At 32.0% G+C, this 115,236-nt stretch overlaps 5 protein-coding genes, 1 non-coding gene and 1 pseudogene across 10 annotated transcripts; 3 read left to right on the top strand and 4 right to left on the bottom strand.

Annotated features, from left to right (window-relative positions):
• Positions 1-519: 519 nt before the first annotated feature.
• LOC148620824 (uncharacterized) lies at positions 520-6,409 on the bottom strand. Of its 2 annotated transcripts, XM_088574654.1 has the most exons (5): positions 6,334-6,408; positions 4,029-4,199; positions 2,641-3,179; positions 1,768-1,849; positions 520-672 (listed from the first exon to the last, which is right to left on the bottom strand). In XM_088574654.1, exons 3-5 carry the CDS (start codon positions 3,157-3,159, stop codon positions 632-634), a joined length of 642 nt encoding a protein of 213 aa, XP_088430780.1. In that variant the 5' UTR covers positions 3,160-3,179; positions 4,029-4,199; positions 6,334-6,408; the 3' UTR covers positions 520-631. The 2 variants fall into 2 exon arrangements, with proteins under 2 accessions (XP_088430780.1, XP_088430781.1); XM_088574655.1 differs by lacking the exon at positions 4,029-4,199 and having other exon boundaries at positions 6,334-6,409.
• On the top strand, positions 6,403-46,704 carry LOC148620823 (spermine oxidase-like). The gene is made up of 5 exons (XM_088574653.1): positions 6,403-6,792; positions 8,049-8,963; positions 12,115-12,244; positions 35,108-35,225; positions 40,350-46,704. The coding sequence occupies exons 1-5, from the start codon at positions 6,642-6,644 to the stop codon at positions 40,461-40,463; spliced, it is 1,428 nt and encodes a 475-aa protein (XP_088430779.1). The 5' UTR covers positions 6,403-6,641; the 3' UTR covers positions 40,464-46,704.
• A 2,765-nt stretch (positions 46,705-49,469) lies between these two features.
• On the bottom strand, positions 49,470-64,512 carry LOC148620822 (LRP2-binding protein-like). 2 transcript variants are annotated; one of them, XM_088574647.1, is made up of 8 exons: positions 64,395-64,512; positions 59,754-59,972; positions 59,124-59,237; positions 55,704-55,849; positions 54,410-54,567; positions 53,393-53,564; positions 52,293-52,458; positions 49,470-51,254 (listed from the first exon to the last, which is right to left on the bottom strand). In XM_088574647.1, exons 2-8 carry the CDS (start codon positions 59,970-59,972, stop codon positions 51,189-51,191), a joined length of 1,041 nt encoding a protein of 346 aa, XP_088430773.1. In that variant the 5' UTR covers positions 64,395-64,512; the 3' UTR covers positions 49,470-51,188. The 2 variants fall into 2 exon arrangements, with proteins under 2 accessions (XP_088430773.1, XP_088430774.1); XM_088574648.1 differs by lacking the exon at positions 64,395-64,512 and adding an exon at positions 60,464-60,486 and having other exon boundaries at positions 51,047-51,254.
• Positions 64,513-64,663: 151 nt separating this feature from the next.
• Positions 64,664-94,509, top strand: LOC148620820 (armadillo-like helical domain-containing protein 3). 2 transcript variants are annotated; one of them, XM_088574645.1, is made up of 27 exons: positions 64,664-64,750; positions 70,807-70,918; positions 71,468-71,524; positions 71,945-72,011; positions 72,460-72,539; positions 72,908-73,015; positions 73,743-73,835; positions 74,436-74,510; positions 75,647-75,733; positions 75,878-75,934; positions 76,538-76,581; positions 77,277-77,337; positions 78,374-78,420; positions 79,305-79,380; positions 79,949-80,018; positions 80,417-80,518; positions 81,133-81,191; positions 81,815-81,880; positions 82,566-82,635; positions 83,018-83,078; positions 84,033-84,121; positions 85,924-86,009; positions 86,384-86,510; positions 89,536-89,611; positions 90,568-90,646; positions 90,983-91,099; positions 92,023-94,509. In XM_088574645.1, exons 2-27 carry the CDS (start codon positions 70,811-70,813, stop codon positions 92,113-92,115), a joined length of 2,055 nt encoding a protein of 684 aa, XP_088430771.1. In that variant the 5' UTR covers positions 64,664-64,750; positions 70,807-70,810; the 3' UTR covers positions 92,116-94,509. The 2 variants fall into 2 exon arrangements, with proteins under 2 accessions (XP_088430771.1, XP_088430772.1); XM_088574646.1 differs by having other exon boundaries at positions 64,708-64,849.
• LOC148620821 (small nucleolar RNA U13) lies at positions 77,795-77,898 on the bottom strand. Its single transcript, XR_015921279.1, has one exon. It is a non-coding gene; the product is annotated as a small nucleolar RNA U13 (small nucleolar RNA).
• A 2,647-nt stretch (positions 94,510-97,156) lies between the features above and the next one.
• On the bottom strand, positions 97,157-99,208 carry LOC148620819 (uncharacterized). Its single transcript, XM_088573935.1, has 2 exons — positions 98,184-99,208; positions 97,157-97,539 (listed from the first exon to the last, which is right to left on the bottom strand). The coding sequence occupies exons 1-2, from the start codon at positions 99,166-99,168 to the stop codon at positions 97,172-97,174; spliced, it is 1,353 nt and encodes a 450-aa protein (XP_088430061.1). The 5' UTR covers positions 99,169-99,208; the 3' UTR covers positions 97,157-97,171.
• A 10,121-nt stretch (positions 99,209-109,329) lies between these two features.
• Positions 109,330-114,207, top strand: LOC148620818 (uncharacterized; annotated as a pseudogene). Its single transcript, XR_015920962.1, has 2 exons — positions 109,330-109,456; positions 112,350-114,207. The product of XR_015920962.1 is annotated as an uncharacterized LOC148620818 (transcript).
• Positions 114,208-115,236: the final 1,029 nt, after the last annotated feature.

Here is a 115,236-nt window from a genome sequence, read left to right as displayed (position 1 = left end):
CCCTGTCTGAAATTTTTAATCAGATTTCAGATATCTCTTACAGTTTTCGAGTTATGTCCTCTGCAATAGTATTAAGATCCACCCAGTGTGTACTATTATGACATTATATAAAATACATGTTGAATTAGAAGAGCTGGATGGCTAAGTGGGCAAGAGCTTGGGTTTTTTAAATGGATGACTCCAGGCTATTATATGCTTTAATTCTACACAAAATAACAAAATTAACAGTTTTTCGACAAATATAGGTTCCAATCCCCAAACCCTCCTCTTAATATCCGCCACTGCTTAGGATGAACTTCATCCTATGAATTTCCCTCCCCGACTGCCTCTTTCCAAGGAGTTAAATATATTTAACTCCTTGCTCTTTGTATTGTATTTTTTAAACTGCTCAGGGGCGATGTAGGCACTTTTAAGATGAGGGATTCCTCAGAAAAAGGGAGGTGCTAAGTTATTATTTGCCATTTTTGCAACTTGTGGGTATATCCTACATTTACGACCATTTACAGAACTTTATAAAACTTTTTAATCAGATTTTTTATTTATTGTAAAAGTATCACAGTTTCTAATAATAACGACCTTTGGGAAACATAATAACACACCAACACCGAAACCCCTGGTTTGATATCTGACGTTACTCCTCTTCTATATTGTTTAAGCTTGGTCTCATTTTACCTGTTGAATATAGAAAATATATAATAACAAGAGTATTGCATAGCAAAACTATGTTCCCTACTGGCAGAAAATCTATCGTGAGAATAAAATTCAAACTTCATCCTTAATTTGTTCACAAAAAAATTGCATCATTTTTTCAAAGTCCAAGCGTCATAGCGAATCGATACAAAATTCCAACTTGACCTGCAACTGATAATGCTTTAAAAGCAAGAACATCAATTGAATGTCATCAAGCATGACAAAAAAGGTGCGGAAAATGCCGATCAATTAACTGACATTATGATAGGTATGCTTTTTGAAATCACGAAAGAGAAACAAAGAAACCACTCATATTTACGGAGATCAAGACACTGAATATTAACCCGCATAGGTGCAACGGAGCACCCTGGGTCTTTGCGGTACAAAGAGAATATGTATGGTGTATATATGTCAAAGGGACAACACCCCACCGGGACGAAAATTTCAGCCTAAGGCTATCCATTGGTCTTCATTAAACAAAAAAAAACATCATTATACACAGATAAAGTGAAAAGGTTGCCCCATATACTCAAGTAACTTAAAAAAACGAAACAAGACATATGCATACAAAGGCCAGACATTTCTCACTTGGGACAGGCGCAAAAAATGCTGGGGGTTAAAGTTTTTCAAAAATGGCCTTTGTAAAAAAAATATTACGCAATTAAACATACCTAAAAATCAGTTCAAAAAGGTCCGAGTCCCTTGTTACAACGGAAATAAATAAACTGAATATAAATAACACCAAGAAGTTAAATATATAAATCCTTGATAACACAAATGTATACTAAGGACTACTAGCAGTTAATTAACTGCATGACTAAATGACGTAAAACCACAATAATTTCTAACAGAAACTGGTAGGGACAAATTCCTAAATGCGTAACTAAATGCGAGACTAGGTGAACCGGTAGGGTAATTGTCTTTAAAATCACAAAAAAGCTTTCGTTTCAATTGCAGATTGAGATTTATTGGTGGAGATATCAGTAAGAAATTCGATAAACTTGTACCAAGAACGTGTTTTGGTTGAGCTGACCAGGGAATATTCAATATATATAATGCATTTATTATGTAACATACTCCAAAGCTCTTTCCGTCTTTCCCTGATTACTTCTAGTTCGTATTTCATCTTGTAGATAGACTGTAGTATTTTTAGCTTTATCTGAAAAATAATGTATTATTAACCAGTATTTGTTGCATTTTTTTTTCTTTTGTTTGTTTTTATTTTGTGCGAGTCGGTTCGTGCTAACTGTTTACAAGTAAGCATCATTGTTAATTACATTGTAGCATCAGATTTTTGATGCTGTTTTTGTTGTATTTTTTTTTTCTATTTGCAAATAAATTGTGGGTCTATTCAATAATTTAAAATTTGTGATTCGAAATGCAGAAGGTGTTGAAACCAGTACGAAAAGGCTATATAGCCTCCTTCCATTTTTAGGAGTCGAGTCCTTAACTTTCATGTTCTAAAAAAGATACATCAAGATGCTTAATCAATAAATTAATTTTGATCAGGGCTGTTCTGTTTTTCAGACTTCCCCGAGCTTTGCGCATCTTAAAAATGTTGATGATAATATTCCTTATAGAAATTAATTATATGTCATCCTCAAATAAACAAGTGGTATTGGAACTAAAGTATCGTTCTTTTTTTTTTGGTAATTATTCATCCCCTCTTCTGATAGCTCACAGGGACAGACTGATACAGGTAGTGCCAGCAGACAATGATAACTGTTTGCGCGAATTTCAGAATAACATGATTTGCGTAAATAAAATTGCCCTAGTTAGTCTGTGTAAATCTCACTTTGAAAAAAAAATATACTGATATATTTTATCAATTGTATGTAACAAATGGTGGATACCGACGGTGCGGTCCCTCTTTGCGTGGTCAGTCAGCTCAACCTCCCGGTCTTCAATTCCCCTTGCATGTGCAAGATACTACAGTTATATGCGCTGTACCTCTCTTGACCTTCTTCCGCTCTTTCTATGCGTAGTTATGGGCGACTTCAACTTTGTCTTGTCGATGATGGTCTCTGCAATATGGTTTCGATTTTCTTTGTCTGGCATACCAAACATCAAAATAGGATTTCCATGGTCTACCTGGCGGTGTTGCTCTGTCTTTTGGGTATTGTTACTTGTTACAGAGACTGTTTTGCCCTCTTGGTGAATTGGCGGAATTAAGTATCGCTTAGCTCTCTTGGGTTTATGTTTTATTCCAGGGTCATTGCTACTCTGGTCTGTCGTATTCAGTGGTTCTTTGAACGTGTAAAGTGTCCTCTTTGGGCTCTTTGTAGGCAGGTATCTTTGTTTCTCACATGGAATAACCGTTTCTTGTTCTAAATGGCCACTTATAACTTGGATATCAGGACACACTCCTATTGTCTTCTTTATTTGCCTCCCACTCAAGTCTTTCGACATGAGGGGTGACAAAAATGGAGCAGAAAACAGCCGTTTTTGGGAACTTGATGGAAGCGACATAGTATACGAATAATGGGTACCTGAAACATTTAAAGTAAGTTTTTACAATGTTATCAATCAATTAATTGTACATTTTTTCTATTGCATTGTACAAGTATAATCACATTAAATCCACACACACACTGACACCCATTCACACATACACAAATTGGTAGACAAATGAAGCAATATAAATTGTGTGAAACTGTTAACGTTAAACATAGTTTCCTTTTCAGAATACTTCAGTATTCGACTTAGGACTCAACCATGAACAGTTCCATATAGGTCCGTTTCTCAGGTACGAACGAACGAGGATTTTGGAGCAAATATCTTCACAACAGCGTTGGGTCGGTCAGCAACAAGAGATAACATTTGCATCATAGTTTACATTTTCTTAAAGTAGCAAAAAGGGTACCTATCGATAACAGAATTTCGCTTATTCTGAGACAATAACTAGACCAAGAAAACAGATAAAACGCTACAAATAATACATATATCTAAAAAACGAATACGCACAGAAACAAAACAAATGAGTAACCTGCACCGGTAGGGTAAGAGTCCTCTGCTTTTCTATCAACACTCACCGAGTTACTCAAATAATGTCAAATCCGAAAATGAAACTAAAATTGTGAACAAAACCTGTTCTTATGGTGGAGAACGAGATGATCACATCATAACAACCGATCTTGAGTTCCTGGCGTCGATTTTAGACTTACAGCAATGTAGCTTATTTGTAAGAAGTATAATGCAGTAAAAGATCCGTATAGCTTGAGCAGACCCTGGCCCAACGAATGAGAGATAAACCGAACATATATAATTTATCTTTACTTTAATTCCAACAACATCTATTTTTTTTTTACTTGTGACCTTTTCTAGAAGCTAATTCGTACCTTTCTATTTATTGCTATATATTGTAACTAAGCCCCGGACTGTTTTATTCCTTCTGTTTCAAAATAGCTATCATTAAATCATCCATTAAGAAAAAAATTCTCCATCATAAAATAGACATATAAGAAATTATCTTCACCTGACCATCAAACTTGTTAAGGGTAAAGTGCGTACTGAAAATAAAAAAAAATGATGAAATGCCAATACATCAAGTGTAAAATAATACGTTATTTTCCCTCGTTGGTGGTAACAGATGGGACATCTGAAATAACTTTTCACACGCAAATGTGCGTCAGAAGCTTTAAATAATGTCGTCAACAATCAACGGTGTCATATCTACGTATATTATTGTTGATTCAAAGTTATAATTCACATTGTACGCAGCGCTTAACATCAGTGGATCACGGAGCATGCATACTTGGGGAAAAGTACTGAGAAAATAGGATCATAAGTACTTTGAATGATGGGCTTATACATCAAATAAAAAAGTATATTTTTTTTAGTTGGCAAGAGATAAAAACTCTCCAGAATCAGAAAATAGTCATACCCCTAACTCCTTTCATCACAGATTGGCTCCGAATCAGTATGTACCTCATTTCTTGTGCATATAGTAATACTAGGCTAGCACATTTCTGGAATTAATTGCACAGTGTTTTTGTGAGCTCCGGACTTAACATTTTATGAGCATATAAGCGGTGTTACTAGAAAAGCAGAGGACATTTACCTTACCGTTGCACTTGGTCCAGGCTCCCAGTTTTTGGTGGATTACGAGTTGCTCATTTGCGCCTTTGTTATATTGGCTATTTCATGTTCCCATGATTATATTGTGTTTGTCTGTTTACAATATCTGGTCTTTATCATTATATCCTTTTGATTTCTGCTCGAATCGTAGTTCCCGGATTACTTTTAAAATCCTTCTGTATACACACAGGCCCGATTCCGATAAAAGAGGTAGACCTAAGGTAAGGGAAATAACTCTTACAAATCATTGGAACGTTTGTACTCGACATATGCAAGCATCAAAGTAGGTTGGACTGATTTCATTAATTATGTTTTAAATGAAAGCTTGGTAGGCATTGGTAAAATTGATTATGATACAAACATATCACTGATTTCAAGTTATGTCCTTTACCCTAGGTCTAACTCCTTCAGTGAATCGAAGAACTTTTTTTATAGATAACTGCTGCAAACGAAATGGTGAACGGTAAAACGGGCGTATGGACTATAATTTACCCATTTCCAAATATGCCAAATATGAGTCAGATTGATGCATAAGATATAAAGCAGAAGTCACTGAGGAACACGGTGAACACGAAATAATATATTACAATACAAACATTTCAAGAGGTCTAGAGTTCAAAAACAGATTCCTAAATTATATGTCCTTATCAGTTTGCATCCATTCTCAATACTTTTGAAAGGGTTTGGACAGATTTTTTATCAGTAACCCGATAAATTTGGATGACTCGAACGGACAAACATGTACGGCATTATGTCTTATTTACTGATAACTACAACCAAAACACTCGTATATGTTGCTTTTGCAATCAGCACGAATTTCTAAAATACTGAACTACTGCAATATGATGAAATCGAGTCATGTCGACTTGATGCTAAAGTGTGATGTGTACCATTTGGCCATACAAGTAGAAGGCCCTACAAGTTATGTGTCTCATTGTAAACTCAAGCAGTATCACCAAGTGGAATGGGTATTTAAAAAAAAAAGTTTAGATTTTTATCAGTATATATGATTAACAAGTATCACCAGAGACCTATCACGGAAGTTTTTACAACGGGTACCAATTATATTTAAGCCCTAATATTAATGCCTGCGCAGTACAAAATCGTTTATATATTATATTTAGTTTCTTTTTATAAGGATCCGGAGGTGAAACCAATTTTGAATATATAAGAACATCAATTGTAGGTTTGTTTCACCAAAAAAAAACTTCCTGATTACCTTTCCATCATTCAAAATCCAAAAAGTGCCATCACTGACCTTATAATGCATTCCAATTTCATTAAAAAAAGACCTAATAGATTTGTTTCATTCACTTGACTGTAGTGACTGAGTGGAACTCTCGATCTATGGGTCTTATTTTAATCGGATTGTCATAATTCTGGTTCAGTATCAATTTAAAGTCTACTAGTATAGTTCAAAAATTTTAGGGGTCCAAAAACTCGGAAAAAAATATCGACTTTATAGATGCTTAGCAGACGACTGATCAAAAGAATTGGTTCAATGACTATATTTCTACTATAAACAATATTGTAAGAAACGACAATCATTTAGGGTCAAAGCCTTACCAAAATTAGCCTTGTGACGGTTGAGCAGATATATCCTTTATGCAGAACTGAACATTGTCAACTTTGAACTTCGACCTATCTGACGTCATCAGAATATGTGTTGAGTAACCGTTCCCGATTGAGACTAAAATTTATAATCAAAAACATGTTGTGAAATCAAGAAGGCGGTGTCTATGGAGAACATGTTTAAGGATATATCTTCGTATAATTGTCGGACAGTTTAAGTTGTTAAAAAGGGATTATTAATTCAATTTTCTAGTGTTTTCTGTACGTGACGTATGTCAGCTGAGAGCGCTTGAGTCCACAGGATGGGTGAAACAAAGCCCAAAGTTGTGATAATCGGGGCTGGGATCTCTGGTATAGCTTTAGGGGATCACTTAGCAAAAAATGGATTTACAAACTTTGTTATTCTTGAAGCTTCAAATAGGACGGGTGGTAGAATTTACACCGTCAATATTGGTAAGTTTCGAGGTGAAAAGTGTGTCATGGGCTGATTTCGTGATAGCTTTCTCTATATTTCTAATAAAATTTGTTAATTTTAGAATATATATTCCCCCTATGTAATAGTATTATTATTTTTAACCTCATTGACCTTTAATTATACTTCAATTTCTTTATTTTCTAAATTTAGTGAATTTGTATGACCTGACGACGCATCAAATTTTTGTGAATGGTTGTGTGAAGGTCGGAAAACTAGGACATTTACGTCTGGGTGTAAACCAATCAGACTTGTACCTAAATATAGAATTGATGGGATTGCCTTCGACATTACCCCCCCTTTCATTAGCCCGTGGGTATCGTCAAACATTCACCAGAGTGTCTAATCTGTTTCTCTAGTTACAATTGTTAACCAAATGAAATATAAAAATATTAAAAACAAGACCCAAGACAACAGGATTTATTGTTCTAAATTATAAAACAATTAAAGAAAGAAACGTTTCTTTTAATCAGTTCTTTACAATGTTAATAGTATGTTTATTAGACCACATGTTTACACACATAACGTGTTATGATATGCCACAGGCAGTCCTCTCATCACATCATGTACAAAAAAAAATGTACACATATATTTCACAAGTTTGTTCTTTCTTTTATACCCAATGGTGACAGGTCATATAAAATATCAGAACAATGTATCATTTTTGTTCACTTTCATATGTTATGAGCCATTTGATTCTAAATGAAAATATATTTCAAGGTACAATGTACATATTTCCTTTAATTGATGTACAATTGTACATGTACATGATATAATTATCAAGTTTTTTTTCCTGATAATCTGTTACTTAAAATTTGTTTCATATTGCATGTAGTTTGTACATTTTTATACAAGTGTATAATTAACTGGTTCAGTGTATATTGTATCTTAAAATTTTGAAAGTTTTAAATTGCAATAAGTTCCAAGAATACAAATTGTTCTCCACCCACAACACTATTATGTCTTATTAACACCAGTTAAAAATCATAACTTCTTTTGCAATTAAATTTTATCTGTACAAAATGTACATGTACATTGTATGAACATGAACCACTTGATCCAATTATACATGTACATTTGTACATGTACTGTACGTGATGTGCGAGTATGATAATGAAAAAAAATAAAAAAAATGTAATGAACATTATACATGTATCAAAATGTTCAAAATGAAGATAGGAAAAATAGCACATCAACTAAAAGATTCAAATTCAATATCCTAATTTTACTATTTCAGATAATGAAGGCCATAAGGCTGAAATGGGGGCTAACTGGATTCATGGGATTGAGAGGAATCCAATTTTCAAGATAGCTGATGACAATAACTTGTTAGAACTTAGACATGGAAATATAGGTCTTCGTCATAAAACTACATTTAGAATGGAAAGTGGTGAAGAAGTGACTGAAAAAATTGTTAATCAAGTGAACTTGGCATACGGACAGTTGATAATTCAGGCTGAAGATTTTTATCAAAGTGGTATACCCACTATGGAAGAAAATGATAGTGTAGGAGCATTTCTTGAGCGAGAGTATGAAGATACATTAGAACAATATACAAACGGTGATCGCCATATAAGAGAACTGCTATTTGATCAGCGGAAACGATTAGAATGTTGTATATCAGGCTGTGATTCTCTTACAGAAGTTTCTCTAAGTGAGTTTGGTAGTTACGAAGAGCTGCCAGGTGTTCATTATACAATTCCACCCGGTTTCAATGCAGTGTTAGAAATCCTTAAAAGCAACATCCCAAAAGAAAACTTTCTATTCAATCATCCAGTCAAGTGTATACAATGGAATAAAAATTTTCCAGATCCTCAGAAAGACAACTATGAATGTTGCGTCGAGTGTGAAAACGGAGAGAAATTCTATGCAAATTATGTAGTAAGCACTGTTTCACTAGGTGTATTAAAAGCAGCTTGTGATAGAATGTTCAGCCCACCATTGCCTAAACTGAAACAAGACGCAATAGAATCAGTCGGTTTTGGGATTGTAGACAAAGTCATTATAGAGTTTGACGAGCCCATAACAGAACCTGAATTGTTCCGTGTGGAACTTGTATGGGACAATGATCTCATTGAAATGAATGATCTGCGACACACGTGGTATCGTAAAATTTACTCCTTTGAAGTGGTTCATGACAATGTGTTAGTTGGTAAGTTTTAAAATTGGACTATTCACATTTACAGTGTACATTGTACATGTAATGTATTTCATCATATGTTCATTTTACATTTACATGCATTGCACATATATTAAACTACATGTTGTACATTCATACAGCAGTGGACACGAAATAGGTTCAGGGACTCCAGGACCAAATCTCAAATTTTGTACTTTTCTCCAACATGGTCAGCTAAAAAAGTAAAAAAATACTGCTGAACCGAAGGCATTTTTACCAAAGATTTCTTTGGTCCTGTGGTATTTCATTTTTACTGATGCAGCTGTACATGTATATGTACCTATTTTATTGATTAATGAACTTATTTATAATTTCACAAGTGAAAATTAAATGTCTCAAAATTATGAAATTTTTAATTTTGAAATAGTTTCAAGCTAGGTAAGTTTGCTATTATGTGTTATGCTGAAATTAAATAAAGAGGGTTAAGTTTTGCGAAATTCAGTTTTCATGAGTTAAATCTCTTTCTCTTCTGAGTCCATATGTACACATATGTATGTTGTACAAATGTATTTATTTATCCATGATGAGGTGTCATTGATATTTCAATTTTCAGCGTTAACAAGGAAGATACCAATATTTAAACTGGTTTAGAATCACACTCCATTAAAGTGATATCACATCATATGCGTACTGTAGTTGTACATAATCCTTTCATTTAATGAATTATAAATCACGTGTTTCATGTCACACTGTGACAGTGTGCTCCCTCCTACAAATGTTATTGCATGTACAAATGAAAATCCATAATTGATTAATCAGAATCAAGACTCTTTTTTTTATCGCTTGGATGGTCGAACAACTTCTGTTGTTGATACTCAACCATGGCCATCTGACTGGATCCTGTCACTGAAGCCTTATAAGATAAACAGCTGACTTACTGTACAAATGTTTGAATTACCAGAGGTATGAAAACAAACTGATAACAGGAAAAACATACATGTACATATGTACATGTAGTTTTTGTCTGGATTAGTGAAATTTTATTCTGAAAAAAATAATGGATCATCGCTGGAATTTAAAAAATCAATCGATTTTTGATTAAAATCAATCATCAGAACATCACCAATGAAAGCAGGTCACATGTACAAGAAATATACACATCATTACATTAGCCCATATCAATTTTTACTTGCGCCGGGCTTCAGGCTAATAAGTGGCTAAAGGCGAGCACTGCAGTAATTCATTTACTTTTTTCATCAGCCCTTTCATAAATTTTGGTGAAGGTGGGAGTGGATGTGTGTACATTGTAAATGGCCTTAAAGTTGACCATTCAGAGTTCAAGGAAATGAACTGCATTTATTGGCTGAATGTTTTCTGCCAAAATGGCTTAAACTTTAAAAGTACATATTAATAATTAAGCACTACTTCAGTAGACAGTTTTTGTGTAACTAATGCCTCGTTACTAATCTCGGTCATTTTATGAGTACAAAATGGATCATTAATTCTCCAAAGCTTTTAAAAGATCTAATTATATTCTACACTGATCTGTGTAGATTATTCAGCATCTTTTGTGGCTTTCTATTTTCAAGGAGAAAAATGAAAGTCATTCATATCTGCTTGAAATAATTGCTCACAGCAGACATGCAGACAAGGAGACAGAGTCAATTTAAGGACAGTGATAAAACCTGGAAAATGAATTGATCACAAAAGCCTGAAAAGGCCTTTGAGTTCACTGTCCGGTCATTCAAAAGTCATTGGGTCAGTTTTAGTCTGATTTATTGATTTCCAAGGCGCGGCACATGGTAAAGTCATTTAGGTTCACTCATCTGCACTTTATGTAAGATCGGCCATTGAACTCCTTCACCATCATGCAATGACAATAATTGAATCTGCTTTAAAAAAAATCATGCTACATTCCCTAGATAATCTATTAAATGGTTATTTTACTTTAATCCATGTAAATTTAAATAATTTAAATGGCAGATATCAATTGAAAACCTGCCTGCACTTTGCTTGTCTTTAATATTCTTTGACATCTTGGCCAGGGTCATCCACCTTTGAACATCTTCTATTGAAATCTGTGAGAGAGGTTGACAACCTCCATACAGTTATTTGTAAAACATATTCTCTGGCCGTGCAAATTTCTGTATGAATATACTAGTACATGTATTCAATTCTGTTCTCCCATTTTTATTTCTAAAATGTACATGTAAGCTGCACTATTATACATGTACAAATGTTTGAATATTATTTTCATGTAAATACATATAGTGAAAATGTATCACTTCTTTGTACAGTGTACATGCTACTGTACACTGATTCATGAACAAATGATGTTTTTTGATCCAACAGCTAAGAGTCCAAAAAGGTTTTTGAAGTAGTTGTCATGTTGATGAAAAATTGATTGGTGCTTGCATGTTTCGTTGTACATTTCTATATGTGATTGGCCAATTTTTAATTAGCTCCATTTAGAAAGACTGACAGTTCATTTGTACATCAGTACTTTAATGTAATAGTACTGTTCAGGTAAGTACAAATATGCATATGCATATACATACATGTACATGTATGTTGCCTTGAATACATTATCTTATTAAACTTATATCTAATAATTGTTCCATTCACTATTCAGTAGTTGCTTGTACAATGAATCACCAAACACCACTTCTGTTCAGATGACCTTTCCAGAATGCTCTGGTATTTCCTTTTACATAATGCTTGCACTATCAGAAAAGTTGAAATAAGATTGACTGATCAGAAATGTCAGCTGAAGAGAAAGTAGAATGGAGTGTTGCTACATGAAGTTTCAACCTGCTGAAAAGGAAAAGAATAATTAGGCCAAGAAAAAAAAACCCTTTGTTTCTGCAAACATGCTCTAAAAAACTAGGGTCGGTAGGTGGGCAAAACTTCATTTTTTTCCCATGTATTTTACTGATTTGTCACATGTGTTGTAGACACATTCAGACTTAACTTGCTTGTAAAAAATGGTAAAAAAACAAGTTATGGGTAGGTACCAAAAAAAAGGGTCTTTAGGGTTAGCAGGACCATAGTAAATGTTTTTTTTTTATGCCTTAGTAGGTCTAATTCTAACTACTGGTAACAGCCTTACATATACAATGTACATGTACATGTATGTGATCATTTTAAGGTTCACAAATGAATGAGAGTATTTTGTTTTTTTTAGGCTGGTTGAGTGGGAAAGAAGCATTATATATGGAGTCATTGACGGAAGAACAGATTGGTCAGGATATAGTAGAGGCATTAAAGAAATTCCTTAACAAAAAAGACATTCCGCAACCCAAAAAAGTTATCAGGTATGTCATACAATGATACAACTCTAAAAAGTTTCTGGTACATGTACATGTATGTTATAGGGTAACAATCTCCAAATTTTTTATAGGATTACTACATGTAGATTGCAGGGTGTTATGCATTTAGTACATTGAATATTGTGAGAATACATGTACATGTGTATATACTACATCTCATGTGTACAGTGTATTTACCTTTCCTGTTGTTGTACTAGTGATAGGATGGTTCTCTTTGGGGAAACCAATTTTCACCGATTACTATGAAATTACTTTATTTTGTTGATATCAATTTTCGTGGATTAGGGAATATACACAAATTCATGGATTCTTGAATGCGTGCTTTTGAGGTTTTCAGAACACACATCAATGGGAATCCTTTCTTCATTGGGAACCAAATTTTGTGGTCTAGCTCACACACAAAAACCATGAAAATGGTTACTGCCACAAACAATAGTACTTTCACAGTACATATGTACTTTTTGTAGTAGATCTGTTATCCACCAAAGTTGTATATAAAATGTCAAAGGAGTAAAAATTTGTTTACAAAAACCTTGAAGTACCATGTACTGTATTTCTTGAAAAGTACAACTATTTTGTAGCTTTGAATTGTCATTGGATTGCTTGAGATGTTAGATTATGACTTGTACTCGGCATTGGATTGCTTGAGATGTTAGATTATGACTTGTACTCGGCATTGGATTGCTTGAGATGTTAGATTATGACTTGTACTCAGCTTTGAATTGTCATTGGATTGCTTGAGATGTTAGAATATGACTTGCTCTCAGCTTTGAATTGTCAGTGGATTGCTTGAGATGTTAGAATATGACTTGTTCTCAGCTTTGAATTGTCATTGGATTGCTTGAGATGTTAGAATATGACTTGCTCTCAGCTTTGAATTGTCAGTGGATTGCTTGAGATGTTAGAATATGACTTGTACTCAGCTTGAAATGAATGACATCTTGAAGTTTTTACAAATGTTTTAAAGTACCGTGTACACTTGTACATGGTACTTTGAAAAATGTTGTATATGGTACATGTACCTGTTCATTCCCAATCATTTTGATTAAAACATATAAGTGCTTAGTCATAACCATGTAAAGTGTATTTCAAAGTACATTGTATGTATAATGTATACAATATAAATACTGTATGTTCTTTGAATTTGAACTTTTACAAGTTTGAATGTCATTGTTGATCAATATCACAGGAGCTAAGTAAACACGTTTTATCAATTAAGTACTTACCTATCTAAGAATCAGGCAAAATGTGTATAAGGTGTGGCACATGAAGTAAAAATACACAGATTTTATTTCATTATCCAAGTATTTATACCTCATAACCTCAAGAAATTACTGTCAAAGTGTTTGTAAAAGTTGCTTTTTTAAGATATTGATAGTTCAAATCTAGTTGAAATGCACTATGGAAAAATGGCGGAAAAATTTTTCGAAATTTTTTTCCTTGTACATGTATAAGCAGTAAAAAAATATTTACCTCATCAATGCTTTAGGATAAATTTAAATAGCTTTTCAGTTGTTTTCAAGATGTATTTGAATATATTTGAGGCCAAAAAGACCAAATTGAGAAAAATTAATGTGCCACTCTTGTGCCTGATTCTTACACAGAAGTACTTAAAATTCATGAGGTAACAAACATTTTCTACTTGTTAGTTCATTTTGGTTTATTTGACCAGAAAACCCTTAGTCTAAGATTTGAATACTGTTTTACTTTTCAAGCTTCAAAACAACTTCATTGTTATTCATTATAAATGCCTACATGTACATCTATGTTTAATTTAATTTTTTTTTCAAATTGTTTACTAGTAAAGAACATGTCAAATGTTTTCCTGGTTCAAAGGCAAAAGATAAACTCCCAGGATGTTTTTATCTGAATTATTTGTTTGAAACTATGAATGAATGTTTAAAGTCATTGTTTGTGGTGTGACTGATATAGTGTAGTAAAACTTAGTAACTTAGTAATGTAAATCTCTTTAACATTCTTAATAGGCTTGATAGAAATCATCTCCTAGGTGCGGCACATCTAGAATTTGAACCCTTTGAACTTTATCAATGATATAAATTTAAATGAAGTCAGACTACAGGAAGTTCTATGGATTTTCCTTTGTTTAATTGTTTTGCTACGTCACATTTCTCCCTTAATATTGGATCTTTCATTAGTTGGAATGTGTGTACTGAATTTTAAGTCTGATCTCTCTATGGCATTGAATTAGTCAATATGGATAAGTGATTAGATGACATAAACTTTCAATATATGAATCACACAAGTTCTGATATTTATAACAAATGTGCTAGAATGAAATTGTATCGATAGATAAACTGTGTGAATCAGAAGTTTATTTTCAACCCAGAAAATAGCAAAAAGTGCATGATTCATCAGTATTTAAAATATGCTGGAATTTGCTCCAATTAGCCATTGCTATGCCTGTCTGTCAGTATCTGTCTTAGCCAAACCTCTGATTTTCTCAAGGTCTTTCTTGGGCTTTCTTTATGTTCTGTTTGATATACTAGTAGAAGTAGCACTTCTTCAGTTTGAAATGTCATCAGTTTGAGTATTGTTAACAATATCAGTAGCATGTAAATTTTGTATGCCTCCAACTCCGTTATTGTTTGAAATGGTATTTTGTTCTCTCAGTTCCTGTTTGAAAAATTGTACTTTTTCTGCCTTTTAAAGATACTTGTACAAAATGTTTCTCTGTTAAGAAAATACCAAATTTTGTTCAACATTTCCCTTAAGCAACACAATAAAAAATTGTTGACAGTAGGATTTCCTGAATTCTGAAAGCAGAGAACAATCTAATAGATAATGGGTGAAAAATTATCCCTTCCTTGATAAAATTATGTTTTAAGGTGTTAGGATTTTTGAAAGGATTCAATAGTAATAGAGTAGAATAAAGGAAGGTAATTGTACAGTTTTATCTCCATCATGAAAACAGACTTCCTTGATCATGTTGACATGAGAAGGTGTACATTTAGTACACAAAAATCATCATTGGGACCTATTACAACCTGATTTACCATGAAATAGACAAAGTGCGTTGTTTGTACTTGTCCTTCATAAAGACATCAATCATTTATGTCCTATATGCTAATTATATATTTAGTAGGCTACAGGTAGGGTAGCTCTGGAAGATTGGTGTTGTTAGATATTGGAATGGATATGTAGATTGGAGTCTTGGAGTGGGGTCTGGGTTGTTTTTTGTTTTTTTTTAAGATGTGTACATTTATATTTATGTTTGTCATAAATACCCTTGAAATTTGTAAGAGACTTTTTAGAACTATCACAATATCAATTTGTTGAGTACATGTATCCATTTGTGACTTCCTAATTTGACTGCCTAATAACCTGGGGATACTATAATCCAGATTATTATTCCAAATGCCTGAATCCATTCTACCATAACCAAGTCATAATGTAAAAATGCCTGAAGGATCTGATTTCATTGGGTTGGATGTACAGATTTGTCATTGAACCGTCCTTCATCCGCTTGCCATGGTTTAGAATATATTGTGAGGAGGGAGGTGTAACAGTGGCAGCCAGTTGTAATCCTAATTATGTCATGAATTATTGATGGTGTATTTATGTCATGAAAAACAACCTTTGTCTGTGTGCTTTTTCATTCAAACACAGGTCTAAGTCCAAAACAAGTCATAAGAAGTATATGCCACTATGTTTGATCTGTCCAGTAATGACAGTTGAATTGGTTTTAAAAAATATTACGGAACACTATTGATTACATAGAAATTTGTAAACACCTGCTGCAGTTGCAACAAAGTTTATTGAGCACTATGAAACAGCCATCTGCCGATGCAGACTGAAAATGTGTAATGAAAAACGTCAATGAATTACTGTTGCATTACTACACCATTTCGTATTGACTTGTACAAAATCATCAATATCGTTAATCTTTTCATAATACCGGTATTACATAGAGGAAAACTATGAATCTCCTCAGTGTAATCAATTGACTCTTTTTTATATTTCAAAAGGGCATTTTTAATGTAAATCAAATAGAAATGAAGTGTTAAAATGTGAAATGGACAGAAACAAAAGCATGTTAACTGTTTTCTGTTTTCATCACAACTTATTTGTGTGTTCTTTTACACCATGTACAAATAAGCGAAAGTATCAATGTCTGAATTTGAGACTGTTCTTCAGATTTCCTTTATTTAGATGGCAGAATTAGTCTACCAGACATATTCATGTCTTACTTCAGGAAACCGTGGATGTCTATTAACTAGTACAGTTACAACTTTTGGTCTGTCTCTCTATGTATGTAAGACAGTAAGCCTTGAACTCACAGGTGTAAATTTTAAGGGTCACTAGTACTTGTAAAAAAAAATAGCCTTAAAAGATAAAGTTACATTTTGTAGGTAAAGGAGAAAATGGCCGTTAGGCCATATGACCATGTTGATAATCTAAGTTTAGTGAATGTTTTTGGGGTATTTATTTTTATTCGATTGAAATCCTGATGTCTTGTAAATCTTACAATTTATGGTACATTTTCAAGCCTTCCTCTTTTTTCTAATGCTCACCACAGATGTTAGTTCCTTTCAATTTGGCCCCGTGCAGGTCCGGGTGTTAAAAGAATAGGCCTGCAGCAGCGCTAAGCTTGTCGTAAAAGGCGACTACATAGTGCTCAGAAACCTAGCCGGGGGCTAGGCGCTCTGCCCACAGAGCAACTGGGATGTATGCCCCAGGTGGTGGAATGGGGTACCCCTGGCGTGTTACATGCTGGGGTTGTCAGGCTATAATACGGAAAACCTGACCGCAAACCATAGTGGTGCGCCGTGTTGGGAAAGATGCCACGTTCCTCGCACGTTAAAGAACCCTGCTGTGGTATTCGATAGGAGTAGGAACCTTTGCGCTCCGCCACAGGAGGCTAAATTGCCCGACCTTACCCATCCCCCTTTTTCCAGTGGCAATCAAAATTTATCGACCCTATTATCCTTGTGACCCATCCTTTTTTTTCATTTCATGTTCATTTTATCATCCATTTCATGTTCATTGTCTGAATATAGCTGAAATATTGCTGCTCGGACGTTAAACCCCAACAAACAAACAAACAAACTTTCAATTTGCCTAGAGTAAAACCGAGTCCGATCTTTGTTAGCCAGTGTTAAAGGAAATATTTACTTGACACCACAATAAACTTTCACTGATCAATCTATATGTTTCAGAAGATCAAATATGTTGATCTATAGAAAGTTCCATTTTTTTCATTAAAATAAACTAAGAATGAGTAACTTGTTATTTAAAGGTTACATGTAGTTGACCTAAATAACGGGAAATTTAAAGTTGAACAGAAGTCTTACAAAACCATTCCTGATTAATGAACTGGGTCATTTGGCAGAAGAATTTTTTCTTTCTTGGTTCATTCACATTTAAATCTTTGTCTTAGGCCAAAACAAAGTAACAATCTTGTTTCCTACTACCAGCAAGAATAAAATAGGGTAGGTACAAGTAGGTAGGGAAATTAATTATTTTTCAAAAATATTTTATGTTGAGTTAGTGGGGAAACAATCTAGACTTTAACAAGTGTGAGTCAAAATGGCCACAAAATGTTTAGGGTTTGCACAAAAAAATAAGGTAGTTACATTGTAGGGTAGCAAGAAACAGACATATAATTTTTTGGGCCTTATTAACTGTGTTTGGTTCAGACTATTTACTGTTAACCTAGTGATAATAGCTTTTAAAAAAGGGACTACATGTATTACACCTTTAAGTTCAATATCTAAGGATTGAACAGCTTTAGTTATTGGCTTTGCCTTAGAATGAAGTTGAGAATTTTGATGTGTTCTGTGCATTTGGCTTTGCATCTTGGCATGGATGGGAAAACCCTGAACTGAAGACAAATCCTAAAGAATAAAAAAAATCATAGTCTTGGGTCATATTATAATCAAAGTCTTTTAAAGCAGGTTATCGCTAATTACAAGTGGTTGCTAAAGGCATGTTTGAATGTATCTGACATAGGCATGCACTGTATTCAAGGTTGAAGAAAATTTGCATTAGCTACACTGTGAAAGAAATATAGACATAGACACATATTGTGACTAATGTCCAACGAAGAGGCCTTCTTTAAAATTCATACACCACACCGCATGTCATTACCAAAATACTGATTTGCACCTTCAAAATTGTTGCCTTAGATGATAATGCTTGCAAAAATTATATATGGAAAAACTCTCAATTTATCAGACTTAGTTCACCTTTTTTATTTAAATACACCATGTTTGAGCAATAAGATAAGTTTCATAAACGTTAATATGTACATGTATATTTGGTCTGGAAAGTCATGAACTGCCTGCATGATCTGTAGAATAAATACACAAGCACTTTTCTTTGTGGAGAAACCCAAGGTAATGTTTACGAAATCTAATCTTAAAGTATGAAATATCTACTTGGGTTATGAAAATACATGCACCTTGGCATCAATAAAGCAGTGTCAGGAAAGAGTGAAGACCTAGTTTCTTGTTTCTAGATATATTTTTTAAAGATGTGCCAAAATTTAGATGGTTTGACTTACTTTTAAATTGTTTTTTTTTTTTTAAATTGAGAATTGAATATAAATCATTAGAAAATTTTATATAAAAAATGCTTTGTTCTCTAAATGTTCTATAGTTAGTGCTGCTATTTTACTGTTTCTAAATTACATCTTTTTTTCTGGTCAACTAGAAGACTTCAAATTCATCAATACTGTGCATGCAGGGCTTCAATTTAGTGTGGGTCTGAATTCCTGCTCCATCAGGATGATAAGCTTCTGACCTTTGAAATTTCATTTACTATTACTTGTGTTAGATCCTAGATCTTCAAATTTTTTCATTGACATTTGTATTGAGGACTTGGTTTTTCCTCAGATGGGCCTTTGATTTTAAACTTGGAAAAGTCCTTGACTTTCCATTCTTTGAAAGTTAATTTGAATCTCTGGCGTACAATTACTGAGTAGATGTAGGAGTTCAAAGTTAGCTTCTAAATACGATAGACTCAGAATCAGTTGAAATATAAAGCTCCTGGCCCACCTACTGAAAATTATAAGTTGCAATTCAAGCATCTGTAAATGAGATGATACTCACTGATCAGGTATCTCGGCTGAAAGATCCCCTTGCAAAAAAACCTGGTCATGAACCTTTAAACTTGATTAAATTGAACCCCTCATCTTAAATGTTTAAATTTGGATAAGTAATGATAAAAGCCCAGGACTGGCAAACAAAAATGTTCAAAATAGACATACCGATCTTTCAAAATATCTTTTCTATTTGTGAATATGTTTGACATTTTTCATTACAATGCTAGAAAATTGAATTCTTGTCGATACATATACCTGAAATGTTCATCTGCAGTGCATTTCAATAAAAAATATAACTCAGTTTACCAAAATGATATGAAAAATAGTGTGTCTATCCCTTGATTTTGATGTTACAAAGACAATTACATTGTCAAAATGATGTGTTTTTCATTCCAAATTTAACCTACTGCCTGATTCTTACAGAAACCGATGCTTAAACATTCTATTTTTACTAATACTCTGTGTTAAAAATTCTTGACACTTGTAATGGTACTGTATACAGGCAGCACTTTCCTGTGGTAATTCAACCATGAGCTTGACCTACTGCTTCAGGCAAGTAAGACATTAAATGTAAGAATTTGGCTTGTTAATGTGACCAAACTATGCATGTACATAGGCTTTCCCTTGAGGCTTGAACCATTCATCATAGGTCAGTGTTATATTTAGCTGAGGCCAAAACATTCAAACTGTCTGATGTCTTGTTGGAAATCTGAATATGAATTAATATGAACTAGTCAACAGTCCTGGATTGCTTGTCAACATTTAAGAGAAATCTGAGTATGAGTAATGTGCTTATAGATTTGTAATCGCTCTATTTTTATCAAGTTATACATATCTTATTTAGTGTCCCCTAGTCAATGAATGAATGTGTACAGTTAGTGTATTTTTTATCCCCCTCCCCACCCCCACCCTATCTCCCAACCACTCTGCTTTGAAAGATGGAGGTAAGTGTTGATTGTTGTAACAGTCTTTCCATTTGATTGTTTTAATCTTTCATTACAGTTTTCTCCACAACTTTTTATCAAAGCTACTTGCTACCTTTGGGATTAGTGATTGTTTGTTGTTCTGGTCCATTGCTCATTCTCCACTAGTGACTTTGAGGGCTAAAGTTTATACAGTAACACAGTATTACGCAGCAAGTTCTTTCCTGACTAGATTTTCCTATTTTAATTGACTATCAGTGTACAAGTTTAGTATATTCAATGAAATCACTGACTACCAAATTTCACATGAATGCTTTTCTTATGCAAAAAGGTGCATTAACTAAGTGATAAGGGTCAGACCTTTTTCTTAACCTGTATTACAATAAAATTGTCATGACATTAATCGATATATGGGTACCAGCATATTAAGAATATTAAATTTGGGTTATCTTAATTATTTAAAGGCCCAGACCAATCTATCACTTTCCATTTTAGGCAGTCTGACATGAGTTAAACTGTTTTGCTAATGTATTGAAATTTGTATCCTTTTTTTAGGGGAGGGGCAGTAGTTTGGAAGGAAGCCATTTTCAGGATTTTCAAAGATTTTTACAATCTGAAGAGGCCATTTGTTAAGAAACCATATTAACACATAGTTTTCTTTTACACGAAGGGGCCATTTCTAGCCAGAATGGGCAAATAGTCCATGGCCTTCCAAACCAGGGGAAGGGGTCTGACATTGTTCCAGTGATAGGAACTGAAACTTTTTTGTTCAGAAGGTTTATTAATTTGCATATGGTTTGTGCATAAGTCTCATATAGCATTTAACCCCATTTTTTCTAAACCTCACACCTTTTCCTTTTTTAGCTTCAGAATATGAAGACAATTTTTTTTATTTTGGTACTTCAATCTCCTGGACCTATTTGTTAGAAAGATCTAATGTATGATAGGAATAAATCAGTCTTTACTAGATAGTCAGTGGTGAAAGTATAAATACATTGAACAAGTGAACTCTGGACAGTTTCAATGCCAATGAAAGCTTTGAAATTGCAGGTGTCTATATTAGAAATATATGAGCAGCTACCCTGCAAACAGTATTTCACAGAAATTCCTGTGAGTTGATTTGAATTAGCTTCAAGTAGGTGTTTTGGTATACATGCATGTGTTCAAATGGGTGTACCAGGATCTGTAAACACTTGAAGATTTTTGAACAAGGAAGGAAAATGCACTGTTGGTTAGGAGCAGTTCTTAGAAGATTATCTTTAATCTGGAGAGTGCAAACAACAGTCATTTTGAAGACTAGAAGTCTGTTGACTTAGTCTGGCGTGAGCCAATCTTTGGTCTATATTGGGTTTGGTCCATTAAAAAATTTTGTTCTTATGTGAAACAAAGATCAAAAACAAGTTGATAGTGTTTAATTTATGTCCAGAAAACCTTTCCTGTTTAGGACAGTTAAAAATTTATTATATGTAGTAAATAAGTTGAATTGTTTTGACACCTGAAGACATTTAGAACTTAAACTGTGATCCTTATTCTACCAAAATATTCCTTATAATGAAAAATTTACCCATGTCTAAAAAAAGAGCATTTCTTTCCCTACCACCATTGTTATGATCCTCGCTTTGCAGGAGGTACATGATATGTAGCCATGGTGTCTGTCTGTCTGTTCATGCAACAACTTTTTCATTTCAGTTTTCTCTGCACCTACTTTTCCAATTCAGACTAAAGTGGCATCAACTTCCTGTTGGATGACTGATTATATTTTCATTTTGAACATATGGTTCCTGAAGGGGTGGGGGGGGGGTGGGGAACGAGGGGTATCCTTTAGTGAGCTTTACTTCGAAATTTTCTATCTTTACATGCATACATTCAAATGAAATGTATTTCTTGCCTGGTTAAGATAGCAGTTAATTGTAAATCTTGGAAAAAAAGAAAGTACAGGCTATGAAGAAAAATCTATAGATCTTACTTGATGAACTTTTTCATTGGTTGTGGAAAACATTCCTAGATAAGAATGTAATTATACCATTTATTGATTGATGGTGATAAGATAGATGAATATTGTAACTAAATATGCTTTCTCAAGCTGAAGTAATTGGTTGTTACATGTATAATACATTCATTTGTTCTCTAAAAGGTCCTCAAATGATGGATATAGATTTTCTGGTACTGTGATGAAGTCCAACTAATTTGGTTTTTGTTGAAAATTTGAAACTTATAAACAGACCTTCATGTAGCTTTCCACTGATTACTGGAGCTTGTTCACACAGATGTATGTTAAATAAGGAGGCAGAAGCTTAGATACATTTTATACACCCTTTTTTGTGACTGGTGTCTTATGAAACTTTGGGTGAATTGTTTCTTTCTATTGATTTGAGCTCCCTTTCAGTTTTTAAAGTTTTTTGTTTGAGTTGTGGGACTTTACAGATATAATTTTTTTTCAATTTCGTACTCTTAACTAGAAAACACTTACAGCAATGTATATGGTGATTTTCATATTTTTCCAAAGAAAAGTGCTTATGATATATAGAAAATGTGCCTACATATTAAAAGAAGTAAACTTGTACTTTATTGTTTTCAGGTTAAGGCCATGTGCCTCATTTTTGTTTACAGTAGGCCCATCAGTACAATAACATAGGTAAAACCTTGCTTGAAATAGTATACAATAAATATAACTCAAAGGGGAATAACTTTTATAACTTAAATGATTAATGTTTGTATGATAATCACCTGTACATTTCTTAATTAATCATTGTGTGTCCATCTTTCTTCCTTGACAAATGTTGGTCTCCTCCTGTTTAACAGTCATTGTTTTCTGAGGTTATTTATTTGTGTTGAGGTCAAGGTAGAAAGTTTACTTATTATGCCTACTTTAGACCTAGAGTAAGGCCAAAACAAGGTAAAAATCTGTTTCTTATACATGACCAACTTACTTGTAAATTAGTATCAAGCTTTAAATTTTGTTGTTGTGCAGACGATTTTTTTCCACTCTTTAGGGGAATTCTGCTATTTCAAATCCAGTTTTTACCGTTATGATACCTTTTTTTACTGTATATTTACTTCAATTTGGCCAATTTCCACTTTCTTAAAATCAGGTCTGCTTTCTTTCACTTGACCAACTACTAAACAAATTTTTCCTTGTTTGACAGAATGTTTTCAGTAAGTTCCAGGAGGGTACATGTATATTATTCATCAAATTTCCCTGTCTCTTGGGTGTTGCCAAGTAGGCTCTTCTTAACTCATTTAAAAGAGAGAGAGTAGCTTCAGCCAAGACCATGTATTTTGAGCTTCATGTGTTTACAAAGAGTACGCAAGGGATTCTAGTGAAAATCTAAATAATGTAATCCAGAAACAATGACCAGACATGGAAGACAGACACAAAACAAAGAACGTAAAATAACCGAAGTAATAAGTACAAATCAATAACAGTAAATGAGCAACTTTGACTCCACTAAAAACTAGGAGCATGGACCAGGTGCACCGGTAGGGTAAGCGTCTGCATTTTTAGAAACACCGGTTGAGTTGCTCATAAAAAAGTCTAGTCTAGGGTAGACAAGAGAGGAAAGGGAACTATGACATGTTGTATAAATTGGTTCACATGGTGCAGACAGATACACTGTAACAATCCATGACAAACTTTACTTTTGTGACAACTGTTTACAGTTATGTATTGTTAGATGTCAGTCTTAATTGAACAAAATAAAATAAATTCAATTTATACTTATTCAGTACAACAGTTTAAAGTTAATACTTACAGTGGTGAGTCAAGAGTTGTCTGGGAGTAAGAAACCCCATATTTGGTGGACAGATTTTTTAATTTTATGCAAAATTAAAGTCTAAAATAAGCAAATAATTGCCTAAAATACTCTCTCTTTTTCTTAGATAGATCTATCATGATTGTAATACAGGGATAAATCAATTATAGTTATGAAATTGCTGTACCAATTTCCAAACAGCTGTGGTTCATTTTATCATTGAAATCATTGAACTTCCATTGTTAATGCCTCAGCCTCAAATCTAATAACATGTAAGAAAAAAGGTCAATGCTAGCTGCTAATTGATGTTTTGTTAAAACCTGCCAATAGTATTAACAGTACGTGGGCATTGTTTGAATGAGGTTTTGACTGTTTTATCAAAATATTTGGAGCTAGAGAAGCCATGATTGATCCAACAATGAAACCAATATCAACCAAGCCTTAAGGCTTGAAACAGTTGAAAAAACTTGTCCGTTATATTCATCTATTGTTGTTAGTTAGTTGCCAAAATATGAATGTGCTCTAAACAAAAAAAAAATTGTATTAGAGACCAGATGCTGTGAATTATATTCTTTTATATAGTTTCAATGTAATTTTCAATCTTTACATATTGGACACCTATTTAGCCCTAGCCTCTTTTGGGTTTGGTCATTATATGTTAGTCTGTATGTCTGTGTCTGTTTTCAGGTTAAGGCCATGTGCCTCATTTTTGTTTACAGTAGGCCCATCAGTACAATAACATAGGTAAAACCTTGCTTGAAATAGTATACAATAAATATAACTCAAAGGGGAATAACTTTTATAACTTAAATGATTAATGTTTGTATGACAATCACCTGTACATTTCTTAATTAATCATTGTGTGTCCATCTTTCTTCCTTGACAAATGTTGGAACAATGTCCAAGGCTGTCATGTAACTAAGTATATGTATATACATTTAAAATAAATTTTCATGTCTATATTTAAATAAGGATTTACATATTTCAAATTTTACTAGTTATAATTCATATTGTAGAGTAATCTTTAAAACTTTCTGTATAAACAAAACATTGTGGTAAGCAACAAGATAACGTTGAGGTGGTACCAAGTAATTTTACCCTTCTAAACTATTAAAAGGTACCTCCAGAATTTTAAAATTTCATACATTTTTATTAAACAAAATGATGAAAAGTACCTCCTACGCAACCAAAGGTACCTGCATTGCAAAAAAATAATGAAACCCTGAACATTGTATTAAATGATTATTGATTTTTCACTTATGCTTGGATTAGAAAGGAAGAAAGTTCACCTTTGTGTACAAACCACAAGTTAATAGACATCTGTCACAGCGTGGGCTAATGTTTACCGATCATTAGAGATTGCCCTTCCTTTTTTATTTGGGTAAACAGAAAGGGTCTTATTTTTTGTTTCCTACTCTAGTTGTTTGTGGTTTCCTGCTCAAGCTTCTGTGGTTTTGTTTTGTTCTGTCGTGTCTTTGGTCATGTATTGGATACATTTAACCTATCACCGACTTCTTTGGATATCCAAAGGTAAAGTTTCTCCTTTAAAGAGGAAATAATGCTGTGTGTCTTCTTTGCTTTGTCTGCTATAAATCTAGATCCTTCTTTTAACTATGATTCATACTCTGTATCATCATTTTTGTCTATTGTGATGTCCATGATCAGAACACATAGTAAGTTTTTTTTTGTTGTTTTGTGATAGTTGCATCTGTTTTATGTTCAACATATCTATTACAAAGTCTTATGTTCCAGGGGCCTTCATGACAATGTTTTTACTTACAAATGTTGTAGAAATTGAGTATTACTGGAAGATTGTCTAAACAGATGTAAACCCTAGAGCTAGAAAATTATAATCAGAGATTTGAAATGGTGAAAATGATTGAGCATGTACAGCTATTTCTAAAATTACAATATTAGATATTTCTATATCCAGTCATTTTTGAAAAGTGAAAAATTTGTAATCAACATGTGCAGTCAGATGAGTCTGTTTCTCAATTTAAAAATGTAACAACAAAATCTTGAAAGATGATAAAATTTATTTGACTTACAGTCAAACCTGTCTGTTCTTGGCTAGACAAAGGTAACTGGGTGGAAGTGGGGCAGGGGAGAAGGAGGGTGGACAGGACAGTAACCCTTATCTAGCAAGATGAACTAGTCTTAAATAACCCTCAGAGGTAGAGCAAAATTACGAATGCGCTTCGTAGTGACATTATGATAGTCTTTTGAGATAGATTATTGCTGAATACAGGTGGTCACGGAGACAGATTTAACTGTATTTGATTTGTAAGTGCTCATCTTCAATTCCGTGCCCATATTAAGATATTACAAGAGGAATTATTTCTGCTTAGAAAGACATCATGTTTGATAGCAGTGGCTGTAATTAGCATGATTAAAGGTATTTTGTCATTAGGATGTCTTAAGTTACACCTTAATTAATAAAGTACCATTATAAATCAAGTTAATGGGGTTGTTAACCTTAAACTGCTGTGGATATGTCATTATGGACTATTTAGCATGGAATACTCCTGTCATTAAAGAATTTCTTTACCTTTAATGAGCTTAGAACAATTCTCCCTGGGTTAAATGGTTATTTCAATAAGTATAAGCTTTTGGTCATATAACGTTGCTTGCATTTGTGCAAACTAGGGGAATACCATTTTTTGTTATGATTTAACTATTTGAGCAATTTATATGAACATATGAAAATTGAAAAAGAAAAAAGGAAGTAAGGCATAGTAAACATTGAAACATGGAGTTTTTGTCTTTTGATTTATTCACCATGTCCATTCTCGTTATATTAAAAACTACCCTTTTCTTCAGAACCTTAGAATGGAAAAAAATTAACTTCAGGAGAATAAGAAAATTAATTGGAGCTTATATAGAAAATTGCATTAAGGCTAATAACTCTAACAGCTTCTGGCATCTAGACATTCCATGAAAAGTATTGTATTTCCTTTGCATGAAGAAAAACGATGTTTAAATTAATACTTGGCATGCTATAGTCATAACCTCCAAGCAAAGATGGGATTGGAAGATCGTTTTTAATTTTGTTTTGTTTTGTTTTTTTTTTCAAGACTGTTGCATGTAACTTCCTACACAGCAGTAATACAAAACAGAGAAAACATCGTAAATGATCAAACGCTGCGGAAGCCTGACAACTCTGTACATGTAAAGTTCAAATTGTTTCTTTCTTAAATGACTTAAGTCCCGATTCCCTTTTTATGAAGCATTTATATTTTCAGCATTAATTGCTAGAATCTGTAAGAATCTGACAAAATTGAAAAATAATGAATCATGCTCAGAAAAAACACACTAATTTGACAATATGGGCAGAAAGTTTATGGTCTATAGAAGACAAATTGACAGTTCAGAGGATGCAGAAACGAGTTAGAAGTTACAATAGAATAATGAGGGAAAAGTGAGTTATCTCCCTTTGATGATGGCATTTCAATGCATTTCATGTAATTTATTCCTCAAATTACTGACACATAAAGAAGAAATATTTGCCATATCTGCATTTCAGGTAACATTTTTAATAAGTTTAATGGACAGACTTTTGCGTTTTTTCCCCACGACTCATCCACTGCCTGATTCTTTAGAGAATAGCACTTCATAGGAGAATTGACCTGTCAGATGTAGGAGGTAGAGCAAAGACTAAAATTCCTGTCAGTAGAAAATCGATTAATCATAAATCTCTTGTCACATGTAGTAATGCACGTCTGCAGTCGGTAGTGAGTAATCTCATCCTGTCACTAACATTGTTTAACCTTTGTACCTTTAAAGGCTGCTTACATTTCCAGTTCAAGTAATTACAAACAATTTTGGCTCATACTGCATAGATTTATGAATGAACTAAAAGTGGGATGGAGTCTCTGGTTAAAAATAATCATTGGGTAAAGGGAGTCTGGCGGCCTTATCGGATCCTCTCTGAGTTCATCTTTGTTTGTAATCACTTTTTGACCTTCTTTATTGACCTTTAAAGGTCAGAACAATAAAATTATGTATGAGAACTTAAGCTATATAAACACCCCATTTCTCATCTACCATAGTCCAATCCAGAATTTTGAAATAGTATAAATATCAATTATGAATTGATTATTTACATCTGAAATGTCAGTCTTGGCACATTTATGAAGGTGGTAAAATTCATGATATATTCACCGACTTGGTAAGCAATGTCACCCTTTCAAAAATCCCATTGCTCTTTACCAAATAAGGAGCAATTGAATTTACACATGTTCTGATTAATGCATCAGTTACCTGAGGACAGTGCATCTTGTATGCACCTTGCATACTGGCAGCAGCTAATAGCTAATAATTACCTGATACTATTGAATGTTTGTGTTAGCCAAGTGCCATGTTTTGACTGAGTAGGAGATATGTTCCTATTGATGGACAATGCCAGTGCCAGGTAGAATTCAGTACTTGTAATGTTAAATGACCTGCCATCAAAGTTGCTCCCAAATTGTACATGTAGGGTTCGAGTGTCACCTGGTTTATTTGTACACACTTTAAAGTTTATTTTGCACTATCTCATTGTGGTGATAGGGCAACAAGTTCGAAATGAAAGTCACACAAATCAAGTTCGAATTTTGGCTGTACTCCAACTGTGGAATTCTGTTAGTGATATTACCATACTTCAAAATGTGATCTCATTGGTTCTTACTGCATTGTCAGAAGGGATCTTTGTAAACAAAAAATAAGAAATCTGATAGGCAACAATCCAAATCTTGGCAAAAGAAATTAGACCATTGGGAAATAAGTGAACGTAGTCCTTGGTTCACTATAAGCCCACAACAATAAGCATTGAGGTTTTATTATGTGCACAAGGCTAAAATACTACTAAAAATTGTGGCAGAGTAGTGTTTGCAAATTTTTATTGGTTCTTGAAATTTTAATTTTACATTGACTTATTTTCTGGGGGGGGGGGGGTGCATTTTTTCGGATGTTAGATCACTTACAAATGTACATGTAGCTAGAATTTAATGCAAACCCTTTATGTTTTAAACCTAATACTTTAACCACAATGGTTAGTAATACATGTATAATCAAAAACATTTCACACATCCTTTTAACTTGTATTACATTATAGAAATGATTTGTTCTGAAATTGATTTAAAAAATTATAATCCACTTATAATTGGAGACAGTCTTTCACGGTTGTCATAATGAACATCCTCGAAAATGCTTCATCAGGAAGGAAATATAATCATCCGCGGGTCAGTAAAGTCAACATATTCATTAGATTAAAAATACGCCATTCTCATTTTATCATTACTTTTAATTTTAAAGGTTTTAATACTCCTATGACATGGTCACAAGTGTGTCTAGTCATTCCATCATTAAAACCCTAAGAAATATCTTTTATTTTATCAAATTTGGCACAATAAAAACAACATTCCATTCAGTAGTGCTCAAAATATTTTTAGAAAGTCTTGATAATGGCTTGAGACATACATAAACTTCTTTGACCTTCATTAATGTCCTTGTCTGTTTACTAGGCCAAACAAATATGAAGGCTTATTTATATCCATTGGTGAGAAAGCTTAATTGTATTGATTGAACTACATGTACAACAATATATCATCCATTTTTCAATACCTTGGCTAATTATTTACTTGTATCATGTGATTGAAGTTTTCTAATTAATCTTGTTGCTCATCTGAGTTCCGTGTCTTTTTATGCTCGCCTTTTTATGGTAAAATAAAGGTCTTGATTAAAGCTACGAATGTGTCAAATATTGACCTATCTTGTGTATGTTGCCTGTTGTGGATAATGCTTAAAGAAACTCTCAATTTGAGTAAAATCTGAGACTGAGAAAGTTCAGTACGCAAGTTCTGTAATCTTTACTATGAAAGTGCTCATTTGGTTTTGAAAAAAAATGCTATTGAGTATATCTGAAAGAAATTCTCTTACAAAAAAATGATACGTTCTTTAATTTCTTTAATTAGCTGTTTCAGATTTTTCTTGTTCTGTACTTGATTATTTTTAAGAGATACTTTTTCATTATAAAAGGAGAAATGAATTGTTTGCATACTTTAGAAATGTATATCAAATGTCATTTAAGTTCTTTCCCCTTAGTAAAATACCTTTAATTTCACAAAAATATGGCATAGAGAAGGTAAACATGTGACATTAAAAGATGTTAAAGTGTAAAAGATGTGACATTCTGGATTGTAACCTTATGTGAAATTGACATGAATATGAGTACAAACTTCCTTATTTACTGAGTCCATTCATTTAGAATTTCTTGGAAACTTGCTTTGTCTAGTGGTACATTAGTATGTGAGGAAGGAAAAATTGAAAATTAAAATTTAATTCTATCAAAGTTTCTATTGTAAAAGTAAAGATATTTTAAATAGTCAATTTCATTTTCTTTTAAGCTTTAAATTGTTAGGTGAAGATTCTTCAGAACTAAGAATGATGTACTTGGTCACATGACTGTAAAAGCACTTCAAAGTAAAGTCATAAATTATGCAAGAATTGATTGGATGATTTTAAGAAACTTAAGAAGTTTCTAAAAAAATAAGGTACTGCCATAAGACTATTGTCCTCATTGTAAATCTTTTCTAATTTCTGATACTATCCACTTCTTCTTAGTAGTTGGTACAAAAGGTTCAGACAAGGATTCAAGGATGTTGAAAATAGGGGGAGTGGTCCCTGGCTAGTATTGGTCATTTTTTGACCGTGTAATGCACAAAAATAACAAACCCCAGAATCTCCACAGATCTGCAGATGAGCTTGGAGTCAATCATTTGTATGAGTTAGAATGTGCCCTTCATCATTGAACTTTAAGCTTGATTGTTTTAAACCCTTCAGTCATAGTCAATTGTATTGCTAGATGAAACAAGCCTATTAAGATAATAACATAAGTATAATGTTACCCTTAATAATTTATAATAGGAAGCAATATACATGTACATGCATACGTTTCTAAGAAATTGAGTGACAAGAGATAGTTTACAGTATACAACAGGTTAAAACAAAAGAACAAGACATAAATTCACCAGGAAATAAATTTAAATTAATGCCCCTTGTTGTGGTTTTCTCTAAGTGCTCTTTGGTCATTTACATTTCTAATTAGAGTTGATTTACTAAAAGTCAAATGAGCATGAGAATGTCTCACTTAAAGGTTATTGAGTGTTAGGAAATTGTATACAGCTATTTATAAAAAGCAGGCTGTGAATCATGGAAGGGAAAACCCCAGTCTTTTTATTACATAATTTGAATCTGACATTACATTTTTTCTTTCTCTTTGATCACGTAGTCTTGGGAGGATAGTATTAAATGGATGCATTGATCTAGGGTTATTTAAGCTTGCAAGCATTTTTCCACTTACTTCCTCACAGAAAACAACATCTACAATTTTCTTTTAGATATGGTCATAAAGAGTTAAAACTAATGGGCATCTCAGGGCTTTAATCTTTAACTTTTTTGTCCTTTTCTTTGGCTTTAGATTTTTTTTCTGTATGTAATTGACATAAAAAAGAATAATAAGTGCATACAAGAGGTCCCTATTGAAGATCTGCTGGTTTTTTTACATAGGCATGGGTAAGTGCCTATTCTTCTGAAAAATACTACATTTTACAGGCAATCTACCTGTAGTTAAGGAGAGTATCTTCATCATTCCTCACAACTGTAATTGTGACCTTAGATTGCAAAATAAGTAATTGCATATGATGTCACCAATACCTTTGTAAATATCATCTGTGATCTACTGTTTTGCGATATCCCATTGGCTGATAATAGCATGTGAGACAAGGTCATGTGCAGCTATCTTCAAAGGTTGAAAATATAATGAAAGGAAGCCGAAGAATGTGTATAATGCCTCAGTGGGCTCTGGTACTGGGTAGCATACCCGCCTTAAGTGGGGAAAATTATGAGTTAGATCCTCATCCTGGTCATACTAAAGAATTTAAAATTGGTAATGGCTGCTAAGCACTGTATTTAAGGTACAGAGTAACAACTTGTTGGCTCTGAGTCAGTGTGAATACTGTCTCTATGGGTTGTTGCTTCTTTGTGCTAGCCTATTAAAAATCCAGCTTAGTATGTCAGACTGTTATAAAGCAGTGTCAGTTCAAATGATCCAATGTTTTCTTCTGAAATGCATGACATATCTACGGTAAGTTGTTAAACTGTAATCAGTCAAACAATCACTAAAATGTAGCATGTACCATGATGACCCATACATGAACTTTTATCTTTGTGGTTTTAGCTCGAAATATGAAGATTGAATTTTTCTTTTGTTTTTATAATAGATGTTGCAGTGATTCAAATTAGTAGTCCCAAGATCTGGACCTTCAATTTGTGACATAGGACCTTTGAAATTTTATTTACATAGGCCCAGGGCCCCCAGCCCTGTTCATTGATACTTAATTAAAGACTTATGATTGTCCTGTAATGGACAATTGCTTTTAAACTGGGAAAAGTCAATGACCTTCTACTTTTGAAAGTAAATTTGGAGCCCTGATTTTGAACCAAAGTAGTTGCCATCTTATTGTTATCCAATGATTAAAATTTAAGCCTGAAAATTATAAACAGTTGTCTTGTAAAGGACCAGATTACACATCCTCTCCTAAAGACTTTAAAAGTCAAATAAGCAGGAACTGGGTTCAAGTAAATAAAATTCTTGTGAAAAGGATAGATGTTGATAATTATGGCTGGAAATAAGAGCTCCATACTTACATGTAGTACCATTCATCATCAAATGTTATGTAATTTCCTTCAGGACTACTGATGACATTTCATTGAGAACTGAACTTAAGGATTCATGAATGGAAACCGTAACAGTGACAGGAATGAAATGTTCCTTGATCCAGTCTATACATAACTTATTTGACCATTGATCTTTTTCTATAGAAAAAAAGAAACTGCAGTCTGGAATTGGCTCTTTCAGATCTGGACTTCTCTCAAGAATTGTTTTGGGAGTGTTTTTATGGTAATTTTGTAACTTGCATACCAGTAAAATTGCATTCCATCCAGTAAGTTTAGATATTTTGTCGGACTTCATGTCTTGGAAAAAAAATTGAAAATAAGCGGGTCAAGGCTAGATTCCAGAATTTTTGGTCCGAGAAGGGGGTTCCGACTTACACTTGGATGGACTTATACGTGAGTATATATACGGTATACAACCAATATTTCTTTAATTTGTTGGCTTACAGCATAGTAACTCTTTAATTTAAGAATTGTGTATAGATTTTTGGTTACTCCAACCAAATAAATTAATCCCAAGGTTCCCATGCAGTTGAAATCTTAAATCCTCTCAGACAGTATTCTTGCATAATTTTTTTTTACAGCGAGTAACATAGTAAACTTCAAGTAATAGAGTTGGTCTTCCCTTGATCGAATGGCCATTACCTGATGAAATATCACAGGTTGATAACTGGACAAGTGACAGAGACTTAAACTTTCTGTCTGACACCTTAAAATACATTTTCATCAGGTAATGGTAATTCAATCGAAGGAAGTCCAACTCTATTCAGTGAAGTTATCCAATTTACTTGCTATAATGATTTGATTGGTCCTTGACATGTACCATAATCATTTGTTTTTAAGTGACGTAAATGTAAAAACAAAAGAGGAAATTTATTCATGAGTTTTTTTTTCCTGTAACAATGTGGTATTGTGTGACGTGTATGTTATTGATTAAACTTCTTGGTATTGTCTATTTGTCTAATGATAGTGCACTTAACATGTACTTGTATCAAGATTCACTTAGATTATAGTAAAACCTGTATTGAACTGAACATCTTTCTGTCCAAATACTGAAACATTTGTTCTCTTTAGACAGACATTTTCTGTACGACTGTTAAAATGCAGGGTGGCACACTTCTAGTCTGCCTCCTTCAAATCTATACTGTTAAGTTATCAAGACAGTTGTTTTGTAAACACAGGTTTAGATTTCTTACAAGAGATTGACAATTTTGTTTAGGCAATGTTCTTTGATAAAGAAAGTTTGCATTATAAAGTTTGAATTAATGTTTGACTCTGACTTTGATAACAAGAAAACCTTTAAGAAAGGATACACTGTAATATTGACTTATAAGTATTTATGAATCAAGCTATCCATTTGTTGTTGCATTTTTAGGATTGGTCCCTAAGGGATAGTGTTTATGTACAAGTATATCTATATGTATCATTATGAACTCAAATGGATTTTCCATTAAGTCTTTTCCAGTTCATTATTCTTCCCTTGTTTGAAATTACAAACTTGAAAGACTATGATCCTTTTATTTGGGTATTTTATTCTCTCTCAGTTAGTTACTCATATTATGATAGTTTAGGAACATTATGGGTATCTATATTATAGAAAGCACTTTGAAGATATTATGTTACAAAAATCATTTATTTGTATGTATGGCTATGGGGCATGTAGACCCTTTTTTCATACATTTTCTACCTTTCTTTGTTTTGTTTCAAGTATTTGATATCCTTTATTAGTAAACAATGATTGTATTTCTTCTTGGAGTCTTCAAAATGGGCCACTGGGTCAATATATGCATATACAAAAAAATTAATGTTTTGTTTTGTATTTATAAATACATGGATGTCCTTATTTATCTAGAATATTGTGTTACCCTTCACCTTTTTATAGGAAATAATTTTCATGTAGAGAATTCTTAATTTGAAATATTTGTCTGAGTGGTCCGGTATAGTTGCTCCAGCAGCAGGGTAGCAAATCCACTCTCAATAGTTAAATTTTGATTTTAACATATTCACTAATGTTACAATGAACCACTTCTTGCCCCAGCACCACAACACTTGAAAAATTACTCAAGTCTGAGAAAATTCTGAACTGTTTGTGACATCATAAATTTCAAGGACTTTGATTGGTGTTACCATGGAAAATAAGAATATTAAGTATTTTTTAACGTTTATGGTGGCAGGATCTGTCTTTCACAATTGTGGTGTGGTTGAGCTGGACTTAGGAGCAAGAAAATAGACCAGACTCTTTCTTTTTTCAAGCTTAAATCATTTTGTTCTTGAGAAAAAAGGAATCTAGATTCCTAAGCTAAGCAGCAAGTAACCCAATTATCCTATATGTATTTTGTTGATGATCTGGAGGAGTTGTTGCCCTTGAGTGAAATCGTACGTTGTTTTCTATCTTCAGGACCAGATGGGGAAACAATCCATTTACGAGAGGATCTTACAGTTTCCTTAAAGTTGGCGCTCAAGCCTCAGACATAGATTCAATGGCTGAACCTTTAGTAGGATCGGAGACAAACAAGGTACATATCTATATCATAGACAAGGTTGAATTATAAGAAGGGGGTGGATATGCATCCTCAAAATTGACTGACATGTTTTAAACACTAGAAAAGAGGGGGAAAGCAATGGGAAAATTTACTTTAATAACACAAGAAGCAAAGCATGTTAAAACATCATTCCTTTCATTGAGTAAAGCCAAAAAAAATCATACTAAGGCTAAATTGTCGCTGGAAAGTTTTTTGAAACAAGCCAGAAGTTTCAAAAGATCAATATATATTTTTTTGTTAGTCACCTCTTTTTTATAATCAAAGAAAAGAAAAATACATGTGCAATCATAAAACATTGCCTATGTAAAAATGAAATATTTTTGACTTAATCTACAACACATCTATTCCCCTGGTATGTCAATAAATAGAAAAATGTCTGAACCTTTAGGCCATGTCAGAAGTTTTGTCATTATTTGCATAGTAGACATAGATTATATAGTTACATATTGTTAGGCTTATACTCATTGAACTATTAACATTTTGTATTTTAAATTTATTTAACCTTTGACCTTTGTTTAATGTGGTAGTAATCATTTGATAATCTTATATGATCTGTTCTTATGGCTGTCTAAGTCAGTGATTTGGTTACCAGTACTTTTTTTTTTGGGCTGACTGAACTTATCAAATTTAATTTCACATTGTTAAGAATTTACTTGGGTGCTTTACACACATAGTTCAAGTTACTGTGAAGTTTTTTTAGTTTTATTTGTATTTTATTACCATATTTATGGCAAATAAGAATATTTTTCACAAAATTTAATTCACTCTTAAGAATTTTTTAAGGGTAAAACTTTTTTTAATGATAGAGAAGTTCAGGATTTAGATTGTCTGACCAATTTTTCTGATTTTTTTTTTTCTGTGACTGTGGATTATCATGTATACTTATATTCTTTTTAATATTTTCATATATATACTTATTAGATTGACATAAATATTTGATTTTTTCACCTAAAAGTTTTATCTATAAAGGTCATGACCCTCATTTTCACTACAGGAAGATTTAATCAATTGTTAAATGGCCATCAATGAGTGATTGTTATTATGAGGTTATACCCCACCTGATCAACTTTTAGTTCAGGACGTATTATATCATCCAATGTTTGTTTATGTTGGACTGTTGATTCCTAATTTGTTAAAACTCGTCATATGTTGAAAGAACAGATTTTGTTTATTTTTCGTTGTTTTAGTAAACAATTTTGACACTCTATGACATTTACTTCTTTCTCCTTGCCCTGAAGCCTAGGTTATCTTTGTTTGGGGAAGTTTGTTTTGAAAGAACGAGATGAAAGTCTAAAACATTTTGTTTTGATGAAGAAAAAAAAATTAACTTGATATACACATGTTTTGAAAGATTATTTTATTTATTTGAGTACACTTTCATTTATCGAAATAAAAACACACAGATCTACGAAGGTTATTTGTAAAGTAAAAGTAAACCAATGCGTTTTTCCTTTAAGTTTGTCAGAAATCCAGAAGGAGGATAGGACACTAACAGTGGTCTAATATTCCTGTGCATACCAAATGTTAGAGTGGACAACTGTGAAGTCCTTTCAGCTGCCTACATTAATTTTTAAAATTTTATTAGTCCTACAGACAGGACCACAAAATAATTTTAAGGACTACCTAATTTTTCTATCAAGAAGTCCTTTGGGCTACCTAGTGAAAAAAAGTGTCAAAACTCTGGCGAATAATATTCTATGGTTGTCACAAAAATCTTTAAAAATGAACCAATAAAATGAACAACAGAATCATCTGGATTTGTAAGTCTAATTTTTAATACTGACTAGTAATTTGTGTAATGCAGTCAACATAATTAATGAAAACCTATTTAAACGCAATGAGTTTGATAAAGTTGATAGTCACAATAAAAATATGTTTGTTGTCCCACTCATTGTTTATTGTCCAATCTTTTACTTGTTACTTATTTATTTTCATTCAATAGTTTGTTGTCCAAGCTATTGTTCATTTTTTGTCCATAAGTTTGTTGTCCAATCCATGATTTTATTGTCCCATTCAATGTGTGTTGTCCCATGCATCACTTATTGTACATCCATGGTTACTAAGTAGTTGTCCTCCCATCATTTGTTGTCCATCCATATATTAATGTCCCATCCACACCCTGTTGTCTCGTGTCACAAACAAGAAATTTTCCTCTGTTGTCTCATCCATCATTTGTTGTTGACCTTTTTTTCCCCAATGTTTGGAGAGTTATTGCCCTTGATTGATTAGATTGGACTGTAGGGGACATCAAAACAATGTTAGTCAGTATTATTGATATGTTTTTAATCATTCCTTCACAATTTAAAATAAAGCATTCTTGACCTCCCACTTCAGCCAAGTGGTTTTGAACTTGGTTTAAGTGTAAGACCATGTGTTGATAATTGGAAGAAATCCTTCAGTAAACATTCTTTTTTGTTGGTTGGAAAAAGAATTTAAGCTTCATAAAATACAAAAGAAACAAATGTTTGGAATACATAGAAAAGCCTTGAGTACAAATGCACTTGTCAAGCTGGCAATGCGAAGTGATTAAATCTGTGACAGTCTTGTAAATATATACCAATACTTCTTGACAACAACGAGCATTGCACGATTATTTGCTAAATATGCATCCACTTGAAACTTGTCTCGACAAGTTGTTACATGTAAAGATAATGGAAAGTAAGTTTCATGATCAGAGTTAATATATTGCAGCAGGTTTCATGGTGGTAGCTTTTTAGTGGCATGTTGATGTGGGAGTCAGGAAATTCATACCAATTTAAAACATTAAAAATGGATGAAGTGTCTTGTGTAGCTCCTGATCACAAAATTTTCTTTGTCCCATTTACCAAAGTGACATATATAATATCTCTTAAAATTAGCAACACTTTATCTGCTTGACGAAGGTTACCCAATGGATAAATATTTATCCACCATATAAAGTAAAGAATTGAGTTGTAATTGATGATAGGAACATTTAGGATTGTTGAGTACCTTACTTAAAAGAGGGTATACAAACACATTCACTGTACCATTTGTTAACTCATTCTAGTTGAAATATAAATAACAGTATTGCAGGTTGTGTTTCCATGTTTGAGGGGTGTTAAAGAAAACGGTTGTCTGTCTGTCTGTTCAGATGTAATATGTCAAACACACTTCACTAGATTTTGATTAATATTCAGGGGTGATTTTTTTTCTGCTTTTTTAACGGAATTCCACAATTTCAAATCCTGATATTACCGCTACGATTCTTTTTTTACTGTATATTTACTTTGGATTCTGTCAATATCTGCTTTGTTTGTAGACCTTGTAAAATCATCCCTGAATATTAAAACAATATTTATTTTTGTGAGATAGCTTTCTTTTTCATTTTTCTTTGATCTCTGATTTTTTTGTTCCAGTGTTATGGTACTTTTAATGTCAATGCTAAACAAGGAAAATTGTAATACCATCATGGCTTTAACACAATTGTTTATTTGTTAATCATAGGATAAAATTGTATTTTGATTTACATTTATTTCATGAACATGACTTACATATGAAGTATTCGACTTCTGTTCAGTGTGACATTGTTTACAAGTTGTACTACAGGCACAGTAGTTCATATCTTGTTCATCTTTCAATTATGCAAAAAAACTTTTAGTGCTTACAAGTATCTAGTTAAGTGTTATAATACCCTTGATAGCTGATAACACCATGCACAACATGGTGAAATAACAATGATATAGACTTTTTGTGACATGAGCATGTCTGGGAGCTGTCTGACTTTCTTCCATTGACTTTGAATTTTGATCCCTTGTATATAGGTATAATTGGACACTAGGTGTTGTTTTTCTTATTATCAGTATCATTTTACTTGAGTAATTATACCCATGATAGATCTATTTGATGTCACTGCACTTTAGTCTTCAGTAGGTAGTTTGGGTATCAATTTACTGAACATTTTTTTTTATTTAACTTAATATGAAGAGTGAAAATTTCTTTTACATGTATTAGGGTTTTTTCCAGGGGGTTTCATTTCATTTTTGGTGGGGTTGCACCTGTGTAAATTCCCTTAAATAGAATGGTGTGTGGAGTGTGGACAGGGGAAATATTTTCCTAACATTTTTGTCAGCAACTATAAATCACAGCCACTAGATATTTGGTATGCTATTTCAGTATGGGGTCCAATACCGAGGAATGGGATTTCAGGATTGTTGCACTTCGACTTCCTGTTTACAGCAACCTGGCCATTTCTGTCTTCGACCCATTTTTAAACTCAGTATTGAATAATGCTCCACAAAATACTGTTAGTAAGTGCTGCAAAGAGGAAGAGAAATCTGTGATATCTTTTAGAAAGACTGGTTAGAGAACTGATAATCTAACCTTCCAGTAGATTTCTTGGTCTTGCCTATATTAGTTACCTTATTTTAATAAATGCCATGAGTGGGTGGAAATTACAGAATAAAAATAAAAATATATGTATATACAATTTATATGAAGTAGTACATTTTATAGCAAGTAAAACAGTTGACTCCAGGGGAATTTGTCTTTCTTTGATAGAATCAGCAATATCTGATGAACTGCTTAAGGTAGTTCACTGGACTTTAAACTTTCTATCAATCAAAGTTTCAAATACCTATAGAATAATAGAAAGTTTAATTTTATTGACAATTGTCAGTTTACTACCTAAGGCAGTTCATCAGGTAATGGACTTTCAATCACTATCCCGTGAGGTTATCTATTTTGGTCACTGTAAATACAGAAAAAAATTACTACACATGGTCCAATGTCTTTTCTCTCTTCAAGGGTTATTTACTGAGGATGATATGAAATGATAGCACTTATTTAATTTTTATTAGGATGAATTTATTAAGACCTGATATCTGTTCAGTGGTACTTTCAACATGTGCTATTAGCTAAATGAGCAGTTTATTCAATCTTAGCAGCATTTTTTTCATTAGATAACTTATGATACATTGTTCATTTTCTTTCTGATTTCGGCTTCACATTTTATGTTAGATGAGTGATATGACCATTTATTCTGAATTGACATGTTCCTTTTTCTTTCTATCTCAAGTATTGTATGCTAAGGGTGATATGATTGTTTATTCCAAACTAATATGTTCTTCCTTCTTTCAGCCTCAAGTGTTATTTGCTGGAGAAGCTACTCATCCGAGTCATTATTCAACAACACATGGAGCTTTGCTGACGGGACTGAGAGAAGCAAAAAGATTGTTAGAACTGATGAAATAACGACAGTTGACATGTAGTCTCACACACTCTCATTATGACACAAATGTTGACACATGTTGAATGGTGCAAGTGATCATATGGTTTCATCTTTTTATATCTGTGTTTTGTTTTTGACTGACAAATTTTGTTTTTTGGTTATTCAGATTAGTTTATGTGTTGGAATGGATATACGTATTGTAATCTGTTAGGAGCTTCTTTTATTGTTTTAGTATATGAATGGCTGTTGAAGTGTTAAGGTTCTCCATTAGATTTTACATAAGACCAATTTTACATCATAAAGTTTGCTCATTTTGTTGTGCTAAAAGAACTCAACTCTCGAAAATATTGCAGTTCATTTCCAAAGACCACCTTAACATTATTTAGTTTTTTTTTACTAGTTGTCAGTTGTCTGTACCATTAGAACTTAACCTATTAAGTAAACAAGTAGCATTCTTACTGTTTAAAAGAACTCATACTAAATTTTCATATAATTGGGAAAGAGGCCTTTTTTGGCACTGAAAATTTTATTTCTCCCTGTTGCTGTAAAAACCTTTTGTCATTTGGCTATAACTGAACTGAAATATTTTTAAAAAACCATCAATTCTTGCCAGTGTCTCAGGAAATTTTATTTTGACTTATATTTCACTATGACCGCAAACCTGTATAATTTGATATGACAAAATGTTGGACTAGACTCTGGAGAGCAAAGGGAGGTGATAGGGAATAAGTTCTCTCCCTTTTCTTTTCACAATCCAGTCCAAACCATCAGATGAATAAGTAGATTTGAGAAAAACAAGCTGCCTTAGAACTTCAGTAAAAAAAAAGACAATCAGATTTAATTAATCAATGTCCTTTTAAAGCTATTAAGAGCCAATACACATTTATAAATTATGGTAACTATTTATATTTTGAATTTTACTAAATTTTGCAAAACATTTCATGCAGTTCTTGTTTTAAGTTTGTGGATCTTTTAGTTCCCAAGCAAGCATTGCTTAATGTTTGTTCACATGTGTAAAATTACAATTTTCTTTGTTATAAAACAAAATACAAAAATGCAGTACTGTTGAAATATTTAAACCTGACTGACTACTGTACATAGGATAAATGAAAAGCAAATGTTATTGCATTTTTTTCCAATCCATGACTTTTTTTTTTATTTGGTCTTCAGGGTTTTAAGGAAGTTATGGCAAAGATATGCAGGGATAAAATGAGTTTTTTTTAATGAATTCTATAAATTTTGCTGTTTATTGTTAATTAACCTCATTAAAAATATTACTGGTAAAAATTATACCTCAAATTACAGTTTTCAGAGTTTATGTACATATCTGGCTTTTTGTCGTCAATGCAATTTTAAAGATATTTAACAGAGTTATTGAAAAGATGGCAGTTTTTGCAGTTATGGTGGTTAATGTTTGTTTGGTTAAAATTAAGATTTTTTGGCACTTCTAGAATTAAACATTGTTTTCTTAAACAATTTAATCAATGAAATAAACTTGTTGAAGTAAATTTTTTATTTACTACATTTCATTGGTAAGAGAATTTCTGTCTTGCATAATCAAGATTAATTTTTATCAAAATGTTGGTCAGGTGGAAATTAATTTCAAAAACTCTGTTATAAAAAGGATGCCGAGTTTAAGGAAAATTTCTAGTTGTTACTCGACAACACGAGTTAATGAGTGGCTGTCCACTTTAAAGTACTTTTTATTTTTTTTCTTCAATTTTGATGTCTATAAATTATAAACATGGGTGTTATGTCAAATATATGCGCTGTGAAAAGACACGAAAGGTGAGTTAAGGAGGTAGACCTAGGATAAGGCATATATTTCTTAAAATCATTGATATGTTTGTATCATATTCAATTTTACCAAAGCCTATCAAGCATTAATTTGAAACAGAATGAAATCAATCCAAGTTTCTTTGATGCTTTCATAAAATTGATGTAAAATGCTGAATACAAACGTTAAGATGATTTGTAAGAGTTATGTCCCTTACCCTGGGTCTACTTCCTTAAAGTTTACATAGTTTTAAAAAGTCCATTCATAAAATTTCCATTAAAAATTGTTGTTCATGTATGATCAAATTTTTTTCAACAGAATATATCGTATTTTATGCTACCTCAAAATCACAGTGACGGTGACGTGCTAATTCAGTAATTTTACCTCCATAAAATAGAAGTATTGAAGTAATAATTTGTACAGCTGTAAATTATTGCTTATTCAAAAAATATATATATATATATTTAAATTTTTTGGCAGTAAGATTATTTGGGGTGTAGGTTCTTGTTTTAAATCTCAAAGCAACTTGGAAAATACTCAAAAAAATGTACTGCATGGAAAGTTTATGCAAATGTTATATACTGGAATATTTACAAATTGAAATATACAAAATGGAAGTTCAATAATTATTTTATCTATTAGTACAAAAATTTTGTTTTCCCTTCTCTTTTTGTCTTCTGCCATCCAACCTTTTAACACATTACGCATTAATAAATTATTGTTAGGTGTATTTGTTTGGTTTTTCTTTCGGAAAACGTGGTTTGAATTTCGTATTTGCCATATTGGCATCGTCATTCCGATAAGTACAAGAGGTAAAAATTGAGATTTGTGGCTATATATGAGAAATAAATAATTATATCGCGATTTGAACAATCGTTGAGCTTTTAAAGAATTAAAATGAAAATAACATTTTTCAGTGCAGCTTATTTTAAAGTTGTTATTATTTTAAAAAATGTGTAGGTATAAACACTTCATGTTTCAAATCCATATCAAGTTAAATGAAACTGTTGAATTATCAACCCTCCTTTTTTCTGACCCACCAAGGTGTAATTTCTGGAATAGCCATAGCAAATAGCTGGTTGATTTAGAATAGTAAAGATAAATGTTAGATGGATGAAAGATAGCTTCCTGACTATTGTGACAAACCTATTTTTCGTTGGGTACCAATTTTCTTGGTTTTTCCTGGTTTGGTTTAACCTCAAAATAAATATTTCTACCCACAGGTAAAACTGTATTAAAATCCATGAATTCAAGACTTAACAAAGTATCAAAATTTTGATAAATCACTAAAATCGATACCCACGATGATAAGTACCCTCACGGTAATAATAATCCGCTTATATATGTTTTGTATGGGAGAGTATTTAATCTAGAAGTTCTACTGTATGCTGTATACGCGTGAATGTAGTATTATATTATACAATGTATATCTATATCATATTTATTTTTTTTTGTCAAAAATTATAATGTAACTATCTTCAGTATCTGTGTCATAGAAAAAACGAGGTGTATTTTGATTTGCTTTTCTCTATTGTCACATTTTCTGTTATCAAGAACTTTATTTATGAAGCAGCCAATGAAATAGTAATGTTCACGTTTAAAACCTGCAATTAAAATTTTTTTTGAGTTTTTCCTTTCCATGAAAAAAATACTAGGTAATGAAAATGTTTCTGTTCTATATTTTTTTTTATTGTAAATTATAAATATTAACTTTACCATTAAGAGATTTTGTAAATCCAAGGACTTTTTACAGTAAACAACGAAGTATTACCAAAGATAACTTAAATTCAGCTTTTGAAATAGAAAGGGGTGCATGTTAAATTTATCCATTTGACTATGTTTTAATTAAGGTTATTAGCAATTAAATTTTTCTGTTTGCAGATTTCACTTTTTTCATGGTTATACAAGTCTTTTCTTGTGGTCTGAATGCTGGTTACATTTTTAGTGCATAAATACCACAGATTTATAACCAGTTCCACAGAATGTGGCTATTTTTTTTTTTTTTTTTCATAATTGGACTTAAAATGAAAATTCCCATACATTTATCTTGGGGATTCACCTGGACACTTACCTTACAGTGCATTTTAAAGCACAAGGATGAATTTTTCCACTTTGAAGCGGAATTGTGCTAGTTCAAATCCAGATTTTACTGTTACGATTCTTTTTTTTTTTATTGTATGATTTACTACTGATTTTGCCAATTTCTGCTTTGTTCGTTGACCTTGTAAAACCATTCCTGAAAGCAGAGCTATGAATTTTCTTTTTGAGATTTGATGATCGAAATTCTTTTATAGTTGTATTTTTCTTTTTCTTTTTTTTTCTTTTTTTTTTATTCTTTTTGGGGAAAAGTGTCTCAAAACATGAGTGCTGAAATGCTTTTAAAGGGGATATAATTGGAACACAAAGAAATTTAGTTATCTTTATCCTAACACTAGTCATTTTTCTTTGGTTTGATATATACTATAGTTACTTAGATTTTTTTGTAGTATTCGGAAGTTATAATTTGTTTAAATAGATTGATATAGTGGTTGAAGCTACTAGAAACAACATTTATATAATATAATTTGTGTGGCCTTAGTAAGATAAATCATTTTATCTGGTACAAAGAAAGATAACTCTTATGACAATTTCTAGAATAAGACTAGATTGGTATCTCTGAGCATAAAGATTTGACAAAGAAAACATGCTTGTCTAGAAAATGTCATTTTGTATCAATTATTGTTCATATATTTGTGGCTATTTGTTACTTACATTTCTGATTGTGCAATTGAACTTGTTGTCAGTCACTTGCAATGATTGTATGATTATTTTGTAAATAAGTCATGAATGCAAATTTAACTTAAAAATTAGAAAGCAGAAGCGTAAATGTTGTAGTATGATCTGCTCAATTCTCATGACACACACAAATTAACATCATCCTCCAAATTGTTTTCGAACCAAATCTAAGCCCAAAAGAGTTATTTCTAATACCGGTATTATTCATTTATAAGTATAGAAATATCAGCCTAAATGGGTGAACCAATATATGATATTATTATCTATTAATGGTTAATTATTTTTTCAAACCTCAGCCCGCTCACAGAGATTTTAGGCCAAATTATTTATTTATTAGGAAATGAATTTCAGTTTAAAATAGTGACCCTATATATATATATATATATATGATATTATGGTTAATGGTTGTTTTTTTTTAATGATTTTGTCAACCTTTGCCATTTATGAATGAAATTAGATATATTTTATTTTATGGTAGATGAAGTTTGGTCACACATGTTAGCTGAACACTTATGACCTATTAAACTTACGATCAGTGTTTATGAATTTTTTAGACGATTGTTGGACTTGATCATATACATAGGATTAACCCATTATACTTACATGAAGTTTTACTGTTGCTGTAGCCAGGGCTTTAGATTGGAATTCAAGTAAAGTTCCATTTAAATTTCAGGCAGAGGGTGATGCATTAATGATAGGTAGTTCATATTTACTCATAGTCTCTACAATGTTCATTTTCCAGAGAGTGCATTGAAGGAAAAATTTATAATTACAACACTGGTTTATATACGGGTTTTTATGAGCTTCAGTTGAAATATTTTTGAGTAGTCACATATTTATTTCAGTCACTATAATTTTTATGTGAAATGATACTGATGCATGAAATAATCATATTTAAAGTGATTACCATTGTCCTTAAGGACTCCATCAAAAATTTTGTGGGAAAATTTTGAGAGGTTGTAAGAGTAACAATTCTACCCCCTCGCTGCAGCTCTGGCCTGAGTTTCATACAAAATCCTCAAATATTTCCTCAACTGAAATTTCAACGAATCAGATTGCTTGAATTTGAATATACGAGGAAACACTCAAGGATTTGAGGAAGATCTTAATTTGAGATTTTTTTATGAAACTGGTTCCTGGACTTACCTATACTTACATGTACTCACATGTATGACATTTGATTCCCTCCTTATTGAGTGGGATTACAATCTATCTGGAATTAGCGTGGATTTTCAGTGTGTGTTTCAAAAAGTCCAAACATCTTATTTAACAACATGTAGTGCAAGATCAAAGAATCATAAAAATTGATAATGTAGTAGAATTCATAGATAGTAATCTGCAAACAGTTCCACAAAAAAGTACAAGCATAATTATTCATTGAATTGTAAGTTTTGATATCACAATACATTTTATGTGGTTTTTATTAAAATCTACCATTGGGAGCAGTTGATTAAAATTTTTATCTGCTGAAATTGATAAAAAAAAATTATTCTCTTGATGATGTGATCCTATTTATAAACAATTCTATGATATTTTATATAAATTCCATGCGTAATCTGGAAGGATTGTAAGATTGACTGGAAATCTACTGTGTGTCATTACACTACATTTATAAATGTATTAGTAGGTGAATGTCATGTGCTGGTTCTGTCAGCACAAATCTGTCACTTAAAACTGTTCTGAGTATTAAATAATAAAGTATATAAAATAAACTTCATGTTATTGATAAGCCTCTTTATCACACTATGTATTTACTATTAACACTTGGAACCAGTGTGGTTACTATAAGCACAGATCTCAACTGAAGCATGCATATTAATAGGTAATAGTTTACTTTTACGTACTGCAAATAAAACATCATAATTGCAACACGTACAAATGTATACCCATGAAAAGTATACTTTATTTTAGTTCTGTGTTTTTTTGATATAGTCATCCTGCAAAATTTATTGACATAGAATATAATGCAAATCACAGAAGAAAATATTCCAAGGATAAAGACTAGGCAGGGAAAGCAGACACGCACAACAAAGAACATGAAATAAACAAAATAACACTTAAAAAGTTAAAAAAAAGTAAATGAGTAACCCAGAATTCACTAAAAGTGAGGGCAAGTGTCCTCTGCTTTTTTCAAAAAACACCTGAGTAGATAAGAAAATGCCATGTCCATGAGTTGTGATATGATAACTCCATAGGCATGTGCTGAAGGGATATTGCCACAGATAATAAGGAAAGTTAACAATATGGTATGAGAAGTCATTGCGTTACTCGTAGATCTTAGTCATGAGTTTTACTTCTTTCTTGACCTACTTTTTCAGATCAGCTATAAAGTCAGCCTTATAAGAGGTCAGTGAGTAGTAGAGCACAAACTTGTTCCCATTTGAATGCTGATTGTATAATGAAAAACATGCCCAAAACACTGGACAAATATATTGACCATCAAAATGTCCAGCATTTTGAAAACATCTTTGGTATATATAAAAAGTATGGAGAATCTCTACCAAGTATTATGGAATATAATGGTTAATAATTTCAGTTCCATAACCACTGTTATTATAAATGATCATTGGTTAGTTGCCATGGAAGCTATTTTGGTGCATCTATCTAATCTGAAGAGTTGATTACTTCCCCTAGTTATAGTGAACTTTTTGAAAATGCCAAAAAAGATGGACACAACAAACCAGATATACATAAGTTAACAGAAGCTTTGACATTCCTCACATTTAGAACAGTTGCTAGTTTCACAGAGAGCTCGAAAGGCTAGTCAAACTAAGTTGCTAAAGAAATCTGAATACTCTTCGACACTGCAATATGATTCAATCCTGTGCAAACTAAAAATTAAGGATAATGATGCCTAACAACCCTTCAAAATCATTATGATACTGGAGCAGCAACAAAAGAACAAATTTGTAGGGCTATTTTCAATTCTCAGGTGATTTTTCATGAAAACTAGTACAAGAAAGACACACGAAAACTAGTACAGGAAAGACACACGAAAATTGGTACAGGGAAGACGCATTTCTTACCCTTTTTTCATTGCCCCATAAAAAATGAGGGTGTATTTTACAGTTCACAGCTAGAAAAAAATTATGATGAATATGCATTTTTGTTGATATTTTGTTTATATGGCAGTAACAGTGGGTAATGATTGTAAATTGGGATATTTTGGCACTTTTCAGAAAGGCTCCAAATAAACCATATTAAAACTACCACCAAATATCCCAATTTACAGTAATGAGACACTCTCAAGAGACAAAGAGTGACTTTTTTAAGTTGGTCTGAGTGGTTTGATATTATAGTGTGAGTTCTTCTTGTGTTTTATCTGGAGTTTTTGGGGTTTTTTTTACCAAAAAAAAGCTGTTCAATACAGTAACAATAAATTCAACAGAAACATTCAGTTTAATAAATAAAAATGCTATCACAGTCAATATCACAAAATTTTCACATCCTTAATATGTTTGTTACAGCAAGTAAAATAGTAAACTTCAAGTGTAAGGGATAGAATTAGTCTACCTTGATTGAATGACAACCACATGTCTTTGGCAGTGAACTGGAAAATTATCCATGATTTAAGTACCATTCTGTGTAAGAATCATGCATTGGGTGGCACATCATTTTCCCCAATTAAGTCATTTTTGCCTAAAATATATTCAGTACATCTAGAAAACAACCAAAAATCTATTAAAGTTTATCCTGAAGCATCTGTGACATAGATATTTTTAACTGCTTACATAGGGAAAGAGTGCAGGAATATTTTCCTGCCATTTTTCAGTAGTTTCTGTCATTTCAACTAAATCTGTCCTATCAATATCTTAAAAAGGCAAACTTTACAAACACTTTGATGGTTATTTCTGGTGATTTTCACGTATAATTAATCTCTGCATTTTTTCCTTCATGTGCCACACCTTATATATACATTTTGCCCAATTCTTGGAGAAATACTTGAATCTATGTATGATAGAAATTTTAAACTTCTTCCTGACTTAACCACCAATGGCATTTCATTTGGTGATTGTCATTTAATCATAGGAAGACCAATCTTATCCCCTGAACATTATCAGTACATGCGCTATAAACATAACAAGTTCTACATAAAAAATCAACATATTCTTAGAGTAGTACAAAACATATGTATATAAAACCTCAACAGTTAAAGCTGTATACACAGGACCTAGAATGTTATAGTACTATTTTAAAAACTTTATTGACAAATTTAGTGCATGAGTAACATACAATGTATGTCATGAAGCAGAAGTTGTAGAAAGCCATGTATAGTGGCAAATTTAGAAAATCATCAGAAATATACCTACCATTGCCATAGAGGAGAAACAATTTAGTTTTCTATTACCGGTATTTCAAATAAAAGGCTTCCATTTCAAAAGATTTTCACTAACATGCAAAAGTGAGATCAATCTTTCATATTTATAGATGAAAAATATATCTTAAATACTTGCACAATTTTTTTCTAAATTTGTAGTTTTTGTTACAATAGGTGTTAATACAGATCTATAATTGTTTCTAGAATTAAGGCACTAAATCTATGACCATGAGAACTTTTCTCTAGAACTTATAACATTATCAGCTATTACTAATCCAGTATTTGGTTAAAAATTATTATTTACTTCCAGTGACTAATATGGTTAACTTCAGGAAGTAGAGTTTGTCTTTCCTTGATGAAATGACAATTACCTGAAGAACTACCCTAGGTAGTTAACAGGAAAACTGATAAAGAGATTTAAATTTTTTATCAAACTTAGATTAAAATACTTATGAAATGGTAGACAGTTCAAATCTCCTTGGTAATTGTCTAATTAACCACCTAAAACGTAATATATTTCAACAGGTAATGCTAATTCAACCAAGAGATGACCCGAAGTTAACTATATCATTTGCTGTCAAATGTAAACAAACAAATGGTTCCAAAACAATGATACACAATAAGTCTACTTGAGGTTGCTATATACTGTGTTCATGTTAGCTTACAGATGCGTATAAAATACCAGTATATAAGTACTGTAAATTCAGAAACTTCTGCATGCATTTACCATTACAATTTTGCAATTAAAGTCAAAAGTGTTCTTACTTTTTGCAATTTCACAAAAAGAAAATGCATTACATTTTGCCAGATTTTTAGCTGGAGTGTTACATAGTTTCTGAATATACATTTAAAAGTATAATGTCTTGTAACAGCAGTACATTGTGTATAATCACTTATAAAATCCAGATACAAATTGTAAAAATCAGCAGTAACACTTATATAAATTCAAGTCTATTTCTCAAAAAAACATATACAATAATGAATCAATTCAACATTGAAAATAACACAAAACATGACACAAATATCAACAATGTATATGAAATACATTGCACATGTATAGAACATTGAGTAATATTTCATGAAAAAACTATCATAGATTGAATTTGGCATACTACAATGGTTAAACCAAGTTAGAAGTAAAATAAACTTGGCAAATCTTCCTTTTCAGTTTAAAGTTAATTTCTTAGTTTTCATGCCATTTCTCTTGAAAACCATTGATGGGAGGGATTTTTTTTCCTTTTTATGCCCCACCTCCAAAAAAAGTAATGAGGCTACTCTCTACATTGTTCATGAAATAAAAATACAAGGGAGATGATTTTCTTTAATTTTCTTAAAAATTGATAATACATGTATTTGATAAAGAGGCACTTACAAAAGAAACTAGGGATGACCTGAGAACTGGAGTGTTATTTTATGCCTACAATTGGATCTTACTGAATACTCATTAAAAAAACTCTGACAAAATAAATTCCTCGTACCAATGAATATAATAATAAATGTAATCATTAAACAATTTGACACAACTTGGCCATGCACTATTAAACAGTTTATCACATGAAGCCAGGAGATCTTTGGCAGCTCACAGAAAAACGTATGTTAAACTCAAGCACTTTGGACTTAAATTGAGGAATATTTAATTGCATATACTTTTGCTTTTGAGTACTGGTTTACTTAAATTATGATCAAACTTATGATTGTTCACTGAGAACTTACAAAACTCTGACCAAACGACAATAAATTTTGAACATATGAGAGTCCAAAAGCATTTGATTCACATAAAAATACAACCAAGTGGACAGTCACAATGAAAACAGCTCACAAATGAAGTAACATATTTTCTTTCATACGACAATGATGATGAAATCAGACATTTGATGTTCATATCATGCCATGTTGAGTTACATTCTGTAATCTGGCGCAGGCATCAGGATCATATTCATATGACTGAAGAAAAAAGATAAATACATGTAATAATTCTACTTTCAAGAGAAGTGTGTGGTAAAGTGTTTCCAAAGCTACAAATCTGAAAATCATTGTGTGCATTTTTTGGGTCAGAATGCAAGGTCAATTTTAAAATCATTTTGTGTATTTATAATATGTATTGCAATTATTTAGTTTTGGACCAATATGCAAATATTTAATTTTAAATTTTAAAATCTTTGTGTCAATATATTACATGTATTGTTAACACTGGTATGTATTTTAGACAAAAAAACAAAAACAAGAACAAGAGTCCCACAAACAAGAGTATTGCATAGTAGAAAGTTCCCTACTGGCAGAAAAATCTGTTAATAAAAAAAATAAGATGCAAATTTCATGCATAGAAAAGTGTGGAAAAACTGTGGAAAAAGTCCAAGGGCCATAACTCAGCAACACATTTGAAGAACCAAAAAAAAACTTTAATTTGTAAGTTGGTAAAGCTATGTATCAAATAGCTGCAAACATGACCCAAAAAATGCGGAATACTGATTTACTGGGAAAACAGATGGCCTATGGACAAAGTGCAAACTTAGGTTCCCCATAGGCAAAAGACGCTGGTAGTGGAATTGAAAGAAAAAAGACTGGTAGAAGAGATGAAAGAAAAAAGATACTTCACCGTTAACACATAAAATTTTGTTTTGTAATACATGTAATATGATTCAGTTGATGTGACAATATTGTCATTAATGTTAAACAGAAAACCATTGTATTGAAACTGGGGGGGGGGGGGGTTAACATCCATGACTAGGGGGGTTAACATCCATGACTACCCTTTTGGGTCTCACAGGGACGGGTGAATAATGGGTAATTAAGCAGAACATAAACCAAGACTTTCTTCTCCACTTTTACAAGATTTTGATACTATTAATGTACTTATGGTAGTGTATGTAGTTTCAAAATAAATTGATATTCTGTTGGAAATTTAATTTATTTTATTTTACTTAACCATGAAAACAACAAAAATTGGAACCCAACAAACAATATTCCTTCCAATGTTCATACCTTTGAGTAATATTTCTTGGCCTCTTCAGGATCCTTTCTCACGCCATGCCCCTCATGTAGACATCTGGCATAGTAGAAACATCCCAGAGATATACCTTTAGATATATACTGTGGCAGGCATCCAGTTTCATTGGCAAGCAAGGATACATCATGAAACTGTGATACTCTACATAAAATGAATAAAAAAAAGATTGTTGAATGAAATTACTATTAATTTCTTTTCAAAACATTTTCAAAACATAGGTTACCAAACCTTATTTTGAGATGACAGAGTCAAAATAATTCATATTTTCTATGGCAGTCATATGGTCTCACTAACCACTTCTAACGTTTCCATTACTTTACAAGTTAAAAAAGTAATTTTCAAAGTTTCACTGTGAATTCCCAGGACAAATGACATCTTAAAGTTGCATACTGTTGCAAAGCTTGGAAAATAAGGCTTCCGAAATCATTATGATAATGGTACGATGATTGTAGAAATTCTTCACAAAATTTACTTGAATAAATAATACTGAAAATCCACATTTTTACCTGTTCTGCTAACTGACAGCATGGAGGCAAATTACTCACACATGTAAACAATATTCATACACTTTTGTAGTTAATTACATATTTGATTTTAAAGTACACATTCTCAGCATTATTTGGACTACTTTTAATCATAATACACACAAATAATGCACTTACATTGCATATGTCTAGGTTCAGTGTGTTTTTGGTACTACATAGGGGTGGCGGCCATTTGACCCGGAAGTGGTTAGTGAGACCACATTTTCCAACCAGTTATCTCCCCTTGAAAAGAACTTTTAAAATAAAAGTTTTGTAATTTTTTCCATCCCATCAATGTATTTTGATGCAAAAGTTAAAAAAAATAATAAAACAAAAAAATTTACAAAGCAATGATGAAAATGACGACATCATAACAAAATATGACTGCAATTTTTTGGGGTCATTTAAAAAGGTTAAAAGAAATGCCCCTCCTCTTAAGACAAATGGCCTAAGAACCAAAAATAACTTTGAACAGCCTTCAGTAAAGTATCAATATTACCATATTGCTACAGCAGTAAGCTAGATTATTTCTGATTATTCAAATACAATACCTAGATGCTAAATCTGCAGCTTTGGTATAGAGTTTCCTCATGTAATAATGACCGACTAGATTTCCCATGGCATAAACATTACCACGATCTGATGATTCCTTCAGACAGACATAGGCTGAGTCTCGATTTTTTTCTACACCAATACCATGTTCATACATAATACCTAAACAGCCTGCAAAAATAAAATAAATTTAAAAGGAATTACATTTGGACTATATTTTTGTGTAGTGTTCAGAAATAGTAAGAAAGTTCCAGTAATGGACCTGTGACATAAGGTATTTTGATCCTGAAGGATCAAAAACCAAAAAAAATCTGTGATGTAGTGAGTCCAATAGATTGAAGAATTTCATTCTAGTCAATAAGTGTATAATTTTCTTTGTAAAAAAAAATTTCCTACACTTAATTAAGAAATAAATCATGGAAACTCGTCATAAATGGTCAGCCTGTGGTAAAACATGATAAACTGGAGTTTACTTAATTTATTCCATTTCTAATAGGACAATTACAGTACTTCTTTTTATATTTTCATGACCTATTACGGTAACCTTGGAACATATCTGGCTAAATTTGGCTGTACACTTTACACTATGTCAGTTGATATGGTCAATAGTGAAACTTAGTGCTTTGTATTATTTACAATGAAGGAACAGGTGAATTAAATAGAAAGTTGTTAGATATGGCAATAGTTGTTTGCATTACAAGGTCACAGTGTTCACACAATGTCTTCATACATCGAAATTGAAAGCAATCGAAAATCAACCACATCTGTGGTTTCAAAACCTTTTAAGGACATCATATTAGAATTTTGATTAAAACTTAAATCAATTATGGAAAATCTTAGAAAAGGGAGAAAATTTATTATTCTAATATAAAATTTAGCTTGACACTAAATATTGTCTAGAAGACAAATGAGGAGAAAATTAAAATTTAACTTTTACCTTGTTAAAAAGATAAAAATGCTCAATGCAAAACTTAAGACAAATTCTGAATTTCCTGTAAAAATTCCTAAAACAATACCTTGCGACTCAATACTGCCATTACCACAAGCCTCAGAATGCCAAAAATATGCCTTCTTTAGATCAAATGAATCGGGACGTGAGTAATACATTCCTAGTATTGTCTGAGCTAATATGCTGGCTTTAGGGTTCCCATCATCAGCAGCTAGCAGCCAGTATCTGAAGTTACATAAAATACATGTAGGTACTTGGTACTCTCCACAACACAAGTGAAAAAAAATGGCTGAGTTTAACATGCTGAAAATGTAGAACAATTTTCAAATTTCTCTATTTTAAAAGGTGAACATATGCAAGATGCACATGCATCACACAAAATTTGAAAAAAAAATGTCTGTTCAATACATTCTGAGTTACAGATTGCACAATGAACAGATGGAAAGAGATATTGAAGAAGCTGAGTGGATCAAGACCTGCCTTTACTCCTGGTCACAATGGTTGCAGTAGAGCAATTTTATATTTTTGGAAAGGCCGCAATAATAGAAGCCATAATTGTTTTACTGAATGCTAACTTTCAATGAGCTTAAGGAGGTAGACTTATGGTAAGGGAAGTAACTCTTCAAATCAGTGATATGTTTGCATTGTAATTAATTTCACCAAGGCCTATCAAGCATTCAATTGAAACAGAATGAAATAAATCCAAGTTACTCAGATGCTTAAATGATATTTGTTTTAAATGGTTTATACAAACGTACAATTGATTTGTCAGAGTTATACCCCTTACCCTAGGTCTACCTCCTTAAACAGTTCCAAAATCAAATAAAAACAAAAAGGCAAATAAACACTTTTACATATAATTAAACGAACAAATCAATTTTTGCCAGAAATACTTTCTATATTTACAGACTTTGAAAGACTTAAGTACTGCAAACTGTTTAAGATACACTCTTACAATGCAAGTGTAATTCTCTTCCATGTAATAACAAAAGTTAAACTGATTACATAAAGTATACCCCCAAACTACAATCTTAGCAATCTTCTGAGAAACAATACCAGACATTCGTTCTGGTAGAGGTTTGTGATTACCTGGTCCAAACACAAATCAACCAGACCTGGGTATCGTTTCACAAAGCTCACGTAAGACTTATGTGCACATAGTCCCATAGATTTGTTAAGGATTAACGTGTACATAGTCTCATAGGTGCTTTGTGAAATGATGCCCAGTAGTTAAAACAATGGCGAAGTTCCAAAACAATACTGGACATTAAGACCTGATGGAAATGAAAATTTCTGGTCTGAATGGAATTTTACTGGTTCAGACTATTGAAACAGTGTACTACACAAAGACAGCTATATACCTCTCTGCTTGTTCATCTGACTGTCTTTTCACACCATATCCTTCAAAGTAAGCTCTGCCAATGTTATACTGTGCTGCTCTTTTTAAGTGTTGTGCTTGTTTTGCATCTGCATGTGCAATTTTAGTCAAATATTCAACAGCACATTTCTGCAAAAAATATCAATAATAATAAGTTAAATCACTACTACTCCCTTTTGTCAACATCACTTTTTTCAAATTGATAAAAACCTACCTCCTTTTTATAAAACCTAACTATGTGACGTCAGTGAAAGCAAATTCAATTGGTGTCAATTCAAAATGATGACAAAAATAGTTAGATCAGTATTGTACAGCAAAATGAGAAAATTCATACCTAAGTATGAGATATATGTTGAAATTTTGTCCTCCATATACATGTGTAGCTGCCATTTTTTAACAACTTTCATTTCATTTTATTATTTCAAGTTTGAATGTATTGAAATTTTGATTTTGACAAAATTTGTATTTTGACAAAAGTCTTGGTTTTTTGTTTGTTTATTATTAGTTTTGTTATATCTCGGTACCGTAATTATCTTCATGGGTAAAAATCTGATGAAATCATAAAAAAAATATGTGAACACTCTTGCCCAGAATGTAACTCTTCTGTGTTGATAGACATCTTTTTTAAAATTCATCTTTTATGCTGCTATTATGACTAAAAATACCAAGTGAGGAAAATACTCATGAGACATGAACTCCTAAATTATAGGGCATCTAATGGAACATTAAATGATACCAAGCAAAATAAAGAGCTTCCTGGAGTGTATCATAATATGACCACAGAAGTAAAACCCTGAAAAGGGCCAGTGTGGACACAATATAAGTTTTTGACACACTTATGCATAAGGACTTTTAGTTCATTATGAACACAACAACTGGTTTGGACACAATATTGCACAAAATCAGATCAAAAATAAAAGTAGATTTTTGGGGTTTTTTTTGCAAATGAACTTATGTTAATGGATGTCAACCACAATGATGACAGGGTGATACCATTATACAACCAAAACTTTCTTTCGAAGTCATATAAAAACATCTTGAAATGGCTAATCATTTTTGTGTAAATGTTCCATTCAAACTGAAATTAAAACATGATCTGTAATTAATGTTACTCAATTACTGTATAAAGTTTGAAAAAAGATCTTTCCATATCTTCTAAAATTATCATCATGACACTGTCATGGGATGGACAGATGGGCAGACAGACAAGCAAGTTCAACTTATTGAAGGGTATCACATAATACAATGTATCTTGCCACATGGTGTGGTGAGCCACAAAAACACCATAAATGTACATTTCATCTTAAAATACATGGAATAACAAGCTGATATTAACAAGTAAAACAAGGTGACCAAAACAACTATTTCACAATCTATTGAGTGATTTAAGCTCTTCAAAGATAAAGCACATATAATGACAGAAATTCTTATAAAGTACATAAATTTACTCATATTCTAAATTCTAGCATTATAGAATGTACATGTAACAATATGCTTTCTCTGGCTTAGTATTTTTAACAGAAATAAAAATCTTTAAGAGTGAAATTAAATTTAATATTAGAAATAATATTCTAACTTTAAAATTTTAGATCTCTTTATGCCACTGAATAATATTTCACTTGTTCACTTCTTATTGGAAGTTTTTGTATATTAGATTAACAAATATTCTTGAATTATTATGTATTAAAAGTATGTAAAATGCTTTTTTACACTGTATGACTATTGTTCTAAAGTTAAAAGACAATTTAAAAATGTGAGCAAGCTGTAGCTACTATAGTTACATATATTAAAATAACAACTTTGATTTGAGAAAAGATAATGTGTTTTAAACTAACCTTACAGAAATCCTGAAAAGTCAATATCGTTACAATATATAAACATTTATTGGCACTCATAAATACTATTTTTTTCAGATCATCAGCCAGGGCCTTATCTAGAAGGAGAAATGAGCAAAAAACTTCTTCTTGTTAGTGGTCACTTCTCCCATTTGTCTTTGACAGGGAGAAGTTTTTGTAATAGATTACATAGACAAATATGTCAATATTGTTATTTTTCAGAATTTACCATAACTTCTCCTTGTCAAAGATATCTAGATTAAGTCCTGACCTGCAACATTATTGGTTGTTTTTTTTGCTTTATAGACTCCTGCCATGATACTAAATAATATTGGAACTTTTCAATGACGGTACTACTGTGAAAGTTCTTTTATTCGTGGATAACAAGTCTCCTGGTTTATGAGAAAACGATAAGTTCATAGATTCTTGAATTCGTGGATCTGACAACTCTATCATAAAAATGATTGTTTAAATTTCATTTTCGTTGGGAACCAAATTTTGTGGTTTACCAAACCCAAACGAAAATTGCTACCACAGGAACAAAAATACTGTCACAATATGTAAAATTAACTGTGATTTCACTGAATAAACAGAAAATAGTTCAACAGAACATCAAATCAGGCCCTACCAGGCTAACCGTGATATTTTCTGTCTCTACTTCAAAACTGCTGTTATTCTGCATATATTAAATGAAAGTATCTACAAAGTACATACATGTATCTTTCCATGTAAACATGAAATACACAAATAGGACACATAATGTACATGAGTCTAAAAATTACCCGTATTGTGTCACCAAATGTTAGGTAAGAGTAATCAAGGGAACCAAGGTTATAGCGGTAATCAAAAGAATGTAATCCAGTGACAAAGACCAGACATGGAAAACAGACAAACACAACAAAGAAACACTAAAATAATAAATACAAAGAAACAAAAGTAAATGAGCAATTCACACTCCACTAAAAACTGGGAGCATGGACCAGGTGCACCGGTAGGGTAAGCATTCTCTGCAAATGTGTAAATCAACAAATGTGTGAACTTTGCACCTTGAGCTTTTCAATGAATCTTACAATTATTCAACTTATTATTTAACGAATTTTAAGTATGAATGGCCTTTGAAAATTATACCATGACATTTGTCTATATATTTCTCTTACTGTTTTACCTATTGCCTCAAAAAATGATAAAAAGATTAAAATGAGGAGACTGTAATGCCTCCAAAGTTCTAACCTGTCCTAACAATGCTATTCAAAATGTAAGAGGAATTAAGAATTTATTATCCAGCTGCATTGTGTTGCCTATCAGTAGACTAGGTATTTTGAACTGAGCAAAAAGTACTTAGGCATGTAACAGCTTGAAGTTTTGGTGAATGTTAACTCCAAATAGGCAACTACATATAAATGTATTTTCTTTATCCACTATTCATCAACCCGTAGAATGATCCAAAGGGGGGTGATTGGATCCCCCTCTGGTACATGTATCTGCTGCAGACAACATCTCTTCTACTAAAAAGAGAAAAATGATAAAAACTGCATGCAATAAATGTCACCCATTCCTGAAAAACTTACCTCATCTGCATCTCCACCAATTCCATCATACAGCATACATGATAACATATAGAGGGACTGGAAGTCAAAATCTTTGGATCTATCAAAATATGTTCTGGCTTTCTCATATAGGTCCTGTAATGGTAATAGTAAAAACCATGAATAATATATAACAGATCTGGCCTGGTTTCCATAAATAATCTGAAATAAACTGATATTCAATTTCATGTGATTTGATTGGTCGAAATTTGAGTAAAAGTTAATTTTATTGGCCTAAATTACTTGCAACTCAGTGGTATATAAGCATATAAGAGATATAGTGACAGGCCCACCAAATTAAAGCCCACCAAATTGGGCCGTCCCCGGGAGACCCGACAGGGTAGCCAAGGACATTAAAAACCCCCTTAGTTGGTAACAGGCTTTCCTGTTACTTTTGTGATTTTAAGCATTAAAAAAGTTTTGTCCACATGTTGGTCTTTTTTAAAACAGGGTCTGTTAAATGTAGAAAATATCTTCCAATGGATGTTAAACTACAATCAATCAATTCATATTACACAAGTACACGATAGCTGAGCACTTCAGGCTATGATTTACTCACTTTGATCAGACAAGAACATATAAACAATGGACTGGATGTGAGCAACTAAGTACCTGTTCATAGTAAAATAAACCAAGTTGAAAGTATGCTTTCTTATCTCCATTTTTTATCCTCTCCAATAAAATGGTTTCCACTTTCTCCATAAGTTCCTCCTCTGTGAGATTTCCATAACCAGGTTTGTCTTTTGTCTCCTGGGCAATGTCATTCAGGATACTTTTCTCCTTGGAGAAAGAAACTTTCTCCCCTGACAAAGTTCCTTTAGGCAACTCCATCTGTAAAAACAATCAGATAGACATCAGAAGTGACTTAGTCTTGTCTAAAACTTGTTTCACATGTTTTCTCATCTACAAAAGAGACTCCCTCATATATTCCCTAATGTCCATTATAAGTTATAAAATAATATGTCCTCTCCATACAATTTTTTGGTCAGGATCCTATAGATGAATTGCTCATCCTCATTTCTTTACTTTACTATCACAATGTTTGGAAAGGACATAAAGTTTCATGCAAACAGTTTCATTCCTTATCATGAAATTCAGAACACAGGGCAATACCAGTAAAAACCAATGAATTCAGCTAGACAAATATATACCCCTGTTTTATAAAACACAAATTACTGGTATAGATTATCTTTTAACTTTAGTGAGTTAATGCGGTCCTTACCTTGTAAGAACATAAAAAATAGAGGTATAAAATAAATAAGTTCAAAGAGACAGATAATTCTGAGATAAAAATGTACAAATAATCTTCATATAAAAGTTACCTTTACAACACTGTCAATAAGGATATGTTTTATTTTGTTTCTAAGTCATGTGACAAAGGGACTCTTTAAATATTAACGTTACCCAAATCCATTTAAATTTGTTGTAAATCTGTCAATGTTGAAATTTTAGTCAATAACACCAAATGTTCAGTACTCACAACTACATTGATTGAAGGCATAAATTTTCTTTCTTATTGAGAGGAACATGTGTCAGAAATAGCAACCTAGTTATGGGGATTTAATTTTTTGATATGTAGATTTAATGAAACTTTATCTACAACAAAATTAATCATATCTTTAGAATTTAAATGTAAATATTTGAAAAGGGAAATTAACTGAAAGGCGTTAAAAGGCTAAAATTCAAATTTGCAATGGGTTTTGTCTTGATAATTAAGGCTCTTAAAGAGCTGACCTGGTTATCATTTAAAAGGTTTTGAAATGTTCTTAAAAATACTTTCTGTGTTATTCAAGTGAACAATAGCTATGCTTTTTTAAAATTTGAACCCTTTACTAGGGGAGTCATTTCACTAATTTACTGTAATAGAAGTCATGCAAAATATCATGAAAACTTATTGACAGAATGATTTGACAATACATACATGTACAACGAGAATATTGTGAAAATGTCAGAGATAACAAACCCCACCATGATGAAAATGTCGGCCCAAGGCCTACTATTGGTCTTCAATGTATAGACTGCAAGTCAAGAAGTACTTATTAGCTATGTTTCAAAAATTTACATGAACTCAAAATAAAGATAAAATTTCACTACTAATTTCAAATCACATTTCTACTAAAATGACGTATATTTAATATGATAAGCACAGCCTGACATTAAATTATTGACCCTACTTTTCTCAATTTATGAAAAAAAAAAAAAAATTTTATGTAAACTGTTGTTCATTTTAAGTTTTTATGTATAGCTTTACATCATTTACTTTTATTTTCATAGCTTCCTTAATGGTATGGGTTTTGCCCATCATTGAAGACCATGTGGTGACCTGTAGAAGTTTATTGTTTATTGCTTGACATTTGGTGGATGACTCATACCACAATTACCATTTTACATACAATGACTATTTACATAATTATGTTAATAGAACAAGAATAGGTATGATGTATACAAAATCTATGTCAAAGAAACAACCCCACCGGGCTGAAAATGTCAGCCCAAAGCATACATGTAAGTCTGTTTCTGAAAAGTGAAAAGTCAGATGTATATTATGTAATTCAATACACATTTTCCTAAGTATCATGCAAATAAAGAGGAAGGCAGCAAGTCAGTTTTTTTTTCTTCTGTCCAAAAAACCTGAAAGCTTTCAGAAAGTCACATTTACAAAGTATCATCAAAATAAGACTTATTGGAAGCAACTAAATTACTGAACTGATAAACTCTAGCAAATAATCAAAAATGATAGTAAAAAAGGAAAGTCTGTATACCAAATAGCAATATCAAGGTAAAAACTTGAAAGTTGGAAACTACTGCAATGGCCCCAACTTGGTACAGGCATTTCCCATGGAAATGGTGGGTTAAATTGGGGTTTATAGTACCCATGAATGTATCTAAGTTAGGAGAAGCAATTAAGTTAGTTACAACAGATTAGTTAAATCCTATGAATAATATTTCCTACCAATTTCTTTCACCACGGATCACTATTTAACCAGTCTGTTTCATATGTTAATTCTTGAATAATTATTGGATCATATGTGACACATTTACAATTTCAAGAAAGTTAACACTAAAAATTGGACTTACCATCCTCTGCATTATACATATACTTAGTCAAACTTGTAAGTTTTTGTAAGAATCAGACAAAATGGGAACAAATCAGAAAAATGCATGTGAAAAACCTCTCAAACTGACAATATAATTTCACTCAAGGATGCCTTTTTTATTTGAAAAGACCATTATTTGATCTCTGTGTCACTGGTTTAACAAAGAATCTTCAATAAATACTTCATTTTATTCAAAGTGGGGTATAAGTAGGGAAATTGAAAGTTATTTGTTCTTCAGCAGAAGCATGTTCAACTTACAAATTAATCACTATGACCAAATAAAAGTATTATTAATATTGTACTTGTGCAGCATTAGCAGTATGAGTTAATATGTCTCTGAAGGTTTGCATAAATATTTTGGAAGAAATTTCTTTTTTAAAAGTGAGCAGGAATCCAGATTTATGCACTTTCCCATACATGCACCTCTAAAACTTATTGCAGTCTTGCCACTTTCATTTATAATTGTCAAGAGTTGAGATAAAATAAAATAAGAAAAAAATAAGTAAGTTTTGTATAAAAAAAAATCACAAGTCAAAATGAAGACTGGGTTTGAATTTAATCCAATAATTTCCATGAAAGGAAATAATGAATACTTTTGAGTGGGGTTTAATGTAGACTGTTGGGGAAGGGAAAACAATAAATATATTTATATTGGCCTCAGTTTTTACTTTTGATCCTTTTGACTATAACAGGATAAACTCTGCTCAGGGCAAATTCTGTCTTTATAACATTTAAAAATACTTTGGTAGCATTTGATTGTAGCCTTTGTCTTACATAACAGTCTTCAAAATTTGGACCTGCCCACCACCCAATGCTGGGAAAAATGGTGGTGGGCTAGCAGAAATTTTGCTTTCAAGCCAATGTATCCTATTTTAAATTCTTGTTGTCTGAAATGTAGAGGGCAAATACTAATATCATCGATAACCAAGGGCAGGGGTTGAAAACTTTTTTGGAAAGATCTGAGCCCTGGACTTTTTCATCTTTTGTACACTAAGCCCGAACAATGTTGTGTCAAGTCCCAATCAATACAAATGCAATTTTGTTATCTGATATTCTTATGTATAATTCTATGTTTGCGGGGAAGAAGACACAGTGTCAATTGATTCCGTCTCCACGTCTGATGCTTTGTCATCAGCTTTCCGTTTCTGCGTTTTTTTAACCCTGAAATTATAATTGAGCAACGATATTTTCCTCAAAAGTTTATCAAAGAAATTTGATCTTTATCATTCCAGCACTTGATCAATAAAATTTGAAGTATGTCAAAAAATGCATCTGATCAAGCGCAGGTGTGATTCAGACTTGAGAATGACTAATCAATAGATCGATCTAGTAACTACCCATTCTAAAAATAAAGTTATAACTATTTATAGGTCAGGGAATAGATCGAGGAAACATGGTCCAAATGAAGACAACAAAATCTTTCAAAAATTAGTTTTTATTTTTTTAGATTTGCCATGCCCGGCGGACTTATTTCATTGAAAAACGACAAGTCCGAGGTGCAATTTTTTTTAGTCCCCGGGCATCAGGCTTTAGGAATTTTCAACCCCTGAAGGGGATTTTTAATGTACTTTATCTTTAATGATATTTTGATTTCTGCTTGTGTCCAATATCAAAAGACAATTAATTTCTTCAAGAAAGCAGAACTAATAATAGGGATGATAGTCAATGATGCATGTGGGAGTTGAGAAACATGAATGTCTCAAAACTGGTTTACATAATCCAGAAGTGATTGTTTGAACTTACAGATGCAGAGTTGGATGTTCCACCAAGTTGTGTATATTCATGTACATGTTGTACTACATTGTAGTTGGTTGAGAAATCAAATTTCCATCTTAAACAAAATTAATTTATCAAGCAAACTTTTCTCTCCATTCCTAATAAAAATAAGCCAAAAATCGTATAGTTTAAGCTAACTGACACTGTGACAGTGACATATGTCACATGATTGGTGCAAAGCCAGAGATATTATTAGAATGAAATAGAAGGACACAAAACATGCATGCCAATGATTTGTCAATACGGCAATAGTCAATACTACTACTAACTGTAATTTCATGAATGTTCAGAACTTGAGAACTTCAGAAAGTTACAGAAATTATGAAAAGAAAGAAAAGTTTTACAGAACATAAGGATTATAACTGACTATGATGAATACCTTTCACTTTCAATTTTAACGAAATAATGTCATTGTTTTTTTTCTCAAACAGATTACAGCTCCACGAACAAACCAAAGTAGCTTGCCTGGAGACAAAGGTCATGACCCTGATTGTAGGATAGAGGCGAATGAATATTTTTTTAAAATGACAGTTTTCGTTATTAAATTATATTTCCATGACAAAGAAAGTAAAGTAAGCCAAGTATCGAGCTTTTGTAATATTAAAGTAAAATGATCTTTTTGTAAAACTGCATTATCGTCTTAAGTCCGTTCCTGTTAAACCGGAAGTCCTGTTGCAGATGACACATGTCAAAACAAAAATGTTGATACTGTTTTCTTAACTAGTATCTTAAGCGGTAATAGTATTGCATGCGCTTGTACATTATAACATAAAACTATTCAAACTGTCGGAAGCCAGAGCTGGTGCATCTATCAAAAAATAATGTCGCAGCATAGTCAGTGCACTTTGTATTGTAATTAATTCAAATAATTGACTCCTTCATGAAATTATCTACTCTAGACTTCTCTGTTGTCGTATTGAGGCCCCTGTTTGACATTCAATCGTTAGTGCATGCTTTTTAAGTCCTCATGTTCTGCTGAGTGGGATTTGAGATACTGATTGATTGTACTTCTATCCTTACATTCACTATAGTCGGCGTCACATAAATAACATACTGTTAAAATTTGAATAAAAATATTTTCTACGACTTTATTGACACCTACCATCGTTTAAATTGTCTTAAATGACTTGCTCATTCGTTTAGCCAAACGGCTTCTCCCTAAACATTGAATCGTTAAATTCCGCTCAGTCAGAATTTAATTCTAGGTGCCAATATTTACATTGTAAAAAGTCGGCCATGTTTACAGTGATCGGGTTGCTAGGAGATGTTGTTTACGTTTAAATGGTTTGTCCAAAAACTGAAGAACCCAGAATGCACTTCGGCGTTATTTCGGATATCTCGGATTTATTTTACGCGTACAACGTACAATACCGAGAAGTTGATCAAGCAGACGATTGTCACCGGAGTTCGACGGGAACTTACGAACTCCGTTTGTAAACAAATCGTCCCGTAAAAACCAACATGGCGGATATTAGTATGGGATTTTCCCGTAAGGATTTGTTACGCATGATTTAAGCTAATAAGCGACTTGTTTTTGAGAAGCTGTTTGGCTAAACGAATGAGCAAGTCATTTAAGACAATTTAAACGACGGTAGGTGTCAATAAAGTCGTAGAAAATATTTTTATTCAAATTTTAACAGTATGTTATTTATGTGACGCCAAGTATAATGGCAGTAGTGCTTTATTTTGGACTGGCAAACCATACTATATAGTATATTAGAGGGAGTTGGTATTTCGGGTATTCCGAGCCTGAGCCCAAGCTCAACTTCCCTGAGCTGAAAATATTTTTGCCAATATCTTTTTTAAAATGAGGTAAATTTCTTAGATTTTTTATAGGAATATCTATGAGTACAATATAAATGTATTTAAATATTTAATTTAATGATATAAATTTTGCTCTCAAGTATCGAAGAAAATGCGTTTCAAAATAGGTATTTTAGGTATCCTGTCTTGGGAAAGGGAGGTAACTCGATCTTAAATCTACCTAAATTAAAGAGTGTAATTTCTGATGATAAACAAATCAAAGTTTTAATTTTGTCCCATTAAAATGTTTTTTGCTATTATATGAATTGATGGATTTTTCACAGTATCATATCTTAATTATTATTTCTATTTAATATATATTTTTAGTTGATTTATGTTCATTTTGTTTGGTTATTATTATTATCTAATACAGAGAGTGTGTATTAGGGTAATATAAAGTCCCTGTCTAATGCTAAAATATTTTCAACAAAGCATCATGCAAGCTAGTATGTATTTAAACCTGTTTATGTACAATTACACATGAAAAAAGACACCACTTTAAAATATGGTAAACAGAAAATAGTCATAATAAAGTCACTGAAAATAAATGGCTTCCTTGAATTAAAAGAAAAAAAATGTTAATTTTTAAACTGTTTTGTTTTCAAATTTCATATATCACAAAATAAGTTGGGTTTTTTTCATTTGATTGTTTGTTAAAAAATTAAACCTTCAACTCTTCAGACAACAATATACCAATATGATATAAAATTACTTAATTTCAGTATTGAATACAAATTTTTATCATTTACAGTCAATGTTTTCCGTACAAACTTAACATATGTATAAACTCTTACTTTATTTCCTTGTTTTTTTTTCCTGTTACTTTTTTACCCGTAAATTTCACCGTGACTTTCTTCCTGTGACTATTTACATTCAAAATAAAAGTATTTGAGTTTTTTGGATAAACATTCACATGACCCCTAACAATTCCATAGACTATCAGAAGCAAAATTTTTCTGGAGGAAATAAATTTGTTATGCTAATTTCATTGTATGCAATTCTTATTTATTTCCTTACTTTTCCCCTTAATGTTTATTTTATTTGACTTTCCCATGAATTTCCTACAGTCACATAAAATTACGAACGATAAAAACTAATTAAGTATGTCACTAAAGAAGTTGTGAATGTTAATTTTTGGATTGGTTCCTTTTTACAAAATTGTACCAGCAATATTTCACTGTTAAACCTAAATTAGATATTCATTTAATTTGTATGGTTTTAAGTTTCAGGTGTTACAATGTATTTACATTATCAACATTTCTTAAGGGGAAATGTCATTGATTGTAAAAAAGAAATTGGTGAAGCCACAAACTTTTTGCCCTCTGACAACCATCTTTGTAAACTTAGTACACTTCAAAGTTCGTAAGAACACCACATGTATGCTCATTTGAAATGAAAGGAGAACACAAATGAATTAAACCTTTCCTGAAAGCAGAATTATTGGATAATAAAAATAAAAGAAGGATCTCTTGTACTTGGTGATCACAATACTATTATACCAGTGTTGTGTACAATACTGGTATAAAAAATATTCCAGTATTGTACCAGTATTGTGATTTTTTCCAAAAAATATATTAATTGATATATAATACTGTTGTAAATGAAATAAATAATTGCAAAATACCAGACTAGACAAAAATGAAATAATATTAATAAAAATATTAACATTTGTTATCTTCCATTAGAATTTTTAAGATACAATAATATTCTAGAGAAGAACATGTCAAATATGCAACAAAATTGATGAAGAAAAACATTTTAAATTTAAATGAAAACATTTTTATGGGTTTTTCTACGAAATAAAGTTATTATTTTAACAGCAGTTACCCATTTGTGTGTTTGTTTTGTTCAGCTACATCTTAAAAGAGTAAACAATATTGCAATAGACTTGCCTTTCCTTTACAGGCTTTAGTCATTTTTGTGAAAAAAATTCATCAATTGTAAATAAGTTATTCTGGTGTTAAATTTGTTAAATTAAGCATATGCTTGTACCTTCGATTTCATATGTAATATATGTCAAATTTAATATGTGTAACTATGAATTTGTACATACATGTATATATACATTCTTAAAACAAATCTGTTGTTTTTATATCCATTGTCAAAAATTCAAACACGAAATTCAAACTGAAGCTGTCTATAACATGAAGATTATTACATACAATATTGAAGCATATGCTTTAAAATAATATAAACATGTTCCTTGTTGCTGTATTGTACCTTTTGTTCTATTTTATTCCAATAGTTGGAGGCTGAGTGATAGGATTCTACATTATTTGATTGATTGATTGTGGTTTATGTTCAATGGCAGATACTTCGTGCATTTCAGAACATTTCTGATTAGGGAATATATACCTTTAATATTCAATGAACTTGTGAACTAAGAGAAAGACTGTTCATATAATTCAACCAATTTAAAACACTTACCAGTGTTATAAAAAAAATATGGAAAAAGGAGAGCAATAGTCCATAGAAAACACAAGGTGTTAAAATGAGATTCGAGGACTCATAATAAACTATCAAAAATATAGCTTAGACAACTTATAACAAAATTTTAGCGATCTCTATTTAAATTTAGTATCCAACGAAACTCGCTTAATCGGATATTGCACTCTTTAATTTACATGTAAGTAGAATTTAGATTGAGTTACCTCCCTTTCCCAAGATGGGATTCCTAAAATACCCATTTTGAAATACATTTTTTCGATACCTGAGAGCAAAATTTATATCTCATTAAATTGAATATTTCAATACATTCATATTATACTCATTAATATTTCTTTAAAAAATCTAAGAAATTTAACTCATTTTAAAGAAGATATCGGCAAAAAAACATTTTCAGCTCGGGGAAGTTGAGCTTGGGCTCGATATACCCGAAATAACGACTCCCTATATTAGACAGGTGAAACCTGAATGCTTCCAAAGGTCATGCCCCCAATTAGTCTCAAAGCTGTTAGGTGCAATCAAACTTAGATGACAGTTTTGCAGTTTTTGCTGCAACTTAATGAAATCACGGCAGTTGTAGTAAATTTACATTTATCCACAATTTGGCAATTTTTTTCCAGGCTCATAACTATCTCATATCCATAATAGGCAACTTTCCTTTTTTCTTCCATTTTGCCTACATGTGAATCTACTATCCCTATGTCATTTCTACTGGGATGAGAACCATGAGAATAAAATCTATTGCTTTCTTTACATTTACTATGATCATTGTCAAAATTATCTGGAAAACCAAGTATTTAAACCCAAAAATTTGGTATAGCAATCTCATTTCCTTAAATATTAGAGCCATAAATTTGACAAAAGGTGTTAATTTCTCTCTAACAGGTAAAGGAATGTTTTTTGACAGGTAAATAATCACCTAGGAACAGTTATTGATGATGATTGACAATATGTCATATGAAAATGAATCTGGATTTTATGGACAGCCAATCATTTTCTATAGATTAATTTATACAGCACAATTTATTTGATAATTACTGTACATTTAATACTCTATATTTTGTAGAACCATGTGTGTAATTACCATTGTTGATTCAAAATGTCAGTTCTCGCCCTTATAATTTTCAATTCCTTTTTTATTGCATTTTCTGTTATTTCAACAGTACAGTATACTTTAGTTTGCAATAGTTATAGGAAATACTACTTCTTTAAAATTATGATGATTTTGGAAGTTTTGTATGAGCATTCTTGAATATTTTTTACATTCCCCAAATATTTTACCTCATGGGATGCAATTAATGAAAAAAAAGGGCTGAAACTTCAATATACACATTTCATGGTTATGCCACCTTCATTGACTATATTTCTTTGCATTCTCAAGAAGTCTACACTAGTGGAGACTTTCTGAGAATGCGAAGAAATATAGTCAATGAAGTTGGTGCACATAATCGCGGAAACTTTTGATATTTAGATATGGGAAAAGATAGATATTCCAATTCTAGAATATTTAGCATAGAATTTTAAGGAAATCTCCAGTTTCGAAGCAACCACATCATCACATGTTTGATTCTGGTTAAGTTCTTCAGTTATATTGAGGTCAACTTGGGCCAACAAGTGTAAGATTGGGAGACATTGCAATGAGAGCTGAGGGAACAGAAACTTGATTCTATTACCACAAAGGAATTTAAAATGATACATGTACACATATTGTAGAATCATTTCTGATATTTTTATGTGTAGAGAAATACTTCTACATAGCTTTCAAATCTGATGTTCTTTCTTTGTTTAGTATAAAACCTGAAACCAGTTTCCATTAGATTCAATATAAGTACATGTAGCTAATGTGAAAGAAATGTTTATGTAATACCCTCTTTGCTCAATTCTTCCCTCTATTGTAGAATTAAGTGACTAACAAAAGAAGATTTTTAAGTTTTGAATTAGAAAACGATATATTTGATGCTGATATGTACATATGTAGTACGTGTACATGTATATGTTTGTACCATATTACCCAGATGCATAACTAGTCATCATACAATAGCAAAACATGTCATTATGTCTAACATTAAAGAGTATCTTATTACCAGTACTAAATGTCGTGACATTGATATCAGGTTAGGTGGTAGAAGCAGAAAGTCTGCTTCCTAGAATGAGATAAATGAAATTAGAAATTTGATTGTTTGACTGAGTGTCAGAACAATTGCTGTTATATAGTGATATGGGAATTCAATTTCCCATCACCTTGAGCAAGAGTAATATTGGTGACGGAAATTTCCTTAATTGGCTTATAGAAAACTTAAATTTCCTAAACGATTTGTTCGGAAAGCAGACATTGATTATAGGAAAATTTATTTCATTTGGAGCTTTCAAATGAAAACTCAAAACTTCTGCAAAATAAACTAGAATACAATAATGTATCAGGAACAAAAAAAAATATAATTTATTCTCTACCAAGAAGGAAACACCAATGTGTTAATTTACATTTTATTGAGTATTGAATATATAATTGTTTTTCTTTGTTGATATTGTTCAGTATTTTTCAGAGCGATGGCTGGTGATTCAATTGCAGATGGCAAAAAGTTACTGAGGAAATCATCATCTAATAAAATGGGTTTAAAGGAAAAAGTTGTTCAAATATATGAACTATTTTTCAAGGTACATGTACTTGTACTTAACAGTTAGGTCACTTATTTAAACAGTTATGAAAAAATTTAGATGCAGAAAATTACTGGAATACATCACACTCCAACAAATTAAGGAACTTGTAGCTTTGTAATAGTAGAAAATGATATAATTGATTGATTGATTGTTGGGGTTTTATGCCCGAGCAGCAATATTTCAGCTATATTCAGGCGAAAAAAATGATATAATAAAAAGCTGACAAACAAACAACTTACACATGAAAAGATGACTTCCCAGAGTTTTATGTTCATATATACAAAATGTAATCATTTAAGCAATCTAAATCCATAAATCCCTGAAAGTTCAGCTGGATGTAACTTCATGCGAGACTGAAATCAGGCTTTCAGTGCTTCTAATGTTATAGCATTATCATCTGTGTTATATAATTTCAGTGGTCTACTTGTAAAATAGTTTAAAGTCTTGATCTATAATCATCTGTTTGAACAAATATATTTATCCATCAGTCTTGGATTAATAAATAACCACAACCTGTAAATGTTCCTGGTTTTTATTGTATTGTAGGGAGATGACCCATCAGTCAATAAGCCAAATTTTTGGGATGAATTCTTCCTGTTAAAGGTGGTATTTTCTGTTCTATTTTAGGGACTTAATAGTAGTTACCAGTGTGAATGCTTATTTTGTAGTATCACATTTTTAAAATATATTATTTTCCAGCTATTATTTGTGCTACTATATGGGTTTGACAATTTCACTGCCTAAAACTGTATACTGTTTATGCATTTACTACAACCAAGTGTTTTAATTCATGCTTCAGAAATGAATTACTATATAACCTAAAAATAATTTGTAGCTGGAAATGGCTTATGAATAAATGAAAAAAAGAAAAAAAGTCTTTACATAAACATGTAGATGGTAATTATGGTGCCAGAATTTTGCAATTTAGTCATTACAGAGTACATTTCAATTATGGTTTTAAATACAACTGTAACAGTTTTAACTGAAATTTGTCCTGTGAAGTCAATTTTCATTTCTTTCTAGGTCAATTTCAGTCACTTTGAAAGTGAATTTGATAAGTTGTCGAGTGAAGCTCTATTGGGTCTTAAGGTAAAGTACTGTAATCGTCTTTAATGATTTTAAATATTCAATTTCTTCATCACCATATTAAATACTAGAAAAGACAAAAAAAAAAACAATTTGCTGTTGGGTTATGATATATATGTATTAGGTGCTCCAGCTTTCTCTTGGATATGTTATGAAATTACAATGTAGGTACATTTTGTACATATAACAATATGTATTTATTTTTGAAGTAAAAAAATCTGAACCTCAACCACTTCAAGTGATAAGGCTAGTGTTTTACTGGTTGTCAGCATGTTTGAACAAAACATAAATTTTCATGGTATGGCTAAGGCCAATTTTTTTTTCAGCATTTTCAAATCTGAATTTGACTGTTTTGATTCTTCTATATTTTTTACTTCTGATTTTGCAAATTTCTACTTTGTTTACCTCATGAAGTCTAGTATGTGACTTATGATTTATGTACATTTTTCCTGAGAATTTGAATTTATTGTTTTACAAAGCTGTGCAGGCACTGAAGGAAGAAAATCCTATCAGAGTTGTAAATGCCTTACATGTAAGCATACTTATGTAATCTTATTTTAAATCCCACTTGTATCCTATTGGAGATAAAGGAAGGGAGATAACTCAATCTTCAAATAGGCTTTCAGTCCACTTGTAGTTTAGGTAAGTGCTTATGAAGTAATATTGTTTTTTTCAATATGGTGTTTATTGAAATATCATGCATAATGTAAAGAATAAATATAGCCAATTCAATGGGATATAAAAATATATGTGACAATTAGATTGATTGAATTTTTCAGATAAAAGCTTAATATTTGTAGAAAATTATATCTGTTATGTTTTATTTAAATTCTAGGGGTTTCATTTAAATTTAAATTAGACAGTTTTAGTCATGCTATATTAATCTGCTATACATTGTAGACCTTGTGTGCTCTAATTCGGGGAGTGTTTAAGAGGAGTGTTGGAGACTTTGGTTTTGATGTTATAAATATCCTGGTTGGCTTTGACACAGCAGAGTCTGTTATGCAGGTAATAGTACTAGCCTTTATCGGACAAATAACCTCCCTACTGATTCAAAATATAGCATTTTTGACCTCTTTTTTTAATAAATTTGAAAGTTTTAAAGAAGTGTCACAAATCATATGAAATCATATGATTTAGTCATTATCAATGCATATTTTATCTTGGAGCTATAGCACTTGATTTAATACTTGGATGGTCGACAAGGGACTTTCGTAACCACTATTGAAAAGGTCTTTTAAGAAGATTGTTTACTCTTATTGTATTGATCATATTATTTTGGTGATAAACTTAAGACTTTCTCATAGAAATACATTTGTTATGGAATCAGAGTGTTATCTTACAGGAGGTTAATGAGTATATACAGGTAAATGAAACTTGAAAGTTGTATGTCTTGAGATAGTATGATTTTAGGCTTTGCCTATGTAGCCTATATTGTAGGACATAGCTTAATTGTACTGGTAATGGGTGAATTCTTCACTAACAGTAAAATTTGAGGCTTTCTATGACACAGCCTGTGCCTATACATTAGAATTAAAACAATCACTTCCTAACTACGTACATAATTTTTTCAGTCATTTATGTTCCACAGCATCTACATATATATTATGCTGCTGATGCTCCGTCCCTATTAAAATGAAAAACTGAGCAACACAAAACAATTAACTGAAGTAGCATAAGAATCTTTTAAAAGTTTCTTAAAAAAGTTATCTTACTGTTATTTTTATATTTACAGACACTAGTGGAAAATCTTAATGCAATCCTGACAGAAGAGTTCCCGGTTATGTTAAAAGTTCAAGTATTAAAATTCTTACAAGTCTTAGCAACTGTAAGTGCATAATAGGCAAAGGAAATCATATTTTTGTTCAACATGTTACAGTACACACAAGGTAGCTAAAGAGCTAGTGATTTGTTCTATAACCTAAGCCTTTAAACAATGTGGTCTCATTTTGTTTAAACTTAAGTCTTCACAAACCAACTGAAACTTTGAATTGTAGTCAATCTACCAGAACATACCAACTTTATGAAAGACAGATAAATACAATAAGTTATATTTGAAACCAGTGCAAGACAAATACAATGTATAGAAATTACTAGTAGTAAAATTACCTTATCATATTCAATTTCACCAAAGCCTTTCAAACTTTGCTTTGAAACAGAATGAAATCAATCCAAGATACTTTGATGCTTACATAAGGTTAATGTAAAATGGTAATTACAAATGTTCCAATGACGTGTAAGAGTGGTGTCCCTTACCCTAGGTCTACCTCCTTAAAGCACTTAATTTTCAGAACATAACTTGATTCTGGGATTAGAATTAGATTAGAAAATTGACATTTCTATGTAATTCTCAGAAATCTATTCAAAGTATTTCACAAGAGACCAAAATTGAATTATTGAAAACAGTTTTTAACTGATTTTTTTTCAGGCTACAGATAACATAAGCCAAAATACTTTGTTGGAATATATTTTGATTAATAGTGTGTTTGAGGCATTATTGCAAGTAAGTTTTAATCATTTTTTAAATTAAATATTGTGTATAAAAGTTAGTAGACCAGTTTAAGAATTTATCAAATGAAATAATGAATAGTAATATTGGAACTTACATGATCAGCAAGAGTTAACATTTTGTGTTTACTTCAATAAACTCTGTTTTCACTTAAGAAAGTATATACATACAATGAGTGTTTTTAATGACAGAAATGAACGTATTTTTTTGTGATTATTTAGAATTCCAAGAAAAATACAAATTTGAAGTCTTAGTAGTTTCAGACTGCAATATATATATAGAGTGTTTTTTATTTCGGAAGAATTTATATGTTTTGCTGAAAACTAAATTTTGATGACCAGATCAATAATTAAAGGTTCTAAAGCTCTTCTATTTACAGCAATGATTTTTTCCCTTTTTACTGGAATTCTGCTATTTCAAATCAGACTTTACTGTAGGAATCTTTATTTACTTCCGATTTTGTGAATTTCCGCTTTGTTTGTAGACCTAATAAAATCATCCATGTATTTAAAAAATTATGTTACAAATATCCATAATGTCTTGTAATTTTCTATTAATAAGGCACAGATTTTTGCTCCAACTATTAAATATGCAGCCTAACTAGTATATAACAAGAAAAGGGCGAGGCAAACATAAGATCTATGATGACACTAGAAATTGTGGGAAAATTTGTATCATCACCTAGTGTTATCATATGCAACATGGCAAGTCCCAAAGGAATCACAGTTTGTCCAGTAATGTCAGTGTTGCAGTAGTTTCACTTCCAGTCGAAGCGATTGTAGAAATATGGAGTTTGGATGTTCAAATCCCTGTTTAAATTTAATGAGAAGTATTTGGTGGTTTTACCTGTGTTTATTTATTAGATTCATCTTTCGTTAAGTGGTTGCAGAGTAGTAAATCATAATATGTCTGATTTTATTGGGGGAAAATGAATTGAAGCAAGGTACCCCTAAACCTGGAATCACTCTTTTCATCTTATATACTGGTCCAGCTGCCTATTTGATAGTGGGAGCAAGCCCCTGTGATTACGGTATTGATAATTGTAAAATTAGTCTTGTATGGGATCTAGTTAGTTCCTCAGGTACAGTTTAATATTTGGTTAACTGTTTTATTTTTGTTTTCTATTTAAGATTTTAGGAAATGCTGCTTTGAGACAGATTTTAGGACATGACACTGTATTAGTGTTGACCCTTTTGATACAGTACAGAAAATATGAGGTAATGTTACTGAGAAATCTTTAGGCTCAATGCTTTACCAATACACATGTACAGGATCAAAATCCTTTGAGGAATATTAATTATTTTTTCGATAGAATATTCTGAACAACAGCAGCTGTTGAGTGGTGTTATTTTCTTTTTCAGTCTGCCAATCAATATATAGTCAAGTTATCCATTCTGGATGATGAACTTGCTCTTACAGTGAGTATCTACTCTTAATTTTAAGAATATGTGAGAAAAACAGAGTTGAAGTAATGCCAAAAAATTTTTTTTAAAACAGAAAATAAATCAGTTAAACAGAATTTGAAGATCTTTGAAATGCCAAGTTAGAAAATAATAGATGTAGTACCCAATTGCTGAGCAAAATGTCAACAGTTTAAGGAGGTAGACCTAGGGTAAGGGACACAATCCTTAAGAATCATTGGAACGTTTGTATTCGGCATTTTACATCAATCTTATGTAAGAACCTAATTAACTTGGATTCATTTTATTCTGCTTCAAACGAAAGCTTGAGAGGCTTTGGTGAAATTGAATATGATACAAACATATCACTGATTTCACATGTTATGTCCCTTACCTTAGGTCTACCTCCTTAATTTTTATATTCGAAAGCATTACATTTCATGTTCTCTTTATATCTGTTCTTTTTTTCACAAATGAAGGGTGTAATTTCACCAATGAAGTCAACCATGGATAATCAAATTCAAAATACACCTGACAATTTTTAAAAGAAATGTATCTTTTAGGATTAGACATTTGAGTACATTTACTTATATAATGGTGTAATTTTTATCTTTAATAAAGGGTTATGCACAAGTAGTCCACAATGCATTGTTTGATTTTAACAGGCAAGTATGTTCTGATATAATACTAAAAACAAATGGTCAGTTACAGAAGACAATAATTACTGTTAACTTTTTTTTTTTGAGACTAATTATTATATATATAGCAGTGATTTACAGAATGTTCCAAGCGTAAAATTCGGTAATTTCACTATCACGCTTTCTCACTTCGCACAAAAACGTCACACGAATATCAATCTGCCGTTCACAGAATTTAAAATTAATGTTGAAAATAGCAACAAATATTGAAGAAAATCTATATGATAAAGAGGATAATGAATTAGTTATCGTGAATAACCAAAATATAATCACTTGTGCGAAGAACACACTAAGATTTAACTTGTGTGCACAATCATTCAATCTAGGCATTCTTCAGCACTCATGTTCATATTTTAGCTATTCACTCTTTTCAAATAATTATCTTGTTATTTTTCAACTATCCAAATTCTAAATCTCTCAGGCAAATGCTCTGTGTTAATTTCATATCTTTAAAGCATTTTGAATCAATAGTTCAGCATAGCTTGCCATTTTTTATACCTAGTTGATCAAAAATTTATGAAAAAATACAGAAAAATAAATGCTCGATATTTTGGTAGTGAATGGTTAAAGATTACTGCAGACATATCAAACTCTACAGAATATTCAAGTTACAAAACCACAAAGGGGTTTTTTAACTGTTTGTTTCATATGTGCATTTGTAGATCATTTGCAGTCAGAAATGTGGAGCCCCAAGGAGGCTGGTTTTCTGCTTTAGCTTCCATGGTAGGTACAATTACACTATACAATTACATGTAAACTGTTATTTATTGTTATTATTGTGCTAATAATTCAGGTAAAGTTTGGGAGTGTTGAGTCCAAAAAAAAAATTCACACACTGAAATGAGACTGTGTTTAATCTTTGTAATTCAGCAGCCATTAAATTTTACAAATTTGTAAAAACTGACATCATGGAGGTTTTAGGTGATCAACTATTCAAAAGACATGAAAAAAGATGGATGCATAGATCGGAGTTATGTAAATTTCATCTAAGGAATGTGCTTGAATGGCTTTATTGTATCTATTGGTTATATGAAGTGCTCCAATGGCTTCTGTGAGGATTTCCTTCCAGTTTGAGTCGGATGATTATTTTATTTCTGGAATGTATTAGAGTGGCTATATTGTTTCTCATTGGGTATATGTACTGCTGTATTGGATTCTTTGCAAATTTCCTTCCTGTGAGAGTCAGATGGGTATCATGTCTTCTGCGTAACAAGTGTATTGGGAGACATGTCTCATGTAGTCACATGATTACCCCATTCATCATTCTGTTTAAACCAGGAAGGTCATCACAAGTGTCTGTGGTGGTGTAATTGCATGTAAACAATGAAGAAGTTAAGTTTAAGAAAGTTTGCAATCTAGAGAAATTTAGCAAATTTTTTGTGAACACTAAATATAAGTATAGTGTTCAGTGTGCTATATGTTATGAAACCGTTTTCAGTGTTGTTGCATGCTTAATATGACTGAAATTAAAACAAGATAAATTTTAATCAAATTGATTTTCCTTTTGGAAATAAGGGAGGTAATCTGATAATATAGCTCCTTGATATACAATGATATAATACATGTACCAATAGTATGTTTTCTACCATTCTGTTGTCAGCATTTGTTGGTACATCTTTGAGGAACAATCAAGGTGTTTAACTGAAGCATATTCAACTTATAATTAGTTTAGTCTCATGTTTCTAGTGGCAGTTTAATACTGATTTAGTCCATGATGAGTGGAATAATTGTCACTTTTTCTTTCTCCTTCTTTTAATAGGTTGGTAATATGTTTGTGGCTGATGAAAAACAAATTGCAGCTGTCAGGTAGGAAAATGACTGTCATCTTTAAGTTGTCCAGGCCTTGTGGGTGTGACACTCGTTAACCATATTTCTGTATTGAGTATTTGAAATTTGAAGGCTATCAACTGTTACATGAAACAGAATCTTGTTGTTTTGCAAGTTGATAACTAAAACAATAACTAATTTACAAATATCAACAACAACGAAAAAAAAACAACAAAAAATATGGTTCTTGTTGTTACAAAGGGGAGATAATTTGTGCTGAGTGATCTTTGTTTTTCTTGTCATGTCTTCAATTTGACTTTTGACTAAAATTTGAATTGGATTAAGTAGTATGTGTGACATGTATTTAGAATCTTTTTATCAAGTTAAGGAAGCAAATTTTTTAATGGTACTTGTTTTTTTTTTTATATTTTTTTATCCGCTGTCAACTGTACCTCAAAATAAGGAATAGTCAATATTTTTCTAAGATGCTTGATAGCTCCACCAAAAAAATTAATAAAAGTAACAAATATAAATGTTACTAACAACTAATCAAAGTACTGGTTTCTATTGAATATTAAAAGCTGTTAGTTATTGTGGAGGGTTACAAAGCATCTTATTTTTGCATTAATACTTCATTACATTAGAAATGAGTATAATTATTACAGTATTGCAATGTTTTTTTTCTTTGGGGGTTATGTTCAAAGCTGAAGTATTGCTTTAAAGAGGATCTTTTATTTTCAGGATTCAGAGAGTATAAGATGGAGAAGTAAATCTTTATATGCTTAAATATTGCAAGCTTTTATTTCACACTTTTTAACACTTTGTTGCACAAAATGGAAAACATTGAATCTCATGAAAATTCCCCACTGTTTGGTAATCAGGATTATTTAAGTATGACAAGTTTTTTATATTTATGTTTATAGGTCAAATGATTCTATTTTGCTGGCACTTTATGAAGCCATTCATTTAAACAGGAACTTCATCACAGCTCTTACACATGTAAGTAAAGATTCTATTATGTACATGTGTAATTGCCATCATTTTGCTGTTTTTTAGCTGATTTTAATGAGATATACTAGCTCTATTTTGTAAAGACAGTTGTTGTCCGTCCGTCTGTGACCCGACAGGGTAGTCAAGGATGTTAAAAAAAAACCTCAGTAGTAGATAGTTGTTATTATTTTTAAATTTCTTCCTTTTCATCAATCTGTCTGTTCGTCTGTTCACATTTCTTGCAAGCTCATCTTTAACTTTTACGAAACTCTTTGGAAGGTTTGGTATGTCATGTTGTGCATTTTTGCAATTTTTGCAAGTGGAGACAAAAAAATTTAAAGACTAAACATCTTCCAAGTCAAAGTGAAGGAATGATGTCCTTTTTGTGAGCTACTGCTAGCTCAAAGTATTTTGTATTTTGGTACAGTGTTTAATTTAAGTTTTTTTTTTCCATTCAATTTCAGTTTCTGTGTTTTGGTACTGTGAACACTAACATGCAAATCTTGTGCTTTTTTTTAAATTATATTTTGAAAAAAAATGAAATAAAATTTATGATCTTTTATCATATGTATTTCAGACGCATACCCCATCAACACCAACCACACCCCCTTCATCACCTGTTCTGACACCTGGAAGTCCATTTCAAGGTAAAAATAACAGGTGTAGTTCAGTGAAACCAAAGAAAACAAAAACTGAAAGTCAAAGGGACATAATAAAAAATAACATATTCAGAATCAACAAGGGCATGGCTTAGTGAAAATACAAAATCAGCTTTGTTCCATTAAAACACTATCATAAAATATCAGTGTGAAATGGTATCTGAGTCATCATTCTTGAATATGTTCCATAATATTGGACCTGAAAGATGCCTTCACCTTGCTACCCTTTCATTTTAGCGGTATTTACCTTTGTGGATACTCAATATTTTCTCTGAATTTTGACTGTAATGTATGCTCTAGGAATTCATTGTGCATATTCCCCACTAAAAAATAACCTCAAGTTATAGATTTCATTTTGACAACATACTGATGTCTTCATTTTCCAGGACCACAGAATGATCCAACATTGATAGAACCTATTTGTCAGCCTACCAATCTATTGGTCACTTTCCTGGAGTACAGTTCTATAGTCATACAAGATACCAAAGGTAAGACCATGTTAGATGGTTTCTGTTATGCTTGAAAGAAAACAGGGACTTTTAATTGTAACTTCTGCAAAACCAAACTAATCTTTACTCTTCAAATGAAAGAATTTGTATACATTAAGCAGATGTTTGGTTGAAAATATGCTGAGTTTGTTATGAATGAACTTCAGAAGTTCAGATGTTGTATGGTTTAGACAGTTTTGTGGTTTATTGATGGGTTGGTTTAGACATGTATCTTGTTCATTCAGGGTTCACTATACAATCAATATCAAGAGTAGTTTGGCAATGGTACGTTCATGTGCACATCTGTTTTTTTAATTAAACTTTTTGTAAATTTTGTTACTATGATCAGAAATGAGATGATAGTTATAATATTTAGGGGCCAGTTACTGCATGCCCTGTGATATGAGGGTTTCTTTGTCATTCATTGAAGACTTTGGTTGGCCTTGGGCTGACATTTTCATCCTGGTGGGGTGTTGTCTCTGAAGTATACACCATACGTATTCTCATTATAACAGTATTCTTTCAAGGAAATTGTCAATGTTACTAATACTCTCATTATTACAGTATTCTTTCAAGGAAATTGCCAATATTACTGCTACTATTTTCTCTTTCAGATGAAATCCAACACAACAATGCCAAATTATGTTTGGTTATACTGACATGTATATCTGAGGTAAAAGACAGTAGTTTTCTTTTTTAAATAAAATTCACCTAACATACCTGTCTCTAATAAAACCATTGAATTAGGCTGGAATTTTTTTTTCAGTCTTTTTGCTGTTTTGTGATCTCTTCACACAGTTTTAAATTTATGATTGTTAGTCATTAAGAAATATTTGTAACAGTTTTGTTGTTCATGCTACCCATCTCACCATGAAAATTGAAGTGCATTGAAAATTTCCCAGTTTATTGTTATAGGTACTTGTTCATGCACACTACAATTATCATTGCAAATGACAGTGATTGCTTAAGTAACACCAAATGGTTATTTAAAAGATAAGGAATGATTGAAGTAGGTGAATATTGAAGACTCTTGGTACACCTAAAACTCTACATTCTGCTTTTTGCTAAGTACATGTATGAATGATATAAGAGACAAAGTAAAGGCTAGTAATGTCAGATACAGATAAGTTTGTAAAAGAAGGGTAACTTGCATCTGATTGTTTTTTTCTGTGAATCTGAAGGCTGAAATCAAGCTCTGAGTGTCTTGTACTGCTTATGCTATCATTGTGTGTTCATTCTAAGCATTGACAGGGTGAACACTTTGGAAAAGTTTATTTTTTAAATTTTATTTTATAGGATCAGTATGCAAATTCACTGATGCATGACATCAATATGAACTTTAGAGTACCTCTACACAGAATGGTAAGTTATTCTATACATGCAAATTGAAATTTATGTTTGCTATACAGTTTTCATGTTAAGGACATAAATTTAAAAAAAATTGTAGGAGTGACTGTAAAAAGTCCTGGTCCTTTGTATAAGTTTCACTTGGTAATAGTTTTTTTATGTGGTTTCTTAAATGAAAAGCATATTGATTTTAATAGGATTTTTGGGAAAAAAAATTAAATATGGATTTATATGAGAAATGACAATTTTTTATTTCAATACCAGATCTAAACAAGTTTTTGTGTTTTAAGACATATTTAAACATATGTTATTTTAAGTAATGCTACACATGGAAATACAGGACATAGTAGGCTGCTCGTATGCCATTAAACAATGACAAAAATGTCATCACATATAAGTTTTATGTTAATATATAAAATGATTGATGATTTTTTTGCAAAATAGTAGAAAGCTACTCTTTTTTTATGCAGTTTTATCAAATTTGGACCCTAGTTATGTCTTATGTTGTGTTAATAGATAGATTGTATTTGTTGGCATCACTCTTAAAAATGAATTTAAGCATATGTAATATTGACACTGTATATATAGAATCCATTTAAAATGAACAAAAGCAATGCTTATGTTGGTTGAAGTATTTCAGGCATAAATGCTCTCTCCAGTATTTTTTTCCAGTTGTCTTAAATATCTATTCTTTTTCCAGCCGATGAGACATAGAAAAATGAAAGTTGATAAAGATATTCTTTCCAGACCTTTAGTTTGTGCAGTATTGGGTATGCAGTCTCTTAGAAATTTGTTTTAATTAATCTAGGTTTTGCATTTGAAAATAACTAAGACTGAGCAATATGTCTAAGTAATGATTATGTACCAGTTGGGACTAAAACTTAATTCTACTGAATTGTAAATTTTAGAACAAGGGAGATAAATGGAAAGTTGAAAATTTACAAATTTATTCACATGCCCATCCTTTTTCAAGAATAATGACATAAATGTGAAATACATAACTTTTTTATTATTGAATAGAAATCTCAAAGAAAAAAAGGTAGATTTTGATAACTTAAGGTTAAGATTAATTGGATAAATCATTTTTAATTGTTAACCATCTCAAGTTAAATAAGTTTGCTCACATGGCAAATGTTTTGTTTTCAATATTAGATCTGATGGTGGAGTTTATCATGAGTCATATGATGAAGACTTTTCCTTCAGAGCTATACCTGTAAGTTATACTGATAATTAATTATGAAAGATGGATAAGACTTTGTTTCATTTCTTCTGACTTTACTTTTGTATGCATGAAAGTGATATAGTATCTATGGCTTCATCAGAAATGATGCTAGTGGAACATGTTTTATTGATTAATCCAGTACACATTCATTAAATTTGTTCTTCCTTTACAACAGGCAGTCAATGATTGATTCATTAAGGTTAAAATATTGAAGAAAATACAAAGTAAATCATACTAGATATTTCTTAATCAGGGAATAAGGAACTGCTTTGTAAAGAAAAAACTGTCAAGAAACACAGCTCTAGTTGTACACTGAAAATTTTTTATTTATCAGTTTTAACTTTCCTTGTTTTTATATTCCCAATCAACGATTGTCATTCCATCCATCAGTCTGAACTTATGTGTCAATTGTCTCATTTCCCAAAGGGTGGATTAATTTCAAATTTGGTGGGTGGCATCATTTAGAAGGGGCATATGTTATACGAGTGGGGTATGCATAGCACTACAATGTATGCAACTTCATGATAATTTGTGAATTTCATTTAGTGGCCCGATTTGTAGAAGGAAAATTTTATTCATGATTTTACTGTTGAAACATAATTGCTGATATTAGAAGTACACCAATCACAATACCTTCACAGTGTGGCAATCACTCATCAGAAATAATCTTAGAAAAAAATGTTCAGTGAACTGTTTGCTTCAAACTAATCCTAATTTATTTATCTAAAGATAAGTTCTACAGGGTAAAATACTTCAATTGGGTTGCTCAAATGCAGAAAATGCCCAGATGGACTTCAGGTCTTTTAAATGACAGGATGACCTCAAGTTTCACACCTTAGTTTTGGTTTATTATATATTTTTTTCTTACAAATTTATATTTACAGGATTACATGATTGGTATCCTGATTTTACTTCTTATTCTTCATTGTATTTTCTCCATTGCAGGAAATGTTTAGGAATTATACATAGAATTTTATGTTATCAGAAGAAATGTCGAGTAAGAATACAGTATCCATGGAAGGAGTTATGGACAGGTTAGAACTACAGGTTAAAAAAAAACAACAAATAAACTTGTCATTATGAGGATGTGATGCATTGAAAAATATACCATGCTGAAAAATAGAAATAACATTTCTGTTTTGTACAAAGCCTGATGTTATAAACTGTTTTTAAATATTAAAGCATGAGAAAGCCATGGAATATATATTACACTCTTGTAAGTGTATTACGTTACAAAATCGGTCATTCCCATTAAGCTAATTGACTTTTTTTGCTCAAACTATTTGGGATTTGAAAGTATTATTTTGTTTTTGTTTCTGAGAAGTTATATTACATGTATATAAGTGGTATGATTTAAATTTCAATCTCATTGTGACATTATTTGACATGGAATATTAGCCACTTTATTGTTAATTGAATGTTCTGGGTATAATGAATTAAGGAATCTGAAACTGTGTAATATTACAGTCGAACCTCGTTAAGTCGAAGTCGAAGGGACCATGCAAAAATGTTTGAGTTATCCGATGTTCGAGTAATTCGAGGTCGAGGATAAACCGGAAATACTAGTAGTTTGGTCCATGATTGTTTCTGTATTTATATCATTTGTTGTACTTGTATATGTACGTGTACTTCACTTTACACGGTACTTCGTAATGTCTTGTGTTTCATATCGGAAGATATTTTTTGTATGTTGTATATCATGTTTGAAATACTGAACGGCACCGAGTATTTTAGTGAAATTTCCTTTTTTGTTTTTTCTACATCAAAAACGTCATAGTTCATAACATGTTGCTTTGTTTGATTCACAATCAGGAGTATCGTCACACCATGTGTTCTACATTATTACGATAAAGTTTCAAATTCACTAGTGAAATGAATGTAGTCGTTGAAATACCCCTACTATCATCTGTTTGATGTTTCATTAAATAGTCAGATACCATTGCAATTCATCTGTATTTTTTAAAATTCTTTATCAAAATATCTGATATCACTGTTAGTGTAAATTCCGACATGTTCTTAATACAATTCGTTTCTTTTAACAATGGGCGATTTTAAATTGATTAAATAAACAAATCAAACCTTAAAGAGTGTCAACAAATTAATTTTAAAAGCCACGCTAATCGTTGTTAAAACACACTTCGATCATGGTTTGTAATAAATCAATCAGTTTCCCGACTAATTAGTTGACTTCGAGACATCAGGGTTAATTAACCTCGAAGTCCTATCGAAGGGACTGATTGATTACCTCGAGTTATCTGAGGTTTCGATTCATCCGAGTTTGAGTCATCCGAGGTAAAATTGTATTGGAGTAAGGGGAGTTTTGCTGGGACTATGTAATTAGTTCGAGTTATCCGAGATTTCGACTAATCCGAGTTCGACACATTGAGGTTGGACTGTAGTACCAAGTAGTTGATAATCCTATTTCTATACTTCCCACTTAGATTAAGGGTATATAGTGGTAGGAGTGTCCATCCTCCCTTCCTCTTTTCTGGTATGCAGAGGAGTACTGATCATATATTCATTACTCATCCTACATCACTGAATGGAATTTAATGAAACTTTCACAGAAGTTTTATAACATATTCCCATTTATTTTAGATTTCGATTCAAATCAATTTTAGGCTTAAAATGCATTTTATATAATCAAATGGTGGAGGTATCAAGTGGAGTGGGGAGTTAGTTAACGTCGTTTACAGTTTTCTACTTTATTCTGGAATTTACCGTCCTTCTTTTTTTGTATTTTGTTTTTGCCTTCTTAAGACATGTCTGTTTGAATCTTCTTTAAAATGCTGTCTCATTTTGCAAACAAAAGAAACATTTATTTTTTTTATTTCAGCTTTAATCAATTTACTTAAATTCATTTTATCCAATGAAGGCAGTTTAGTAAGGAAACATAGCAACATATTTCATATCAGTTCTAAGGTATGTACAAAAAAAACAGGAATAAAGTTAAAGTTAAAAAAACATGTATATTATTGCTGTCTAGGACAATTAGAAATTAAAAATGTTGTTATTAAAAATTATGTGAAATTTTGTTTACTTTTGGTAAATTTAAACACTTGGAAATTGAAAAAAAAAATTGATTGATTCCTCTAATAAGGTCGTTTTTTTTTTTTAATATATCATGAAATCAGAGCTGTAGAATTACCATTCTGTACCATTGCTTAGTGAAAGTTATCCCAGGGTAAGATACATATATATTTATAGTCTAGTTTTATGCCAAACTTTCCAGTGGAAAACAGAAAATTTTAAAAACTCTAGAGAACTGCTGAATAATAAAGAATTTTTTTTTTCAGATTGTGAATATATTCAACACATTCATCACTTATGGGGACACTTTCTTGCCAAATCCTAACAGTTATGATGAGCTATACTATGAAATAATTAGGATGCACCAAGTCTTTGATAACATATACTCTATGGGTATGCAGCTGTATTTTCTGTGTATTTCGAACTATTTTTATACAACAAACAAGTCAAAGGTTTTTTAGTGATCCTTAGGTCTATTTGACCCTTCATTGATTACAAAATTTACATTTAGAGAGCCTTTTGACCTAATCTGTTCATTAATTACAAAGTTTATATTTAGAGAACCTTTCGACCTAATCCGTTCATCTATTACAAAATTAATTTTTAGAGAACCTCTCAATCTAATCACACTTTTTATGCAGTGCTATGTGGACCATAAAATACATGTCAAGTTAGATTAAGGTGTAGTCAGTTTAATATTCAGGAGTAATGACCTATGTTCTCTTAGAATATTTTGTATACAAGGGTATCTGTGATGACCCAATCAACCTTTTCTACAGTCAAACCTGCTCTACCAGTCATCTCAAATCTACAGTCACCTTCACTTAACGGTCATTTCAAAACCCGCCCAACTGTTTTCTCTATTTATTTTAACTCAAATCAGCGGTCACCTGCCTAACACGGCCGACGGTCACCTATTTTTTGGCCAAACTTGTCTTTCTGATTTCTTATACCGGCCATTTTGTAAACATCCGGTTTATCACTTGACCCGATAACAGTACCATGTCACATGATTTAATTATATTTAGAACATGTAAATATATATAATTAGGTTGCTGAAGGGATTAAATCGGTATTGCAATGGAAACAAAATTAAAGATTCGATGGTAAAGGTGTGAAATTTACTCACTGGTCATAAAAACATCAGTCTTCAGTTTAATTATGAAAGTTTGAGTTGCGACAAAATGTCTCAGAAAATGGAAAGAATTGAGGCAATTAAAAAATTAAATAGTGGAAAAGGTGCCTGTGCTGTTGTAAAGGAAATTAATGTGAGAAAGACACAAATAACTAAAATTGCCAAAAGAAAAGCAGGAATTATAGAGGACATTGAAAATAACGTAGATGGTGAAAAAAAACATAAAACAGGAAAAATGAGGAAATACTTTGTTTTTTTATTGTCATATATTTTTACCTGAATGATATTTTGAATGAAAATATTTTTAAATGCATGAATCTACCTCTGAAAATTCAAGATAAATACATGTAATAGCGAGCACCGCAAAGCGGTGTGAGCTCTACGGTTATTACATGTACTTTCTAAATTTCCCTTAAGGTTCCCCAATATACTAATGAAAAAAAAGTCATGTCCTGGAAGTAACAAAGAGTGACTGTCCTTACGGAGAAAATTCATCATTTCCTTCAATCAAATGTTTCAGTAAAAATAAATTCTTCTTTTTTGATACTTTTCAAGTCTTTTTCTTTTTTTTTACTTATTTAAAGAAGTGAATGTTCTGTTTTTTAAAAACTTTGGGAAACACGTTGATGTGTACGTACGTGTTACGGTGTATCTCCACTGTTCCACTGTTGCTGTTGTCAAGAACCTAACCTGCCTTGGAAAAAATATAATTCTGATTGTATTATCAAAATTGAAGCATAGCTTTTCTAAGATAGGAAAGACAATAATTTTCTTGTTTGGAATTTTGTAGCTGTCATCTGCATTTTGTTTACGTCACATGATATGTGTAAAATATTCCCGCCATCCTCGGATAACTGTAATATTTCCAGTATCTGTACAGATTGATCTGACAGGCCAAAACTAAAATGAATATTGCTAGAAATGTTCCTAAGGGATAAAAAATGTATAGTATTGCGAAGTGCTATAAAGTTATTGACCAATTTAAGGGCAAGGGGAAAGGGGGTATGGGGTTGGAATTTGGGGGGAAATTGTTCAAGTTATTCATTTATTAAAAAAACTCCTCCATTAATTAACAAGACAGATTTTGAAATAAAATTATTGATTTTGCTTGCTGCTTAAATATAAATAAAAATATTGCACTTGCGAAGCAAAAATTTTCATCAGGGTTGACCTCCCCTCTATGTAATGTCCTTTATTATTTTTACGAGTCTCACAGAGTTGCTGCACGTATGGTAAAGCTCACGGTGCTTGCTGATTTAGGCAATGCCTACCCCATATTATTATGACAATCAAAGGTAGAATAATCTAAAGGAATATGGGATTATATGTTGACATCAAAGTCTTTCTACATCACAATTTGTAACCTCATTCCAAAGGTCACCTCTCTATAAAGGTCACTTTGAGTATTCCCCTGAGGTGACTGCTTGACATAGGTTTGACTGTATTTATAATGTTGACCAATGCCAGAATCAGATTTATATTTATGTACTATACTTGATGTCAGGTCAAGCCCATAACTGATTACATCATAAGTTTTTTCCATCGTTCTATTCTTGATGCAGAGTTGTCTTTCTTTTTCTTAATGTGTTAATCTGTTTACAAATTCAAACATCAGTACAGTTCATATGCTTTATTAAATTTACGAAAAATCCAATTGTTATTCCCCAATTTTGTTGCATAGTGCCAATTGGTGACAAATTCTGATCATTGTATTTTTTAAATTCTGTGTTAACAAAACTGTGTAATTTCTCACAAATTTGAAAATAGACAAACATTTGATAGGAATGATAACCTCCAAAAGAATTCAAGACAATTTAGGCGGTAAATTATGGTTTTAGTCAATCTACCGACAAACTGAAAATTTTCCTTGGTAACAGAATCATGGCCTTTTTTGCAATGTTCAATTTTAATTTCAAATTTGAATGCTACATGTATAATTGATGTTTTTTTTTTTCACTGTAGACAAGTTAAAAAAAAGAAAAAAAGACTGGCAGAAGTTATTTTTAACATTGAATGATACATGGCATTTTTTGGAGAACCACAAAATTGATGACCATAAATATATTCATTAGATATGTGTGTTAATAATTGTCAGCCAGCATTGGGGTGGATAGAGGTGTGTTCCAGCTATTTGAAGTTCTAATTTGACCTGGGACAGAAAAATAAACGAATGAATGATTGTTTATTAATTTGTTAAAACTAGCCTGTGTTATTTCTATTGAGCTACATCAAAATTACCTAATTAATAACAAAAATAAGTAATTTTCTACTTTATTTTTTCAGCATTACGGTATACAACCAACAATGGTGACAGTAAAGATTCTGCTGCCAGACTCACTAACCATCTAGTCAATATTAGGTTAGTTTATAGCGTTACAGTGCATTAAATGATGATGTTCAGGGATTAGAAATGGTCTTCAAATGATCAAATAACAATCACCTAAGTACTTACCTGGAAAGGAGATCAGACCATTCAGTTTATATGAATAGTATGAGTTAGGCACAACCTACACTTTAGCATCACACCTATACATCCTTATTACATTTGTTAAGCCATGAGAAAAGAGACGATAGGTGAAAGGGGTGAGATAAGATATGTAAACAGTTGCAGTTGTACATTTAAAAAAAAAAATAAGCATACAGGATCAAGATACTGAAAATAATTTTTATGATTTTTTCTTTGTTGATTTTTAATCAATTTAAAGGCTACTTTCACTTTGAATTCACTTCCCTAACCCATTTCTAAAGACCTTTCTGATACCTGTTCTGGTTGGCTGGATGTATATCATTAGCCTCGCATGGGATGCTTGGTAGAAAGTTTAAATTTTTCTTCTCAAATTGTCCAGTTAACTACTTTCAGAAGTTTAACAGGTGATTGTCATTTTATGAAAGGAAGACCAACTTTATCTCATAAAGAACATCATTGTATGCGCTGTAAAGTTTCTAGTTTACATTGATGATAATGTGACATTTAAGTTTCTCATCTAAGTTAGGTTGACCTATTTACTTTCAAAGAGGTATACCTGATATTTCATCACTACATAACAGTCCCCATACTACCCTGCTAAACAAATCAAATTTCATTAGCATTGTGTGACAGCTCAGATTTGGATTAAATACTTAAAAAGTCAGGACTAATGAATTTTCACAATTGTTAGTTTTAAAACAATCTCTTGCCAAAATACTAAGCAAACACAATCATCCTTTGGTCATGTGTCTCACTTGCATTATTTAAAATTTAATAGTATTTGTTATCAAGGTTTAACTATGAAATGCTTGTTAACAATGCACAACAATGTTGATTATCCATTTCAGGGCAATAGTGAATCATTTCACTCCAAAAGTTGATGCTTGGGCTGCATCTAAACAGTTGTCTTCCCTGACAGAGGAACAGGTAAATTGAGTACATGTATAAAAATAATCTGTTACTATAGTTTTTTAATGTGAATGCAAATTAGTTTTTGGACAGTTTTAAAAATTTAGAAAAAAGATGAAATGGAACAAAATTTGTATTAGTGTGAAGTTGGATCAGCAGTACAGATTAACTTTCAGTTTATACATATTAGGGAAAAACAGTTCTTGATATTAAATATGAAAAATGCAAATGTATGTTCACAATTTTATTTTACATCCTGAAATCTTCGAAATTTTGTTCATGCTACAATTTTCAAACAATTCAAAAACCTCCAGTGCTGACAGCACTTTGATTGTAAACAATTGTTAATTTCAGGTGTTGGAAGTTGTAAAGGCCAACTATGATACATTGACATTGAAGTTACAAGACAGTTTAGATCAGTATGAAAGATACTCAGAAAAACCTAGAGAAACAGGGTATTTTACACAACTAGTGAGTAGCATTTGGAATGTATACAATTTTAACTTTTTGAGATCCTAATTAGCCCCTTTTTACACAGTGATAGTTTTTAACTGGGGTCAACAGATATCTTACAACAGCTTGACTCTTCCCATGAAGATAATTGGATTCTATAAAAATTGTGCCAAAAAAACTGCCAACTGCAAATTCTAGGTTTAATGATTAGAAAAAAAAATGTAGGTGCTAATGTTGACCTGTTATTATGAAGTTTGTTACTTCTTTAAATAGATGAAGTGGATGGTGTATTGGAATCACCTTATCTGTATGTCATTCCATCTGTCATTCTGTCCATGCATCAGAATTTTGTCACAATTATCTTGGCTCTTAATGGATGGTTTGATGTTAAATTTGTTGTGTAGCTTCTTATAGTTGGGGCATACTTTGTAAATTATTTTGGGAGCTGTCAGATATCAACTTCCTGTTTCATGGGACTTTGCCACTTTTCACTATATAGAATGATAGAGAAAATTTTTTTCACAAAAATCTTGGCTGCCAATGGATGGGTTGATCTCACATTTGGTGTATGGCTTCGTATGAATGGGGCACCACAAAGTGTTGAACTTCATGTTTTCACAGGAAAGCAATCCATGCTGCCTACGGAGTACTGATAAATAAATTTGCAGTTCCTTTTTTCTTGTGCTATTCATATGATAAAATCCTTAACATTTCTTTAGGTATTGATTTTTTATTTTTAAATACTTTAACTGTCATGTTCAAACTGATATAATTAATGAAAATTTAAGTGTTTCCTTATCTTTCCACAAACTTGTGAAATTTCAAAATGGCAAATTTGTGGTAAAACGTGATAAATTAAGAGTCTCAGGTATAATTTTTTAGTTAAATATGACATGTAAGAAACTGTCCATGTTAAATTTTTAAAAAATTATCTCTCTTAGGTGCGTTCCATTACTGTTGAGGTACGGAAGACTACCAGCTGTATTTGGGTTACACAGACTGAAGTTCTTCACAGTTTGTCTTCCATAACGTGACACCATACAGGCTGAAATAATGGTGGTACAGAGGAATATAGCCATAATTGTGTTTTTACAACCTTAGGCCAAATTAACTCAGTTTCTTGGTTCTCAAGCCTTTCCTCATCACTTTTTCTGGCTATGATAAAAAAATATTTCCTTTGTCAGAAAGTTGATCTGTATACACAGGACTGACTGTATATATGTGTCTTGTTTACAGTTTCCCAACCATAAATGTTTTATCCTATGATATTTTTTAATTTTGTTATTAAATCAAGAGTGAAAGGAAATTTTTTATGGTCTTCATAGTATATTATAGTATATCAAATCATATAAGAGAAGCTTTCTTATTCTATTTTATTGATACTGCAAAATAAATGGGTAATGTGGCAGTCTTAACAGAGATGAGGGTTAGTATTAGAACCAAGTAATTTATGTTAGGTGGCCTAAGTTGTGGTTCTCTCAACATTTTGCACACTGTGGATGAGTGGAAATAACAAAGTCCCGACAAATCGTAGTGTAGTCATTGTTGTCATTGTGAGCCACCTAGTGGTAAAGTTATTTATAGAGGAGATACTCCTCAAATGGTAAGAGGTAGTGGCAATCTATTTGGTGTTCTTGGAGAAGTTGTGAAGTTATCGCTCTTCAGTATAGACTTTGATGAGGTTTTTTATTATGTTCACTAATATTTTTCAGCTCTTTTGGGAACAACTATTTGATTTTCAGGGAGGGAACAAAGTTGTCTTTTTTTTATCCTGCTTTTTTTTAGTATAGACATTTTCAAAAAAAAAAATTACCAATGAAAATCAGGACAATCGTGGAGCCAGAACTTTTACCTTGTAGTCTATCTTGCTTTTTTATTTTAAATTTTATCTTAGCTCCCTGTCTTCTGGAGTCCCTTGTTAAAAATGAAATGGTAGTTCCCTTTTCAGAGACCTGTTTTACTGAAGGTCAGGGACCCTTCGTTCAGTGGTTAATTCCTATTAAAAGTGTTAACTGTAACAGCTAGTTACAGCTGATTAAAAATCATTAGCCTTGTAGTAATCCTCAAAAGTGATCCTATATTGATGAGGATTCTTTGTTTTTGTGCCAAGTCCATATGGTATATTGGTATTGCAATCGGTCTTGTAGTTTTATTAACCAGTAGGGGTTCAAATTAGTGATGGTCCAAGGTCAAATACCCTCAATTTTTGTCCTTCAACCTTTGACATTTCATTTACATGCATTTATTGACACTTTATTGAGGACTTCAGGTTCCCCTTAAGTGGTCCATTTATTTCAGACTTGGAAAAGGCTAGGACCTTTCCGTCTTATAAGTAAATTTGAACAAATGAAACACATTTATTTAAATGTTGATGACAAATATTACACTCAAATGTATGTACCTATATTCTAGACCAACCCCCTCAAGTGGCTTTTGAAGTGAACAGGTAGAGTTTAAGTTATCAGTGCAGAATTTATACATACTTTTATTGTTAATGTTATTTTGGTAATGTATCAAGTTATATCTTTATTTTGCATTTAATCCAGCATATATACTAATGTTAGAATGTTGTAAAACATGAATGCTCTAAATGCAGATCCAGGATTTAAGATGAGGTTTGATTTATGTGAATTGTGCTTAACAAAGATAGGGGTTCAAATTAGCTCTAGTCGAAGGTCCTGTACCCTCAATTTCTGATGTAGGACCATTGAAATTTCATTTACCTAGATTATGGACCTCCCATACTTTAATTTACTTTCATTGATGACCTTTCACGTTTTCCTGTTTGACCTTTCATTTAGAATGTAAAAAAGTCTGGGGCTTTTCACTCCTTTATTTGAACCTCTGAAAGAGGCACAAAATGATTTTAGCAAGATGTTGTAAAATAATACATTAGTCTCTTAATTCTTTGTTGAACTGGCCAGATACACAATTTTTAAAGAGAAGGGTTTTACCATCAATGAACCTCCAACCCGCTGGGGATTGACGTTAACATTTTATGAATCTTGTCCTATCTGGCTAGTTGAAAAAAAATTCTACTTCTACTTATCTAAATGAAATCTAGGTTGCCCTTTCTGTAAATGAATGTTGAAAAATGAATAAACATTTGGTTGTCCTCCAGGGAAGTATAATTTAAGTTTTACTTGTCCAAATGGTGGTTTCACTTGGCCCTGGCAATATGATAACGTTTAATGTCTTTCCCTACCCCCCTTTTTGTCCTACATTTTGTTCAATCATGTTATTATCATTTTACATCTTGTATAATTTTCTGTTTTATTTATTCTGTTTGTTCAACTGTTTTATATCTTTGGACATGTAGGCATTGTTTTTATTTTAATGTTTCAATGAGGCATTTTGAAATATATTGTTAAGAAACACTCCTTGTCTGGTATCAGTTGAAATGAAATAAATAATTAATTTGTAATTAACAGGTTGATGATTATTTTTGATGCCCCAGTTGTAAAATGTTAAAGTTACAGTACTACTGACTGTAACATATGACTCGCACTAAACTAAGGACCTCTTCATGGGAATTAATGTTTTTGCTCCCTACAGCAGTGCAACATGGGACTCAGAAATGTTAGGTTTCTGTGTGTCCATACATCTTATCTTCACATCTTGTCAGTGCTTTCACACCTGCATTAGATTACTGCCACGAATTTCTTTTACAAGTTTTAAAAAATGAACAAAGACTCACTAATATCATAAGTTATCTTCCTTGGAAACTGAATTTTTTCAACAGATTTGAATTAGGTATATATACCTTGTCTCTTGGACAAGTTTAAAAAAAAATCAGCATTTTGCCCTATTCACTAGCAAAACCTTAAGCAGGTGGATTTATGGAATATTGTTCTTTTTTTCAAATTTTGTATTATTTGTAATATTTGATATTTATGTTATCTCAGCCACACACCAACTTTTTTTTTCACCAAGAAGGCTAGGCAACCTGTCCTATAGCACAGTTCATCTAGTTTACTATAAACAACGTATTTTTGCGAGAGATTTATATTTGCTAATTTCACTAGCAAGAAACACTTGTGAAAAAGAATTGCTATAAATATTATAACATATCTTCAACAGAATGTAAAACATGAAAATAAATACTGGGATATAAATTTTCCATGTGCAAATTTTGTTTATTGCACTTCCCACAATAAACAATGTGCACATGGAAAATTTTTCAATAGACAAAATTTTTATCATAGCCAATTCTTAAATAACTCCAACAAGGAGTCATCCTACAACTTCAGTCCCATAGACTATTGGCCTTATTGTGAAGGTCATTTCATCAATTGAAAGGTTTTTTTTTCTATCTATTTTGGTTTTCAAGATATCGAAATTTAAAAAAATGTCATGGTTACTCCTTGAACACTTGCATAACATATCGAAATTTGCAAAAACATAGAATTGGTATTTTTGTATGTATATTTAGCCATTCAGGAGAAATAACTCAAACAATGAGTCGTCTTGTAACCTCTACCCAATGGGGACTTGTAAGCATTATCGAAAAGATCATTTGGTGAATTTAAAGTTTTTTTTATATATCTGTTATAACTTTCAAGCGAAAAACTGCAATAACGTCACTTTTTTTTGCTTTTCAAGGGCAGTAACTCTTAACGAGAAGTTATAGATTTTATACGACTACAAAACATTTTTCGGTCATATAATGCATGGCGTCGTCGTCGTTGGCGAGTGCTAACTTCAGTTTATTACGAAAACTTCAGTAAAACTTATCCAATCTTTTTGAAATTTCAACACATTGTTCTTATAGGAACATGGCAGAGGGCCCTATAGTTTTTGGAGGTTTTGGCCCCTCCCCTTTGGAAATTGGGTCTTAAGGGGGGAAATAGGTGTTATCATTATAATTGATAGAAAAAGCTTATTGTTGATCCAATTTTTATGATTCAGATGCCAATCTGTTCCCTAATTTGAAATTTAATTCTGTTTTGAACAGTTTTTCCATGGTAGACTTATCTTAAACCGTTTTGGAGTTAAAGGAGTACTTGATTCTGTCTTGCCTACAAAAAATCAACTTTTAAAAATTTTTGGTCCGATTTCGAAAAAAAAAATTATTATTGGAGTCCTTTTTGAAAATCCTTGTCTATGTATTCAACTGGATTTCATACATCTCTTCCCGTTTCGAGTTATAAGGGCCAAAGGGGCCTAAAAATCGACTTTTCTATTTTTTGTCCGATTTCGATTTTTATTGAATTCCTTATGAAAATCCCTGCCTCCTTTCTTCAATTGGATTTCAGATATCTCTTACGGTTTTCGAGTGATAAGGGGTCAGAGAGGCAACACCCCAACTAAATCGACTTTTTATATTTGGCCCCATTTCGTATTATTTTTCATTGGATTCTTCATGAAAATCTCTGCATGCATAGTTCAATCGGATTTCAGATATCTCTTACCGTTTTCGAGTTATAAGGGGTAAAAAAGGCCATACCCCAAAAAATCGACTTTTAAATTTTTTATCTGATTTTTTTAATTAGGTTTCAAATTTTGTGGTATATTGTGTCCAAACCAGTTGTTGTTTCCATAATGAATTGTAAGTCCCTATGCTTAAATGTGTCAAAAACTATTAAGAATTTTGAAAGAAATTACATTAAAATAGAAAAAGAAACGTCAAAAAAGGGCAAGTACTCCAACATTGCTTAAAGGATTAAAACAAATATATGACCACAGATAGATTTCATCATGCTAAACATTTTTACTTGTGTCAGTATTTTGCTAAATTTAACGGTTTTGGACATACATGCGAAAAACTACTGCCTGACCCCTATGTTCTATTTTTAGTAACAGCGGCCATGTTTTTTGACGAATAAAAAATTCTCACATCAGTTTTATGCAGGATACCCCTAGGAATATTCATACAAAGTTTGGTTCTAAATGGTCAAGTAGTTTCAGAGAAGAGTTTTGTATAACTGTTAACGACGACGACGACGACGACGACGGACGCCAAGTGATGGCAATAGCTCACATGGCCTTTGGCCAGGTGATCTAAAAATATACATTTATGTATGTTTTATTCATAAAAAAATATATTTATTTAATTTAATATAAATCATGAATTATCACACTGGTCTGAGTCTATGAAACATGATTACTCAATTTGAAAATATTTAGACACAAATTGCTTTCTTTATATATGTAACCTGTTTGATGATTAATCCAAACTTCGTCATTAAGGTTCAACTTCAGAACTAGGGAGGCTGTTCCTAACGTCGTTTCGAAAAATTCTTGACTTGTCGAATTAACCATAATATCGATGCCTACTCCTCTGTTAGTGTTCGCTATCGTAATTGATATAAAATAAAATCCAGACACCTCACAGGTGAATTTTCCTGTTGAATTATATTCCGACAGATAATTTATTCCAACAACCGTCTTAATTTCAGTAAATTTCAGTAATCCTACACCGACGTCATATCCAATTTTGTGGCAAGCAGTTAGTATTACTAGAGTATAGAAAGAAAAACGAAATATGGAAACATCATTCTGAGTAGGTATACTTGTATAAATTTCAAAGTCATCGAGTTAATTATTGGTAGCATGCTAGAGAGCAACAATTTGACTTATATGGATCAACTTTAAATGAAGGGCAGTAGATTTTCATACTTTTAATAAAAAAAATGCATTTTGTACATTTTTAGTTAAGTCTCTATAGTTTATCAGTAAATAGTATATCTTATTCGCCGGTGCACCTGCTCCGTGCACCTGCTCCATGCTCCCAGTTTTGAGTGTTGCTCATTTACACTTGTTTCCTGTGTGCGTATTATTTTGGTTACTGTTACGTCAGAAATTATTGGATGTTTTTATTATTGCGCAAAATGCGACTAACATCAAATCGCAATATTATAGAATTTTCTAAATAACTAACGTGGGGTTTTTCTCAAAATCGTGAAAATCAAAATCGCTATTTTGATAACAATGACAAAATGACAGTATAAGCAATAACAATTTCTTGCAATGACAGTGTTTCATGTTCTTCTTTAGCTAGTCGTTATTCGCGGATTTTGTTCCTTTTAAATACCATTTTTGATTTTCCTCTCAGGGAAAACTCATTGATGCATGTGATTCTGTATGAAATCAAAACACTTACCTGGCTGAAGCTGGTCATCGACATAACGCTTCATCGCAGAAAAAATCTGATTGTCACATTCGCGTAAAGCACTCATTTCAGCTGAATTGTTCCCCAAAGCCAATATGGCTGTTATTTGCTCGAACTTCATACATAGGGAGACATTCACTCTTTCTTCGAGCTCATAAAACTGCAAAGTTGTTCTATTTACAATGCCTTGCATGGAGGCTTTCTGCTCTTTTTGAATATCTGCAGCGAGGCTTGAATAATTCTTTTCGATTTCATAAACTTTCTTTTTTATATCATCTGTAGTTATCTGTGAAGTCATGTTAAGGCTCTTGAGCTTGTTATATAGATCCTTGTAATCTTGTTTCCTTGTTTGTTCACCATTTACCAACGAATTTACCTTTGTATCAAGTGTTTGTGTCTTCTGTTGGACTTCCCGAAGCAGGTAGTTTGTCGCATTAAACTGTTCTAACTCTAATGATTGCTGGTGGACGGTAAAACTGTCATTTTGGAGTTTGCTTATTTCTTTCTCTGTTTCTGTTGACATGTTTTCTAGTTTGGCAAGAGATTGCCGAATTTGGTTGTTTTCGTGTGTCAGTTGTACGTTCTTCTGATTTAGACTCTCGTATTTTTGTTGAAGTGCCTTTGAGGAGTTCTTCAACTCGTCATACTTCCGTTCAAGTTCTTGGTATTTTTGTTGAAGGTTTAAGTTTGTAGAATAGGTCGCGGTCGGTGACGTCTTTTCCAGCAACTTATGTTCGAACGCATCAAGTTTTCCTTGTAACTGTGTTGCCAGTAAGTTTAAGTTTTCTGCCTGTATTCTTTTTTGAGAAATGAGTTGTTCCCGAACCTTATCCAAATCCTGCTCTGCCTTTGATTTGTAACCATAAAATTCAGAAACAGTCAGATAAGATTGTTTTCCAGGTAAAGAACTATTTTTATCATCCAATAAGAATCCATTTATAATGCTAATAGAAAACATTAACAATAAAAACCTCATACTGATGAATAAGCCGTTTTACTAAGTTTTTGTTTATACAGTGTGTGTATTAGTTATCAATTATTGCTTGATTATTTTATCTATTATATAGTAAAGTAAGTCATATAACTAGTCTACGGAAGTCGGTTAGGGCAACTTGAAAAACAAAATATGTTGAATTACGACATCATATGTCTGAATTACGGTATCGTATGTCGAAATAGCGATATAGTTATGTTGGAATTACCACATCGTATAACTATATCGATGTCGTAATTATGACAAATAATGTCACAATTATGACATAATATTTGTTTGTCAAGTGGTTCTAACCGGCTTCCGCACAAGTACGTCCATGTATATTCAATTTGGTAAATGATTTATTGTCTTAAAACTTTGTTATAATTTCTGTTACAGCATATTACATTCTGCTACTGCGCTTTTCAATATGGTGCCTAACAATTAACAATCTTTAAAAGTGTTTCTGACAACTGCAAATGACAATTTTGAATAATAGACAAATTTAAATTTGTCCTATTATATAGACAATAATAGTGTCTTGACTTCACATAAAAGGAATAAAAGGATGAGACGAAGAAACGGGATAACTGTGATGCTCCGCAGAGCATTTACCCCGTTTCGTGCCAGATCCTTTTATTTCTTGTATGTGAAGTCAAGATATTAATATTGTGTTTATACTGCAATAATTTTTTTTCATGAACGGGGAATATTAATTTTAATACGAATTCTATAATGTGTTCCCTGTGTGGCGCCTCCCGTATGGGCGGAATAGACACGTGTAAAATTGTTAATCTATTCGCAATCAATTGGAGTACGACAGATTGTGCTACTGATTTACAAATAACTGACCCATTTTGCAACACAGATATGTATTATGGTTATCAAATAATAACAAGTAACAACATTATTTTGCTTTTAGACTCAAAACATTGTCCCATTGTGTTCATGCTTCAACGATTGGCTGGTTTAATTAAGTGTGTCACATAGACCCTTTTGTGCTAACGTTGGGGTATTCTATGATCATGCGTAGAGCATGCTCAATATACCCTTCTGCGAGGAAAATTCTTTTATTCTACCCAAACTCTACCTCGCGGAAGTGTATATTGAGAATGCTCACCAACTTACCACAAAAGGGTATATTGCGTATTCAATCACAATCAATGGCGGTCGGACATGTAAACATTCAAGCAGTGGCTTTGGCTTAAAGTGATAATATGACATTGGCATATTAAAGCCTTATGAACAGTCAATATGTTTTATTTTCTCAAATAGGGAGATTGCAGTATAAAATTCTTTTAAGTGATATCTGGTGAACCACAACAGAAATCGTGCTCATCTGTCTTTTATTCATCTTACACATTTCCTACTAAATTCGAACAAAAATTATCTTATCTGGCAATTTAAATCTTCCCAAGAATGATCATAGTGTTAGTCAATTGAATTGATTGCTGTCAATCATGACCAGTCGCATAATAAATGATGATCGTCCACGTACATTCTTGGCCATTTTACGAACTCGTTCGGATGAATTCTTATGCTGTTATGACTATACACATCAATTCAATATTTCAAATATATTCTTTGTCCCCGAGATTATCATCAACCCAGTAATATAATTAATGATTTTAACAAGGCTGGATTTCCGCTAGAATCTTGGTTCCCTCGATTACTTTTTCAACATTAATGCTCGTACTAGTTTTTGTCAACCATGCTTGAAATCTCTTTTGCTCACTTTGTCAACCATGAACTCTATTTTGATCACTTTGTTAACAATATCCCTTTTGATCATTTTGTTAACAATATCCCTTTTGATCATTTTGTCAACCATATTCTCTTTTGATTACTATTTAACAATGACCTCTCCTTTTCCCACTTAACTAACGATAATCTCTCTTTTGATAATTTTTTCAACCGTGAAACCTCGTCTGATTACTTTGTCAATCATTATCTTATCTCTCTTTTAAATGTCTTTTTTAAATCATAAACTCTATTTTGCTTACTCTCTCTGCCCACTTTATCAACAATGCTCTCCTTTGCTCACTTTGTTAACAATTATCTCTCTTTTTCTCACTTGTCAACCATACACTCTCTTTTGATCACTTTGTCAACCATGAACTCTCTTTTGATCACTTTGTCAACCATGAACTCTCTTTTGCTTACTTTTGTTAACAATGATTTTTTGGGTTCTGTATAACTTAGTAAAATGATCTCTCTTTTGCTCACTTGATTAAAAATGATATCCCTTTGATCATTTTGTCAACCACGAACTCTCTTTCTATTTTTTTTAACAATGCCCCTTTCTTTGCCCACTTAATTAACAATGATCTCTCTTTTGATCATTTTTTCAACCATGAACTCTCTTTTGATTATTTTTTCAATCATGATCTCTCTTTTGATTGCTTTTTCAACCACGATCTCTCTTTTGATCACTTTTTTAATAATGAACTCTATTTTGCTCACTCTCTCTGCCAAATTTGTAAACAATGAACTCTCCTTTGGTCTCTTTGTTAACAATTATCTCTTTTTTTATCACTTTGTCAAACATGAAACCTCTTTTGCTCACTTTTTCAACTTTGAAATCTCTTTTTATCACTTTGTCAACCATGAACTCTCTTTGTTTTTTGGTGGAGTCCGTTGCTCATTTACTTTTGTTGCTTTGTGTGTATGATTTTAGTTACTTTTTGTTCTGTGTTGTGTATGTCTGTTTTCCGTGTCTGGTCTTTGTCTCTGGATTGCATTCTTTTGATTACCTCTATGACATCCGTTCCCTTGATTACTTGCTCAGTTTGTTAATGATGATCTCTTTTTTTATTATTTTTTGCTCACTTAGTCAACAACGATCTCCTTTTTGCCCACTTCTGTAATAAGCCCCCTTTTTATCACTTGCTCAACCATGAACTCTCTTTTGCTCATTTTCTCAACCATGAATCCTCTTTGGCTCCCTTATTAGTTGTTAACAATGATATCTTCTTTGCGCCCTTGGTTAGCAATGATTTCTAATTTTATCACTTTGATGACCTTTGCTAATAATGATTGTACTTCTTGATTCCTGTACAATGCTTATTAACCTTGCTTAAGTTATTTAAATGTAGATCACATAGATCACAAGGATAATAATAATGGAAATATGGCAATCAATGATTGATTTTTTTCTCTTCTTTAATATCAGTTATGTTTTTTTGGGCCTCATCGATAACTTAGCAGGAAGAATTGGTAGAATCACCAGCATAAGACATGGACCAATACATGTCATGCTCATTGATTTTGGTCAATCTAATAAAGTTTGATCTTGCTATTTGTTCCATTATGTCTCAATAAAAATCTAAATGAATACTCGTGTTTTTACCTTCAAGTACGGTTTGAAAATTATAAAAGCTGAAATTTACTTTTCATACCAGAAGGGTCACACGAACAGAAAGAAAAATTGAATGATCGAACATATAATGCCTGGATGGAACAATTAGTAGTCTAGTATTTCGGTTAATATCCATACGTATTGTGTTTTGGCCAACGCACGGTTTTTGATCAACATCGTCCATATATGTTTTATCTGAAATACACCGAGACCATATCAATTGAGTTTTACACACCATGGCTACATTTATAATATCAATTTTATATTTATTTCATGATAAAAATATATTGCAAATCACTTTGATGAATGGCACCCTAGAATCTTCTATCCTTAATGGACTAATTTGTTGTACATCAAATTACAAACCAATGGGAGTAATATATCAATTTTACACTTTGCTTCGATTTACGATGGAAATACCAAGAGCACATCATTTAAAAGCAACATTACGTTAAGCGATAGACTTTGATTGCCAATTTGTATAAGTGAATTAGTCCGAAATCATTGTATCAAAATTATGAATGATAATTAAGGAAGCGCTTTTTTAGAAACAACTTCTACTTTCATTCCAAGTACACATATTGTGTCATAACCATGAGATGTTGTCTTGACTTATTGCATGACAATTGCGTGACGAAGTAAATGCATACCAATATATTAAATAAAATGTATACGGTGCAGCATTACATCATTGCAAATGACAAACCCTGAACAAATGAGGAAACTTTATCCAATATTGGCACATTTTATCCAATCACGAACTAAATATAATATTATTTGCCGAAACTTGCCGTAGCACATAAAGCAAAAACTCTAAAACACCGAGGCTCGCATCCTTGTATTTAACATTGAGCTGAATTAATATAGTTCCTTTGACATACCTTGGTGGAACCTATTTCAAAAGTTTTGGTTTTGAGTACTTCTTGCATAGAAATTATTTTTGAATTTTGAACTTTCTTAGTATTTGATTCTAAGGCTGTTGATGAGAGGTTACTCACTGAAACACATGCACAGCATTACCGAACTTAGCAATATTTTATGATTGTCATGTTTTTTTTTTTTAGATTCTGGTTAAACCCTGAATAAGGCACGTGTAGCTGAATATAAAGAGTAAATTAATATAGTGTGAGACCATAAACTCTTCAACTATTCAAAGTGTGCCATCTAACAGTAATAAAGCCTAGGTCACATTTTTCAACCTTCGTCATACCGTAATACTTATCCTTGTCATTGAATAAAAACTTTTTCTGAGCAACTCGGCGGGTGTTTCTAGAAAAGCAGAGGACGCTTATCCTACCGGTGCACCTGGTCCATGCTCCCAGTTTTTAGTGGAGTCCGAGTCGCTCATTTGCTTTTGTTACTTTGTATGTGTGATTTTAGTTGCTTTATGTTCTTTGTTGTGTATGTCTGTTTTCCATGTCTGGTCTTTGTCCCTGGTTTACATTCTTTTGATTGCCGCTATAACCTTGGTTCCCTTGATTACTCTTCCATAAGAACTATATCTATGCTATACAGTTAGTGCATTCTAATTATTACAATCTTTTTTAGATAAGTTTCCTGAACTATTTCTGTGATTATACAACATCTAAGCTCGTTTGCTTTACTTGTAAGGTTGGTAAGTACTCTTTGGACTGCTACATGAAAGAGAAGCTGCACTCGTTTTTGCCTATAAAATTTCATTTTTAGCTACAAAAAGGTAACAATTTCCTTATAGTTGTGATTGATCTGTTTGATTCTTTTCTCAAACACAGAATAATTCCAATTGTTTATGTAATGTTTTTATTTGATTGGTCAAGATCAAGAAAATCAAATAGTTTATATTTTGTGTAAAAGCACGTGGCGTATTAATTTATTAAGAAACAAATTAGTGGAATTGAGATTGACACCAAAGAAGGTGAAAACTTATCTGTAATATACACTATTCTATATAAATGATAAGGTTATCAATATTTTCAAAGCGATCCGTATTCAAAACATAATGAAAGTTTGATTAACTTTTATACAAAGGAAAAATAGATTGCTGCATATTTTTATGTGATTTAAAAATAACAAAGCATACGCACAAAAACCATAAAGTAAGCATACGATTACATCAGATGTCTTTAGTTTATTGCTTTATGTTATGAGTTTTCCCCATCATTGAAGAAGGTGTGTTGACCTGTAAAATTTAAATTGTTCTTTGCTTAGCTTTTTATGGATGACTCTCATTGGCAATCATACCACATCTCATATTTTTATACCATTGCTTATGTTTTGAAAGGTATTGCATTCAAATGCGACGATGTAGCATCTACCAATGACGTGATACAGTACATTAAGTCATCAATGGAGGGAAGTTTGGATAATCTAGCTGGAACCATTCAAAGGATTGCAAAGGTAGTAAAATTACATAAAATATGTGATGTGAAAGAGAAATCAAGAAATCAAACAAACATCTTCATACTTCTCGTATCTTCACATACTCTCAGAGAATCGACGGAAAAGATTACTCGTATAGTTTGGTCAATAGTTATCCTTTACCATCGATCTTTTAGCGTAGACCAAGATATGAGGCTAACTTCACAATGTCTGTAGTATCCTTTATTTCAAGTTCTTTGGGGTTGATACGATGTATAAATTTTCCCAAACTAGATTTGTTTAACAATAATTCGTCATCTTTATAGCTGAAACTGAGATAAAATGATCTGGCTAAATGATGTTCCTTCTTTTGTATCAGATCAGCTATAAAGTCAGCCTCATAAGTGTGGAGGAATAGATCATCGTGACCGAATGACATGCAAAAATTAGCAAATGATAACCTGGAGTCAACTTTTTTTCAGAAGACCCTCTGAAACTCTCTGGATCCGAACCCGTATGTGAGGTAATTTTCATCATTTGGCGTCCGCCGTCGTAAACTGGCATAAATACGATGCAGGTACAGACAAAATTGTTTAATCCTTGTATAAAGTTATATGAATGAAATGCGACCTTTAACCTCTAATATATATAATAAATACTACAAACTCTAATAAAGGTATACTTCACTATCCTGACGTATTTACAGATAACATATTGTAACAATCAGCCTGTACTATAGTATAAAAATTCTCTGAAAATAATGTAACAATATTAACAGTAAAGAAATTCAGACAATTTACAATTTTTTAAAAATAAAATTAGAAATACCAATTAGGCTAGATTTTGGATAAAACACATTCTTAATTATGAATTACATATTGAATAATCTGAATTACATATGTACGTGACCTTATAAAGATATAGACCCATAACTTCAATGGTCATATCAATCTCAAATCAAATATGGTGTACATATTTCCTGAAGAGAAGCACAGTATTTCTGAATTAAATAAGGATACTAGGATACAAATATTCACAAATCAGTAGCCCACTAGGGAAACATAAAAATACAACGGTTATTTATAAAGAAAATAGAGTAAATTATTGAAAGAATACAGCGTGTTAACGCACATACAGAACAGTAAAACAGTAATTTATAATGGTTTGGCGGACACAGCCTCAGATCCAAGTCTTTTAACAAAGAAATTTCTTTATAATTCATATTAGTAACAACATGTATGGGTCTGAATTTATTTCAAACTAGAATGTCATCTGAAGTATGCACCATGACACGATGCAAATGATTCAGTCAACACCTGTCCAGTACAAGTACTGCACAAAATGCATACTTGTCACCTGTACATGGTGTAAAGGAGAGTTTCTTTACATAGTATATGGTTTCACTAGAGTGACGAATAGCTGTTTGCACAATAGCCGTAGTCAACAGAAATCAATTAAAGTTCATATTTAATGGACATAATTTAATTGAAATTAAGAATTATAGTTGTCTTAAATATTTATAAATCATTATCGAAATGCATGAATGTTATTAAATAACACTATAACAATAAAGTTGAAAAGGATCGCACTTTCCGTATGTCCGTTACACCCTTCATTTCGTTCATTATAAAGCTAAGACAACATAGCTTCGATGATATAATTTGACTGTCTTTGTGGATGTAAACCACAAAAATTCCAAAAATCTTCGGTAACGCAGTGAAAGCTAGTTACTATTTTATTAGTTCCAGGAGAACATTTTTTTTTAATTTGTAGAGGCCTATCCTAATACACTGGACATTTTTTGTAATATCCATATCTATATTGCCTTATAGGAATTATAATATCAACTGAAAGGGTTTTATGTCTATAAATGTAGCTACAGCATGTACTACAAGTATTATGCATGGTTTTCAAGATAAAAGTTGCAGAATCCAGTCTTTGTTCACACTACACACAATTACTTTAAAACTCTTCCACCAATTTTAATAAAATTTTATTAACTGTGTTTTTATTCGACTTAGAAACATTTGCTCTCACATAATGATTTGACATTGTTCCATTGTCAATGCATGTTCATAGACACTTAGTTTAGTGACATGATTGCTTGTTTAGATAGAAAAATATGTTCTGAACTTCAAATGGATTCATATATTTACATTCCAATTAAAAATCCTTGCGTTTCAGTGTTGTTGGTCTCCCTTTGAGGTTCTTTTAATCATTTCTTTGCTATTTGAGTTAGACTTTAAGACGTTCATGATCACGTTTAAAAAATAAGTAAGATTTGCATTATCTTTATGACGTATCATTTCCGAACGATGATTTTGTCCCTTGTCTGATTTGTTTGCATTGTGCACTTTGCCGTAAAACTATCTCTGAAGTTTCACCGACGCTCGGATTTTGCTCCTAATTTCGGGGATTTTATACATCGCATCTACCCCAAAGAACTGGAGATAAAGGATACTACAGACATTGTGAAGTCAGCCTCATATCTTGACCTACACTTAGAAATCGATGGTAAACGAAAACTATTGACCAAACTTTACGACAAACGTGATGACTTTTCATTCAAAATTGTCAACTTCCCTTTCATCTGTGGCAACATTACTTCAGCACGGCACCTGCGTATGGAGTGTTCATATCACAACTCATACGTTATGCCAGAGCTTGCCGAAACTACGCAGACTTTTTGTATCGCACTAGAAATCTGACAAGTAGGCTTCTGAAACAGGGTTATGTTGCTACAAGATTGAAGTCATCACTACAGAAGTTTTATGGTCGTCATCATGAAATCGTGGATCGTTATGGTGTATCCATCTGCACCATGAAAACTGATTTATTCAACGAGTCATAGTTTTCCTTTCCTCGTTTGTCAACCCTGTACTTGACTTTTTATGAGCAACTCGGCGGGTGTTTCTAGAAAAGCAGAGGATGCTTATCTTACCGGTGCACCTGGTCCATGCTCCCAGTTTTTAGTGGAGTCCGAGTTGCTCATTTGCTTTTGTTACTTTGTATATGTGATTTTAGTTACTATATGTTCTTTGTTGTGTGTGTCTGTTTTCCATGTCTGGTCTTTGTCCTTGGATAACATTCTTTTAATTACCCTATAACCTTGGTTCCTTTGATTACTCTTTTAAATCGTGAGTTTCCAACAATTACAAATAGTGCATTTTCATGATTGATTGACTGCCTATTTTCAAAAAGTGTACTATTTAGGATCACGAGAATGGCATATATCAGTGACGTCATAGGGAATTATAAGTCATCATCATTATTTCAGGAACTGTAAAAAACGTTGGATAAAGGTGATATAATCTTACAAACAAACTTATTAACATGTATGATTGCATACATAGAGGAATTAAAACAGAAGCGTGAATAATTCGAAAAAGAAGTAAAGAAATTAAGATATGATATTTAAAACCATTCGGAGAAATTACCAAGGAAGTTGATACAAATGTTGGCAGAAACCGAGGAACAAGCATTTAAAAAAAAATGAGGAGCATAAAACGTACAGACAAGCTAATACTTAAGAAAACGTCAAGATACAAACTTTGCTAAAATTAATGCTTACGCATCTGATCTTTAATCATTTGTATAAGTGATAAGGTCGATAAGGAAGTGGCTTCGAAAACAAAATATATTGAATCGTTAAGAGGACCACCCTTGCACCGTAGATGAAAAGTTACAACATACTAGTATATTTTCTGAAAAAAAGGCAGGATTGAAAATTTCATCCTAGTTCCTCCCCTCATAAGTTTGAAATGGTTGCTCCCTTAAATCTGTCTTTTTTCCGATTACCCAACATTGATAGTCGCACATATACTAGTGGTTGATGAACAAAGCGTAACAATAAGTAATCTTTCCAAGGAGATACACAACTTGTGTCTCCATATCGAAGCCAGGAAGTTAAAATTGTCTGAATTATCTTGACCAGATAATCTTACTCGTGTACTGTAAATTATAATTCTAATTCTAAACGGGCCACGAGTAGTTTACAATAAACGAAATTATTTGACGAAATTTTATTGTGCTGGAGACCTGTTTTAAAAAGTTATGAGTTTAAACAAAGATTTGGGAGTGAATAACTATGATATTTAAGATGAAGGTGTACTTTTTTTTATCTTTTTTTTCTATCTTAATTTTCTTATCAATCTAGTGCCATAGTCCCTTAAAGTTTGCAAGTTTGCTGTATTTTCTTAATTTTGATATGTTGAATGCATTCTTTAGAGTGGCCTATTCAGGTAATTTATGACATATACAGGTATCAAGCTATTATATGGGCCTTATGACATGCTATCTAGAACAGGGGAGCCAATTGGGGTTTATGATACCTTCAAACATATCTGTAAACATTTTCAATAGATATTTATTAGTTATACAACATCTGATCCTTAGGAATTAAATAAATTAAAAAAAAATACTTTTGTTCAATTTGGTATAAAATAAAAACAAAATTGTGTTAATTTGATATCCTTTTTACTACCGTATAGCTACCGTCATGTTTAATGAACCGTTTCATGGTCAACAAAATGGTAGACATATTCGCTTCATTTTAAACAAAAGTTTGGATTGCCATTTATCATTCTTTGAACATCGGTAAGTTATTAAAGGTTTTATTTAAACTGTTTTGTTACTGGTGTACTGTGAATTGATAGAGAAAGGAATAAACTATACTCGGTGTCAGTGGCATAAAATAATGTTGAAATATGAATCAAAATATGTCTACAACTTAATTGACATCTACCGTTTATTAAATTGTGTAAAATGACTTGCACATTCATAAAACAAGAAGGTATCTTCCTACAGTATGAATTATTAAAAAATGATCACGTTTAAATCCTGCACTACAAAGTTTACATTGTCAAATATGCCGTAATTCTGTTAACACCAAGACATTTTTTTATTGCTGCTAGTAGTTGTTTTACATATTTACTGAATGAAAATTATTTTAGCAAGTTTTTCAAAGGGACACAACCCACCAACACCCGACAACCTGGTTGGCGGTCTCATTGGGGAAAGGAAAAAATTAAACATTTTTCTTTAAAACGTAAACTATTTACACCTCGGTAAGTAGCTAAATGGTTTGAAATTAATTATTCAAAAGTAACCACGTACTTACCACAGTAACAATAAATTAAATGTTTTGAATTTGAAATCTGCTGCTGTCCATTGCTCCAAACGGACAGTAAACCAGTCTGTCGGGTTGCAAGGTTTCTTCCCTTTGCTCAAAATTTCAAAAAACGAAATCAGAGTCGGGAATATGAAAAATGTCTTTTTAAACAAAACAATACTTTTCCGCCAAATTTCAACAATTCTGATGAAGATTATTGTTTCTTGTTTTTTTTTTCAAATTCGTGAAAAATTGCATTTTCGTCTAAATCCAGCTATCAACAATAGGCCCTTAACAGCAAGAACATGGCGGAATTATAATGAGATTCCTCGCAAGGTATTATAGAAATTCTATTTAGATACAAAAATCCTATTATATATTTCAGAAACTTTAAAATGCTATACATGTGTTTTAAGGAGTTACCTCTGATCTTTAGTAAAATGCAATACAAATAAAAAGAAAGAGAACTCTCGACAATAGAACGGCTGAAAAAAATATTAAACCAATAATGTTCTTGATAGGGAAATGTTTGTTTTCAAGGACTTATTACAAATTATAATAATACCCAAATACATTTTGAAATCAGAAGACATTTGATAAATCTCCTCTTGATTTTTCCCTTAGACTAAACATAGATTATAAAGGGCATACATTTGAAATCAAAACTTTCTGATAAACGTGATGCTTGTAAACTTCCCCTTTCTTAGTCGCAATACACCATCATTTCCAGCCCATGGAGTACATCTTTCACAGTTGACCTGTTACTGTTGCGCCTTTATATTTATTCACGGGCCGGCCTACTTTGTAGAGCGAGCCTACTGCAAAATAAGCTGCTAAAGAAGAGGTGTTATAAATTTTTTGTTGATATTAACACTGCGTAAGTTTTACGGTCGTCATGATAATTTGATTGACTGGTATGAAGTTTTCATCTCACAGATGAGACAAGATATCCTCATTAGATTTCATAGGTTCATATTGTAAGCGTTTTAGTGTTTGTGTGCTGCCTTGTTTCCCTTGTTTTAAGATTTTTTTTGTGTTCAAGGAGGTAGATCTAGGGTAAGGGACACATCTCTTACAAATCATTGGGGTGTTGTATTCAGCATTTTAGATCAATCTCATGTAAGCATCAAAATAACTAAGACAGATGAAATTGATTATGATACAAATATATTACCAATTTTAGGAGATGTCCGTTACCCTAGGTCTACCTCCTTTAATGTATATTAATCTGTTGTCTACATTATATAAGTTGGTTGTGTTTGTTTCCTTTTTTCGCGTTTTGCCCAGGAAATAAGATTTTGATGTTTCTGAATTCCCCTTTCATAATAAATACCAGTCCACTTAAGATTCAGACACTGCCAATGGTAAAGTGATTGATATGCTATACTTTAACATAACTATAATCATTTCTGCACTTAGATCTACGCTTTTTAAAAAATTCATACATTTATCTCCCACTAAAATCCACCAAATGAAGAATGAAAACTCTTGCAAAGTTCCAATTTCATGCACACTCTGTATAATTCTTGTTCTCAAAGGCGCAACTACAAATGAAAAACTTAGAGTGGTTACGTGATCTTTTACTGTTTCTGAACAAGAAATAAAACTGAATTCGGTGGGTGTTTGACATGCACGAATCACCTTCTGTCTGCATTTTCGAAAGATTGCTAATTAAAGCTTCAGCATTTTCTTGCCGCTTTTTATTCGGTGGTCTTCTCAATTATTAAGTTTCGAAGTGTTTCCTGTTGTATAATCTGTTAGTTGTATGTGCGGTATGTGCTTGGCATCCTTAGCTTGTTTTGATAATAATACCCTATAAGTAAAACAAATGAAATAAACTTAGGGTTTTTCTATTTTTTTTTTTTTTTTTTGTTTTATTTTGTTTATTTTCTCAATGTAATTGTTGCTTGGCGGTGGAATGAGGATTAATCGAAAGGAACACAAATGGATGGTGAAAAAATATAAGTACGTTATACGCCACGAGTACGAATCAAATATCATGATTTTGATTTTCGTGTCAAATCATGTAACCCACCTCGCTTCTTCGAGAGGATAGTTCAGACATTTTGAAAAGGTATGGTCAAGATATTTTCCAGAAAATGTGAGGGTTCCAGGCTAATAATAGTATTTGCTTTTTTATTCAAACTTTACACGCAATTTACAGTTTCCAATAAAAATCTGCTACTGCATCTTCTGTACATTCCTGACAGACACAAAATAGAGTGTAAGAATATTTCCTTATTAAAAATCTTGTATTTGCACTTTATTTCTTTCCCGACGGCCATCGTCATCCCTCTTTCTTTGTAAAGTTTCTGTGTAATTTACTAATAAAATTGTGATCTTTCTTGTACTTCATTCAACTGACGATGTATTTTTCAGGACGATGGCAAGTAAAAACCCTCCTGCTTGTGCCATATGTGACCACCACAAAATTTCTAAACTTGCCGTTATCTGGTGTAACCAATGCAATGAAGGGTTATGCGATGAATGTCGGAATCACCACAGGATTTCAAAGTCTTCCAAAAACCATGATACAATTACAATAGAAAATTATCTACATTTACCTCCAGACGTTGCCAACATTGAGCAGTCATGTGAAAAACATGACGAAAGTTTTATCACATTTTGTCGCATACACGATTGTCCATGTTGCAAAATATGTATGATCCAGGATCATAAGAAATGGGACGCTTTAGCAGACATCAGTGACGTCATAGAAAATGTAAAGTCATCTGCATTATTTCAGGAAGTAGAAAGAAATTTGAATTATGTTTCTAAAACGCTAGAAAAAATACTTACAGAAAAAAATCGAAACGTCCAAGAAATAAAACAGAAAAGAAAGAAAATAGAACAAGAAATAGGAAATTTGAGAAAAGATCTTCAAAGTTTTTTAGACAAGTTACATGGGAAGCTGTTGCGTGATCTAATCGACACCGAGCAAAAAGCAATAAAGGAATTAAAAAAACAAGTTACCAATTTGGAATCTGATAGGAAGGATATTATCAGAGAACAAGAAAACTTTGACAAAATAACGAATCATGCTTCCGAATTACAAGCTTTCCTTTATGTAAAAAAGATGGAAGATAGGGTTTCGACGAAAACAAAATTTCTCGGATCCTTAAAGCAACAGAATGTTTTGGATCAAGTTAGTATTTCTGTGAACGTTGAACAAACTTTGAAGGATTTAAGGAAAAATATATCCAGTTTTGGCAAGATACAAGTAAAGAAAGAGAAAACGGAAGTTTCCTTTGAGCCAGTTTTACAAGCCCAAATTTTGGCCCCTCTGCCGAAACGTAACACGTCTTTCGAACATGTAAATCTTTCCTGTGATAAGACCATTGATATAAAAAGGACTATGGTTTCTGGTTGTACTATTATCTCTGACGATAGAATAGGAATTCGTTGTCGTAATGTAGAATTTGAATCTGAGTGGCGCAGCAGTATTGTTTTATGAACACTGAAGGTGTAATTGACACCGAGACAAAAGCCTTTGAAGGTTGGGAATTTGATATAGCACATTACGAAATGGACAACACCGTAATAGCTACACGCAACTTCGAAAGTATGGCAGGGCTAACAGTCATTGATGCGAACAATGGAGAGGAAATGCGACGTTTTGATCTAGACGAATACTTACATCCAGTAAGCCTTGGTGGAATAGCCATTCAAAATGAAACTGCAATATGCTGTTCAAGTGTAGGAGTTCTAGAAGTTGAATTAGGAGGTGGCTCAGAAAATAGTATAATCAATGATACTCCTCTTGACAAAAACTGCTATATTGATGCAGATGAGGAAAACATATATTTCTCGAATATGAATTCCGGAACAGTCACCTGTTGTGATTTCAATGGTGACATCAAATGGATCTTCAAAGATGAAATACTTCAATATCCTAGTGGAATTGGCGTTGACAGCGACGGAAACGTTTATGTAGCAGGGTACCAGACAGATAATATTGTAGTTATTTCCGCTGACGGAACAAGGAGTAGGGAACTCTTAACGAAAGAAAACTGCATAGACAAACCGAGAGCCTTGTGTTTGGACAAAAAGCGGAACAAACTGTTGGTGGCTAATTCGTATAACGAGAAAACATTATTGTGCAGTGTTTACCAAGAATCTTTTCATCTGAATGACTTTTATGTTTAATTATGCAAACATGGAGTGTGTCGTTGGTTGTCCGGGGAGCATCTTCCTTCTTGTAATTTTGTACATATACATTAAAATTTTGTATAAGAAATGTTTAAATCATTTGTATGAAAGAGTAATCAACGGAACCAAGATTCGAGCAGATATCATAAGAACACAATCCAAGGATAAAGACTAGACAGGGAAAACAAACAGTATATAACCAAATTAACACGTACCAAGAAATAAAAGCAAATGGGGAACTCGGAAAAGAAAGGAAGCATGGACCAGGTGCTAATGGAGAAGCGTAGAAGCGTTCTCTGCTTCATCGACTGACCATCGCATAGAAACTCAGTGAGTTAAGATTTCAGTTCCAATGATACAAACAATTGTGTCCCTTACCGTAGGTCTGCCTCCTTAAAACGAAGACATATTTTTGAAGGGACATAAAATTGACATTGATTTTGTGGTATTGTGCATTTTGTAGAAAATGGAGGACCAAGAATATCGAATTTCGAAATTAAGTACATGTGATGAAGGTGCTTTAAAAGAACTTAATAGAACTTTCAAGCATTTATTACTATAATAGGAAATTTAAGGTCTATTCTCAGTTGAAAAGAAAGCTTTTCTTTTTATGGGAAAGTTTTAATTATATCAATGAAATATTGTTTGCGAATATTGTGGTTTACACTAGAAATTTAAAGCAAACATTGTGTTTCATATCGTAAAAAATGACAATGTGGAGATAACGAACCACTGACGGATCCAGAGGCGGGTGTAGGAACGATATCTTCTTGGAATTTTTAAATAAGACTTCGTGCAAAACTTTTAAAAGCCATTGGTCACATCAGGATTCAAAAGAAATTTGAATATGATGAAGACTTTTATGCACATTGATTTGATAGTTTTGGACATATTATAGCATAGTAAATGCTCTAATTGACATGGTAAAAGAAACACTATTTTAACGTAGTATTTTGATACACGGAAAAAAAGTTAATTTTATTAAGAATTATCATTATTATAATAAGTATATAATTTTTCATTTTAATTAAGAGCATTTTTTTTTGCCCTTTTCTATATTTGGGTAATTCTTTTAGATGAGCCAGCACTTACATTTCATCTCTGATTTTAAAACAAA

This window comes from Perna viridis, chromosome 3, assembly GCF_037379345.1.
Source record: "Perna viridis isolate PV_CMFRI_1.1 ecotype Kerala chromosome 3, ASM3737934v1, whole genome shotgun sequence".
Lineage (NCBI taxonomy): Eukaryota > Metazoa > Mollusca > Bivalvia > Mytilida > Mytilidae > Perna > Perna viridis.
The sequence above is the reverse complement of the archived record's forward strand: the minus strand, read 5'-3'. Positions and strand labels throughout refer to the sequence as shown.

Coding starts and splice junctions, on each gene's coding strand:
- LOC148620824 (XM_088574655.1), bottom strand. CDS start 3,159: ATGTCGCTTCCATCAAGTTCCCAAAAACGGCTGTTTTCTGCTCCATTT. Junction 1,850..2,640: donor GCGGAAGAAGGTCAAGAGAG/GTACAGCGCATA, acceptor ATTATTTTTCAG/ATAAAGCTAAAAATACTACA. Junction 673..1,767: donor AAGACGGAAAGAGCTTTGGA/GTATGTTACATA, acceptor TATATTCAACAG/GTAAAATGAGACCAAGCTTA.
- LOC148620823 (XM_088574653.1), top strand. CDS start 6,642: ATGGGTGAAACAAAGCCCAAAGTTGTGATAATCGGGGCTGGGATCTCT. Junction 12,245..35,107: donor CAACCCAAAAAAGTTATCAG/GTATGTCATACA, acceptor TTCTATCTTCAG/GACCAGATGGGGAAACAATC. Junction 35,226..40,349: donor TAGGATCGGAGACAAACAAG/GTACATATCTAT, acceptor TCCTTCTTTCAG/CCTCAAGTGTTATTTGCTGG.
- LOC148620822 (XM_088574647.1), bottom strand. CDS start 59,972: ATGGAGTTGCCTAAAGGAACTTTGTCAGGGGAGAAAGTTTCTTTCTCC. Junction 55,850..59,123: donor TTGGTGGAGATGCAGATGAG/GTAAGTTTTTCA, acceptor TATTTTTTGCAG/AAATGTGCTGTTGAATATTT. Junction 53,565..54,409: donor TGGCAGTATTGAGTCGCAAG/GTATTGTTTTAG, acceptor TTATTTTTGCAG/GCTGTTTAGGTATTATGTAT.
- LOC148620820 (XM_088574645.1), top strand. CDS start 70,811: ATGGCTGGTGATTCAATTGCAGATGGCAAAAAGTTACTGAGGAAATCA. Junction 74,511..75,646: donor TGTTTGAGGCATTATTGCAA/GTAAGTTTTAAT, acceptor TTTCTATTTAAG/ATTTTAGGAAATGCTGCTTT. Junction 77,338..78,373: donor TTTCTGCTTTAGCTTCCATG/GTAGGTACAATT, acceptor TTCTTTTAATAG/GTTGGTAATATGTTTGTGGC.
- LOC148620819 (XM_088573935.1), bottom strand. CDS start 99,168: ATGAGGTTTTTATTGTTAATGTTTTCTATTAGCATTATAAATGGATTC. Junction 97,540..98,183: donor CGATGACCAGCTTCAGCCAG/GTAAGTGTTTTG, acceptor TCTATACTCTAG/TAATACTAACTGCTTGCCAC.